Consider the following 140,884-nt stretch of genomic DNA (forward strand, 5'->3'; position numbering starts at 1 on the left):
TGCATTAATATTAACCATACAAACTACACATTAATTTGCAAGAAAAAAAAATTAACATTAATCTTTGATGTTAATTTCAACATTTACTAATACATTAAAATCTTGTTAACATTAGTTAATGCACTGTGAACTAACATGAACAAACAATGAACAACTGTATTTTCATTAACTAGCATTAACAAAGATTAGTAAATACAGTAACAAATCTATTGCTCATGGTTAGTTCATGTTAGTTAATACATTAACTAATGCTGATTCAATGTTTATTATTATGATTATGATTTATTATTATGATGATGCACCAATTTTTATTCTATTAATTAATTATTTATGGCAAATTTGATACTGATTGCCTTTTTTTTTTTTCTTTAAGCAAATGTATTTGTTATTTGATTTATAACAGGCCAAACTGTATGTGTAGCCATTTAGTATACAGGCATCACTGAATTTTGAGCATGAGCAGTTGTTTTTGATTTAAATTAGATTGTATAATTTCAAGATTTACAGAAAAAAACAGCATGGTCTGACTTTATAGCTTAGTGAAATTAGGCTACATAAAACGCACAAAACAGAAATGCAAAATGAAAATGCAAATTCACTCTCTGACAGTAGGTGGCGCTTGTGGAACAGCAGCGATATAGCGTTTCCTTGGTTACCGCTGTACACAAAGCAGCGCTGCGCTTATAAAATAGGCTACTTAAACAGAGATCGAAACTTTCTGAAGACAGTTCCCTTTTAATTTACATTCATATAAAAACCCAATTCAAGATTTATATTTTTCTTCCTATATTACACAAACAGTTAGCTTGGCCTGGTACAGTATTTGCTCTGCTGCCTCATCTGTGTTCAGCATGTGGCCGTGTTTACGTCATGTTTACAGACTTTGTAATATTTCCACACAAATGACAGTTTGGGAAATGATTGCAAAGCAGTTTGTTTGCAAGTCCAGAATAGATATTGGCCAAAATAAAACCGTTCGGATTTATAGCCGGATGGTGGACCATGCATAACTGTTTTTCTTGTTTGTTTTTTTTTTTTTTTTTTTTTTAATTATTGTTCAAATCATCCCGTATGTTTGACACCCCTGTTTTAAGTCAAACCATGTGCAAATTCATGAGTCAACACCATTGCTGAGTATTTTCTCTTTCAAACTGCAGTGATCTAGAGTTTTAAAAATGAGGTTTAAAATCACTGGTGTTTCTGACGTCACAAACAACCTTGTAACCAATCATGTCAATGTATGGGCGGGCTTTAGCATATCATTAACTCTGACCGCTCTGAAGCAGGAGAGTTGGTTATCTCGGCGTATTTTTCTGTTGATATGAAAAATCGTGTAGATTTAGCAATATAACGGGTGTATGATGTATATAACGATGTTATGATGAACTTTCTCCACTGACGTTCTGAGTTGTTAAAGCGTTTCTACGGATAATGATCGTTATAAGACAGCTGTCTGACTCTGAGATGACAAACGGAATGTAAAACATTAGCAACACATTATTAGTTGTTTGATAATGTAGTTAAAGGTGCCATAGAATGGAAAATTGAATTTACCTCGGCATAGTTGAATAACAAGAGTTCAGTACATGGAAATGACATACAGTGAGTCTCAAACACCATTGTTTCCTCCTTCTTATATAAATCTCATTAGTTTAAAAGACCTCAGAAGAACAGGCGAATCTCAACATAACACCGACTGTTACGTAACAGTCGGGATCATTAATATGTACGCCCCCAATATTTGCATATGCCAGCTCATGTTCAAGGCATTACACAAGGCAGTATTAACATCTGGATCTGTGCACAGCTGAATCATCAGACTAGGTAAGCAAGCGAAGACAATAGCGAAAAATGGCAGATGGAGCAATAATAACTGACATGATCCATGATATCTTGATATTTTTAGTGATATTTGTAAATTGTCTTTCTAAATGTTTTGTTAGCATGTTGCTAATGTACTGTTAAATGTGGTTAAAGTTACCATCGTTTCTTACTGTATTCACGGAGACCAGACTGTCGTTATTTTCATTTTTAAACACTTGCAGTCTAATGCATAAACACAACTTCATTCTTTATAAATCTCTCCAACAGTGTGTAATGTTAGCTTTAGCCACAGAGCATAGCCTCAAACTCATTCAGAATCAAATGTAAACATCCAAATAAATTCTGTACTTACATGATCCCTGAAACTTCACAGACACATTCAGGGGGCACCTAGACTTATGTTACATCTTGTAAAAAAACGTTCTAGGGCACCTTTAAGCAAAAGGCTAATCATATTAATTAGCGTTTACCTCAGTAAGTTGCCGAGTGGATCTCTGAGCTCATGCGAGTGGGTGGAGGCGGGGCTAATTAACATATTCATAGAACCCCGTATATTAAATGAAGCAAGGAGTTACTTTCAAGCTATTTTAAAGCATATGAAGAAAAAAATCACAGGAAAAATGTTTAAATATGCCATTTTGGTGATCAAAGTTGAATTCATGGGATAAAATGATTGACTACAGGGGGACTTTAAGTCTGCAAGTGATAAAAAATGCTCCTTTTCACAGTAGAATGTTGTTTCAGTAGAATCTTTTATTACACAAATTATACATTTTTTTTTCACATTGGGATGCAGACCTTGAAGTCATTCAAATGATTCATTCAAACATTATCCCACAGGTATAATACATCCTAAATCCCACATAAAATGTATAAGATATCTTATATCTTAAAAAGAAAGTGCAAGAGCAGCTAAATTGTGCAAAATGTTTTCAGCAAATAACTCTTTACAGGCATGATGAAGTATCAGAGAGAATGAAAATGTGAAAATAGTACAACTTCAATTTATATGATGAAATGGTGTCATATGAAAATACAACACCACTTAAATCATAATCAACAATTTTCTGTTCCTTTAATAGCAGTTCAATCAAAATGTATCAATCAAAAAATGTTAAAATGTTTTAGTTCATATTGGTAAAATTGTTCAATATCACATCTTCAGTATACCTTATCTTTCACTGGTGTCTCAGCTGTTGTTCACGATTATGCCATAATCTTGTTTACAAGCTTTTTTTTAGATGCTGTGCAGAAAAAACCCTGAGAACTGTGTAGTCATATTTCTGAAAATGAGCTTTAAATGTTTTGCCTATATGATGCTAGAATTGCACACTGGAGGTTCATCTCATCAGATTGGTGCAGGTTCTGTGGATCAGAGAAATAAAGGATTACAGTTAAACATTGACAGTGTGTGTGAATATATATTCTTTGATTTGTATACGTGTTTATGACTTACAGTTATGTCGTCCATGTAGTAGCAGTGGCGCAGGTTGAGGTGGCCAATGAAGTCGCGGCTGTAGTACTGCGGATCACCGTGGGGGTGCCGCCACACACACTGGACACACCTAGGGGGCGCCAGAGGACACACAGAAATCTTGAGTGTGTTGCAGTCAGCACTGCCGAGTCATTTAAAACTGAAGTGTGTAGTTTTAAAATGGTAAAATACTTTCTCAAATTAAAATGCAGAGATAAATATAACTGAAAGGAACTAGTTAATCTTTTAAATGGATATTGGATATTAGAATCACTCATGAATCCTGACTGACCACACGTCTGAAGTCATTGGCATGATGGTCATTGCAGTGATCGCGTAGATCAAGTTCATCCAGTCCATCATCCTGGCAGTATGGGCACGCAAATGTCCTTATGGTTAAACTGGGGAGAAAAAAAAAGTAAAAGAATATTTTTTAGGATAATGCTTCAAGGCTGCTAAAAATAAAGGTTCCATTTTTTCACATATTGCACCTTTAATGTAACTAAAGTAAAAAAAAAAAAAAAAAAAAAAAAAACTAAACATAATAGGCTATAACTTAATAAAAACTAAATTTCCAAATAATATTTTACACACATATATAACATTTCCCACTTCTGACAAACCCAATCTTTGTGTGCGGCAGTCATGGCTTAATGGTTAGAGAGTCAGACTGAGAACCTGAAGGTTGTGGGTTTGATTCTCAATACTGGCAGGAAATGACTGAAGTGCCCTTGAGCAAGACACCTAACCCCCAATCGTGTGTGTGTGTGTGCACTGTTCACGTTAAATGCAGAGGACAAATTCTGAGTATGGGTTACCGTACTTGGCCTTCACATGTCACTTTCATGTTTCACTTTCAAATGTACTATTTACAATATAAACTGGATCTCTGTACATGAAAATATAAAGCTGGCTTATAAATTCTTCACATGAGGATCAGTGTTGGGGAAAGTTACTTTTAAAAGTAATGCATTAGAATATTGTGTTATTCCCTAAAAAGGTAACTAATTGTAGGCTTGCTTGTTTGTTTTTAGGAACAACAAAAAAGTTCTATTTTTTGGCAAAAGTTAAGGCCCTGTCACACCAAAAGTGAACGAATAAGCCTCAGGCTGAAGGAAACGCAAATTCACTCCTGTACAGTAGAGGGCGCAACTCAAACCTTTAATCTGTGCTGCCATTCTGGATGAAAGAAGAATACGAACAGGAAAAGGAAGTTCAACTCTCTTACTTCTAAATCTAATCTAAAGTCATTTTTGTTTATTAGTATGGTTGAATTAGATCAATAATGGTCAGCAGCAAAGACATTGGTTAATAAAGTGAGATTAAACACATAAAGTATATTTGTGTAATTTAATATATCTAATTATTACAGGTTTGCATAAAATTCTGAGATTGCATTTCACAGTTTTTATTTATTTTGAGGAATACTAAATGTTTTTGTGCAAGTGAGATGAGTAAACGCATGTTCACATTTAGTCTAGATCTACAATAACCATCATGTTTACGCACACAACACCTCTGACCTTTATTTCTTTCAACATGGGGTCAGGAGAGCTGTCAGTCAATAAATGTGAAAAGTAACTTGCGTTACTTATTTGAAAAAGTAACTTAGATATTTTGTTGTAAATTGAAAAAGTAATGCGTTACTTTACTAGTTACTTGAAAAAAGTAATCTGATTACCTAACTCAAGTTACTTGTAATGCGTTACCCTCAACACTGATGAGGATGATTATATTTGGGAGTCAGTGGCATCTAAAAGAAAACCTCTGCTCTAGAATGTCATTGTATGCTGTAGGATTAGGATTTGCTGAATTAGAATAGACAAAGGTGTTCATTGGAAGGGGTTTTCTGCATGCTTTTGGCAGTGTGGTGTGTTTGTGAGCAGAAGTAGATAAACAGATGTCCTCACCTCTGAGGTTGTGGATTCATCTCCATTACAGTAATCTCTGTTTGCCACGGCCTGTGAATGAAACAAAATATGAGTTATCAAACCATAGTATATGTCAGTCAAATTATTATCCTCTTGATGGAACTTACCACTCATCAAGCACAGCCTGCAAATCTTCCTGGGGCGGAGCAGGGTTTAGCAGCCATGGGGCGGGGTTTAGTAGTGTTGGGGTGGAGTTTGGCAACAGTGGGGTGGAGTTAGGCAGCAGCGGGGTGGAGTTTGGCATCAGTGGGGTGGAGTTAGGCAGCAGCGGGGTGGAGTTTGGCAGCAGCGGGGTGGAGTTTGGCATCAGTGGGGTGGAGTTAGGCAGCAGTGGGGTGGAGTTTGGCAGCAGTGGGGTGGAGTTAGGCAGCAGCGGGGTGGAGTTTGGCAGCAGTGGGGTGGAGTTTGGCAGCAGTGGGGTGTAGTTAGGCAGCAGTGGAGCTGGGGCAGGTGTCTGGGCGACTTGGATAGGACCAGCCGGAGCAGCATTTAAGTTTGCAGGTTGCATGGCAGTCATTAAATTTGCAGGCTGAACTCGAGTCCGTGGCATTGGAACGGGCCGTGCAGAGGGCATGAAAAGGGGAGGGGCTTGGATTTGTGGGGCAGGTGCTGGGGCAGCCTGATTGGGCAGATTGACTTGAGCAGCAGTGCCTGTCTGTTGTGCCTGTGAATCTTGAAGTTGGCTGATGAGACTGTTAATTTAAAAGTAGTGGTAAATTCTTTCGAGTTTGACAGAAAAGGCACTAAATGTTGACATTTGGCTGAGACTTACGTCCGTATGCTGGAGCCTACAGGTCTTCTTGAATTAAATGTATCAAAATTCCCTGGCAGGACTGGGTGCAGATGTCTCCTTCTACTTGGAGGCTGACAGAAAAATATACATAAGCATTTAGTCTTTAATGAACTCCACTTACAGAAAGACTGATTTTTATTACACACTTTAGCAGGGCATTTACTTACTACTACAAATGGATTATTTGCATAATCGCTGCTTCTGCAGTATGGACAATGAGTCCTGAATCGTAATGATTGATTGATGCATCTCTGGCAAATTCTAGAAGTAGAGACAGACAAAGAGTGTGTGAGAGAGAGTAAAATAATCAACTATCAGAAGAAGAAGAGGATTACAGTGGCTGTCGAGAGAGGTAACCTCAATTGACTTATCATGTGATGGAATTTCCCTATAGAAATACTTTCGCTTTTGACTACTCAGGTTGTTTATGAGAAATGATATTTATATGTGGAGGAGGACAAAATATAAATGTATAGTACGTGAAAAAAAGCAATTAATGGAAATTTACACTGTTTCTAAATACAAAGGCACATTTTGGAGAAAATTTGATTTATTCAATCTGAGATCACTTATCAGTTTCACAAATATACATCAATACAAATAGACATTTCTGAATAAAATTACAAAATAGGCCTATATATCAGCATATATGTTAAATACGTTTTACAAACTTGCAAGTTTGATCTACAAGTTTGTCTGTTTGTGAAGTGTCCACATGAAGGCACCAAAATCACTATATCTATTTGAAATATAAAATCACACTTACACTTTTCTACAGCATGGAGATGGTTGAGAAGGATTAGTTATTGTCTCTCTGCACACAGGACACTCTTCGTCTGAAGCAGACATGTCCGTATTCATGTTCAGCTGTCTAATCTGGCTTCTGGCAGTCTAGTCTCTGTTAATAGCTTCACTTTCAGATTGCAAAAGCTTAAGTACTGTCAACTTCCTTGTGGTCATAAAGAGGGAGTGTTTTCTCTTCACTTTACTTTCTTTTCTTTACGATAAATATGGAACTTCCCTTACCTTGATTGTCTATATACATAACTTCCTTTAAACTGATTATAGGAGAAGTGGGTCTTGTTGGTACATTAATAGATTATACTGGACATGCTATTTTAATTATGCCATTTAACAGGCACTTTTTTCCAATGTGACTTAAGTCCTCTGCCACGTTTCATAGTGACAAAGCTGACATGGTAATGTTGCTGACTCACCTTCATAATTCAGTTCACATTTGTTTGTATAGCGCTTCTCACGATACATATCGTTTCAAAGCAGCTTTACAGAGAATGCATGTCAACATTACAATTTAGAGAATCTGGTATTGGAGGTGACTGTGGTTTCAGAAATGTACATGTAATCATGCAGTTAGCTAACAATGTAATAATTTAGGCAGTTTAATGTCCCGGGCCATTGTAACTTTTCATTATGTCTGTGTCTATCTATATGTGTGTGTAGTGTCTATCTACCTACTTACCTATCTGTCTAAAACTGTGTCAAATTAACACCCATTATATAAAATGTGTTCAGGTTTGTTTATATGTCAACTACTGAAGCTAGTTTCCACCACAGAAGTTTACATCTCTTAATTTTGACTTTATTTCTCGTAATTGCTTGTTTATATATCGTAATTCTGACTTTATTTCTCTCTGTTTCGAGTTGATAACTTGCAATTCTGAGGGGGAAAAAGTCTGAATTGTGAGCTACAAACTCCCAATTGCAAGAAAAAGTCAGAATTGTGAGGTAAAAGTCGCAGTTTATTATTTTTTTTTATTATTACACTACGCAGTGTAATGTTTCACTTTTGACACCAATTTTGTGTTGATTCAACACCCTGTATCTGTCAGTTTATCTTAGTCCATCATAAATATCGAAAGTAAATGGTTGTTTACAGACAACAGGACTTTTATTATGGAAGACGTGGAGCTTTTATGTCATTGCGGAAGTAAAGTCACCTGACCGCCGCTAAGCTTCTTGGGCAAAATCGATCAGCAGGCAGCAGTAGATTTCAACATGTCTGCCGTTGGCTGTCAGTAAAGGAGGTATTTGTTTTCAACTCAACAACAGATCCGTGAGCTCGGTGAAGAACAGACGAGGCGCGCGCTCATGGCTCAGTGCGTGCAGTCAGTGCAGGAGTTCATCCAGGACTCGTTCGTGCCGATGGTGGCCGTCCTGTGCAGCGAGGATGCGGAGAGAGTGACCCGCAAAAACAACCTGAGTTTCCCCGAGCTGCTGCGGCCTTTCTGCCGCCTGACGTCCGAGGGTAAGAACCCAGTTGATCAGACTACCGCGGGACATACATCACAACTGACTATCATTCGAGAAGACGGTTGTTATACACTCAAACTCAGGCTGTGTCTCAACCTAGTGTGTTGTCTGCCTATACACTGCCTAAAACTGACTAGGTGCTATTAAAACATTCAGACGCGACAAACTATGCCTTGGTAGGCAGCTCAGTAGGTTTTGAGACACACGCCCAAAATACTGTTTAGATGTACAGCTTAGTGGATTTTTAGTCACACGCCCTAAAATGCTGTCTAAATAGGTGGGTCACTAGGTTTTGAAAGACATCCCAGAAATGCTGTCTAGGTTGGCAGCTCAGTAGATTTTTAGGGCTGATCTTTGTCCAGTGAGGCCCCTGGGCAGATTTCTTTGGAAGTTCCCTAGCCACTGCTGATCATAGTGGCAGACCTCTTTCTTTAAAGGGTTAGTTCACCCAAAAATGAAAATAAAGTCATTTATTACTCACCCTCGTGCCGTTCCACACCTGTAAGACCTTCGTTAATCTTCGGAACTCAAATTAAGATATTTTTGTTGAAATCCGATGGCTCAGTGAGGCCTGCATTGCCAGCAATGACATTTGCTCTCTCAAGATCCATTAATGTTCTAAAAACATATTTAAATCAGTTCATGTGAGTACAGTGGTTCAATATTAATATTATAAAGTGACGAGAATATTTTTGGTGCTCCAAAATAAACCAAAATAACGACTTATTTTGTGATGGCTGATTTCAAAACGCTGCTTCAGGAAGCTTCGGAGCACAGATGAATCAGTGTATCGAATCATGATTCGGATCGCGTGTCAAACCGGCAAACTGCTGAAATCACGTGACTTTGGCGCTCCGAACCGCTGATTCGACACACTGATTCATTTGTGCTCCGAAGCTTCCTGAAGCAGTGTTTTGAAATCGGCCATCACTATATAAGTCGTTATTTTGTTTTTTTGGCACACCAAAAATATTCTCGTCGCTTTATAATATTATTAATATTGAACCACTGTACTCACATGAACTGATTTAAATATGTTTTTAGTACATTAATGGATCTTGAAAGAGGAAATGTAATTGCTGGCTATGCAGGCCTCACTGAGTCATCAGATTTCAACAAAAATATCTTAATTTGTGTTCCGAAGATGAATGAAGGCCTTACGGGTGTGGAACTGCACGAGCGTGAGTAATAAATGACATTATTTTCATTTTTGGGTGAACTAACCCTTTAAGTTTAAAGGTCATGATTTGGTTGATAATATTATTTTAAATACAGTTTTCTGGGCCCCATCTTAAACTGTATGCTGAGGGGCCTGGGGCCCTGTTGGCAAATGCTGTGTGTATTGGAGCTTTCTGCGCCGGCTTGAGGCCTTGCGACTCCACTGGTCGTGTTTTGGCTGAAATGATGATATGTCTAATGGCTTAGTGTGATTATCAAATCAAAGTCTGCAAATTTAAAGAGTTAGTTCACCCAAAAATGAAATTTCTGTCATTAATTTCTCACCCTCATGTCGTCTCAAACACAAATCGGAACACAAATTAAGATATTTTTGATGAAATCCAAGGGTTTCTGATCCACATATAACCAGCAATGCCATTGCACCTTTTGAGGTCCAGAAAGGTACTAAAGACATCGTTAAAACAGTTGACTGGAGTGGTTCAACCTTAATGTTATGAAGCGATGAGAATACTTTTTGTGTGCAAAAACAAAACAAAAATAATGACTTTATTCAACAAATTTGTCTGTCCCCTGTCATACTGCTGCGCTATTTTCGTTGCAGAGCTTCAGTGTTTACGTCCGAACAGGGGCTCAGTATAGGCTATATGCACGGTTACTTCCTGGTTGTCATTAAGCCAGCTCAGGCATTTCCGATGAGCTGTTCATTCTGTAGTCGCTGTACATCAACACAAAACCATCAGTGGTTGACTTTTTAATGTTGTGTTCATATTTTAATGCAGTTATCACATTTACCTAATTTGCCAATAAACCAGTTTTATTGATTGCAAAAAAGACGAAGCTATTTGGGACGTTTAAAAATGCTGTGTCAGTAATTAGACACATGCATTTTTTCCCCCAGCACTTTAAATGTTATTTTTAATGTGATGACCACAAACGTTATTTGTTCATCCTTCTGAGATTGTCCCCATTTGTAAAACCGAACGTTTAAAAATGTAAGAAATTCAACATTTGATAGAAAACACTTATTTAAAATAAAAAAGACAATAATTACCACTTTAACCAGCAGGTGGCGGCAAAGTAGTATTTATTTGCGCATTTATCCGCCATTTTCTCTAATAGTTTTCACTTCGTTTTTGACTAAATATTAAACATTATAAAATAACTAGGTTTAAAAACACATTTTGTCAATGTGAAGTATGAAATTCTCACAAAATCTTGTGAAAAACAATAACTTTTCATGTGAATGAATGACACTGAAGCAAACACCGCACTTTCCCTTTATAATCACAGCAGCTGTCAGTCAGTGCAGCGCAAGATCAATGATTTCAGCACACTTGTAAAAACACACATTTTATTCAATTAATCTAACTAAATTGCACAATAAACTAATTAATTTTTGAAGCTTTTTTTCACATAAAAGTGTGAAAACCGATGGTCGAATTGAATTTAGCAGAGGAACACTGAGGTACCTCTTTATTTATTTATTTTTTATGCTGGCTTATGTTTGAATAACTAAATTAATGCTATGCCTGACTATTCAAGTGACTATATTCTGATTATAAACTAAGTATTAAACTACTGATGCTCAACACATCAGCAAATTACATCTCACCAGAAGTTTTCAAGCTGGCTTATATTATTGCGGAAGTTCTAAAGAATGCTCCGTGCAAATAGCCCATTGGCCAGCTTTGGTCACATGAGCAGCACAATGCATGCATGTGATACTGACGTAGGAGCTGGCCAATACTGAGCCCACTTTCAGACATAAACACTGCAGCTCTGCAACGAAAATAGCTTGCACAGTAACAAGAAAACATTGTGCCTTTGTAAAATAAAGAAAACGTACAGGATGCGCTTTCTGCAGTCTCGATTTCCCTGAACTGGAGCATGTCACAAAAATGAACTGAAACTCAGGGTATACTTGCCTCACAGACAAATATATCTATAGAAAGCTTGAAATGTCTTCATTTTAAATTAACCAATTAAAATTGAAAAGAAATACTGTCTGATTATGTAATCCGAATGAAAGTTTCATTTCTCTCTATAGTGCATTCACTACGGAGATGGCGAGTCAACATCGTCAACTTCATCTTTAAAGCCAACACTGACTCAGAAAACACTAGTTTATTAATGAATGATTAAAATGTCTCCTTGCTATTTTTCCCGCTACATTCATAATCATTACTTTTGCCGGTGCTTTGAGGGAAGCTTTAAGCGTGCGCTTGAGCGCAGAATAGACTGTATTACGCCTATATTTATATTAAACACTCATTTCACTATTCTCCTCAGTATGTATTTAAATAATTAAATTTAATATAAATGTGCAATTAGTCGACTAATGGCTTAAATGAATGACTAATGGTCGACTAGAAATATCTTTAGTCGGGGACAGCCCTATTAACCAGCAACACTTAACCATGAACATGCAAATGTGTTGTTAAATTACAGAAATATTACCTAAAATCTCAGGGGTTACTAAATATTTTACATCAGCTGCCAAAAACGTTTGGCATCCCCTGCGCTAGGGGTCCTTAGTGTTTCCTTTGTAAGGAGGCCCTTGACAGCATGAGGCTTCTCCCACCCAGACCACAATCCAGCCCTGAGCCTCAGTCAAATGACAGGAAGGGTTGCAACCCGGATTCATCTGAATTTGATCTCTCTGTTTGTGAAATCTGATCTGATTTCCGCTCACCTGACTGTTTAGTGACCAGAGACTCAGACAGACACAGCTCAGATCAGATTCCTCTGTTAGTGAGGGTAAGATTACCACTGGACTGGCTGCAGAGGTCTGTGTTGGGCCTGTGCTGTTAATCACCTGCCTAAATCTAGTAAAGTATATGAGATAATCCTAAAGAGGCAGGCAGTCAGGTCAGCTGGCTCAGTTTATGAAGACTGCAGGTGTTTACAGTGGCATACTAGCCTGTGATAGCAATGTTGCCATTAAAGGTGCCCTAGAACCAGTTTTAACAAGATGTAATATAAGTCTAAGGTTTCCCCTGAATGTGTCTGTGAAGTTTCAGCTCAAAATACCCCATAGATTTTTTTTATTAATTTTTTTAACTGCCTATTTTGGGGCATCATTAACTATGCACCAATTCAGCGCGCAGCCCCTTTAAATTGCGCACTCCCTGAGCTCTCGACGATAATACAGTGCATAAACAAAGTTCACACAGCTAATATAACCCTTAAAATGGATCTTTACAAGATGTTTGGCATGCATACTTCATGCATGCGCCGGATCATGTGAGTATAGTATTTATTTGGATGTTTACATTTGATTCTGAATAAGTTTGATGGTGCTCCATGGCTAACGGGCTAAAGTTAACGTTACACATTGTTGGAGAGATTTATAAAGAATGAAGATGTGTTTGTGCATTATACAGACTGCAAGTGTTTAAAAATGAAAATAGCGACGGCTCTCTTGTCTCCGTGAATACAGTAAGAAACGATGGTAACTTTAACCACATTTAACAGTACATTAGCAACATGCTAACGAAACATTTATAAAGACAATTTAAAATATCACTAAAAATATTATGTAATCGTGGATCATGTCAGTTATTATTGCTCCATCTGCCATTTGTCGCTATTGTTCTTGCTTGCTTACCTAGTCTGATGATTCAGCTGTGCACAGATCCAGACGTTAATACTGGCTGCCCTTGTCTAATGCCTTGAACATGGGCTGGCATATGCAAATATTGGGGACGTACATATTAATGATCCCGACTGTTACGTAACAGTCGGTGTTATGTTGAGATTCGCCTGTTTTCGTAGGTCTTTTAAACAAATGAGATTTACATAAGAAGGAGGAAGCATTGGAGTTTAAAACTCAATGTATGTCTTTTCCATGTACTGAACTCTTGTTATTCAACTATGCCAAGGTAAATTCAATTTTTGAATCTAGGGCACCTTTAAATCGCAATGCAATACTGATCTACACTACCGTTTAAGAGTTTGGGATCAATACGTTTTTTATGCTGACAAAGGCTGCATGTATTTGAACACAATACATACAGGGAATTGGTATTATTGTGAAATATTATTTTAATTTAAAATATTTGTTTTCTATTTGAATATATTTTAAAACATTTTATTCCTGTGGTGTCCGTTGAATTTTCCAGCATCATTACTCCAGTCTTCAGTGTCACATGATCTTTCAGAAATCATTCTAATATGTTGATTTGCTGCACAAGAAACATTTCTTCTTATTATCAATGTTGAAAACAGTTGTGCTGCTTAATAATTTTCTGGAAACGGTGATACATTTTCTTTCCAGGATACATTAATGAATAGAAAGTTCGATATAGTATTTGTTTGAATTGTTGTAACAATATACATGTCTTTACTGTCACTTTTGATCAGTTTAATACATCATTGCTGAATAAAAGTATTAGTTTATTTCTTTCTTTAAAAAAATTGAAAGGTAGTGTAGGGCTGGGCGATGTATCGAATGCTTTTGTCACGCGCATTTCTTCAGTAAAGCCGGTTCCCTGATTACCGCTAAATCGCCATCACCTGCTTTCAAATGGAGCGGCATTTAATAGACAGAGCCGTAGATCACTGATAAGCCACGCAATATCGCGTTCAATATCGATATGTATCGCCGTCGATATTGAACGTGATATTGCATGGCTTGTCAGTGATCTACGGCTCTGTCTATTAAATGCCGCTCCATTTGAAAGCAGGTGATGGCGATTTAGTGGTAATCAGGGAACCGGCTTTACTGAAGAAATGCGCGTGACAAAAGCATTCGATACGTCGCCCAGCCCTAAGGTAGTGTATATTTGATAAATTCATTAAAAATTGTCAGTCGCTCTTACCACAAGAACTATTCCTGTTAGCCCAGGGATTAGAAACAAAATGTGCAGAAAAGATATTTTTGTGTTCTTTGGCCTTCTTTACAAATGTTACCCTGATTAGGACAAAATAAACTGAAACACCCTGTTGCTACAAAATCTGTCCAGTGTCCTCAATTGGCACATGATGGGCTATGAAAGGATTCGCAGACCGGAAGGGGTGCAATTCTGAAAATTTACAGCAACAAATTTGATTTCATGAAAAATGATTGGCACAAAATAACATTATTAGCTGGTTACCAGCATTTAAAAATAATGTTTTACTCTGGAACAATTGAAAGGGATTTTGTGCACTGTTTCTTATCTTGTCCGTTTTCAGTTTCAGTTCTTTGAACAGCTTTTAAACCCCTATGACATTGCATTCAGAGAATATCGGCCATTCAGGATACATGATATTGTTGAAAAATATGGCACATATTTTTTTTGTACCTTATAGGCCCTGTTTCCACCTGGTATTAAGATGGTCAATCGGATCAAAAGTAGATGAGTGAGACTCATTTACACCTGGTGTTTTAATCCATCCCTTTTGTCCACTTTCGACCACTTCTGTCCTGATTTCTTCAAGGGGATGGTCTATGCGTGGGTAAATGTATGGGCTTCAGATCTTTTGATCTATTGAACAAAACAAGTTTGCACAAATTGCATATGAATGCAACTGGAGGCGATGGAAAGACACGACTCCAGCAGCTTTCGTTTCTGCTCTGACAGCCGCAAGACTGGCCGAACGCTGTAGAGTGTGTGTTAGAAATCAGGAATGGTGAGAGAACATTGTGCTTGGTACATTTTTCATCTTCAAACCAAACTTCGGTCTTCAGGTGACAAAGCTTAAATCCTGTCTGGCTAGCGCGCTTCCTATAATGTTTACGAGTTAGGTCAGAAGATGGAGAGTAGGCAGTCTTTAGTGGCTTTCGACCACATGAGTGTTTACACTGCGAAAGAAATCCGGTCTAATGTGTTTTTGACTGCCTCTGGAAGCGGTCGAAAGTGGATGAGCTCAAAACCCCGTTTACACCTGGATTTAGTGTCGTCCACTAGTGATCAGATCGACCAAAACACATCTTAATACCAGGTGGAAACGGGGCCACAGTCAGTCAACACCGCTCTGATTCATTTGTTGTTAAATTCCCACATTCATTTGCTGCAGTGTGCTATGGATTCGTAGAAATTATATTAACACAGTTAGGTTGACCCAAATAAACACAGGGCTCTCTGTATGTGTGTGTTTGTCCCTCTGTGATGTGATTGGATTTATTCAGGAATGCCTTAGCAGCAGAGGAGCAAAGTCTCATCTTTATTCTTCACGTTTTGCTTATCACGTGAAGTCTGGAGTGAGAAAACAAGGGCGCATTATGGGAAAGTGTTCAGAAGAGGGTGTGAACATCAAGGGGTGGCAACATACTTGAACAGGGAAGGGTGTATGAAGAGTGATATGGTGAGGTCTAGAGCTGGTCAGATGTCATAAGCTTAGTGGAAACCCAGCTGTGTTGTGCCATTCCTAAACCTTGATACATTTTTAAGTTGGCAGCCTTAATGCACTGTAAAATAAAGAAATAATAAATCATTAGTACTCTCTCCAAAGTTTTTCCACAGCACATAATTAATTAAATTTGCATAGTGCTGATCTTATTAAATATAATTTCAAAAGCATATACAAAGAATAGAATAGTACCTTTTCAGAGCTGTACCTTAACAGAAATATCAGCAATATTAGTAATCAAAATTTCATTAATCAATACCACTAAGTACATTTATCTTTACTATATTATATTATATTGCTGTCAAAGGATTAATTGCAATTAATCGCATGCAAAATAAAAGTTTGTGTTTACATAATATATGTGTGAAGTCTCTCTCTTTTTTGCCCCCGTTACTGAACTGTAGGTCATCTGCGTGATCCCAACAACCAGGTGGTTGTGGTGAAGGGTCTCCGGATCAGCGTGACGGGGATCAACACGCGGCCTCCACAGACCCCAGAGCTGCAAAGGCTCCTCAGCCAGGCGGTTTCTGTCTGCCAACCTCCTGAAGGGTCGCCTGCCAACGTCATCACGGCCGGAGACTACGACCTCAACATAAGCGGTAAGTGCTTGTGAAGAGTTTTCTGCTCGCAGCATCGTCCTGGGGAAGTCCGTAGAGGATGTGATAATGTTACTGCTACGTTTTTAAAGGAGGAAAGTGTAATGGCCTAAAGTGAACAGAAACAGGAACTGGCAGATTGTTTCCTATTGCAACATATTTACAGCTCTGCTCATAAGTTTACATAGCCCTTGCAGAATCTCCAAAATATTTTTATGAAATATGTGGCTATTGGTTACATTATTCAGTAGCTACCAATGAATCTTGGTAATATAAGCAAGAATTTTTATCACAATATGCTTTGTTTTGGTTGATAACGATATATATCATAATATATATCACATTCTTTATGGAAACTAGGGATGTGCACCACAACTAATTTGTTTAAAATGATACATTATTTGTATCATTCAGAATGATACAATCATGAGTCATGAATTTGATTCATGATTCATGATTGTATCAAGACAAGGGACTCATGAACAACCATCACAAAACATAAAAACAGTCATGGATCATCAGGTAACCACACACAGTATTGAGAATCAATGGTTCACATACTTTTGAATGGGGTTATTTTAATAAATTCAGCTATTGTTTTGTCTTGTGAACTAAATGCAAACATCTTTTATGTAAAATATCTTACTCAGGACAGTACTAAACAAAAAATAACATGCATTTTTTATTATCCCTCTTATTTTATAAAAATAATTCTCATTTTCACAGATTCTGCAAGGGGTTCACATACTTTTTCATGCCACTGCAATTAATTAAATTGTTTAAACTGAATTTTTGTAACCAACTAGTCTAAGAAACTCTAGTCTCTTTTCAGTGATCCATTTAAAATAGCGTACGTAAAGGGATAGTTCACTCAAAAATAAAGATAACTAAAAAAAAAAAAGATAACTATCCCATAATTTACTCACCCTCAAGCCATCCTAGTTGTATATGACTTTCTTCTTTCAGCTGGAAGCTAGTGATTTTAGTTTAAAAAGTTTTAAATATGGATATTTTTCTTCCAAAAAATGCATCGCTTCGCTTCAGAAGGCCTTTACTAAACCCCTTGGAGTCGTGTGGATTACTTTTATGATGGATGGATGCACTTTTTTTGGGCTTAAAAAAAATGTCACCATTCACTTCCATTATAAAGCTTGGAAGAGCCAGGATATTTGTTTATATATCTGATTGTGTTTGTCTGAAAGAAGATAGTCATATACATCTAGGAAGGGTTGAGGGTGAGTAAATCATGGGATCTTTTTCATCTTTGGAGGAACTATCCCTTTAAAGACACAGAGAAAACAGAGAAAATGATTGCATGCAAGGTCTGAGGTAAAATAGTTTTTCGCTTCATGTACAATCTTCAAAATATATATAGATTTTTTTTCATAAATGTAGCATTAACATGACAGTAATTTGACAGTAAACTGTCAAACAAGCAGTATTTCCAATGTTGACTAGCAGTAGCAGTATCGTTTATCGACTAGTCTCGCACATCTCTCATGAAAACATGATTAAAAATGCAGAAAAAAATAATGGTCCTGATGATAATTTCCAAAGTAATGGTAGACTTAGTATTTATACAAATTTTATACTCTTTGAATAGTCATGAACTCTACAGTGAAACGACTTTAAAAAATAAATTAATTCTAAATTGTTTTATCTTTGTCTATTCAGCATGTTTTTTTTCCTAACACATTTTGAAAATTTATACTGATTTGTTGTTTTTACAGATATTTATACATTTTCAAAGTGTGTTACACAGAAACATTTTCGATTTCTCTAAATAAAAAAATCTGCAGCGGTATGTAAACATTTGAGGAAAGGAATATGTATATTATGAGCAGTTTCATAATATCAACTTTTTTTTTTTTTTGAATGAGGCTGGTTTCATAGTAGCCTCTCATATCAGCACCTGATGAGGGCAGCAGAGCCCTTGAGGAAAAGAGTGAGAAGCAGATGTTGTAATTGTCCATGAAATTAAAGGGTTTGGTTTGTATTACACCTTTATGATTTATCGTTTCTGATCTTGTTTTTCATTTCTCCCCCCCCCCCCCAACACTTCTCATGGATGAATTCTTGGTAAGAGCTCTTACCCTCATACACACGCTTTCCTCCAGTGTGTGTATGCCAGGTCTCACACACACTTGTGCTGTGCTATGCTGTGCTGTTAACCCTTTGAACGATTGTGATGTGTATGGTTCCCTCTCAAATCATAGGCTGCCAGTAGGTCCTGTCCCCCACATAGTCCCTCAGCTACACCGATCACTCGTGTGGGCCTAAAGCCCTGACAAACCCCTGCCCCCGTGACACTAACGCGCCAAACTACACCAGCCGCATTCTCCTTTTAACTGAATGAATGTCGATGAATGCACATTACTGGCTGTGTACCGGACTGCACCTTATTATGACAACAGAGGCCACGTATACACACTGCAGCTAAATTCGGTTGTCAGTTCACCTTTTAGTGCTTAATCCTGTCCTGTACATACAGTTCAGTAATTTACAGGAGTGAAAACTGCATTCTACAACCAAATTAACTCCCGAAAAATGACAGCCGCGTTTACAGAAATTCTATGCAGTGTGTACTGAACCGAACTGATGAACATTAATGATTTATTTTAACGTGCATCAGATGTGTTTCTCTCTTCTTTATGTGCTGTGCAAGAGATCACAGAGAAAGCAGTACAAGCCTTGGCTCATTCAGGCTGCCAGATCTTGCTAGAAAAACAGTGAACAAGCCCACAATAAACCAAAATAAGACCAAAATATTGCACTTTAATAACTCTGTTAACTCGATCGCTTTATGAGCCAAGCCTAAAAACACTTATAATAAGTGGACATGGCAACACTGCAAGAGCGCTCTCTGCGAAGCAGCCTTTACAAGCATAAGAAAAACACGATGCCTTCGTTGACTGTGCTTTAGTTAATATCGCTGAAAAGAAGTCTTTTATCGCTGTAATATTCAGAATAGCGGATACCTAACACTTGAGACACCAGAGCGTTGCTATGGTTACCACGGTGTCAATCATTGCAGTTTTGGGAGTGAGTCATGTTCTGTACACACACACACACACACACACACACACACACACACACACACACACAACAGTACTTTAGGGGACTCACTCCCGGTTGTTACTCCTGAAACTTAACAGTGTGTACGTGGCCAGAGTCAAGATGAAACATACAGTGTTAGTGTATTTGCATGTTTGAATTTCACAGCTGGTTGGTTTGGCTACGAAAGTAAAGTCCCATAAAGCTATGCTCTAAAGTCAACATGAAATTAAAAGTGACTATGTACTTAATACATATTACTGGCTTTATTGCATCCAGTGTTATTGTAGTATTCTCTATATACTATTGTAATTTTTATTCATATTTTTTCATATGTCATTTTTGTTATTTCTTACTTGATTTTTTTAATGCAGTTTTAGTAATTTAGTACTTCAATTTAAAGCATTAGTTCACTTCAGAATTAAAATTTCCTGATAATTTACTTACCCCATGTTTGTCTTTTTTCAGTCGAAAAGAAATGAAGGTTTCCAGGATTTTTCTCCATATAGTGGACTTCACTGGGGTTTAGCAGGTTAAAAGGTCCAAATGTCAGTTTCAGCGCAGCTTCAAAGAGCTCTACATGATCGTCATTTTCTAAAAAAAAAAATTTTTTTTTTTAAATTGTATACTTTTTAAACCACAAATGCTCATCTTGCACTGCTCTGAGATGCACCCAGCATTACGTAATCATGTTGGAAAGATCACGTGTAACGTTGGCGAAAGTACCAAGTGTCTACAAAGCAAATGTGCAAAGAATAAACCAAACAGCCTTTACAAAAAAAGGTAAAACAACAATGTCAGAAGATTTTGAAGTTGGAGGAGAAAATGAGATGGAGATTTTTGCCCTACTGTGGTACTTCCGTCTACGTCACTCGTGACCTTTCCAACGTGATTACGTAATGCGTGGAGCATCGCAGAGCAGTGCAAGATGAGCATTTGTGGTTGAAAGTATATACATATTTTTTTTTTTTTTGTATTTTTTTTTTAGAAAATGACCAATCGTTTCTCTAGACAAGACTCTTATTCCTCATCTGGGATCATGTAGAGCTCTTTGAAGCTGCACTGAAACTGACATTTGGACCTTCAACCCGTTGAACCCCAGTGAAGTCCACTATTACCCCCTTTCCACCAGCACGAACCGGGTGCTAGTTCAGAGCTAGTGCTAGTGCCAGTTCAGAGTTGGTTCAACTGACGAGCCTTCTAAGAACCGGTTTGCCTTTCCACGGGCTAGAGAGCCAGCACAGAGCCAGGATTTACGTCACAACTATTTCTCATATTTCATAGCAAAGCTAGCGCTGCAGCGCCAAACACAAACACATCAGGCTTGTTCGAGATGCATCGGCTTCCCCCAGAGCGATCGGCGCATGACATTAAAGCACCACGCGAACGATCCAAAAGCACAAGGAGTCGTATGCTTTACAAACACACCCGTGGACCTGCGGCACTCTGATGTCACCCGCCGAATCGGTCCGCGCTGCTCCGATGCACCTCGAACAAGCCTTCCATTAACAATTCGCGAATGTTTTACTACTGTTGATGCTCATGGCTTTGCGAACCTATATCCATTTGTATACAGACGGAGATTATGATCGAGCTGCTATTAGCTCGATTAGCTGCTATTTCAAAAATGGCGGTCTTAAGTTTTTTGTTGGTCATGGTAACCCCGCCCCCAGCCCCTGACGCAAGCGGTTCTTACTTCTAGCCCAGCAATGTTTTGGTGCTACTTACGAACCACTTTTCCTGGTTCGGAGCTGGTGCTTTTTGTGTCGAAAGACAAAGAACTGATTTGAAACTAGGCTCTGGCTCCGAACCAGCACTCAAACTGCCTTGGTGGAAAAGGGGTATTAATGGAGAAAAATCCTGGAATATTTTCATCAAAAACCTTAATTTCTTTTCAACTGAAGAAAGAAAGACATGAACATCTTGGATGACATGGGGGTGAGTAAATTATCAGGAAATGAATTCTGAAGTAAACTAATCCTTTAATCTTAGTTCAGCCGAGACAACAGTTCAAATTTTCATTTAATAAAAAAAAAAAAAAAAGTATTATATTTTGTCAGCTTTATTTCAATTAACGGAAAACAATTTTAATAGTTTTAGTTAACAGTAACACTATATTGCACATAACTTATCAGTGCATATTATTCCAAATGTTAATAAAAATAACTTCCTCCAGCTCTGAAACGACTTTCCTTCCTCTAGGCCAGGCGGGCCAGCGTTTCAGTTTCCAGAATTAAATAAAGCCCGATTCCTGGATTATAATGATCATTCCATTCATAATCTGCAAACTCTCTTTCGGGGTTCTGGTTGCTTTTCACAATGCAATAAATCAAGTCCCCCTCTACATTTTTCAGACAGCATTCTGTTTCACTCAGAAATGTCATATTATGTAAGCAAAATGGGATGTGAATAGTGTTTCATATTGACTTTGAAGCATTGGATTGATGTGTATGCGCTCTACTCACCCTGACTGATGGACAGAAACATCCAGCTACATTTTCTGCTACTCCTGCTTCTGCTGGTACCAGTAGTTGTTTTATGTGTGTCTTAAAGGCAAATTATGATATGGTTTATTCATTCTATGTAATCTTTGAACATATACTTCAAAGATATTTTGATTTTTCAAAGACTTTTAACATGTATTCAACTGCCTTTCCTCTCAGCAGGAGACGCTGAAATGTGCACATGTCTAAGCTAATCAGGAAAATTGGATTTTAGAACTATGCTCATTCGCTTACTGCATCTACAGTGCTAGATTTAGCACTTTGTAGAAGTTTAAGTTACTGGGATAGTTCAGCAAAAATGACTTTAAAAAAAATTACATCACTCTTATGAAATTGTTCTCATGATGTATTTTAGCTTCTGGTAAGATAGTAGAAATCGTTTCAACTAACAAACCATTTATACAAAGACACAGAGCAATTGACATATTATCTTTGCTAGGGCTGTGCGATTAATTGATTTTTCTTTCAATTTTGGCTTCCAAAGATTATGAAAACAAGATCAACGTAAAACGATTATTGTCCCGCTGCCATATTCCGCCCAGCGCCCCTTTCTTTCCTTCACAGCGGTACGCTTTCGTTCCTTCCTAAGCCAAACTTAAAGGATTAGTTCACTTTCAAATAAAAAAAAATTCCTGATCATTTACTCACCTCCATGTCCTCCAAGATGTCCATGTCCTTCTTTCTTCAGTCGAAAAGAAATTAAGGTTTTTGATGAAAACATTCCAGGATTATTCTCCTTATAGTGGACTTCAATGGACTCCAAACAGTTGAAGGTCAAAATTACAGTTTCAGTGCAGCTTCAAAGAGCTTTAAATGATACCAGACGAGGAATAAGGGTCTTATCTAGCAAAACGATCGGTCATTTACGGAAAAAACGGAGCTGGTGCCGCGTTCGTTCTGTAAGTTGAATAGGGAAGGCGTAGGACATACAGCATTTGAAGAATACGGTAGGCAGAATGGTGAAGCACTTGCAAGGCGATCATTTGTGTTTATAAAGCATATACATTTGTATTTGTATTTGTATTTTTAATTTTTTTTTTTTAAATGACCGATTCGCTAGGTAATTCGCTATATAAGACCCTTATTCTTCGTCTGGTATCGTTTAAAGCTCATTAACATTTTGACCTTCAACCATTTGGAGTCCATTGAAGTCCACTATAAGGAGAATAATCCTGGAATATTTTCATCAAAAACCTTAATTTCTTTTCGACTGAAGAAAGAAGGACATGGACATCTTGGATGACATGGGGGTGAGTAAATTATCAGGAATTTTATTTGAAAGCGAACTAATCCTTTAACATCCAAATCAGCCGAGTGTTGTAAAATGCAGACTACTGTTGCTAAACTGTGGGAAGTGTTTGATAGTAAACAGTGTTATTAAAAGCACATTAAGCCACGAAAGAGATACTGTTCCCTAGGCGGCTTTCTGTGCGCGCTCCGAGTCGGGGAGGAACCACTGATCTATATAAATGATTATCGTTAATATTATATTATTCATTTATATAGATCAGTGGGCAGAATGTGCATAAGCAAAGTAAATGTGGGCTACAGATACGCTCCTAAACGCTCAAATAGCCTACACATAAACATGTTGAAATGCCATTTTGGAGAGTATCCTCGTGTAAACAGTCGGTGATTTCTTAAGTGAATGTAAACGGTTGAGAAAGAAAGCGCATGCGCAACAGAATATTAGATCCGTGCAGCTCTTAAAGTGACAGCAGCCTAATAAATCTGCAGCAGTCATTAATGTTAATCAAACAACAAAAGACAAAGATAAAATCACTCATTGCTCTTGATTGAATAACTTTTGTAGTTTTTAGTAAGGTTTAGTCTATATTTAATGTATACAGCAGTATTGACCAATATAATCAATATTGACCAAAATAATCGTGATTATGTTTTTTGCCAAAATCGAGCAGCCCTAATCTGTGCACATCGCAGGTGCATCTGCAGGGTTTGGGATGGGTTGTGTTTTGGTTTTGGATGCGTAACACTTTTGTGGTTCCTGTCGGTGAGTTTTAACCAGACTTTCTTCTCCTCTCAGACCGCACGGTCAAAGCGAGCGTTCCCTGGTACTCTGACTGGAAAGAAACACTCACCCAGCTGAGCTCATCCAAGTACTTCACAGGTATTCCCTTCCTTCCCGTGCTGGGGGTGCGCGAAAGGGCTTTCCTCAGACGCCTTCTCCACATCATTTCCTGGCCCGGCTCGCTCCGTAGCAGAACTGTCGCTTAATCTCCTTTCCTCTTCCAATCCAGCTTTCTCCGGATGTTGGTGGTGGTCCTATAGCTTCTTGTGTGTGTTTGAGATAGATCCAAGGGAAATGACTCATTGCGCCGAAACTGTCTTATAATGGTTTAGCGATTTCTTCATTATATCCAATCAGTGTTCCATTTGAGAGTTTAGACAATAGTTAATGATTGTTTCGACTGAAATTTAAGTGTTATTTTCTTTTCAGTTAGTTTTGTAAGGTTTTCAGTTCAATGAGTCATTTTATCCATTCAGTCTCTCTTTCTAGTCTAGCATCTCCTCCTCTCTGTAGATCCACTGTTCCTGTTGCTGTGAAGTAGAGATTGACTTTACATGCACTTTTTACTGATCATTTTGATTGAATGTGAAATATTGGTTTCTTGTTGTTATACACTGTAAGAAATATCCTGTTGAATTTGCTGTAAAATACTGGCAGCTCTGGATGCCGAAAATTCAGCGTAAAAAATACTGTGACTATCTTTCAGGTATTACGGGATGGCATATTGATACCAACTTATATTTCATTAAGTGAGATAATATTAATAAACCAATCAACCTGAACTACCAAAATCTGATTTTTACCTTAAAATGTACTGATGTACCACTGTAATAATACGAACAGTTGGTAAGCTGGAAAGCCACATGATGAATCAGAATTCATTTTAAGTGGCTTGGCCAATACTGGTTAAATAGACATTCACAGTGTCTATTTGTCACAAAGACAAAACACCATCTGGGAAACACTCAACACTAAAATAATGCATTAATCATTAACTAAAGAACAGAAAATGTAATGCAAAACACCCTAATGTAATGTACCCTAATGTAAAATGAGGAGCACATCAATTATTTATATAAAATATAATCCTTTTACTGTTTTTAAACATAAATTTTATGCTATGTTAAAACATTTGCTAATTTTCATCGTATATGGCAAGGTATCTTGCAGTTAACAGGTGTTTACTCTATAATATAATATAATATAATATAATATAATATAATATAATAATATAATATAATATAATATAATATAATATAATATAATATAATATAATATAATATAATATAATATAAATAATATAAACAGTACAGTCCAAAAGTTTGGAACCACTAAGATTTTTATGTTTTTAAAAGAAGTTTCGTCTGCTCACCAAGGCTACATTTATTTAATTAAAAATACAGTAAAAACAGTAATATTGTGAAATATTATTACAATTTAAAATAAATTGTACTATTTAAATATATTTGACAAAGTAATTTATTCCTGTGATGCAAAGCTGAATTTTCAGCATCGTTACTCCAGTCTTCGGTGTCACATGATCCTTCAGAAATCATTCTAATATGCTGATTTGCTGCTCAATAAACATTTATGATTATTTTCAATGTTGAAAACAGTTGTGTACTTTTTTTTTTCAGGATTCCTTGATGAATAGAAAGTTCAAAAGAACAGCATTTATCTGAAATACAAAGCTTCTGTAGCATTATACACTACCGTTCAAAAGTTTGGGGTCAGTAAGAATGTTTATTTTTATTTTTTTGAAAAGAAATGAAAGAAATGAATACTTTTATTCAGCAAGGATGCATTAAATCAATCAAAAGTGGCAGTAAAGACATTTATAATGTTACAAAAGATTAGATTTCAGATAAACACTGTTCTTTTGAACTTTCTATTCATCAAATAATCCTGAAAAAAAATAAAAAATTGTAAAAAAAATTGTACACATTAAAAGTTTCTTGAGCAGCAGATCAGCATATTAGAATGATTTCTGAAGGATCATGTGACACTGAAGACTGGAGTAATGATGCTGAAAATTCAGCTTTGCATCACAGGAATAAATTACTTTGTGAAATATATTCAAATAGAAAACAGTTATTTTAAATTGTAATAATATTTCACAATATTACTGTTTTTACTGTATTTTTAATTGTAAATGTAAATGTAGCCTTGGTGAGCAGACGAAACTTCTTTTAAAAACATTAAAAATCTTAGTGGTTCCAAACTTTTGGACTGTACTGTGTGTATAATATATATATATATATATATATATATATATATATATATATATATATATATATATATATATATATATATATATATATATATATATATATATAAAATCTGTAATGTTTATATAAACAATATAAAATAGTTTATATAAACATTACAGATTTTTTTTTTTTTTTTTTTTTTTTTTAGTGTATTAATACACTAATGCTCTCTGACAAGTAAAAAGTTTGAGGAATATTATTTAAACTTTTGGATTTAGAAAATGCAAAACACATTTTCAGAAATGCCTTGTAGTTTGTCTGAACGAGTAGGAAGGTTATATAATAGACTTGTTTAATGTTATGTTCATGAGACGCCAATCAGACACCAGGAAATATACCAAATTTATATTGTGAATTATGCTAATAACTTTAAATTAATAATAAATGTTTTAATTATGATAAACCTTTATCACTACATTAACACATTGTCTTCTTCGCAGGGGTCTTTAACGGGATACACAGCGTCACTGCAGGGGTTGTGCTAATTATTGTTAAAAACAAATTAAATTGTTCATTATGCAATAATTCAGTATAAACTTTAACTTCAGCTGGATGTGTAATTATCTGGGCCATAATTCAGCACTGTTTTGCACAGTATGCAACCGGGCTCAAGGGGTCCTTGAACCGATAAAATTTAAAATCTCCTGTTTTTAAAGTACAAAAAAAAAAAAAAGGGAATTAGCCTAATTCATCTCACTGGAATGTTGTAATCATCAGAGCAATCATGCACTTTGCTGATTAAAATGTGTTAGATATGGTTTGTTGTATTGTAGTGTCGACATGGTATTTGAGCTCTACCTTCTCTGTAAAATTTCAGATAAGCATGGCGAGGCAGCCAGAGTGAAGTGCATCATGCTGTATGCTTATTGTCATGAATGATTCAGAAAGGACCATTGATTGAGACCAAATGTCAAGGAACTGACCTAATGAATCTGGAGCATAAAAATCAGTTCATCCTCAACTTCCCTCATTGCTTGATGGATTAAAAGGGGGAAATTGATCATGAATGTTGATGCGTGCATTCAAAACAACCTGTTTTGAACATCCTGCTTTTCTATAAGCAAAACTAAATTGAATCTTAATTAAATCATGAAGGGTTTCAAAGTGATGTTAGATTTAAGATGCTTTAAAGGGATAGTTCACCCAAAAATGAAAATGTGTTTGTTTATCTGCTTACCCCCAGCGCATCCAAGATGTAGGTGTCTTTGTTTCTTCAGTAAAACACAAATGATGATTTTTAACTGCAACCGCTGCCGTCTGTCAGTGGTATAATGCAAGTCAGCGGGAACTTGGACTATAAGAGTAAATAAAACACGACAGACAAATCCAAATGAAACCCTGTGGCTCGTGACGACACATTGATGTCCTAAGACACGAAACGATCGGTTTGTGCGAGAAACCGAACAGTATTTATATAATTTTTTACCTCTAAGACACCACTATGTCCAACTGCATTCATCACTCGATTCGTTTGGTCTGATCGCGCTCTGACAGCGGCAGTGATGTCTCGCGGATATACTTCAATGAGTGCTAGACATCACTGCCATTGTCAGACCACTGACAGACGGCAGCGGTTGGAGTTAAAAATCATCATTTGTGTTCTACTGAAGAAACAAAGACACCTACATCTTGGATGCGCTGGGGGTAAGCAGATAAACATCAAATTTTCATTTTTGGGTTAACTATCCCTTTAATCCTGATTTAAGGTATGGTCACATTTTCCATTGTTTAGTGAATTTTTGTGGGCAAAATCAAGTTTCAATAGGAATGCACACGATTGGGAATTTTACGTGAGGACGAAAGATACAGATCCCCACACAGATTTCACAGTGTCTTTAGGTTGACCAACAGAAAGCTGCTTGGTTTGACTTCTGTGAGCTGTGCTTCATTCATCATTACACTATACTGACAGAAAATGGACCTTTTTGTTGCCCACAAAATTGATCTGAAATGTAGCTAATGTAACCGTGCTTTTATGCTTCAAAATTACCAGATATTTGAGAGCATTTTACATGCCGCTTGTTTGAATTTACATTAAATTATTAGGTTGGATATTTTTTAACATTCTTTTATTTTAGATCTGTTATTTTGCTGTTAAAGACTCTTAAAATATGATCTTTTAAGCTTCCGTCGAATTTCAAAATTCTTGTGGTTTTTTTCTATTCGTCTTGCCTTTTATAATGTGCTTTTCTCTTCTTCCGCCTGGAGGGCTGGTCATGTGGCCTGTATTAATCTTCTATCTGAAACAAGACAATATTACTTTGTGTGTGTTTGTGTGTTTATCTTACAGCCACAACACCATGGTTTGAGACCTACCGCGAGAACTTCCTGCAGTCCATGCCGGCATCAGAGCACGAGTTCCTTAACCACTACCTGGCCTGTATCCTTTAAAACACAGGAAAACATCTTTCTGTGCCCCTCTCCTAATAACTCAATCTTGTTTGTCTCTTTTTTTTATACTTTTATTTCTCCTCTTTGTTTACCACAAGGGACGCACCGAAATTTTGACTATATAAAATGTTCAGTCAAGAATCAGGGAGCTTGCATTTTACTTTCACGATCACACATACTCTATAGCTGCGTCTCATTTCAGAGGCTGCGTCCTCTGGAGGTCACATTTGAAAGCTGCATACATCATCAAGGATGTCTTATTTAAGAAAAGTAACCATAATAAAACTGACTATTTTTCCTCATGAGGTGTAAAATACTGTAATTTCTTTCCTTCTTTGCAGTTACTTTTCTTATGAGACCACCTCGATGACGTATTTCGAAGGCTGCCTCCTTCGGAGGTCACATTTGAAGAAATGTGACCGCCGAAGGACGCAGCCTTCGAAATGAGACGCAGCTTATGTATAGGGAATGGCGATGCTGAACACGCAACTAATCCTCCGCTCGTGGCATTATTACATTTCACATCATTCTAATATACTTGCTTACCCAGCCTGTCAAGATTTTTGATTAAATTGGTTTCGGATAAGAATATGTGTTCACTCTTGTATTAGCACTCTCTTCTCCTATTCTCCTACTCTCTTCTCTCCACTCTGTTCTTTCCTTTTTTTGGTTGCGTAACTTCTTTTTTCTTTTAGTCTGTTTTGCTCTTCCTTCAATCTGTGTTCTGTGAGATTTCCTGAACTCGGCTGCAGGTATGTTGGTGGTGTCATCCCATGAGGCGGTGCCGACAGAGCAGTTTCTCAAGCTGTCCCAAGAACAGCACCGAATTCAGCACAGTGGAGAATACACCCACCCCAAATGGTTCATCCCCAACACGCTCAAATATTACGTCCTACTTCACGATATTAGTGACGGAGACGAGCAGAGGTGTGTGTGTGTGTGTGTGTGCACGTCTCTCAATTGTTCTTGTTTCTGTGTTTCCTTGATTGTTTTTTTTTTTTTCTTTTGTTTTTTTCTTCTTTTACACAGTCAAACAGTCAGATAATTAATCATTGATTGACTCTTGAAGAAGCTTTAATGTTTAGTCAGAGATATTTGGCTGCATCAACTAGGCCTGTCACGATAACTACTTTTTGTTGTGCGATATATTGCCCCAGAAATAATTGCGATATGCGATATTATTGTCATTTTAAGACCATTTTATGCCACTGAATATATAATCATAATATAACAGCATAATAATGCAAGTAGGCCTACACACTTTCAAATGACAATGAACTTCACTCTTAAGAATATTTAGATACTGGAATTGAAGCGTCAAAAATAATCATAATATTGAATACATAATAAATAAACCTTTGCTCACAAAAACTGCAAAATAACAAGCAGAAAAATAAATGCACAAAAGGCACTTATATGGAGATTTTCCATCTACAAGTTTTTCCCTGACCTTATTTTCTCAGTAAAGTAAGGGTGCACGCTATCGTCAGATGTCCATATGAACAAAGACACAGATTTAGCAGTCAGATATGGCCATCTGTTTTTCTAGAGGCGTGTTTGAAAAACTTCTTTTAACTTGAGCGCCACGTCATGCACGAGATGCTGCAAAAGACACGAAAGGCAACAGTCAAACAAACACGTTTCCATGGAAACACGGCGCAGTGGAATGCAAAAACGCGTTCTCTATGAAAACGGACTAGACACTCGCGACTGCCACGTCCTGTGTGAAACTATCTGTGAGCGTGCACCATTTCGCGCTGTCATGTTTATATTTGCACCAGTGAATTGCGGAAACTCAGTGCATTTGCACTTATTCTTCAAACTGTCTGTAGTTGTCAGGAAAACACTATGATGACTTGAATGCCGCATTTTTCCACCTGTCGATGTTGGCTCTGTATGAATGAGCTGCCTGAGCACCAAAAGTGTCATTTAAAGTCACCATGAAATAGTCACAGAGTCACGAAAACCTTCTTAAAGGTGCCCTAGATTCAAAATTTGAATTTACCTCGGCATAGTTGAATAACAAGAGTTCAGTACATGGAAAAGACATACATTGAGTTTCAAACTCCATTGCTTTCTCTTTCTTATGTAAATCTCATTTGTTTAAAAGACTTCCGGAAAACACGCGGATCTCAACATAACACCCCAACATGTACGCCCCAATATTTGCATATGCCAGCCCATGTTCCCAACATTATGAAAGGCATTAGACAAGGGCAGCCAGTAACGTCTGGATCTGCACAGGTGAATCAACAGACTAGGTAAGCAAGAACAACAGCGAAAATGGCAGATGGAGCAATAATAACTGACATGATCCATGATAGCATGATATTTTTAGTGATATTTGCAAATTGTCTTTCTAAATGTTTCGTTAGCATGTTGCTAATGTAGGCTACTGTTGGTTAAAGTTACCATCGTTTCTTACTGTATTCACAGAGACAAGAGCCGTCGCTATTTTCATTTTTAAACACTTGCAGTCTGTATAATTCATAAACACAACTTCATTCTTTATAAATCTCTCCAACAGTGTAGCATTAGCCGTTAGCCACGGAGCACAGCCTCAAACTCATAGAGAATCAAATATAAACATCAAAATAAATACTTTACTCACATAATTCGAAGCATGCATACAGCATGCATGACAAACATCTTGTAAAGATCCATTTGAGGGTTATATTAGCTGTGTGAACTTTGTAAATGTGCTGTAATATAATCGAGAGCTCGTGTGGCAGGGAGAACGCGAATTAAAGGGGCGGCGCGCTGAAAAAATCTGCATAGTTAATGATGCCCCAAAATAGGCAGTTAAAAAAATGAATTTAAAAAAATCTATGGGGTATTTTGAGCTGAAACTTCACAGACACATTCAGGGGACACCTTAGACTTATATTACATCTTGTGAAAAAGCATTCTTGGGCACCTTTAAGAAAGATCAATTCTAAGAACTTTGTAAGAATGTTACTAAATTCTTAAAGGGTTAGTTCACCCAAAAATTGTCATTAATGATTCACCCTCATGTCGTTCCAAACCCGTAAGACCTCCGTTCATCTTCAGAACACAGTTTAAGATATTTTAGATTTAGTCCCAGAGCTTTCTGTCCCTCCATTGAAAATGTATGTACGGTATACTGTCCATGTCCAGAAAGGTAATAAAAACATCATCAAAGTAGTCCATGTGACATCAGTGGGTCAGTTAGAATTTGTTGAAGCATCAAAAATACATTTTGGTCCAAAAATAACAAAAACTATGACTTTATTCAGCATTGTCTTCTCTTCCTGAATCCTTTCCATTGAATTGATTCCATTGAATTCTTTCATCTGTTGGCGTTGGTAATGCACTTTTACGTCGCCGTGGTTGTTTTTGGCGATTAGGACATCTACGACATGCACACTTACGCACCATTTTAAAAAATATTGCAATACCAAAATACAAACAATGTAGAATAGCTTGAATACAGCGTGCGTCTCCCTAAGACTATAAACGAAGCTCGGGCGCACCGGACAACACGTCAGCAGCGTCTTACATCAGCAGCGTCACTGCGGAGTCGTGAACCACACTCCGGAGCAGAAGGGGGCGGTAATGCACCAATAAGCTGGATGCCAACCGCCATAAAACAGGAAAGAAGAAGAAGCGGAGTCGTGAACGCAGATTGACAACAGACCCGGAAGAGAATACAATGCTGAATAAAGTCGTAGTTTTTGTTATTTTTGGACCAAAATGTATTTTCGATGCTTCAAAATGTTGCGGATGTCCTAATCGCCAAAAACAACCACGGCGACGTAAAAGTGCATTACCAACGCCGACAGATGAAAGGATTCAATGGAATCAATTCAATGGAATTAATTCAATGAAAAGGATTCTGGAAGAGAAGACAATGCTGACTAAGGCTTAGTTTTTGTTATTTTTGGACCAAAATGTATTTTCAATGGAGGGACAGAAAGCTCTCGGACTAAATCTAAAATATCTTAAACTGTGTTCCGAAGATGAACGGAGGTCTTACGGGTTTGGAACGACATGAGGGTGAGTCATTAATGACATCATTTTCATTTTTGGGTGAACTAAAAGTTCTCAAATATTTTTACCATGAAATACTTCAGTATATTGCAGTATTGTTATAAATAATTTATATGCACATCATCATTTTTTTTTTTAAGTTCATGTGCCCTCTTAATCTTTAATCAGAATATCTTTCCCTCCCATTTGCATATCCTTTATGATGTGTTTACTGGCGTGAGGGCGGGACAACCTGTCACTCAAATGACATCACACAGCAATAGCAAACCACTACGATTATTTCCTGACTGACTAAATCAAGTCCCTACATTTTTTTTTTTCTTGTTCAAAAATATAGATCATGCATAGGGAAGAAACGACTATCGCGATTAGATTCATGCTTAACTGAATTAAATAATGTTTTCCTGAATATGGGCAACTTTTGACTGGAGCTTCACACATTTGATCAAACTGTCATTTATATATTCTTAAATAATTCTACAGTAATTCTTCTTTTGTGGGCCAAGTAAAAAATGGCAAAATATTTGTGCTTACATTTTGTTCTTTAAGTACTTTTATTTTGGTGGTTATGCACAGAATCGCACGCACATTCATTCAAATAATTGGTGTTTTCTTTTTTTTTTTTATTTGTAGGTGCTCAGTTCAATTCTTATTCAATTATGTAAGTTAGGTCAAAGGAAACAGAAAAATACTATTAGTGTGATTGCATTTGCATAGATCTACGTGTTCTCTCACGATTCATCATTGTTACTGTTACTGAAATATGCTTGTTAATTAAACCTCTTCAATATTCTAGCTGAACTGTGCTCAGACTTAATGCTTGTATTTCTCTTAAATAAATGTGCAGGGCCAAGTGAATCGTAAACGCTCTTTATTCCATATGCAGTTCAAAGCCTTTGATAATTCCCACTGCTTGTTCTGATTCCGCAATTAAACAAAAAGTGTTGATTAACACTGGAAACATGTATCCAACCCTGCCTCAGGGATTAAAACCAATGTCATGTCAGGAGAAAACATTTCTGCTTTTCTTTTGTAATTGAATACATTTAATTAGAGAAAGTACTATGAGTAGAATAAAAACGAACCTTTAAGCAACATGAACTGAATTTGCAATGTGCTTTACTGTGAATATTTATTTCTGACATCAGCTGAGTGACAGGCATGCTTTGCCACTTCCTCCTCCGAGAATACCGCATATAGATAAATTGCCAATCACGGTAATCGTGTGCTGCCTGCAGCCTCAAGGTCTGATGAATAGAAGATTACTTGACTGTGGGGAGAAAGATTAGGCTGTCATATATATATTTATTTACGATGGTATAGAACAGCTATTAATGTCTATCTCTGTGTCTCTCAGGGCGGACTCTGTGTACGAGGATATGAAACAGCGGTATGGTACTCAGGGCTGCTATCTGCTCAAGATAAACTCTCGGAGCGGTAGCACTGGTGCGGACGAACAGATGCCGGACCCCTGGAGTCAGTACTTACACAAGACCAGCATGCACAACCCTGTGAGTGCCACAACCTCACCGCAGGCAACGAACATACACTCATAAACTTCTGATTATCGTCATAAATTCTGGTCCACGTTGCAGTGTTATCTGGCCGAGATCCAAACGTTTTGATTGCGTAAACCAAGTGTGCCGCATACTTCCTGAAAAGTGAAGCCAAAACATTTAGATCGCCTCCTAGTGGCTGGCTGCAGTATAGGATATAAACCCTGCCCTCTCTATGTAAATGAATGGGACAAGAGCCAAACTACAAAAAATCGAATTGACTGTTTCTGCCTTAAGGAGATGTTATCATGCAGTGTCCGTGTTTCCCAATAAGTTTGGTTTTAGTTAATTTTTTGATGCCATACAAATAGGGCGTAACGTCATGATTGACAGCTGTTCTTGCAGTTGACTCTCAAAGGGAGGGACCTTGATGCCGCGGCTCGACCTCAGGATCACTACTGCACAAATTGGGCTATGAATGACGTAATCTGCAATGATCATTTCTGGGATATTTTGGCTTAATTTTTCTACAGTGGAAGGAAGGATGTGTTATCCATCTTTTTTTTTTTTTTTACAGTCTATGGCGTAAACCTTGCAAATCCAGGGTACAAGTAGAGTAATATTTTGTTATATTTTATTATTTTATTTAAATAACGTCATTCTCACCTAAAAGAAACTCTAAAAACTACATTCCGTGATACAATAACAGTAGTATGTAAAAAAAAAAAAAAACTATGGTGGATTTGCTCGACCGCCATGAGTTGCCGCAAGCGGAGTGATACAAACGGTGAAACGTTTCGAGTGCTGATACTGAGGGAATATTGCATGGCTCTCAGCCAATCAGATTTGAGAACCAGAATTAACTGTTGAATAAATAATAATATACATTGTTCTTTTGCCAAAGTCCATAAAATTAGTAATTAAGTTTAAATTTTTTTTTTATTATTTTGATTGAATTAAAATTATTTTTTTATAATTAAAATTTTCAGTTGTAAATTTAACATCACATTTGCATTGCTTTTTTATAAATATATTTTTGTTAGCTTTTTAATTTTTTATTTTAAAATAATTTATTCATTTATTATAATTTTACATTTTAATAATTTGAATGAATGATTTAATTAGCTTTGGGAAACCCTGCTATAATATAATACTTTTATTTGCTATAATTTCCTCCAGTCTTTTATCTTATTGTTTATTTTTATAAATTCATCAGAAAAACAGTGTGGTGGATTATTGGTAAATCTAAAATCTATTTTGATTGCTATGTTAATTGTTTTAAAATATTGAATTTAGAGAGTTATCTCATATGAAAAATGTAAAAACTTGTTGGCCTAATGGAATTATTGGTGTGTGACTATGTTGGGTTTGAAAAACTGCATTTGATCTGCAAATTAAATGTTCGCCAACCCTGGTGATGTTTAATAGGAGCTGTATGAAGAATCCGCTGTGAATAATGCGATTGAAAACAACATCGGTGCAGAGGAAGATGGTCTTGATCCTTCAGTTAGAGGTTAGTCCATTCAAATTGAATCCCATTATCAGGGATTTTGGTTATAAACCTCATATTGATGAGAAATGTTGATCTAATGTTAGTTAGATGTTCCACTTATGTTTGCAGACGGCATCTCAGGGACTCATCCTCTGCAGCTGGACCAGTCACCTGATGCCGGTTACCCCAGCAACAGCGCCAGTCAGTCTGTAAACAGCGTGGATGTGATGAAACCTCAAAAACAGGCCAGCGTGACCTCTCACACCCCTCCGACCCCTCGTGGAACCTGCCTGACCCTAAATGACCATGACCACATCCGGCAGTTTATTCAGGAGTTCACCTTCAGGGGATTACTGCCGCACATCGAGAAAAACATACGCCAACTAAATGACCAGGTACATAAACACACACAAATTATATGTTAGATATAATTCATCTCAAGTCTCTCTTTTCTTTTCTCTTTTCAGGTATTTGTGTACATTTAGACTTTTATTTGAGGGAAGTACTAAGTTTGGGGTCTATAGGATTTTAAATGTTTTTGAAAAGTTTCTTACGCTCACTAAAGCTGCATTTATTTAAATACAAAATACATAAATAAATACAAAAAGTATTACAATTTAAAATAGCTGTTTTCTAGTTTAATGTATTTTAAAATATCATGTGATTGAAAAGCTGAATTTTCAGCATCATTACTCCAGTCTTCAGTGTCACATGACATGACCCTTCAGAAATCATTCTAATATGCTCAGGAAACATTTATTATTATCAATGTTGAAAACAGCTGTGCTGCCATGATATTTGATGAATAAAAAGTTTAAAAAGCATTTATTTTGAAATGTGAATCTTTTTAACATTATAAATGTCTTACTGACACATTTGTCACAACAAAAGTATCAATTTCTTAAAAAAACAAAAACAAATTATTGACCTAACATTTTAAATTTATGGAAAATATATTTTCTTAAAAAAAAAATTATAAAATATTGTAAAATTGCAATATGTTAAATTATTATATACAATAAAATGTTGTAATTTGTTTATTAATTGCTTTCCAGGTTTATTTTTCTGAGTCATACAAAAATCTGTTCCAATAAAAATACAGAGCAAAGAAATAAAAATAAAAGAAACAACAGAGAAGCTAAAACACATCAGTCTTATTTAAATTATGCAGTACATTATATTTATTTTATAACCCCTTATACATTTAAATCACTCAGAAAATCATGCTTTACCATTGGCTCCAGCATCTTATCATATATTTTCTGTTTACCTCCTTACATTATACTTTTTATAATTCATTCCTGTTGACTGTATAGTATTACTCTGTTGATTTGTTGTTGATTTATTTGCTGTTTTTGTTTGTTTTTAATATGCATATCTTGGCTGCATTTGTACATAATAAAGCAGTTTTCATACTTTCAAAATAAACTTAATCTACAAGGCTTCAATTACCCAAGAGTACAAGCCAAGGATCCATTAATATTTATATCCTTAACTTTTGACTGTAATGCAAATTTATTGTTCCATTTTTTTTAATAAATATATTTCCAAAAGTTCTGCACAGCTGTTGAAATTTTCTTTCATTGTCTTCATCTTTCTTTATTTCTCATTCTAGCTTGTCTCAAGAAAAGGTCTGAGCCGATCTCTTTTCTCCGCCACTAAGAAGTTGTTTGGTGGAGGGAAGGTCCCAGAGAAGAGTATTGCTGAACTAAAGAACACTGCAGGGCTGCTGTAAGTGACCTGAAGTACACTTTTAAATGCTTTTGTTGTTCTTTTCTCATCTGAATATTGACCCTTGTGATATCAGCTATCCCTCTGAGGCTCCAGAGCTTCAGATCAGGAAGATGGCTGACCTCTGCTTTTTAGTACAGCACTATGAGCTGGCCTACAACTGCTACCACACTGCCAAGAAGGACTTCCTCTCCGACCAGGCCATGCTGTATGCCGCGGGAGCACTGGTGAGATGCACACCACAGTCGGAGCGTAGCTGCTGCCTGAAATAAGCTCCACTGACACTGTTTCGGTGGTAATCAGAGTAATACTGTCTGAACATGCCTGGTGTATCTGTCTCTACAGGAGATGGCTGCTGTCGCTGCCTTTCTGCAAAGCGGGGCAGCCAGGCCGTACCCAGCACACTACATGGACACGGCCATTCAGACCTACAGAGATGGGTGCAAGTAAGAATATGCGTTAAAGGGATAGTTCACCCAAAAATTACCCCATGATTTACTCACCCTCAAGCCATCCTAGGTATATATGACTATCTTCTTTCAGACGAACACAATCGGAGTTGTATTAAATCATGTTCTGGCTCTTCCAAACTTTATAATGGAAATGAATAGAGGATGAGATTTTGAAGCCCAAAAAAGTGCATCCATCCATCATACAAGTAATCCATACGACTCCAGGGGGTTAATAATGGCCTTCAGAAGTGAAGCGATGGGGTTTTGTAAAAAAAAATATCCGTTTAAAACTTAAAAAACTTAAATAACTAGCTTTCGTGTAGTTATTTACTTACTTATTTACTAGTACTTTTATGATGGATGGATGCACTTTTTTGGGCTTCAAAATCTCATCCTCTATTCACTCCCATTATAAAGCTTGGAAGAGCCAGGATATTTAACTCCAATTGTGTTTGCCTGAAAGAAGATAGTCATGAATCATGGGGTAATTTTCATTTTTGGGTGAACTATCCCTTTAATTTTCTTCATTGAGATATACGTGTGTGTGTATTTACAAGTGTTTTAATTCATTTCGTGACTTGTAAAAGTTTAGAGCTATAATTTTTATTATTATTATTATTATTTTGAATTAATGAATAAATTAATAAATAAAATTTATTTTAGTTTTTGCTTCCTTTTTAGGCGTTATCAGTTTATGTGGCTTTTGAAAATTAACGGTGTTTTAATGTTTCTTTAATTTAAATAAATAAATACATGCATACATTCATTCATGCATACACACATTTTAAAGGCCAAATCAGTATTTGTGACTTCTAAAAATTAGTTTAGTCTTTTAATGATATTTTAAAATTATTATTATTGAATTATTATTAAATAAATGTATTTTCGTTCTTGCATTTTTAGACTGGACATCACTTTATGTGGCTTTTAGTGTTTTAAGGTCGTACTTGTTTTCTTTTTTTGTGGGTTATGTCTGTGGCTTTTAAATTGTTTAGCATTTTAATGATTTTATTAGTAATTTAAATAAATTAAGCTAATTTTAGGTGTTGCTTCTGCTGACAGTTTGTTGCTTAAATACTTGAACACTTGATGAAAGGATCTTTTTTTCTTTTCCAGTTTTGATGGAAATCTGTAACATGTTGTTTTTTGTGGTTACGTCACAGAAACATGCTTTTGGCTGAGCGGTGTTGTCTTTTAAGTGCTGAGATTTTGAAGAGTCAGGCCAAATACTCAGATGCTGCCACACTTCTGATCAAGATGACCAGTGAGGTGAGTTCAAGTCCCTGTTGACACATCTACATCTGAAGACTGTACCAATATTTTTAAAAGTCATATCTTTATCATCACCCATTAATCAAGCAACCGTGTTCGTACAAGGTCCTTAAAGTGCTTGAAGTACTTGAAAACAGCCATATTTATGAAGAGATGCTTTAAAAAATGCTTGAATTATTGAAAGATAATATATATGAAATTAGTTTTTAATTTTCTCTAAAAAACGCAAATAGTCTTTTCACGCAAAATTAACACTGCAGCCAATAGCCTGTAGATATAGAGCCATTTTGCATGGCTATGAGCGTGATATTGCTCATAAATTTCCAAGTATATAATACAGCTTTCATTTTTCAGGTCAATCATATATTCATGGGGGAAAAAATCAGTTTGAATGAGGAAAGTGATATCTTTGTCATAGTATCCTTTCATTGGTTAAGGGGATTTCTCATGACTGGGACACTTCACTTCACTTCCTCTTTTCCTCTCTGATAGGACTCTGACCTGCGAAGTGCAATCCTATTGGAGCAGGCGGCTCACTGCTTCATTAATATGCGCAGCCCCATGGTGAGGAAGTTTGCCTTCCACATGATACTGGCTGGTCATCGTTTCAGCAAAGCTGGACAGGTACAAATAGCCATTTCTGTAAATAAAGTTTGAAAGTGAGCATTTGTCATTGTAGCAGAAGTATCAGAAATATCTTGGGGGTTCTTTGACAGTGGGTTGCCTTGGAGCCAAAAAGGTTGAAAACTACTGCATTAAATGGATCAAGTGTTGAGATAATTGAAATGTAAATTTTAAAATTGCATTATTTTTAGTTATAACTTCTTCAGAGTGGATGAAACCTCCTCATCTATGTTTGCTGCTTATTGCCATGACTAAAACTAAAGCCTAGGGTCTGAAATGGCACCCGTTCTGAAAGAGCGACTGTGTTTACAGGGTCAGATTAGGTCAGGCTGTCAATTTTCACCTGGAAGCTGATGCTGCTTGAACAGCTGTGAAAGCTACTGGACGTCGCAGTAACATGATGAAGTGCTCACATGGATGTAGGTGTATTCTTTTAATGTGTGGGTTCACACTCTCTCTTTCTCTGTTCCAGAAGAGACATGCACTGAGGTGCTACTGCCAGGCTTTGCAGGTGTATAAAGGTAAAGGTTGGACACTGGCTGAAGATCACATCAACTTCACCATTGGTCGGCAGTCCTTCACTCTGCGGCAGCCGGAAAACGCAGTGGCCGCCTTCCGACACATTCTCATCAACGACAGCAAACAGTCGGCTGTACAGCAGGCTGCTTTCCTCAGGGAATACCTCTATGTGTACAAGGTTAGCAACACACACGGGTATCACATTTCGTCAAGATGAAATCAAAATGGACTTTAAACTTAAAATTAACTATTAGCAATTCATAAAATAAAAAATTTTAGGATGGTACAAAGCCTCATTAAAAGGATGACATTCTTGTAAAGAAAACCATAGGTAGAATGTAAATAATAAGCTAAGTATTTTTGTTAAAGGTGCCATAGAATTGAAAATTGAATTTACCTCGGCATAGTTGAATAAGAAGAGTTCAGTACATGGAAATGACATACAGTGAGTCTCAAACTCCATAGTTTTCTCCTTCTTATATAAATCTCATTTGTTGAAAAGACCTCTGAAGAACAGGCGAATGTCAACATAACACCGACTGTTACGTAACAGTCGGGATCATTAATATGTACGCCCCCAATATTTGCATATGCCAGTCCATGTTCAAGGCATTAGACAAGGGCAGGACGTCTGGATCTGTGCACAGCTAAATCATCAGACTAGGTAAGCAAGCAAGAACAATAGCGAAAAATGGCAGATGGAGCAATAATAACTGACATGATCCATGATATTTTTAGTGATATTTGTAAATTGTCTTTCTAAATGTTTTGTTAGCATATTGCTAATGTACTGTTAAATGTGGTTAAAGTTACCATTGTTTCTTACTGTATTCACGGAGACCAGACTGTCGTTATTTTCATTATTAAACACTTGCAGTCTGTATAATTCATAAACACAACTTCATTATTTATAAATCTTTCCAACAGTGTAGCATTAGCCGTTAGCCACAGAGCACTATCAAACTCATTCAGAATCAAATGTAAACATCCAAATAAACACTGTACTTATGCGATTAGACATGCTGCATGACGAACTCTTTGTAAAGATCCATTTTGAGGGTTATATTAGCTTACATTGTTTATGCAATGTTTAAGGCAGTTGTGAGCTCAGGGGCGGGGAGCGCGAGAATTTAAAGGGGACGTGCGCTGAATCGTCGCATTTATAATGATGCCTCAAAATAGGCAGTTAAAAAAATGAATAAAAAAATATCTATGGGGTATTTTGAGCTGAAATTTCACAGATACATTCAGGGGACACCTTAGACATATATTACATCTTGTGAAAAAGCATTCTATGGCACCTTTAAAATATTATAAATATTTGAAAAAGTTTTTGTCTAGCACATCAAAGTTATGTAGTGCAGCCAACAAAGCTTAATGATATTTCTGAATTATTAATGAATGATATTTGTACAAAATACTTTTTACCCTGGAATATACTATACTGTTCAAACGTTTTTAAAGAAAAGCAAGGATGCATTCAGTTGTTCTGATATTAAAAACATTTATAATGTTACAACAGTTTTCTATTTCAAATAAATGTTGCTCTTTTGAACTTTGTATTCATCAGAGAATCATGGGGGGGGAAACAGTATAATTTCTGCAAAAAAAAAAAACAGTTTTCAACATTGATGATAATAATATTTCTTGTGCAGCACATCATCATATTAGAATGATTTCTGAAGGATCATGTGACACTGATGACTGGAGTAATGATGCTGAAAATTCAGCTTTGAATCACAGAAATAAATTACATTTTAAAATATATTCAAATAGAAAACGGTTATTTTAAATTGTAATATTTCTCAATATTATGGTTTTTACTTTATTTCTGATCAAAAATATGCTGCCTTGGTGAGCAGAAGAGACTTCTTTTAAAAACAACAATCTTTTGAACAGTATTGTATATTGAAAAACCTTTTTTGAAAATAATGATTATTATGTGTACACGTTTCAAGATGTAAGGAAAATATTAAGTCTGTCACGGTTCCTTGATTAAATTTAAATACTCGATTTTAAAAATTGATGACTGCAAAATAAACTCCAAAATAGTAGCGCATTTCACTGACGAGAATCCATGAACTGCTTTATATGATTTTCTTAGGCTGCACAATGTATTAAAACCATTTAAAAAACAAACTATAGCATAGTGCTATTGGGAATTCACAAAGGCTACGATTCAGTTAAATAAATATATGCCCTGTGGGTTTAATATATATATATGCGCTTTAATTATTTACATGCGTGTAGGTCATGTGTGTCTCAGAGCGGCTCCACATGAACTGTTATCATTTACATGTATGGAGCGCATCTCAATCTCCATCTCTGCATATGCTGTGAGTTTGGATTGCTTATAACGTTCATCTGGGAACACAATCTGCGCCATTTCATCAGATTGGTAAGGTAAAACATTTATAAACCAACACAGGAGAATACATCAGTACGTTTCTAAATATGCGAACTGTTCATCACAATTTCAAATTTTTTTATTGAAAACAAAGAACAAGGGGTCATCATAGGCATTACAAAGTCAAGACAATACAATTTCCATGCATTCTTTGGCGTGCAATATCTCACCTATACTCAATGATCTGTGTACGCAATCCATTTATGCAAATGCATTTCTCTAAGTTAAGTCTAACAGAAAATTTAAGTCTCTCCATACAATATATTTCGTTTACAATTTCCATCCACTGATAAGAGTATTTTTAATAAGTATTTATCGCTATTTAAAAGTGTTTCAGGTTTTTTTCATAGGTACAGTGTAATGAATGAAAAATTTCTAGTCCTCCCCTATTATTTTCCCAATTTCAGCTGCTACTTCATGCCAATAAGGCTGTATTTTTGAACATGCCCAGAAAATATGGAAATGGTTAGCCATTGGGGGTTCACATATTCTTGTTCAAGAAATTACAGTGGCTGTAGCAATTACATCATAAGGAAGTGTCCGAATATTAAAGATTAATTTAACATTTGAATTAAATTTCGTTTGGTCAGTATCAAACAAGGATTTGATCTGCTGTAAAGTGTAAAAACACCAGGCTGTTGGCACCCTCTGCAGGCATTTTTCTTTAATACATAATATATATAAAATGATTGCTTATATTATGTATTTTATATATTTTAAGTGTTGTTCTATATAACCATATGATTACTTGCTTTTGATACTTTATTTAAACCAAAAATTGTTGCTACATTGGTATTATGTATGTATTTGAAGTCATTTTAAAGGCTATTGTTCGCTTAGGCCGATTTTTATTACCACCCAAAAATATCCGATTACTTGATTAACCCTTAAATGCATGACTGTTTCGCCAATCATTCTTACATATTCAGGTCTTTATTGACCCCGATCTATATCTAACAAGGAAGGATCTCTACCTGTCGCAATAATATAAAACTCCTCTGATATTAGAGTAGCAATTACAGAAGAATAAAATAAATCATATTTTGTCACCTTTTGGAGCTTGAAAGGGCTCCGTTTGAGCAGATGTTTTATGCCATCATCACTGTCCTCGTCAGAGCTCATTTCCCAGTAAATTCAGCAAATAATGGGCTAGTTTTATGTTTGAGGTCGCAAATATGAGCCCATTCGCGATCTCAAACGTATTCTCAGAACTATATAATTTTCAACATCTTCAAAATCAATATTTCGATCGCTAACAGCTTCACCAGTTCCATCCTCTGTAAGAGTTACAGTCATATTTGATTACGTTCAGTACTTGCTCTGCAGTAAATCGCTGAGCCATTTCATGTTTTTCTTATTATTTCGTTTTCTGTCTAAATGAGTCGTCACTTCAGCATTGTGTATCAGACATTGCTACCTTGTGGAATAAAGGTGAATTGCACTTATTCCATCATCTAAGATTCAATTAATTTTGTGCAGAAAAAATATACATACACTGATACACACCTCGGGTCGTTAGCGACCCTATACAATTTTTTACAAAAAATTAATTCAAAAATAGGCATTCTTTTATAATTTTATGTTATATTCTTTATAATGAATTGATTGAGGAATACCAAGAAGGTTGAAGTCTAACTTTAAAAAATGAATGAGGAGGAGGGTAGCGAATGATGTCACTAAAGACCCGAGGTATGCATTTAAGGGTTAATTGCCAAAATATGCGATTACTCGATACGAAAATAATGACAGCCCTAGAAATTATATTTTTTACTTTTTACCACATGTCCTTTTTACTAAACAGAGTCATGAGATAAGAGCAGTTTTCACATTGAACCAGGCTACATTTTCTTGTATTGCTCTCAGAAAGCAGCTAGACTCTGATAGTGTCACATTCAGGCCACTGACCCAGTTTTTCCCCCACCACAATCAGACTTTAGCCCTGAGTTTAACTGTCTGTGTCTGCGCGAGACGGCTCTTTCGTCATCGTTTGGTTGAGTCCGTCTCATCAGTGCTCTGTCCTTGTGTGGTTCTGGTCTACAGAACTCCATCACCCTCAAGCACTGGGCCTGAATACATAACAAGAGGAAATGACAACATTCTGCTTTGCCTTGTTTCTTAATTGGCTTTTTATGGCGCCGATCTACCACTGCAGGAACAGTTGTGTAAAATATCAGTGTCTCATTTCATTGAAGGCTTATTTTCTGTGCAGTTAACTGATACAGTATGTGACTTTTTGTAAAGAATTTGCATGCTTAAAAGTGAAATGAGACTGGGAATGGGTATCTTAGTATTTAAAAATAGTAACTAATTAATCACACATTTTTCTATAATTAATGGCACCTAACATTAAAGTTTTTAATATATTTTTATATTTTAATAATTTCACAGGAATTGAATGACGTTATCAAACACTTCAGTCTTCACTGCATAAATTATACATATAGATTAATCCTTATTAAAGTTACAAAAGTTATTCAGTCAAGAGCAGTGAGTGATTTTTCTCTTTGTCTTTTGTTCTTTGATTAACATTAAAGACAGACATCAACACAGCAGGTTTATTAGGCTGCTGTCACTTTAAGATCTGACGCACATGATGCAGATCTGACACAACTCTTTACAGTCATTTAAGACCTTATTTAACTCATCTAAGACTCTTAAGCTTCAGACTTATTTCAGCCTAATTTCATTTACCGACAATGATAGTTACAGTAAAAACACTGTAATTGGCAGTTACTTTTGAAACATATCCTAGTAAACGGCGTTATTCCAGTTAAACAAAACAATAGGGGGCCACTCACACCGAGCATGATAACAATAACTATAACTATAATGTTTTAAGAATTTTTTGAGAATTATGTAACAGCACAGCTGTAATGATATCACTGAAATCTCTTTCAGATTTGAGAAATAATAAAAACAGTGACGGCCAAACGGAGTCCACCAGACTTTAAAGCAGCAGCCTGCGCTTATAATAAAGAGAGACGCTATTATAATTATCTTTATGCTCTTTATTCCTGGTGTCAATGGGCCTTAATACTGATCATTTGATGTAAAATATATACTGTGCAGAAGCAATGCAGGATCACATGACATTTGTTGGCCAATCAGAAGGGATGGTACTCAGTTGATGCCTGACTATGACTTGTAGGTGAAAAGAAGTGAAAATGATGTTGATATTTATGAGCCTTTGACCTTTTGCCTTCAGAGCATGAGTCAGTTGACCGGTGAGAGCTCCCTCCCGCAGCTGCCCCTGCCCTGCCTGCACAGCTCACAAACACGCGTCTTCTTCGGCCATGAACGTAGACTCGCTGAAGGTAAGCACCCTCTTTGTGTCTCACACATTCACAGAAAGGGACAGTTCATCAGAAAATAAAAAAGCATGTATTAAATAATGTGTATGAATAAAAAAGAATATATTTACTTGCCCTCATGTTGTTTCGTGTTGTTCTGGCTAGATTAAAGTTCTCCATCACTGACAAATTCTCATCAGTTGAAATGCAGAGAGGCCATGTTTGAGATCAAAGATGTCTTTTTTTTGCACCGTTGAGCATTACAGCCAATCGTACGCACTTCTGTTGAGTGTGCTGAGCATCCCGTTGAAGAAGAATTATGCACTCTCGAGAAATCTCTGTGAGTGCCGATGTAAGTAAGAGATTCATTTTGCAGTGTAGGCGGCTTCGTTGATTATAATGGGAGTTTTTGTGAGCGTGCAAGACTTGGACTTGGTTTCCACAAAAAATATTAAGTAGCACAAGTTTGTATCGGGATTATTTCATACAATTATCAAATAATATGGCTTGCTGTGTGGTTAATTGAACTAACAGACCGTTCAAGAAATCTGGGCTCCATTTTTTCCGGTGAGTGAAATTCTAATATAATTTTATTTAATTTATTTAAGATAATTTATTTATTTTAAATTTACAATTTTATTTAAAACTCTACTACTCTCCAGAATCTGACAGACTGATTAGCTGTAGGCTGAAACTGTATAAAACAGTCTGAAACGTTGTCATATAATGTTACGTCTGCATTTCATGAATAGCGTAACATTTACTAACACAGACTATATTGGAAGTATATATGAAGAGTTCTATTGCAAAAACCTTTAAAGTCTCTGTAAAGTCAATTCTGAAAATTCTTTCTAAACACTTTATAAATGTTACAAATGTATTGCTGAAACACATTACAAAGACTGTGAATTGTGTAATGCTTAATTGTGAAGTTAGAGCGTTAAACAGTTTTTCACCAAGTCTCTGCTCAGGATTTTTTGGGCGGAGCTAAAACGGGGGTCTGATGACGCACTTGGTCCCCCGAGCATAGCCCCGCCCCTAACACTATATAACTGTCGATGACGCACCGAGCGTGGCGCCGCCTCTACAGCGGTTCTCGAGTGTCATTACAGTTATACAGCCCTTTGCACAATTAGCTAGTAATGCCTTCGTCACACAAATGCATATTACATGGTTGTTATAATATACAATATGCTTGGTCTCCTTATTTAAATCTCCTAAAATGATATGAAGGATTCTAAAGTGATCGTTCTACACCGGATAGTTTTACAAACTTTCATCAGACAGCTGGGATTCACAGATAATCCGCTGTTTTTGGTGAATGTGACTGAACAGACCTCGGCCCCCCTCCTGCCTCGGCCTTCTTACCGTCCCACCGATAACCGATGATATATCTCTCCCGTCCCGGCCTTCATCCTCCCGTCTCGCGGCACCGTCATTTGTCGACTCGACAACAGGCGGCAGTTCGTGCCCACCAATGAGTGTAAGTTTGCTTATGTTATAATTAGTATGTAGTCCACAGTAACTCTACTAAAATTTGCAACCCTCTAAATGATTCTTCTTATATCAGTATGTTTGACTCATTAGACTCTAGTCAGTTGAGGCTGCAGCTCTCGCGAATGGGTGTGGTTTTAGCGCCAAGAGCGGACACGCCCCCAGCGTTTGAGCGCAGAGAGCGCTGCCTATTTTTTCTAGATTTTGATAACTTATTTCATTTACTTGCAGATTGTTTTTAGTCATTCAAATTTGGCTGGGTGGTTAATAACACATTTTTCTGCGGTGTGACAAACTCAGAACACATACTTTAAAATGACTTTACAGGTACTTTAAGTCTGTCTGACATGTCTTCTTTTAAATGAGCATTTTTTTAACCAGGCTCCTATGTTTAGGTTCAGTAATTTCACTTTTTTTATGGCAGTGAAAAGGTTGTTAGTCAGTTATTGCAATGCCTTATTTTCAAAAATGTCACGTCAATTCATTGGTATTTAATTTTTTTTTTTTTTTTTTTTTGCAAAAACCTCCATCCACCTCTTCAGACAACGAGACATAGTAAAACATTTGTTTCTGTCAGTTTTACAGTAGAAAAAGGAATACTGTTGCGTTTACCTGGCACTCATGAAATCCTGTCATTAACACTGTAATGATGGACAAAACATGATAAAAACTTGCAGCTCGGCAATTGAAAACGGCTCATACTCACACGGCATTCGTCTTGAAATCAAATGATTCGATTTGCGATTGGTTCTTCTGTGGACTTAGAGGCATTTGCTGACAAAGGGAAATGGTGTTTAGTGGTTTCTGCAAACAAACTGGTATTTCTGAATGGGCTGAGCCTGGGATTTAGCGTATTTTAAGTGAAAATATTTGATAAAGTAAGAAATTATAAGGTAAATACGTGCTTTTCTTGCTCAAACTTCATATCCAGAACTGACGCTATCCTCACTTGCTATCTGAATTATCGTAAACAAGAGTTTCCTAGTTAAAGCTGCAGTCCGCAACTTTTTTTGTTAAAAATTTACAAAAATTATATAATGAGAATATACAACATGAATCCATTTTCCAAACCGTGTTTTTGTCTTATCCTGAATTATTATGGTACACTTATAAAAAGTGTTTATATTCGGACTATTTCAGACCGGACTGGTAGGACTCGCCGCAGAGTATCACAGTAACTGCGTTACTCGCCGTAGACATACACGGAGAAAAGTAGCTCCGGCTACAATGTTCTTCCGCAAGACACATGCAGTTCTGTTTATTAACCGCTAGATGGCCAAAAATCGCGGACAGCAGCTTTAAATTGCAAATGAACGCCCTTTGTGACATTTTTGGTGCTTGAGATTGTCCTGTTTTTTTGTTGTCTGTATTCCGGGCGTCGGAAGCAACAGCTCATTTGTATTTAAAGGGACACACTCAAAAACAGCACATTTTTGCATACCCTAAAACTTCACATACACAGAGTCTTATTTTACATCTTGTAAAAATCTTCGTGTTTTAAATTGTAATAATATTTCACAATATTATTGTATTTTAAATAAAATAAATGCCTTGGTATTTAGTATTAGAGACAACTTCTTTCAAAATCATTCATATCATCTTACTGTCCACAAACTTTTGAATAGTAGTGTATATTCCAAGCATTTCTGTATAAAAGAAAAGTAATTTGTCATTATTCACACGAAAAGCATTCGTATTCCCTTAGAAAGTGAACCGAATAGTAATGCAATTGACTGTTCCTGCACATGAATAAACATAGCACAGCACAACTGTTACGGATGACATATTTCAACATCCAAATTAAGTTGTGATGACCTTTCTCTCATCATACCCACAGAGAAATGAAGATGAACACAGCACCATTTATGTACTCAGATAAAAAAAAAAAAAAAAAAAAAAAAGTAATTTCCAGTGAAAACTTCAAATGAGACTCAAAAGCGATGAGCAGTGCTGAGGAGCTGCCCCTCACTTCACAGAATAAATTACATTTAAAATAAGAGAAAGAACACGGACTACAACATTCGATATCTGCAACGAGCTCTGCTTCAATTAAAGAGAAGCAAACAAAAAGACTCATTTCAGGAATATCACGGAGCTCAAACGCATGTAAAAAAAAAAAAACCCTGAACATTGGAGTGAAGAGAACAGGCCCGAGGAGGTGTGAAAACCTTTTTAATTAAAGTCTTTGCCCGGATCTCACACTGAAGGGGGAGCAGGGAGTGGAGGGATGGGGGTGTAGTGATGTGTGTTGAATGATAAATAAACGTACCTGTTGTCTGTTCCAGTGCTTCGCTCGCCTTAGGCTTTGAATCCCAAATGTCCTCTGAGACACCGGCTGATTGGACATAAGGCAGCTCTGTTGAGTTTATATATTCTTAATTCACAAAGTATTCCTTTTTCACTGCCATTATTTGTAAGGATAGAAGAAATGTGTGAGGAAACCTCAATCTTCATATTCTCCGGAATGATCCAAAGAGTTTCTTGAGTGAAAGAAGAACATCTGTTCGTCTGTAAAGTGTCTCACATGATCAATGTCGCAAATTGAATTATTTGATTAGGAGACTATAAAATGAATGAAAGAAGCATTTAAGATTCCTCACTATTTATGTCATGCTGTAAATGTTGCTTTGTTTTCAATCCTTAAACATTCTGCTTATTTCTGAGTTTTGAATCCTAGATTTTTTGTGTGATCTCAGACATTTGGACACCAGTAGAGTACAATTTAAAATAAGTGTTTTCTATTTTAATTTATTTTATAATGTAATCTGAAATCATTGTAATGTGCTGATTTGGTGCTCAAGAAACATTTTGTTATTATAATTAATGTTGAATGTTGAAAACGTCTTTTTATTTATTTATTTATTTTTTTTTTTGGAAACCATGATACTTTTTTTCAGGATTCTTTGATGAAAGTTCAAAAGAACCGCCTTTATTTGAAATAGAAATCTTTTCTAACAATGTAAACAGTCTTCTGTTACTTGCTGAATATATTTTTTTTTCTCCAGAAAAATCTTACTGACTATCAAAGGCACAATATGTAAGATTTTTTAATTAAAATATCCAAAAACCTCTAGAACAATGTTATATATTTTGTTAACCTGAGTACTTAGATTATTCCAAATGTTTCCAAGAATGTTTAAATGCAGAGAAATAAGCAATTTTAACCTGGACACGGACTGTGTCTGTGCGTCGCCTATCAATAGGGTTGCAAAATTCCGGGAATTTTCAAAGCTGGAAACTTTCCATGGGAATTAACGGGAATATATGGGAATTAACGGGAATATATGGGAATTAACGGGAATTAATGGGAATAAACAGGGAATTTGCAAAATTGCAGGTTAGCCTATAACAGGGTACTTAAATGTAGTTGAAAAAAACATCTTGCAGCATAATTTTGGTTAAAACAACCAGATTTAATCCAATTTCAGTTGATTTTTTTACCCTGACATTCACACAGCACATTACTTACTGCAGGACTATTGAGGCCACACCCCCTGCATGTGCATTCCCCCAGTCCATAGCATGCACATTTGATCAAAATACAGAACAAACGGTAATATTGTGAAATATAACTACAATTTAAAATAATGGTTTTCTATTTTAATATACAAATATTAAATATTAAAATTAATTATATATTGTAATATAATTTATTTCTGTGATGCAAAGCTGAATTTTCAGCATCATTACTTCAGTCTTCAGTGTCACATGATCCTTCAGAAATCATTCTAATATACTAATTTGATACTCAATTATCAGTGTTGGAAACAGTTGTGCTGCTTAATATTTTTTTTATAACCTGTGATACTTTTTTCAGGATTCTTTGAATAAAAATGTAAAGAACAGCATTTATTTAAAATAGAAATATTTTGTAACAATATACATTACCAGTCAAAATTTTGGGGTCAGTAATAATTTTTTTTTTTTTTAAAGAATTTAATACTTTTATTCTGCAAGTATGTGTGAAATTGATAAAAAAAAAAAAAAAGTCGCTCTACTGGCTTCGTTCCGCTCACACAGCACTCGGCCCTGCTCTGCTTCATACTACAGTAATGTTAATAATCGTCCTGTCTGATTCATTTCCACCGGCTGTGAGGTAAAGACAACATCTCCCATGATTCTGCGCTCAATCTTGGCATCAAGCTACGCCTTTGTTTTGAATAGGCGACCTCTAGAGGTGAAAAACTACATATTGTGCCTTTTATAAATTTCATCAAGATATTATAAATGCCATGTTTGTTCTTGTATAATTATACATACAGATAACATGGAATACTTTTTTATGAAGGCCTTATTATTATAATTTTAACAAGGTTAGTGAATGCAAAATAGTGATTAATAATGATGGCCAGTGACCACTATTAAAATATTAACTTTTATTTACACATCCATACCAATTTGAACTTGAATTGTAGATATTCATGGCCATATTATTTGCCTCATCTGTATGTAATCAGTTGCATTTTTGTAATCTCCAACTTGTTTTTCAACAGGCGAGAAACAGGCCGCAACACATGTCTCATTGGACCAGGAGTTTGACCGTGATCTTTCCCAACTGTGGAGGGAGTTGGAGGAGCAGGTTGTCGCCGTGGCGAACAGAGGGACGGTGCCCATCACCTTCCAGCCCACCCAATGCTGCTTAAACAGCCAGACAGACAACCTCAGATACCCCCTCGCTGTGGTAGAGGGTATGTTTTCCCTCCTCCACTTGCTTTATAAGCATTTTTATTTGTGCTGTGTATTTGGTCCTCCAGATTTTTATTTTTAAGACATCTCCATTCCTTTGATTGCTCCATTGAAACAAACTCTTGGTTTCTGTTGAGGTTTTGAAGCACTTAAGGGGCCTAGTGATTGCTTTTGATGCCTTCCGGGGCTTCGTTTATGGTTTATTAGTCAATGTTTAATTGGACTGGAATCCATTATTCACCATTTGCTTTCCTCTTTATTTCATGAAATCTGTAGAAACCGACTGTGAGAACTAATGAAGCGCAGAGACCCTTTCCTGTATTTGACCCTGTTTGCCTCATCAGTGGAATATTCAGTAGTGCAAGTGAAACTAGTATTGATCATAGAAATGAATTAGTTATAATGGATGAACATTCACCTCTCAACACCCCACAGCAAGAGGGGAAGAGTGTAGAGGAACAGGAAGAACCTGCAAACACCCTTTGGTGACCTTGCCATGCTCTTACTTATTTGTATTCCTTGTTAGCAAATATTTCAGCAGCAAAGAACATCAAAGAAAACATGTGAATAAGTAAATATTCCATTCCAGAGGTTTTTTTATGTGAGATCAAGTAGTTATTTGATTGTTGCATATTTTTGATCCTTCTCTGCCTTTTTCTGATGAGGTTTAGACAAGGAAGTCTATGATACCTGGAGAAAGCTGTATGATAGCATTCCAGTTCATTTCAGTGGTTGGTCTAGGTTCTCTCAAATGTACCTGATCTTTGCTCATAGAAACAACAGATATTATATATGAGCCAATCAGACAAGCTGTAAATGTGAGTAATAAAAATAGAGCCGCAGGCAAATTGTCTTGACAGCACTGAATGACATCTCAAGAATGTGCTCAGTCCTTCATTAATGATGTGAAAGACAGGCAACAAGGGAAAATATAAGCCGTTTCATTCTTTTCAATGCTCAGTAAAAATGTTTGCTTGTTTACCAAAAAATCTTCTATAAAATACAGGGCTTAAATCAGTTAAAAATATTTAACTGTTTAAGTGCACACTTTTCTGTAATTTAATCAGGCTTAAATTGCACCTAAAATAAAAAATAAAAATAAAAATATTTTAAATCATATTTGTTTAATCAAGAATTATAATTGCCAATATTGATATTACCACTATTACATAGATTTGTTTGTTTGTTTTAGTTTTTGAGGATAAAATGAGTAACTAATAGCCATGTAGCATTCAAAAGTTTAGGGTCAAATTTAAAAAAAAATTACAAAAAGTTTCTATTTCAAATAAGAAATAATCAGAAATTTTTCTTGAGCATCAAATCAGCATATTAGATTGATTTCTGAAGGATCATGTGACACTAAAGATGCATATGCATTTGAGACTTTAAAAAAAAAAAAAAAAGTAAATTAGGGCTGTCAAACGATTAATCACGATTAATCGCATACAAAATAAAAATTTGAGTTTGCCTAATATATGTGGGTGTACTGTGTGTAATTATTATGTATATATAAATAGAAACACATTCATGTATATATTTGAGAAATATTTACAAGTATATGTATTTATTTATATTTTTATATAATTTATATTATATATATAAATAAAAATATTTTGTACATAACATATTTCTCTTAAATATATACATTAATTTGTGTGTGTGTGTGTGTATATATATATATATATATATATATATATATATATATATATATATATATATATATATATATATATATATATATATGTATATATATATGTATATGTATATGTGTATGTGTATGTATATATATATGTATATATATATGTATATATGTGTGTATATATATATATATATATATATATATATATATATATATATATATATATATATATATATATATATATATATATAATATGTATGTATATATATGTACACATAATAATTACACACAGTACACCCACATATTATGCAAACTCAAACTTTTATTTTGTATGCGATTAATCGCGATTAATCGCGATTAATCGTTTGACAGCCCTAATGTAAATCTAGCTGACCCCAAACTTTTGAATGTTAGTGTATATTTGAAAGTCATAATTAAGGCCTAAACTACAAATAGTCAGATTTTTGTTTCATTTATTAACAAACATTACAGAACATTAGGGCTGCAACCAACGATTATTTTGATAATCGATTAATCTATTATTTTTTTCTTATTATTATTATTTTTTAATGTATTTAAATGTATATTTGTGCTCCGTCTGTTTGACACACATGTGCCCACCGGCGCTCGTTCGTTGAAGTCTAAGTTTAACAAGACCCTTGCTGTTAGAATATGCAAAATGAGAATACTCGCGGGACTTTCTAACATTTACAGATAAGGATATAACCATGAAATGTAAGTTATGCATTCAGATAAACACGTGTCAGAGACATTAAACAGCACACGTGTCGGTCAAAGCATAAATGCGTAAACTTGTTTGAAGGGCTTATAAATGTAAAGTATTCTCATGTTTTGGGCAACTTGAATCATGTTCCTTTCCTGCAGCAACTCACTCGGTGTCCTCCCCTTTTTTATTTTTATATGCGTTTTGTCCATAGAAATGTGTTATTCACTACTGTAAAGTGACGTTTTCCAGGCACACAGTGCAGTCTCAAATAATCAATCAAATTTGTTGTCAATTAAAATCGATAATAATCGATTTTATCGATTAGTTGTTGAAACCCTACACAACATGGTATTTTAACAACGTAACAAAGTAAATATGACAATTGTCACAAATCTTAATAAATATTATGTATATAAACATATATTTTTGTGACGTATCAAACTTCAGGATACTTGAGCCTTTTGCATTTTCACTGTATCAGCTCACTTGGTACATCTTCAGTCATGTATTGTTCTCCTGTCATGTTGTTTGCTATTAATACATTGGCTTCTTTCTCGTTTTGCGTCACAGAACCCATCATTGTGGAGGTGGTTTTCCGTAACCCCTTGAAGGTTCCCTTGGCTCTGTCGGCTCTGTCTCTGGTGTGGAAGTTTACTCTGAAAGACTTCTCAGACCCTCAGGGAGGCACGACTGGAGAAACCATCACCAATGAGAAAGAGGCAGCGTCTTTGAAAGAAGTAAGACTGTTAATCGTCTCTCGGTTCATCGTGCCTGAGGCATCCAGCTTTGAGTTTCTCATCAGTTTGATTAACTTCTGTGCATTTGAATCCGTTCCAGACCACGGCCCTCAATGACATCATTGATACGCAAGTCATTCCAGAGTTCACCATAAGTCCAGAGGAGACCAAAGTGGTTCGAGCACCTTTTCCTCTTCTCTCTCCCTTTCTAGTCTCTCTTTTTTCCCCATTGCTTTAACTGAATTGGCTGTCTCTCTCTCTTCCACTTTCCCAGGCTCGTTTGAAGCTGCTTCCTCGTAAGACAGGAGAGTTGCATGTTCTTGGTGTGGTGTACAACCTGGACACTGGAGAAGTGGGCAACAGTGAAGGTGTAACACAAACGCACATTCTTCGACACACATGTAAACACTGAAACCATCAGTGAATGGGATTTATGTGATGTAACACTAACTGTAGATGTGGTCGGATTGTGCTGCAGGCTCACTGGCCGGTGATCTGATGTGTGTGCGTGGACAGCAGAATCTGGAGATCCAGGGGCCCAGACTCAATGTGACCAAAGAAGAAAAGACTTCCGTCAGATATGGACCAGACCGCCGCCTGGACCCCATTATCACCCCTCCGATGCCCTTACTGGAGGTGTGTTTGAGTCAATCAAAGTTTGACCTTATAGGAATTACCCAAAAATGAAAATTCTGTCATTAATTTCTCCCCCTCATGTTGTTTCAAACCTGTAAGAGCTTTTGTTCATCTTTGGTACACGAAGATGTTTTTTGATTAAATCTGAGAGCTCTCTGTCCCTCCATAGACTGCTACGAAACTTGATCTTTGACTAGGGCTGGGTAAAAAATATTGATTTCTCGATTTTAACCGATTCTCATTTTTATGAAACGCTGTAGCGCCTCAGTTAAAGAGAAGCGGCAGCACGATCGCATGTGAACATCCTCTCCTCCGCTTTAATACCAGTTACAGCGTGAAATAAACATGACTAAACATCGGAAGGGATGTTAAAATATACAGTACAACTTACTGAAATCCGTATCATGTCTCGTGTAATCGCTCAATCAGTGTTTCAACCTCAATAAAGCATTTTTAATAAGACGTCAATAAAACAGCTTGTAAACACGTAACGTCACATTTACCTCAGAAAAACATATTCAGTGACCATAAACTCATTAGTCAGCTAGAAAAATTAACTCTAGAGATCAGCATTCTGATAAATATAGCTATGCATGTTGCATATGTTCATTATAATTGTTCTTCAATATTTAATGAATGTTTGAATAAATCAGTTATGACAGCCACGATTTAAATGTTTATATTAAAAAAAACGAATAGGAGTAGAAATATGATTATGTAAGTCTAAACTTTATTTATTGTAAAAAAAAAAACATCAGTGAGTGTAATTTAAGTGTTTGTATATAAATAAGTTTTAATCTTCAGTATTATTATAGTAGTACCAACTGACTCCCATGTGTAGTTTTTTTCCTCTAGAAAATTTGGCATAAACTGTAACTGATCCAAAATAATCAATATCGCATCAAGTTGAATCAAAGCATGTGAATAGAAATCGAATCGAATCCTGAAAATTGTGTCAATACCAAGCCCTATCTTTGACGCTTAAAGTTCGTAAAGAGATTGTAACACTAATCCATATGAATTGAGTGGTTTAGTCCTAATTTTCTGAAGAGACTTGATCGTATATGTGACCCGAAGATGAACGAAAGTATTACGGGTTTGGAACGTCATGAGGGTGAGTAATTAATGACAGAATTTTCATTTTGGGTGAACTAACCCTTTAAAGTGCCCCAATATATATTGTCTCCTACAATAGATTTACATCATAGACTGTAAAAAAAGATGGACGCCGCGACGCCGCTTCCTTCCATTGTATTGAACTGAAACCAAAACGGACGCCGATGGGCGCTGACATGTTACGCAAAAACGTCAAAAAAAAAAAACCTGGGCATGCGCAGAAACAATCATCAGTGGAGCCCGGAGGCGGAGTCGCGGTATCAAACTTCCGCCCAGGCGGCTGCGTCATCATTGATGTATTTTAAATAGGCTATATAAATTATACGTAATTTAAAATTCTACCTATAAAATAATAGGCTGTTCTGTTTCTAGAGCAATAATATTTTTGAAACAGCAAATTCAGTAGATGAATTCAATATAATATGCCTCTAGAAACTCCCATTTTAAATAAAGGGTTAAACTAACGTTACAGGAGATCGATTGCTGTAGACAGTGCTCTATAATTAGAGTAGGCTATCATTAGTTTTATCCTGCTAATTATTATTTTATACCCATAAAAATAATTATAACTGCCAGATAACGATCACCTGCTTTTTTCCCGTCATGGCTAACGTTAGGTGTGTTTTCTTAACTAATAACATTTATTAATTAGCTTATGAAGTCCACATTTAACATTACAGAGAAAAGCTCAGATATCCATCAGATCCTGTAGGTCAGTTAGTACAGTTTACTGCTGAACAACTCATTTTGTCGGTGTGAAATAACACAGAAATTGAAAATTAATAGTTAGTTATATATCTTCAGTCTCCCCTCGAAGCCTCAACAGTCCTCAGACAAGCTGTCAATCAACTGTGAATCACGATGACACGCCCCGTTTCTATAGCACCAAATTGCTAGCTAAAATCAAACGAACAATTGAATATAAATCGGCGTGATAACAACTACCTTAAATGACCAAAACCCTCTTTCGGAAAATTTTGTTTGAAGCAGAATTTATTTTTATATTTTAACTTAAGTCTCATTCATCTGCATTGAGGGGGCGGGGTTTATGCCCTGTACTGCATCCAGCCTCCAGGGGGCGATCAAAGAGCCCGCAGCTTCACTTTTCAGGACGTACGAGGCACACCCGGTTTACATGCATCCAAGTTAAAAAACACTTGAATTTTCTAGGGCTGTCCTCGACAAAAAAATGTTCTAGTAGACATTAATTTAAGCAATTAGTCGACTAATCACACATCTATATTAATAAAGCGTATAATTCACAATAATAAGCCTAATCAGCACTCACATAAAGCTTGCTACATTCCACCGTTGCACCTTGCCACATTGCAAAAGTAATGATTATGAATGTATGGTGAAAAAACAGCAAGCAGACTGTCTCAACATTTTAGTAATTTATTGCTAATGTTTTCTGTGTTTTCGGCTGCAGAGATTAACTCAACAATGCTGACTCGTCATCTCCGCAGTAGTGTATTCGTCTACATGCACCTTTCATACGGATTGCATAATCTGACAATATTTATTTTCCACTTGAATTGGTTGACAATCTTTTATTTTTCATTTTTGTTTCATTTTGCAACTCCAGAAAATGTTATATCAGGGGTGACCGTATGAACCCTTTTTTGCGCTTTTTAACATTCAAACAAGCGAGCTTCAGGGTACACCTAGAGCTTCTAATGTAGCAAATTCTGTTTTATAAGTTAATTTGTATATGTCAACATACAAATGATATATTTATATATATTTTTTATTAATTAGCTATATTTGAAACTTCCAACCTTTGCTGTCATAATCACTCACAATCTGTTTGTTACCAAATTCTTTAATGATAATGGATTTCATTTTTTGTAACTGTAACACATTGTAAAAAGTAATGATTAAGGACCATTATTTGTATTTTTTTTTTAATTATTTAAATACTCTAACATTGCATGTTTTTAATTAAGAAATTACTGTCACTGCAGCTGTATTTATCATAAACAGCGGTCAAATATCGAAGCGTCTTAAATCCTTCTAATGAATTACAGTTTAAGATTTAATAATATTGATTTAATGCCTGACCCACTACACTGCAGAGGGAAAAAAATCCATAGAAAACGAAAAAGGTATACTGGTAATTTTCTGCCAGGGCATCCGTTCATTTTACGGAAATGTCTTTCACTCCTAAAACAAAACACAGCACAACTTCACAGTGAAATGCCTAATTCAAAATACGGGTAAACACCTGTGAAACATTGACTTTTTAAGAAACATTGAATATCCATTTTTGACTAGCCATTTAGCATAGGCTACAGTAAGTTTCATTTGCTACGAACAGCCAAAATGCAGATTCATCACGTGTCAACTTCATAAGCAAACGAGATTGGGGAAAGGGTTAGTACTGTAAGTTTAATTGGATTTATTTACAAGGTTACGTTTTAAAATGTAAAAAAAATACAAAAATGTGTATCTATTTTGGTGTTAAGAATAAAATTTTTTTTTTTTTAAATCTATAGTAACATCTTGTAGCCGATGGGGGAGCCAGGCTCCCTGCGATCTCCGCCCATGTTCTCTTGTCCAATTTTGGTGAGGCCGTGTGAATTGTATCCTCAATTCCCTGTTCTTAGCTGACAGGAGTGACTCCGGTGTGTCTTCTGCTGCTATCGCCCATCTGCTTGTGCTCTTCTGCATATCTCTGTTGTAACAAGTTGTTATTTGAGTTACTGTTGCCTTTCTACCAGCTGGAACGAGTCTGGCAATTCTCCTCTGACATCAGTAGGGCATTGTTGCCCACAGAACTTACACTACACTTGATATTCTCTCTTTTTCGGACAATTCTCTGTACACCCTGGAGATGGTTGTGCATGAAAATCCCAGTAGATCAGCAGTTTCTGAAATACTCAGACCAGCCCTTATGCCATCAACAACCATGCCACGTTCAGAGTCATTTAAATCACCTTTCCTCCCCATTCTGATGTTCAGTTTGATCATCTTAACCACGTCTACATGGTTGCTGCCATGTGATTGCATCCTCAGCGCTTGTATACACAGTGATTTGAACGTTTATGGCATCGGTTTTACTCTATATATACTGAAATTGATGGTTCTTGGCGAGAACAAGCTACATGTGCACCAGAATTTATGCAAGGAATCAGTTCTTTCTTAGACAAACCGTGTAATCACTATTTCTCTTTTCCCCCCAGGTGTTTTTCATTAACTTCCCTACTGGTTTATTGTGTGGCGAGATCCGAAAAGCGTGGGTGGAGTTTGTGAACGTGAGTGCGGTCCCTCTCACCGGTCTTCGGGTGGCATCCACACACCCAGAGTTCTTCACGTTTGGGAGTGCCACCTCCGACCTCACCCCAGTGACCCCCACAGCAGCAGAGCACTGCTCCGCCTACAAGACTGTGTCCATGCCCCCGTCAGCGGCCACCGTGACGCTCGTGTCACCAGCAGTGTTCGGGGTCACCAGCGGTGACCGGCCGGTGGTGGCAGAGATTCCCCTGACACGAGGTGTGTTGGGACCAGGGGAGGCGTTACAGATCCCACTGTGGCTTAGGGGGCCTGACCGAGAGGGTGTCCATGAAATCAACTTCCTGTTTTACTATGAGAGTATAGAGAAGACTGCCAAACTCAGGTACATGGACATTTACACATTTACTAATAATGGACAATAAAAAGAACTAGACTGGGTTTGTTTGTTTGAGAAGGTTTCCTCAGGCAAGTGTAGCTTCCTTGGCTGTATTCTATGGAAGCTTGTTTCCGCCACTAAATAAAAAAAATAAAAAAGGTGGTTGCGACTTTTTATCTCACTCTTCTGACTTTTTCTCACAATTGCGAGATATAAACTCATAACTGCGAATTATAAAGTCAGAATTGTAAGATATAAATCCGATATAAGTCCGATTGTGGGGTGTGTGTGTGTGTGTGGGGTGTGTGTGGGGGGTGTGTGTGGGGGTGTGTGTGGGGTGTGTGGGGGGTGTGTGGGGGGGGGTGTGGGGGTGTGTGTGTGTGTATATATATATATATATATATATATATATATATATATATATATATATATATATATATATATATATATATATATATATATATATATATATATATATACACACACACACACACATAGACACATAGATAGATAGATAGATATTAATTGGTACCAGCAGGTATTGAAAATTTACTTGTGTGTGCTCAATTACTTCATTTTAAAATGTAGATTACCTTTGCTGTCATCTAACACTCACTTCAAGATAAAATTGAAAACACTAATATTAATTTAATAACACTGTTAAATGTGATCTTAAGAAAATCCCAAGATGAGTTTCATTTTTATGCTGTACATTTTTATGCTGTTGTGAAGCCTAAATTCACTTGTAGCATTCAAAACGCTTCATATATATAATGTAATAGTTATAAATTTATGTATCTAGAGGTGTTTTAGTCACTTGACAGTGAATTGCTGTAATGTAAAAAATATATAAAAGTACTTTATGATTTAGTTAAACAAACAATACATTCTGTAAGTAAGCTACTTTACCTGTGAATACAGTTGTTTCTAGTTAAAAGAAGGGCTGTGTATTGCAAAGAATCTGGCGATACGATAAGTATCACGATACAGGGGTTACGATCCGATATATTGTGATATATTGCGATACTGTAAGAAAGGCGATATATTGCAATATTTCTTGTTTTTTTTGTTTTTTTAGAAAGAGGATCTAATTTTAGAAAAAATGGTCATAAAGAACACACCACCATATGCATAAAACCTGAAAACAACTTTATTTTATTTAATCGATACAGTATCATTTGCATTTATATCACTAATCACTATTTTGTGCAATCTAAGGGAAAATAGTAAAGTGACTGCAGGAATTTTTAGGTGTAACAGTTATATGTTTTAAAGGTTCACAGCAGTTTTTAATTTCTAAACTATTTAACAGCTGTCTATTGTATAAAGTGCTATTTAAATAAACATGTCTTCACTGAAGTGCTGAACAGAGTTGATGCAAACATATCCACATAGCTATGATCAGATGCTTTCTGCTGTCACCGCTGTCATTTTTGTTGTATTTGTTGTATTTTGAGTAAAAAGTGCAGTAACGTTACATAGTCTATCGAATGACTCTCTCAGGAGTGCGGATGGCATCGGGATATTAAGTGAGCTCTGAGATTCAAAGCGTTTCCCGAGTTTTAGATTATAACATGGCCTATTTTGCAAACAGCTGACTCTAGTCGATCTCCTTAATGGTTTCTTTATAGTTAAAGCCAAAATGAGTCCACACACTTCAGCTCTGTATACCGCGGGAGCAGAATAATTCTATCGTCTTGTGAGCTGGGTTTGCTAATGCCAACACTATTGATGCACCTCGCGCTTCTCCGGCTACGCGTCAGTTTACGTTCTGAGATAACACTGACATCGAGTGGTTGGGTTTAAACCGAACACAAACCTAAGAATATTGGATGTTAATAAATAAATATCGATGCAGTGTTTTTGAGAATCGATACAGTATCCCCAAACATAATATCGCGATATTCACATGTATCGATATTTTCTTACACCCCTAATTAAAAGGATGCTATTTTATAGAGACCCACAAAATGACAGCATTTATGGGTATTGACAAACTGATAACCAAGTAGAAATTTGTAAATATTGGTAAGAAAGCCATAGCTTTGTGGGTAGTGTGTAACTTTGAGTCATGGTTTGTGGTCCTTTCCTCCACCCCATTCCTCTCTCTCCTTGACTCTTCTATCTAATAAAGGAAAAAGCCCAAAAATGTAACTCATACTGCATATAGAGGGTTAAAGACGGTTTCATTTCCTTTCATTTGCTATTTTTGATGCTGAGCAATTTTGTTTTAATGCTGTTAAGTGGATGATGTTCAAACATGAGCACATATGTTTTCATTTGAAAATTTTCTGTCTGGCGTTTAACGAGGACTAATTGTCCTATAACGTCATTTAGTGTTTGATAATGTATCACACGACATCCAGTGACTCATCTTTACTTTCTCTGAATCTTTTAGTCACAGGGTCCTTCGGCACACAGCTTTCATCTGCGCAAGTCGCTCTCTCAGCGTCAGAGCCACGGTCAGCCGCAGCAACACGCTGCATGGCAGAGAGAGAGAGACAGAGGAGGGCAGAGGAAGGGAGGAGAAGAACGGCAGCATGCTGGTCTTTGTAGACGTGGAGAACATTAACACGGTGAGCGCTTTCCCACACACGGACGACTCGTGCAGAGCTGCTGTCTTTTTTTTTTTTTTTTTGTTAATACTTTCTCTTTTTGCACTTTCTGATATGCATAAACACTGAGGCATTAGGGATGCACAGATATTAAAATTATAATATAGTAATAAAATAATAAACTTATATCTAAATAAATTAAAATAAATTTAACAACTAAAATGAAGCGTTTTGAATGCTACAAGTGAATTTAGGCTTCACAACGTTATAATGTACAGCAGAAAAATTAAACTCATCTTGGGATTTTCTTAAGATCACATTTAACAGTGTTATTAAATTATTATTAGTTTTTTCAATTTTATCTTGAAGTGAGCGTTAGATGACAGCAAAGGTAATCTACATTTTAAAATGAAGTAATTGAGCACACACAAGTAAATTTTCAATACCTGCTGGTACCAATTCATATCTATCTATCTATCTATCTATCTATCTATCTATCTATCTATCTATCTATCTATCTATCTATCTATCTGTCTATCTGTCTATCTGTCTATCTAACTATCTAACTATCTATCTATCTATCTAATTCTCCTAAACTTGACTTTTTCCATGCAGATTAAGAAAACACCTCATAAGCAGGCCTGTCAAAATGAATAAATATAAATGAAAATAAATTTATGACGTGCAGAGTAATTACATTAAGTACAATTAATCACTTATATCAATATTTGTTGAGAAAAGCCTCCAAATAAAGATGATTGTTATTGTGTCAGACAAGTAAAGCATTGAATAGACATTTTTAAAAATAAGAGTATTATTATAATATATTATATTATATTAATTACTTATATTGTATTTAATTGTTGTGTATTGTATCAAATGGCTTTAGAAATATATTATATTATAATACAGTATATTATATTATATTATATATATATATATTATATTATATTATATTATATTATATTATATTATATTATATTATATTGCAGTATATTGTATTGTTGTGTACTATAATGACATGGCTTTAGAAGATTATATTTATTATATTATATTATATTATATTATATTATATTATATTATATTATATTATATTATATTATATTATATTATTTTATATTAGTTACTCCCTCTCTAAATTATATAGTAGTGTAGTGTATATTACTCTATATTATATTAGTATTGTATTGGCATATTAATTTGACAGCCCAAATCACTGGTCTTGGTACATTCCCCACCCATTCCTCTGTGATCTGAGTTGATTTCTCTGTGGAGATAAGCTTAATCTCATCTTTTGAATGTGTTGATTTGAATCTCTCTCTCTCTCTCTCTCTCTCTCTCTCTCTCTCTCAGAGTGAAGCAGGTGTTCGTGAGTTCCACATTGTTCAGGTGTCCAGCAGCAGTCGGCAATGGAGGCTACACAAGTGCATCAACCCTGTGGGAGATAAAGGTATGAATCCTCTAGAATGCTTTGGGGAAAATGCACTTAGTCTCTTAGCAGTCACTTTTATTCCTCCCACCGCCACCTGGGGTGTTAAGTGTTTTGCTCAACATTGCTTGATAGACTGTGGATTGCTCCTTTAAAGGAAGTAGTTCACCCAAACATTGAATTGGGTTCCAAACCATTTTTTTTCTTCTGTCCACCACAAAAGGAGATGTGTTTATGTCCACACTATGTCCAAAAGTGAATAATGGTGGTCCTTCATAAATCATATGTATTTTTTTTCTTTTGTCCTTTCTACTCATCTCATCTTGAGCTCAGGATAATAATGATTTTGATTCTTCTCCTTGGCACTTATTAAGGTTTTTTAGTTACTATGGATACAGTGACTGCATTCAGGTGCTGAATATAACTGGTCCTGCTGACTGAGATCATAGTGGTGATGAAATTGTTTCTGTGTGTATGATTGCATGTGTAGATATTTCTTCTAAGGGTTGGAAGAATGGTCAGCCAGAAACTGACTAATTTATCTAGATTTTTTTGATGCAAATTTGTGATACCACTAGGACACAATAATTGCCATTAATCTCATATTTCCATACAATTTTCTTTCAAAATGAAATTTATATCCCTTGTTATATCCCTTAATAAAAAAATCGGTTTTAATGTCCGCTGAGGAAAGCGATATCGTTGTCTTTGTCCTTTTAAAGGATTTTCCCATGATGGGAAATATCCTGGAATATTGATCTGGTCAGTTAAGTAGCAGAGGAGCTACTTAACTGAAACTGATTAAGAACTCCCTGTTCTTAATCAGTTTCAGCTGCTTTGGTGTTAATAAAATTAACAACAGGTGCACTAGATGGGCAACAATGATGACAAAGACGACCCACAAAACAGGAATGGTTTTACAGGTGAAGGCCACGGACATTTTTTTTTTATCCTATTCATCTTTTCTGACTGTTTTTCACTAGTTTAGCATTTGGCTACGGTCAGTGTCACTACTGGTTGCATGAGGCGATACCTGGACCCTACAGAGGTTGCACAGGCAGTCCAGCTCCTCCAGGATGGCACATCAACACATGCCTTTGCCAGAAGGTTTGCTATGTCTCCCAGTACAATCTCAAGAGCTTGGAGGAGATTCCAGGAGACAGGCAGTTACTCTAGGAGAGCTGGACAGGGCCATAGAAGGTCCTTAACCCATCAGCAGGACCGGTTTCTGCTCCTTTGTGCAAGGAGGAACAGGATGGACACTGCCAGAGCCCTACAGGCCACTGGTGTGAATGTCTCTGACCAAACAATCAGAAACAGACTTCATGAGGGTGGCCTGAGGGCCTGACGTCCTCTAGTGGGCCCTGTGCTCACTGCCACTGGCACCCTGTGCTTTTCACAGATGAGAGCAGGTTCACACTGAGCATGTGACGGACGTGAAAGGGTCTGGAGAAGCCGTGGAGAATGGTGGTGGGTCAGGCTAGACAATGGCACCCAGACTGCCATTAGGTTTCGGGATGGACCCATTGTCAGACCCTACGCTGGTGCAGTGGGTCCTGGGTTCCTCCTGGTGCACGACAATGCCCGGTCTCATGTGGCGAGAGTATGCAGGCAGTTCCTGGAGGATGAAGGAATTGACACCATTGAATGGCCCCCACACTCACCTGACCTAAATCCAATAGAACACCTCTGGGACATTTTGTTTCGGCCCATCCGACGCTGTCAGGTTGCACCTCAGACTGTCCAGGAGCTCAGTGATGCCCTGGTCCAGATCTGGGAGGAAATACCCCAGGACACCATCTGTTGTCTCATTAGGAGCATTCCCCGATGTTTTCAGGCATGCATACAAGCAAACTACTGAGTACCATTTTGAGTTGCTGCAAAGAAATTTCAGCATAATGGACTAGCCTGCTGCATCATTTTTTCACTTTGATTTTCAGGGTGTCTTTGAATTCAGTCCTCTGTAGTTTGATAATTTTCATTTCCATCAAATGATGTGGCATCCTTTCGTTCCTAACACATTACCCAGTCCACATCAGTATAGATATCCAGCATGATATTTTTCCCCATTGAGATCTTCAAAGTGTTCCTTTAATTTTAAAAATGTTCAAAGTTTTCAAAGTGTTCCTTAAAATTAAAGGAACGCTTTGAAAACTGCCTTTATTTTAGAAAAGGGGAAATCATGATGTTTGGGGAACCTTGGTTTCAAAATTTTGAAAGCCCCTGCTTCAGATAAACCACCAACTAGTGAGTTTTAATATGTGGATTTGCACGTTTCTAGTACTAGTTTCTTTGAAGTATCACACAGATCTTTCTTTAAAGTGCTGTGTAAAGTACAACATGTTCCTGAATCAACATCTTTGTTAATCTTGGAACAACATTCCAATCAAGCAATCAGATTTGAGGGACAAGTTTATAGTTTACCAAGTTTAGGCTTACAACCAGGTTTGGGTGCTTTTACATCATTTCACTCTGATTTTAGGGATAATTGATGGGTAGGGTTAGGTTTAAGGGTAGGGTTATGGTTAACACTAAATCTTTGGACAGGGATGTTGTTCCAGGATCAACAAAATACAGTATGTTGATCCAGGAACAAGTCTTATTCGGCAAAATCAGGGTGACTGTTTAGAGGGCGATCTGCCTATATAAATCCATATATACCGGCAGCACTGTGAATATTGATGAAGAGGAATTTGATTGCATGCCAGCAGGGCGGGCAAAATATCAAAAGAAGCTGGGAACACAACAAACACACAATGATACACACTGTGACCAGCAGCCCTTAAAGGGGTCATGAACTGCATTGGTTTATTGTTTTATAATGTTTCCTGGGGTGCACTTATAATGTTAGTATGCTTTTTACATCCAAAATTGTCATAATTTATAAATAAAAGGCATTTTTCCTACACTGATTTTTAGCCCTCTGGTTTGAACGCTCCGTTTTAAGGGGCGTGTCTGCTGTGAGACTTCAGTGTAAACGCCCACTGCTGTGATTGGCTGACATCTTTGCATATGAAATAGCCAAGTATTATTCTCTCTTGTAGCACGTTTTTACTATTACAGCTCTCAAGCTTAACTAATCGTGAAAAGTGTTGCATTACATTTAGATCTATGGCATTATATTTAGATCGTGGCATGAAAGGTTGCAGAGATGAACACTGTGTAGCCGATCACAGACAATGTTGAGCGCATGAAAGCAGTGATCTCGTCCTTGCAACTCAATTTTTGTACACTAACAAATGCTTTCATTTTCACTAACAGTGCAAACGCGATATAACTAAAAGATAAGGTGAATAAAAGGGGAGTTTTGCGCGTCAGTCACGATAAACTCGCGCTGTTTGATTGACAGCTTCAGCGTGCGCTGCTCCAACGATTGCAAAGGGAGCTTTCTTTGATTGCTTTCTTTATAGAATTTAATTACCATTAAATGACAGATTATTTTCATCCTACCAAGAGAAACAACACAAGTTGACGTTTAGTCAAGGGTTTGATTTACTGACACAAAGATCATCTGACTGAACATGAGTCATTAATATCAGATCAGGCAGGGCGGGGCTAAACAGGCAGTGATGAAGTAGGCGTTGATCTTCTTCTGCAGAGGAGGTGCTTGCTGCCCTTTGACGTCATAGATCCCCACTTTGTAAATCCTGTCGTTTGCAGGGTCTGGTGTCAATTAAAACTTATTGGACTAACAAGGAAGTTTTCAGCTCTAAAACTTACAGAATATTCTTAAAGTATGATGACCTCTTACATGTCAAAAGCTCAAGGAAAATTTGATTTCTCAGTTCATCACCCCTTTAAGTGGCCCATTGAAAGTGGTTCACATTGCGTTTGTGTTGAGTCATCTGTATGGGTGCACTGACACCTTAAAGAGTGTGAAACGCAAGCTCGTACACACCCTGCAGAGAGTGATGCAGCAGCTCTGAAATGCTGAGATGAAATTAGGTCATGTTCAAATTGTGCTGAGTTTGTGAAACATCCAGCCACATGCACTTTAGTGGCTTACTAAACTGCAAATTGAATCCTGTGCATGTGCTCGTTTCATAGCTTCACCTTCAGATGGGTAAATAAATGGCATTATGTGAAAGTGTAAATTAACACATGGCTTGAAAATAATGCATTTTTAACCGAGAGCAACACTTCCAAGGCTAAATCTGTGTCTGCTTGTTAAGTGTGTGAACTTGAAAAATCAGTCTTCTGTCTCACACAGAAGCCTCCATCGCCTTTTGGAAGTTCTTTAATTCAGTAGTTTTTATTTATTTATTTATTTATTTAATTAATAAGTTTGATGGAACAGAGTGACTTTAACCTGAGGGGATGATGGAGGACGGACCTGCAGCTACAAACAAATAATGAATGCTGCCTTGTTGTTAGTCTGTGGGATTGAAAGACCTTGAGTTCTGAAGATATAATCTGAAAGTTTGATGTGTTTATTACAACGGCTGATGGATTGATTGTTAACCGAAAAATGAAAATTCTGTCATCATGTACTCAAGGACATATCATTCAGAACCAATAAGACTTTTGTTCAACTTCAAAACACAAATGAAGATGTTTTTTAACGAAACCTGAAAGATTTCTGGCCGAGAGCTGTGGGAGCTGAACGAGGCCGCTGGAGCGATTGCTAAGAGAGACGAGCACGACACACGGCTTGAGAGCAGCGGGACTTTTATTATGCTGCAGTCGCCACTTCCGCTTCTTCTGGTCAAGTGTATGTGGAGTAGCGCACCACTGTTTATCATATTAGATACATTCTCCGAGGCATAAAAACATGGTACTTGCGGAAAATTAAGAAAACGAGATTCAAACGTGTTGAGCTATATTATAATGATTAGTTTTCTGTCCATAAATGTATCCAAACAGTTGCTCACCTGTCTAATAAAACATATAATGTATTAAAGCGTCTTTGGTGTTTCCATGGAACCACAAAACTTGAAATCGAGGATAACGCAGGCATGATGTCAATGATAGGCAAAGCATGGACATGGTCTGGTTAAAATTGCTTATTTCTCTGGATTTAAACATTCTTAGAAACATCTGGGATAATGCAAGTACTCAAGTCAACAAAATATATAACACTGTTATAGTCGTTTTTGTATATTTTAATCCAAAAATCGTACATATCGTGCCTTTTAAATATGCACAAACACAAATGAGATATGAGAGCTATGACAGAGAAGATTTCTGTAAATAATGATTTTTTGGGGTGGAATGATCTGGTGTGACATCATTTTGAACAATATCAGGCCAAAACAAAGTTCGTTTGTATTCAGTTTTGGGAATTCAGTTCGGAGTGAATGAAAACATGGACACTCTGGAGTGTTGCTTTATAGTAGTTCTAATTGAAAGCAACACTGTTTTTTCATACTGTAAAGCTGATTTCTAAAGAATTTATAAAGCAATCCTGGCATTAAATACCTCAGGTATTTCAAGCTTTTTAATAAATCTTATAAAATAAATCTTTCCAGTGAGTATACTGGGGCCTTTACACACACAAAACTGTCATGTGGCTTATGAAAATATATGCAATTGTGACCAAAGTTGAATATACATTCAGTAATACTGAATATGTTGTTCAAGGTGGTCTAATGTGTGCCTACTTAAAACTTGTCCTTTGAAGCAATAATAAAGAAACAAGGAAAATGCCTTGCATTCATCAATGGACTTTGAAATTCTGAACTTGCTTAATTAACTGGCCCTGACATCGAAACTGTTTTTTTTTTGTTTTGGGGCCTATGATGTGGGAGCATCAAATAGAGGATACGTGGGATACTGAGGATACTGAGAATACGTGGATGAACGCTCATCTTTTTTTCCTTCATTTCATGTTGTGTCTGCAGACTCTAAGCTGGCCAGCAGGGAGAGGGGCAAGCTGTGCTTCAAAGCCACCAGATGCAGAACAGAGGATGGTAAGGCTTCCAGTACATGCACATATACACAAACCCTCACAGCCTCATCCTTAGCAGATCATGTGACAGCTGCATAAACTTCGACGGAAACGCATCCGTCATGAGTATGTGTCTACAGCTGGGTTTCCAAACAATTTTCTTATTCTATTAGACGATGTGCATAAACTTGGATAGATAGAATCACGTGTTATCAAATATATTTCTAGATATGACTTTGCATCCACAATCACAGCTGCTTGAAATGAAAACGTTAACACACTGATGTTTGAACATGCTGACTTTTATTGTTCTCAATGTCTCAGCTACTTCAGATGCAGCAGAAAAATACACCTTTGCCGACCTCAACCTTGGCAATGAACAAGTAAGAAAGCCCTTTTGTTCTCACTGCTAGTTCAACAATTTTGACTGAAATAAAATTTTAGTGAATCAATTCATCAGTGATTGATTCATCCCGACTGGCAGACGATGAACTCAAGATAACACACTTGAGCACTGAACTAAACACTGAAGTGCCCACTAAAGGGCATGATTTTCGTGAATTACTTCTTGATTAAGTGTCACTGACTTATCGATTGTCCTCGGCATATTTCTCACTTTTTTTCCTTTTCCTCTTTTCATTAGATTGTCAGCTCTACCACTCCATGTGCTGATTTTTTCTTCCGGAGGAGTCTGCCTGCTGAACCCAGGAGAGGAGGCGTGTCCGCTGGCGGTGCTAGTCAAATGCAGAGACACAACCTCCCGCCTCAGAGCGGGATTGATGAGAATGTTACAAACATCATCAGAAAATGCAGCGAAGTAGAGCTTGACATCATCGTCCTTTGGAAGGTAATAGTACACAAACATCAGTACCTCGGTACTGAAGTACACAAAATAAATCTACTTCAGCTAATGCTGTAAACTATATACAGGAAGCCCTTTCTTGCACATTACTATAATATTACAGGTTGTAAGTTAACAACAGAGCCCAAACTATTAAATGTATTATTTATTTTTTGATATAATAATAATAATAATAATAATAATAATAATAATAATAAACACTCAAAAAAAAAAATCTAATTATACAATTATTTTTCTACTCCAATTCATTTTTGAAATATGATCATTCACACAGTTACTGTCATAATTTGTTTTCATGACACATTTAAATATTAAATAAGACATTACTAACAGGTAAAGTAAATATAATGAATATATAAGCTAATATAGTGCATATATTTAGTGAAATGATCTCTAGTGAACTAACATGCTGTGGACATTAATTGACTTGCCTGAGGTAGATGTAATGCTACATGATATATTATTCTCAAGCTGTTTTACTGATGTGTTTTTGTGGTTGAAACACTGGTTGAGAGATTACACGTAAACATATCTATGCATAGATCATCTGTTCTTCTTCTGTGCTTTTTCCTGTTTTGCCGGTTAGCAAACAACATTGCATTACCACACCCTGCCCCCTTCTGGATTAGAGTGTGGATCGCCTGTGACCAACTGTATTCATTGTCTGTACTTGACGGTTCGGGACGAATACATGTTCCGTTACACCCCTAAAATATATACATTTTTAATTTTTTATATTTTGGGGCGGTTAAATAATTTTAAAGTTATTTTATTTGTCTATAAAACAATTATTAGGACTATCAGAGTTAACAATGTTAACCTAAGGTATTAATTAAATGTCTAAGGCAGTATTTTATGATTTACCTAATAGCACAATAACACTTTTAACAAATTTGATAATATGACTTTCTTATTCTTTCTGTTTCCTGAGGACTGTTCAGAAATCATGAGATTAATGATGATGATTCTGTTAACAGCACTACTTTTTAACAGTAAGATGGACAGTCCAAATCTGCATATAGTTTTTGTTCCTCCAATAGGAATATGTCACCTTCCATCAGTACATCCATCATACAGTTAATAATTAATTTTTGTAAACACTTCAACTGATTCAACTGGCCCCTGGGAAATTTCTGTTTGAGACTGGTTTAAACCCTTTATTAGAACATGATTCCTAAAAATATTACCAGCAACTTATGTTTTTTCGCCAAACTTATTGACTTGATTATTTTGCACTTAGCAAGTGTTGGTTTTGGATCAATACACTGGGCTTTAACACTACTGGTGTTAATGGCTTTTACTGTCAATAGAAAATCGTCACTTTTATCACACAGAACTTTTGTTGTAATTAATGCTTGGTGACACTACTGAAGATTTAAGGTCAGAATGTCATTGTTTTAATCATGCGATGTATTGTTTTAGGCATATGTTGTGGAGGATAACAAGCAGCTCATTTTAGAGGGGCAGCTTCATGTTGCACTGCAAACCATTGGCAAAGAGGCCTGCTCGCTCTCACAGAAAGAGGTACTTCACCTACAGTACACAATATCTCACAATGTCACTCTTTTGCTATTCAGCTTTTCACATGGGTGCTTTATAAATGTACATAAATATAGCGTCACTCCATAGAGAATATAGTCACTTCCTCTAGTGCAGGAGACCACTGTATCTTTTCAACGAGACTTGGTGAGTGTATACTTACTTATATGACCAAATAATATTTTGTGTGTGTTTTGAATTGTCCTTCACTGACAGACCAAGGCCCTGTTTACACCTGGTATTAAGATGCGTTTTTGTCGATCGGATCACAAGTGGACAATGCTACAGGTGTAAACATGGTCTAAAATGTTTTGAAGTAGTTAAAAACGCATTCGAATGAATTGCTCTCATAGTGTAGATGCTTATGTGGTCGAATGTGTTCAAATAGCCACTAAAGACCGCCTACTCTCCGCCTGTTGACCAAATGTGTAAACATTATGGGAAGCGCACTAACCAGACCGGATTTAAACTTTGTCGGCTTCGCTCACCATTCCTGATTTCTAACACACACACTCAGCATTCGGAGCGGTCTATCAGAGCAGAAACGAAAGCTGATGCTCTCTGTGTGTTTTTCCGTCATCTCTGGTCGCATTCATATGTAAATTGCGTGAGTTTCATCCATTAGATCGAAAGATCTGAAAAAACCCATACATTTACCCATCCATAAACCATCCCCTTGAAGAAATCCGGACAGAAGTGCTTGAAGGTGGAAAACAAATCTCTCCCTCGTGTACTTATGATCCAATCGACCAAAACGCATCTTAATACCAGGTGTAAACAAGATGTCCTCATCTTAGTACATTCAGGTTAAGCGCTCAATTGAATGAACACAAAATGAGATTTGCTAATAAATAGATTGCCCTTTTTTTTAGTGTATCAGTGAAAGATCCAAACTCAAAGTAACAATTCTCAAAACTTTATAATATTTTATGCACATGTTTTAAATGTAATTGCAAATAAATGTCCTGGCCTATGTGGGCCCTACAAATGACCTGGCTGTCTAAGTTTTGGCCTATAACTTTAAAATGTCTTGTCATCTGACGCTGCAAGAAAATTGAAGAAGCTGATGATACATGGGGCAAATTTTTGAGCAATGTTACCGAGCGATGTTGCTCGGGCACTTTCCTATTGAGAATGGTTAACAAATTTCGATCTAAAGTATCCAGATAGAAATTTGTTGCCCATTCTGAATGGGAAAGTGCCCGAGCAACATTGCTCAAAAAGTTGCCCCGTGTATCATTACCTTTTTATGTAGTCTCATAAAGTAGGGTTGGAAATCAAATTTTATTGATTTTAGTGAACTGATTCATCACCGAAGATTCTTTGATTCTTCCCAACTGGCAAACGGTTAACTCAAGATAACGCACTTGAGCACTGAGCTAAATCACTGAAGGCATGCCTTTCGTGAATTACTTTCTGATTAGGTCCATCAGAGATCAAACCAACTCATTATAGAGAGGTCAAAGAGATTTTAATTCATGGCTGTGTTCATCTCTCGTTATAGCTCAAGTCATGGACATCAGAATTGTTAAAGCATTTGTTGACACTCTCTCTTCAAGTTGTTTTTATGTGCTTGATGTGTCAGGAGTGTATCAGAGCCTTGATACTTTTCTAGGGCATGAGTAGTTATAAAGGCACATTGAAGAATGTGAATAAATAAATAATTTCAGTCTCCTGACCTTGCAGCGTGGGGAAAAGTGCACGAATATTCTGGCTTTTTTTTTTTTTTTCTTTTCTTTTTTTATGAAGAAGGGTGAAGCTTGGAAGGAAGTTTCTTTGGTGCTCATGGCGCAAGGATAGATAAAATGGAGGACACAGACCTTGAAGCTCATCACTGTGTGTGATTTTATTGGAGACTCCTGGATACTTGTGGAAGCCAAAAAAGTAGTTCATTGATGGAAACTACTGTATAGTGTCATTAATTTTTCATTGATTTCCCTTAACCTAAAGAGATTTTTCACCTTCCATTGAAAGTTTATTCCATTAACATTTTGGCACTTCAAAACGTTAGAAAAAAGATGGTAAAAGCAATCCATGTGAATTAGTGTTGCTTTCGTCAACGAAAATTATGACTAAATATCGTCGAACCTTTATCACATGACGAAAACGAGACGAGACGCAACGTAAATGCTGGTCATGTGACGATGACTATAATTAAATGTATAATGCAATATTGTTGACGGATAAAAACGAGACTAAATGTGGTTTACAAAATAAAAACTATGCTAAAATGTCTCTTCATTTTCATTAACCAAAACAAGACGAGACGTCACTTCCTTTGACATAGAGAAAGGGACCGAAATGTAGGTAAATATGTAGGTTTCACGTGCTCATAACTTAAATGCACATAACATAACATAAAATGCGCATCATTATTTAAAGCAGATTCTTACGCTTAAAATGAATCCAGAATCAACATAATATATTGCGTTGATCACAAGATATTACTCATGGAATGATGTAACATACTTGGCTATTGTGTATCCAATGTTCCCGGACCCATCCATGTTCGTTTTCCAACGTGGAATAACACAAAATAGGTATCATCTTAAAGCTTAGAAACTCAGCTTGTTAATGCATAACCATTTCGCCTCTAAACCGGAGTTTACCGCCCGTGGGCACCATCTGGCTCGAAAAAATGAATAACACTTTATCACCACAAAATTTGAAAAAGATGCAGCTCACATGTAGGAGAGCATCTCCAAAAAATAATTTCTCTGATCTTATTGCCTTCCTGAGGTATTCTATGTCAAATAAAAAAATGAAAAATTCTAAAATGAAATATATGTATATATATATATTGTCTTTTATCATCAGTTTTCAGCATGAAAATGCCCAAATGTAATGGAATTTATATTTTCTAAAACATTTAAAAGTGTTCTATCAAATGATACCTACCTTATTTACTTTATGATACCTAACTATATTGACTGGGTTAAATAGAATTGCATTACTAAAAAGACTAAAATAAAATTTTCGTCTAAATTAGACTAAAATGTCATCAGTTTTTGTCGACTAAAACTAGACGAAAGATAATTCTGACTAAAATAAGACTAAAATGCTCAGACTTTTAGTCGACTGAAACTTGACTAGACTAAAAAAAAAGTATGAACGTGACTAAAACTAATAAAAACTAAAATGACAGCTTGACACAAAGACTAGACTAAAACTAAAATTAAAAAAGGCCGCCTAAAACAACACTAATGTGAATCAAGTAGTTTAATCCAAGTCTTCTGAAGAGACATGATCGCTTTATATCATGCACATACATAGAGCACATCGAATATGGTAAACAGAGGCTTAAAACATATACTTGATTGACGTGCAAGAACCAATGAGGTTTGTTGAGATTGTTTACCATATTTGATGAGTTTTGTGTATGCATTTTGATCTGCATGTGAATAAAATCATATGAAGCTATCATGTTTTTGGAGAGGGGTACTACAAACCATTCCCCTGCAAATTATGCCTACTACAAGAAGTTATGCCTCCCGCAATGAAACCAGCGTGGATGTCATTGACTAAAACAATCATTTATAGCAAATTATTTTATGTTTTATGTATGAAATGTTTGTAAGACAAGCTTATATTGCTTACGAATCGTATTAATTTTGAAATAACAGCTATGTAGTAAAACATAAAATAAATTATACTGTCAAATTAATAGGGCTGCCCCCTAATAGTCGGCTAACCGTTAGTCGACGAGAAGAGTCTTAGTCGTCCAAAATTTTATTAGTCGCTTAGTCGCAAGCAAAAAAAAATACTCCACAGGAAGTGGCAAAGTCACGGAGTCTGTGACGGACAGCTGGTCTAAATAATAAATGCAGTACATCGGGCATGACATCCAAACGCTCATTCATCGACTTCAAATATGGCTATGGCGTTTGGTGATGTTATACGATCTGTATGCCTCATCACTAGGTGGCGATAGTGAAGCTTAAAAAACAAGGAAGGTGAAGTAGAAGAAGAGCAACACTAGTGATGACATCAGCGGGAGGGGCTCTGATGACATCCTGAATGGCTGTTTCATTGTAGGGGCGTGGTTTGTAGTACTGCAGGACGTAGGCAGACACACTTGTTTTTTTTTAGGTTACTTCATATGGGTTTCTTTTACAATGTCTGTATGAGCTTTATGAAGTGTCAAAGTTTTGGTGGAATGGACAGAAATATCTCAGGTTTCATTAAAAATGGCTTAATTCGTGTTTTGAAGATGAACAAAAGTCTTACTGGTTTGGAACCACATATGATATCAGAATTGTGCTTTTTGGGTGAACTTTCTCTTTAATATGCTTATGTTCCTTGCAAAAACTCTGTGACATTTAGTAAATTGAACATTTGGTGGATTTTAACACTTTCTCAGAGGTCTCAGAGTGGTTCACTAGAATGTTTGAGCGCTTCAGAAGAACCCAGAACCCTCTAAGGCACATCAAACTTAATAGAGCCCATGACAGATGGACATGTTTGGCCTTCGCATGACGTCTTTTTTCAGCATTTCACACCATGCACTTCTTTTATCTAACAATTTCCTTGTGAGGTGTCTGGCCTTGATAGTTTAATTTCAGTGTGTGTCCTGCTAATTAGCTTCAAATGAGGTTGTTTGATGCTACTCAATACTTTACATAAATGTACTTTAAATCCCTACACTATAATAAGTACAGCCCTCAAATACAAGATAAATACAGAGACCTCTGCTCTGGCTCTCGTTCAAGTCTTCCTCTCATAATTTGACTTTCTATTTTCTCCATCTGAGACAGAGTGCAAGAGCAAAGTGACTTTGAGAGCATTATAAGTGAGTCCGGCTCTTTATGAAGATGGATTCATCCTAAGGTGCTTTAAACGGTCAGAGAGCCAGACAGCACAGAGAGACAGGCTCTGACCTTCGTGTGTCTGTGTTTGGACCTGTGTGCCGACTTTCCAGACTAGAGATTACTCTTTTTTTTCTTTTTTTTCCAATCTGTAGATTAATATAGAGACGGTTAATGTGTTTACTTAAGTTTACTGCGGAGAATAATCTTGCCTGTTGTAGCTTTGTAATGGGAAAAATAACCAGCAGAAAAAGCAGGACTGTTTGTGTGTGTGTGTGTGTGTGTGTGTGTGTGTGTGTGTGTGTGTGTGTGTGTGTGAGAGAGTGTGTGTGTTCACAAGGATTTAATATATGGTATTAGCATGGTGAAGAAATTGGAAAGTTCTGTGTGGGTATTTCGTACAAAATGACAGCTCTCTGCTGATTTGATGACTATGCGTTCTAAGTGTAGTAGATGCCAAGTATGATATTGTGCATTAAAAAAGCGATTCACTCAGAAAATAACACAGTGTCATCATTTACTCACCTTCATGTCATTCCAAACCCACACTACTGTTCAAAAATTTGGGGCCATTAAGTTTTGATTTTGAAAGGATGCATTAAAAGTGGCAGTAGGCATTTATAATGGTACATATATTTTGGTTTCAAATAAATGCTGTTCTTTTGAACTTTCTATTCAACAAACAATCCTGAAAAAAAATGTATCACATTTTCCACAAAAAAATGCTTTGGATGATATTTCAGAAGTTTAAACTGATATGGCTTTAAAACGCATGCAGATAATAAACTTTCATGATGACGAAGAACTGCAATGTCACGTTAGTGTGACCGTGATAGAGATGATGATCAAAACCAAACAGATGTTTTGTTAGTTTTTGGCAGAGTATTCGAGGCATGAGTTGCACAGGCTCCGCCCTCTTCTGGAAAGGGGGCAGGGAGCAGCAGCTCATTTGCATTTAAAGATACATGCATGAAAACAGCATGTTTTTCCTTCCGCTCAAAAATGGGCATTTACAACATGGTATAATAAATGATCTGTGGGGTATTTTGAGCTGAAACTTCACAGACACATTCTGGGGACACCTGAGACTTATATTACATCTTGTAAAAAGGGGCATAATAGACGGTCAAAGACGGTCATAAAGGTTTGAAACGACTTGCAGATGAGTAGAATTTTTAAAATTTCATTTTGAAAGTCATTAGTGTTAAAACCGTCTCTTTCTAGGTTCAAAAGTTCTTTTTCCATCTCAGCTCTTCATTCATTCACTTGTTATTTCCGTTGTTGTTTTTGCTCATTCATTTTTCCCCCCTCTATTTCCCTCCTCCTGGTGGGCCTGATTCCATCCAGTCTAAAATTTGTCTCTGCAAGTCGTTGCATAGCAACACTCATTCATGGCAGAGGAAGTCCCTCACATGAGGGAACGGCGTCACATGTGTTGATCTCAAAGTCTTTTTATAGAAACACTCACGTGCTTTTCTCCCTTTTACGTTCATTCAGACTCATCCATCCCATTTCCTTCTCTCAGCCATGTACGCACTTTAAACCAAATAAAAAGCTTTCTTTAACAAAGCTATTTTCAGAATTCCGATTGAATAAAACTTCTGCTTTTTGTCTTTTAGGAAACTCAGGAGATGGTGCTTTTGAAGTTCAAGCCTGACATTCCACCTCCTGTAAGCAAGCCCTCGCTGGAACAGCTTTCCCACCTCATAAAGACCTGCCTCCACTACCCAGAGTCTTATGATCATCCCTTCCCACAAAAGAGGTGAAGCGCACACAAACAAACACTCTTAAAAACCTCAAAGAGACCTGAATTGGTTTACCGAAATCCACTGACTGTGTTTCAGAGGTGATAAGACTTGCACAGACGTACACTAATGCCCAGTTACGCCCACAGGAGCGTTTGTCTGGCCTAGTTCTGCAGTGGTGCACGGAAAGTAGGTGTGTTCGCATTAAAGTGTGAAAGATTGAGATAAACTGGACCAGGTCGAGGTTATGGCACTCTAAGCACTCAGTCATCACTCATAGCTTTGGATTTTTGCGAATGTGCTCGCATAAATTTATTTGGTCATTCTGTGAGAAACAAAGGCCTGTCCTCAGTCAAACTAACCTAAATGCAAAACATATTCGAGATGAATCACTGTTCAAAGCTCACACAAGCAACACAAGTCGGTATGAAATGGAAATTCTCGCCATCTATTTTCTAAATGCATCTTATTGCAAATGATTCATCTGTCCATGCTCATAATCTTTAATCAAAATGTCCAAACTTCTGGTGAAAATAACAAAATCATCTTGTGCAATGACAAGATGAGATCTTCAAATTAAGATCTTCCTTCATCCAAGCAACAACCGATGGATAGACCCAAGTCCTTGCCACTCTAAACCCTTACAAAGTGTCTTAAACAAATCTGTCAAGCACTAAAAGCTCTTTCCTGTCAATTTTTTTTTGACCTAACCAAACACAAGTGTTAGGACATTTTTTCACTTTGTTGCTTTCTATTTTGGTGGCACTACCTACAGTCAAATCTCATTGGCCAAAAATCCCACACAGCATAGCTATATAGTGCACATCAGATACATTCAGATTGACTGCGTAATGCAGCATAGTCACTTCTAGACCCTGTTTCCTCCTGCTATTAAGATGCATTTTGGTCGATCGGATCACAATGGACGACGCTAACTACAAGTGGAAACGGTGCGTAAAACTTTTTGAGCTTGTCCACTTTCGACAAATTCAAAAGGTAGTCGAAAACATATTTGATCGGATTGCTTTCGTAATGTAGACACTCATGTGGTCGAATGTGTTCGAACAGCCGCAAAAGACCATCTACTCTTCGCCTACTGACCTAACATTATGGGAAGCACGCTAACCAGACGGGATTTAAACTTTGTTGGCTGAAGACCCAAGTTTGGATTGAAGATGAAAAACATACCAAGCACAATGTTCTCTCACCATTCCTGATTTCTAACACACACTCACAGCGTTCGGCCAGTCTTGCGGCTGTCAGAGCAGAAACAAAAGCTGATACTCTCCCTATGTTTTTCTGTTGTCTCCGTGCGCATTCATATGTAAATTGCTCTAGTTTATTTGGCCATTAGACCGAAATATCTGAAAAACCCATACATTTACCTGACCATAGACCCTTCCCTCGAAGAAATCGGTACAGAAGTGGTTGCAAGTGGACAAAAGAGATTGATTGAAACACCTGATGTAAACGGGTATGTGTCTCCCTCATCTACTTGTGATCCAATCGACCAAAACACATCTTAATAACAGGTGTAAACTGGGCCTTAGTGTAAACAGACAAATGGCTTGTAGTTGTATTTTTTTTTTTTTTTTTTTTTTTTTTTTTTCAGTCATATCACATCACACTAGCTGAAATAAACCCACAGTTGGAAAAAAGTACTTAAAGCTGAGATGCAACTGAGATAGCAGCAAATCTTTTGTTCCGTAATGTGATGTACATGCGAGTGTAATTATCGGAAAAGAAAAATGATGTAGGGCGGGACTTGGTTCTATTCATCAGTTGTTGATTGAATTTTGAGATATGTGCATTGCACTTCAAAATGAATGTGAGCTTGAGGTCGATTGTGGAGGAGCGAAGTTTTAGCAGACTAAATGATCTCAGAAGTTCAGCATTCCTTTTCATTGGAAAATCTAGTTGACATTTTGATGAAATGTTACAAGTTACAACATAATCGTTCAAAATAAAATCTATAACATGCTTTTACAAAATATATGCTTTTTACATAATATATATATATTATGTAAAATATATATATATATAATTTTATTTATTTATTTTTTTTTTTTTGGATGGGGAGGGAGATAGGAACAAGATTTAAAACCTAAAAACATCCCACTGTGCAACAGCACCGACATAAAGAAAGATTTGCCAGGAAATTGAACCAAACATCTTGTAGCATTATGAGATGAATGTTCAGGAGGTTCAAGAGGCGCAGAGGTGTAGTCCATCCATATTTGTGCTTCAGGACAAATGACTTAAAGTTGCTGTGCACCAGTATGGGATTAACAGAAGTTATGAGAACCATTGATCAAAGTAATATCCAGATGAAAGTCAAGAGTGCTCTCTCTTACATCACAAAATTAAATAATCAATTTTGTCTGGCTTGAAAACTTGGACGCTTTATTGAGTTCCAATATGAGGTCATGAGATGCAAGAAAGGTTGTTTTCTAGTGCATTTTTTTTAAATTAAAGGATAAACTGTTTGTTTTTGGTTTGCTTTTGTGTTGAGCTGCACGGTATGAGATAACTTGTTAAATAATGTGATATTCAGTATGCAATACGATAATGTTATAAGTGTGGAAAATCAATTTAAAGTATATTTAAAGACTATAAACTGATATAACCAATACATATGTTTCACATTCTTTCTGCGAAAAGAAAGCATCACCACGACACCTTGAACAGCAGTGTTTTAACATTACATAAAAAGTAATGTCACAAATCAATTACAAATAATAGAACAAAGATACAAATGAAATAAACAGCATTCAAGTAAGAAACAATACATAAAATGAATAATCAAATGTAGAAATAAAACTGCACAGTTATTCACATTAATTAAATATACAATTCATATTAAAGCTACAAAAGTTATTCAATCAAGAGCAGTGATTGAATTTCTCTTTTTCTGACAGACAGCAGCAGGTATACTGTATTACCGACTGTTTACATGAATACTCACCAAGGCAGGCATTTTAACATAACTGTGTGTCTGCTATATGTATCAGCCTAAAACTTTGACTTTTCGCAACTTTTTGAAGTAGCCTATTAAAATCATTCTGAAATCGCAAGCAGTTACACTCTGCATATCACGATATGTAGGATGAATTCAGGTTGATGGAGATACTTTTTCTCAATATCAGTATCAAAAAAGTGTCCCAGTCAACCTTAATTCACCCTACATTTCGATATGTTATTTCAATATATCGTGCAGTCCTACTTTTGTGGAGGATGCACATTGCACTGCGTCAAGAGGAGAAATTTCAAGAATTACACCTACATCTGATACCCATCTTTCAAGTCTTGCTGTACTTACTGACATTTTTTCCTTTTCTTCTCTAGTTTATGTATGGTACCAGTCACCCTGACGTTGTCCAACTGTTCCTTGGCTCAGGTAGACGTCATCATTGATCTGCGGCATAAAACGACCAGGTACATCTCAGTTTTTCCTGATCACTAAAGGCCCCGATATACTTCAAGCGAAATCGAAATACTAACTTGTGTGACGTCATTTTGAACAAAATCAGGTCAAAACAAAGCTAGTTTGGTGTTTGATTCGGGAATTCGAAACAGCTTGCCAAGGCAGACTTTCCGGTAAAGTTCGCTTTGGCTGGTAAACACCTTTGAACTACCGTTGGTCCGTTGAAGTGACATAATAGGTAAGTGATTGCTTTTTGGCTCTGAGGCTCCACCTTCTTTGACGTGGAAATCTTAATTTCTTCGCTTCAGTCCGTCGAGGTTGAGAGAGCTGGAGAGTTATGATATAGATCTGATTGAAAGAGATACTGACAGTTTCTCATGTTTAATAATGTAAAGCTGCTTGCTTTTAAACAATCTATTGCTATATAGCCTAAATAAATGTGACGTGACTTTACTGAACTGCCGAATTAAAGAGCTGGTGCAAACATCACATCACTGATCAGTTGCTTTCTTAAAGGGATAGTTCACACAAAAAGGAAAATTATCCCATGATTTACTCACCCTCAAGCCATTCTAGGAGTATATGACTATCTTCTTTCAGATGAACACAATCAGAGCCCAAAAAAGCACATCTATCCATCATAAAAGTAAACCATATGGCCCAAGGGGGTTACAAAGTCATTTTTGAAGCGAAGCAATGCTTGTTTTGTAAGAAAAATATCCATATTTATAACTTTATAAACTATAATAACCAGCTTGCAGCAAACATCCGTACGCAAGTTGACTTGCAGCTGAAGTGTAACCTCTGACGCATGATGTATTGACGAACGCTGGAGCACAGAGGATAGAGCAAAACAAAACAACGGTCATGAATTAGAAGTCTAAATTGAGAGTTTTTAAATAGAAATGTCGGAGGATTTCGATATAAGAGAAGAGGAGCTTCAGTTTGTTGCCCAGCCCTATTTGTTTGAACTGCAAGAGGTCGTGTCAGCGATTACTCTTTCGCCGTAACTCGATGTGTACAGCCGTTAGCTGGAAGCTAGATATTATAGTTTATAAAGTTGTAAATATGGATATTTTTCTTACAAAAACCAATTGCTTCGCTTCGGAAGGCCTTTATTAACCCCCTGGGGCCGTATGGATGGATGCACTTATTTGGGCTTCAAAATCAGGAGCGCCATTCACTCCTATTATAAAACTTTTTTTAATATAACTCCAGTTGTGTTCATCTGAAAGAAAATATACACCTAGGATGGCTTGAGGGTGAATAAATAATTTTTGGGTGGACTATCCCTTTAACTCCTGTTTTCTCACCGCTGTCATTTTCGTTGTATTTATATTGTAATTGAAAGTGTGCAGCACATATTTACAGTGCACAGCATAAATGAGTACACCCCCTCTGAAACCCCCTTCTCAAAGTCAGCAATTACTCAATCACTTAGAAGACATGTTAGGGTTCTTTAGAGATATAAAGTCTGCTTAATCAATTAATCAAAGAAGCATGTCAAAATTATTCAGGAAAATAAGATTCTTATCAAGGTGATAAAATGTTGTGTAGCAAAAATTAGTACACCCTCCTAAAAGTTAATAAATAAAACAAAATAAAAATGTTCTGGTGTAAGTTTAAGGCAATGTTTGATCAACAGGTAAGTATGTTGAACCAAAACATTTAAAGAGAAGTAATTTCTTGACAATTAAAAGTGTTGTTAGCCCACTGAATCATTCTCAGACTTAATGCTGACAACAATGAAACCATTTGAGAGAGAATTATCAGGAGATTTATTTCTTTGCACAAAAGAGGACAGTGAAACAAGAGGATTACCAAATCATTGTTTTAAGAGTGAAAATATTGCAAAAATAACACAGAAATTCAAAAACAATGGACTTGTGACAAGGCCCCTGAAATAATCAGGCCTTCATTTTAAGCTTTCATTTAGGGATGAGGGATTTTTTTGCTAGACAAAGAGCAGGAGAAATACCAAGCGAGTGTCTCAGAGCCAGCAAAAGCTATGAAAAGAGTGACTGTTTATCTCTCAGAGTAAGATGCAGCCTGCAGAAATGACATGCATTGTTGTTCTCACTGGAACTACCTACTGTAGCCAAAGCACAATAAAGTCACTAAGCCATTTCCAAAGCCCATATTTACAAAATATAGATTCTGGAAGTCAATACTCTGGTCTCATGAGACCAAATCAATCATTTTGGATCCAACAGCATCCAAAATGTTCTGGTGTTGCTAGAGGAGGAGTACAGTGAGAAGTGCCTGGTTCCCACAGTAAAGTTCAGTGGTAGTAAAGCTCTTATATAGGGATGTATGAGTGCTGAAGGTGTGAGGGAGTTGTGCTTTATCAGTGCTGTCATGCTTTCCTCATTCCCTGCATTGTTGGGCATTTTTTCAACATGACAATGAGGATATGCATTGGAAAGGTGAAAAACCTTCTGTGGACATGTATTGCATTCAATCTTAACACCCTTGAGCACCTGTGGGGGATTCTGTAGAGACGAGTTGAGCAGCACTCCCCATTAAAGATCAGGGCATTTAATGAACATTCATCATCCAGGAGTTTAACAGGACAGATGTGACAATTTGTCATGAACTTGTACACTCCGTGTCAAGAAGGGTTAGAGTAGTATATTCAAAATTATGGAGGGCATACTAAGTGCTGGAATATTGTACATTTGTTGAATTAAATATAGGGTGTACTCATTTCTGCAATCCTTAATTTAAACAAAATTGGCTAATTTACTTATTTTATGGCTATTAATGACATATATTTCTCAGTTTTTATTATGTATACGTTTTATACGTTTTAGTTTTGCCATCTTTCCGTGAATTGTATTAGAGATCATAAAGAAAATACATCTTTTGTATTTGTTCAGATGGGGTGTACTCATTGCACTGTACATATTCATCTAAATGCCATGTTCAGCAGTTCACTAACAGTATACCACTGGTCACGAATTTCGAACTTTTTACCACTAAGCTAAGAACTAAAAACAGCTTCACTGTGAGTATACCGGGGCCTTAAAGTCCAAGTGTTATAAATATGGAGAGTATTTGTCTCACACTCTCGTTGTCTCTTCATGCAGCCCGGAGTCTCTGGAAGTGCATGGTTCTTTTAGCTGGCTGGGCCAGACTCAATATAAGTTGCAACTCCAAGCGCAAGAGGTGTACACGCTTTCCTTGAAAGCCTGTTTCTTCCAGGCTGGAGTTTATAATTTGGGCACACCTCGTGTTTTCGCCAAGTTGGCACAGACCAGCGCTATGTGTGAGACCAGCCAGCAGAGCGCCATGCCTGCGCTTATTATCATCAACAGCGTTTGAGTAACTCCGTGACGTTGACCTGTTCTCAGCCCACCTAAATAAATGAAACGGACCGGAGTCCAAGATTTTTCTACTTCTTGCTTAAGCAAAATCTAATTGAGAGAGAGATAAGTAATTAAAAAGACTTGAACACAAATATTTCAACTTAACACTGCATCTGATGTGCTTGCCATGGTGAGCTAAACACAAACAGACTCTAGATGTTTTGTCTTAAATGCACCTGAAGCGTGACTGGATCCCATGTTAATTTATCTCTCCTGTCAGACGTATTTTTTTTTTTTTTGACGATTTTTGCTTGTTTTATGAAATATTTTTGTTTTTAGAACTACATTTTTTTTTTTCAAGATCCCAAACATGTGGTAATGTAAATGGCTATGCATCTCTGCCTCATTCTGCCCTGCTGGCTATCTCACGGTTGTCCACTGCGATCTGTTGCCACAGTAACATAAAAACATCTCCAGTGCTATCGTAAAACCAGAAGATGAAACACTGTAACCCGATGAGCTGCGGTTGAGAACGTTGCAGCTGCTGAAAGGATGGCGTATTCTGCCTTATTCAGCCAGGCTGCAACTTAACATCACCTTACGAGAAGCTAGTGTGATTGGTGAAGTCCAAACGAGGAGCCATCTTAATGTTCGTAACCCAGTGAGGAATCGGCAGGATCCTTGTTGCCCAGTCAAACGGCAGAGACTTTTAAGGACCTGTAAGAGGATAAAAGTCACAGTTTGAGAGCATATTTTTGTTTGTGCATCTTTGTGTGGGTGGGCTGTGCTGTTTTCTCTGGAAATTTTTAATTTTCTACAAACCAATCGTCCTCTCCCACCACCTCAGCTCTCATTGTCATCTCCACTACTATGATCAAACTGTTATTTAAATGTATCTACATGACTGCTTTTCTGAAAAACAAAAAAATGATGTATTATATTTATAACAAATTACTGTATATAGAATAAAATGTAACCAATAACCAAGAAACTGGCTGCCTGTTGCCTCCTTAGGGTTTGTTTTTTTTTAAAGTTATGTCATTTACTATATTGATTTGGCAAGTACCATTTACCAAGCACACAACACAGGTTTGTTCTCTAATATGCAGAAGCATGTAAATGTGGTAAATGATGAATATGAGGCTTTTGATTTGTATTTTTCTTTTTTGTGCCTGACTTATTGGATTCTGGAATTTTTAACAAGTGTAACACACAACAGAGCTTCAAAATCTTGCCAGAAATGCTTTTCTAGTCTAAAATCGTTCAGCGCGGCTGGTTCTGTCAGTGTCGTTGTGCTTTTATTTTCTGTATGTAAGGTTGGACTGCTGGATTGGACCACTAGGTTCGTCTATAATGGTATGCATTTTGTCCCTGACACAAACAAAAAGTAGCTGGAAAAACCTACATGCTTGAACATCATTCTGTTGACGTTGGCAGCTGAAACATCAGTGAAAGGAATGTGACAAATTTCAGAGCAATAGACATCATCAAACAGTGCACACACATATTTGTTTTTGTTTTTTTTCCCTGAATGCTTCATACTTTGTTCTAGCACAAATGAATATTTTATCTCTGAACTTTTTTCAAAATCACAAAAGTTTCTTTCGCCATGCTGTTTTAATAATAATTATCTGAAATTATCGTCTGAGGCTTGAGATTTCTTTGATGATGATTTATTACTGGAATTATTTTCAGTAAAATTACCCATTTTGAAAACTCAACTATAGTTGTTTTTCAATGTTGCTTTCCATTTCTCCTGCATTTGCATGCACATGAATAGGCCTATTCTGATAATAATCACCATTTGGTGATATTCTGTATGTAAGTGTCATATAAACACATCAAGTCCCCCTGTAGTCAATAATTTTATCCCTTAAAACTTATCTTTGCTCACCAGAATTACATATTTAAACATGTTTTTCCTGTGAAGAAAAAAAAATTAATGCCTTAAGATAGCTTGAATGTAACTCTACACCCTTGACTCATTTAATATACACGGATCAATAAATATGCTAATAAGCCCCGCCTCCACTCACTCTCACAAGCTCAAAGATCGACTGATTCAACTTACTGAAGTAAATGCTGCACTATCGCTTTCATAACGTTTGACACGTGATGTAATTAATATGATTGGCCTTTTGCTTGACTAGATTATTAAACGGCTGCTATACAGTGTTGCTAATGTTACACAAACCATGTTTGTCATCTCAGAGTCAGACAGCTGCCTTCTATCAATCAGTATCCTTACAAACGCTTTGATCAACTCAGAACGTCAGTTGAGAAAGGCATATAGTTCATCATAACATTAATATACATCATACAGCCGCCATATGGCTAAATCTACACGATTTTTCATATCAACAGAAAAATATACTGGGATAACCTGGCTTCTTTTGAAACTACCATGAGCGGTGAGTTAATGATATGCTAAAGCCAGTCGGCTCGTTGACATGATTGGTTACATGTTTGTGATGTCACAGACACCAGCGATTTCAAACCATCTTTTTTTTCCCACTGCAGTTTTAAAGAGAAAATATTCAGCAATCGTGTTGACCTATGAATTTGCACACTGTTTGTCTCAAAGCATATTAAAATCACCACATACACATTAAAAACTTGATTTTCACCACAAGGGGGACTTTAACCTAAATGCCATAACCAGATTTAAAGGGATAGTTCACCCAAAAATGAAAAATCTGTCATTTACTCACCCTCAAGTTGTTCCAAACGTGTATTAATTTCTTTCTTCTGCTGAACACAAAAGAATATATTTAGCAGAATATTTGTAATCAAACCATTGACGGCATCTCTGACTCCCTAGTGTGGGGAAAAAAACACTATGGAAGTCAATGGTGCCCCACAGCTGTTTGGTTACCAGTATTCTTCTATATATCATATTTTGTGTTCAGCAGAAGAAAGAAATTAAAGGATTAGTTCACTTTCAAATAAAATTTTCCTGATAATTTACTCCACTGTTGAAGGTCAAAATTAGTTTCAGTGCAGCTTCAAAGGGCTTTAAACGATACCAGACGAGGAATAAGAGTCTTATCTAGAGAAACGATCAGTCATTTTTTTTAAAAATGTAAATATATTTTCTTTATATAAACAAATGATTGCCTTCCAAGTGGTTCCGCCAAAACTGCACTTTCGTATTCTTAAAAATCTTACGCTGTATGTCCTACACCTTCCCTATTCTACTTACGGAACAAATGAAACTGGGGCTGCGTTTGTTCCGTAAGTAGAATAGATTTGTTTATATAAAGCATATACATTTATTATTTTTTTTTTTTTTGAAAATGACTGATCGTTTTGCTAGATAAGACCCTTATTCCTCGTCTGGTATCGTTTAAAGCTCTTTGAAGCTGCACTGAAACTGTAATTTTGACCTTCAACCATTTGGAGTCCATTGAAGTCCACTATAAGGAGAATAATCCTGGAATGTTTTCATCAAAAACCTTCTTTTTGACTGAAGAAAGAAAGACATGAACATCTTGGATGACATGGGGGGTGAGTAAATTATCAGGAAAATTTTATTTGAAAGCGAACTAATCCTTTAATACAGGTTTGGAACAACTTGAGGGTGAGTAAATGATGACAGAATTCTCATTTTGGGTGAACTATCCCTTTAAAACAACATTCTAGATATCTGAATCCACATATAGGCTATGTCTTGTAAAGAGTTTGTAAACAGTTTATTCCCGTTATTGAACATTCATATCTGCTCGGGTCCAAATGAACCTATTTCAGAAACATTTGGAACGATTGTTTAACTAATTGACTAACATTATTCTTTTAATTCACCAACATCGTGCTACTGTAAATCACGTGATTACGTTTATTTAGTTACAGCTAGTTGTAAAGGTATTCTGGATAAAGGCTTAACTAAAAATAGACCTTGAACATATGTGTATGTGTGATAAACTGTCAACGGTAAAATTACGCTGGAGGAAAATGATTGTTCATCCCGATGAACCTCCGCGTACACGCTTTCCGACACTGCATAATTCCATGAGCTTCAGATTACATGAGCGCTCACGTTCGATTTGATGTGCGTGCGCGCGCACGATTACAGTGGTTTAATTTTGTTTTTTTTAACAAAGTCGTCAAACGTAATTGAAATTCAGTCTGCCTTAATTTGTGCTCAAAGCTGTGTATTTTAATACAGCAACAACTTCTTTTTAGACCCTTTCAACTCAAAAGTAATTTTTCCTCACAAATGGTGGGTGGGATTAAATAGGTTAAAGCTAATCTCTGGTTATCCTGATATTTTATTCATTGAATGCATTTTTTTCCCCCTCTTTGTTTTCTTTTCCCTTACCCTTCCTTTCTGTTGCGTTTCGTTCTTTCCTCTTTCCTTTTCATCTCCGTCTTTCCGTTCCTTTCCATGCCTTCTGTTTCCTTTTTTATTATTTGCATATTGTAATTATTCATACATTTGGTTTTAAATAAGAAAAAAGCAGCCTTGAAGCACTAATAGTTTTGCACTGGATCTAGTGTAGTGTGTGTGAGGCTGCATTACAGTAACGCGCGCTGTCGTCCAAATGTTTCTAAAGCATCAGAGGTTCAGTACAGCTGCTCTTTTATAGAAAGGGGAGGGGGTCATTCACAACTCACTGTGAACCCCTCGGCATCACCTGCACGTGCGTTTGCGCCTACAGTTTTGAGGAAAAAAACCTCTGATCACCATCGCTTTTGGTCTCCCACGCGCATCCACTCGACTGCGCGTGCCACCGCGATGTGGGTCCGAACTGCGGAGCTTTGACGAATGATCACGGAGGAATCCCTTCGGCTTCCCGAGGAGAGGCGAGGCTGACCGCTGTCATGGTAAGAGTGTGATGTTGAGTGGAAGTCGGGGTTGTTTGAACCCACTTTGCATGGAAAGAATTTGCTGAGTGATGACATCGAATATGTCCAAGCGAGCAGGTGCATGTGGATAGATAGCGCGCGCACGGGGCAAGTGTGAACGCGAGAGTTTGGTGCTGGTAAGACGCACGCCAGAAAGCCGAGTGTGTGCTGTCATTCCGCTTTTCTCTTCAGTTTTGGTGTCTCGCGATGGCATTCATCATGCATACACCCCATACACTTGTTGATTAGTTGTAATCCAAGCGCCTCAAACTCACGTGTTTGTGTTTTCCCAGGATTTGTTCTTATTAGTGAATGAAAGAAGCTGACGGATTGTGCGCTTCTCTTCGCATCGAGACCGGGGGAGTGTTGTGACACGTTTTCCTTAAACGAGTTATTTTGCAGTGTATGTTTCAAACTTTAATATTTCACCTCCATGTTTGCCTGCTGCAAATTAATGCCGTTCATAAATCTACAACTTATTCATAAAAAATTATTGTCAAACACAAAGAGTGCTGCAGTCACAATCAACCCCACTACTTGGGTGTTTGTAACACTAAATAAACATGGACGTTTTACAATTTTTAAATGACTTTACTGTGGCAATCAAATGTACTTATATTTCAAAATAATTATCACCTCCCTCAACTAAAAATATAAATAAATATGAAACGATTTAATTCAAAACAAAATATCGATAGAGCAACTCTAACAGCAATAGCTAACAACAATTAAAAAAACAACAACATAAACACTGTGTGTGTTTGTGTGTGTGTACAGGTTTTTATTACATTGTGGGGACCAGCCAGCAGTCCCCATGGGGGAAATGGATTAATAAACATACTAAATGTTTTTTTGAAATTCAAAAAATGCATAAAGTTTTCTGTGATGGGTAGGTTTAGGTGTAGGGCGATAAAAAAAAATACTGTTTGTACAGTATAAAAACCATTACGCCTATGGAGAGTCCCCGTAAACCACATATACAAGTGTGTGTGTGTTTGCGTGTTTTTGTGATATATCAGGACACAAATTTGTATAATGACATGGGTATGACATTACAAGGAGAGGGTGACTTATGAGGACATTACCCCATGTCCCCATTTTTCAAAAGGCTTATAAATCATACAGAATGAGTTTTTTTTTTTTTTTTTTTTTTTTTTGAGAAAGTAAAAATGTGCACAGTTTCCTGTGATGGGTATACCCTATAGGTTTAGGTGTAGGGGTATTTATCTAAATCCATATATATATATATATATAATATGTTTTCACTCTTTTTTTGAGTTCCAACGAGAATATTCATGCGCATACTTAAAATAATATGTCTAGCTTAATGTTGTTCTGACATGTTGTATTTCAAATCTGAGGATAATTCTAAAACTTTAATTTTATGAAAATTATTTTAGACCATGCCATGTGATTTTGGTAACTATTAGATGCTCTCATCATCTAAGCATCCACACAGTAGTCTTGTGCTGCAAATGGCCCCCATTCATATTTTGTCTCCATGTGCATACATTTACATTCAGAATGTTTGGCCTTGTGGGGACTTTTTTTTTTTTTTTTTTTTTGTCCCAGTGAGAAAAACAACTTATAAAATCATACTAAATTAGGTTTTCTTTAAAATGTAAATATGCATGTTGGTAAACAAACGTGTATGTGTGTAGGTTTGGCTAAGGGCCAAATGTCCACTTATATAGTGAAATATTATGACAAACTATAAACCCGATTCCAAAAAAGTTGGGACACTGTACAAATTGTGAATAAAAAAGGAATGCAATAATTTACAAATCTCATAAACTTTTATTTTATTCACAATAGAATATTGATAACACATCAAACGTTGAAAGTGAGACATTTTGAAATGTCATGCCAAATATTGGCTCATTTTGGATTTCATGAGACCTACACATTCCAAAAAAGTTGGGACAGGTAGCAATAAGAGGCCGGAAAAGTTAAATGTACATATAAGGAACAGCTGGAGGACCAATTTGCAACTTATTAGGTCAATTGGCAACATGATTGGGTATAAAAAGAGCCTCTCAGAGTGGCAGTGTCTCTCAGAAGTCAAGATGGGCAGAGGATCATCAATTCCCCCAATGCTGCGGCGAAAAATAGTGGAGCAATATCAGAAAGGAGTTTCTCAGAGAAAAACTGCAAAGAGTTTGAAGTTATCATCATCTACAGTGCATAATATAATCCAAAGATTCAGAGAATCTGGAACAATCTCTGTGCGTAAGGGTCAAGGCCGGAAAACCATACTGGATGCCCGTGATCTTCGGGCCCTTACACGGCACTGCATCACATACAGGAATGCTACTGTAATGGAAATCACAACATGGGCTCAGGAATACTTCCAGAAAACATTGTCGGTGAACACAATCCACCGTGCCATTCGCCGTTGCCGTCTAAAACTCTATAGGTCAAAAAAGAAGCCATATCTAAACATGATCCAGAAGCGCAGGCGTTTTCTCTGGGCCAAGGCTCATTTAAAATGTACTGTGGCAAAGTGGAAAACTGTTCTGTGGTCAGACGAATCAAAATTTGCAGTTCTTTTTGGAAAACTGGGACGCCATGTCATCTGGACTAAAGAGGACAAGGACAACCCAAGTTGTTATCAGCGCTCAGTTCAGAAGCCTGCATCTCTGATGGTATGGGGTTGCATGAGTGCGTGTGGCATGGGCAGCTTACACATCTGGAAAGGCACCATCAATGCTGAAAGGTATATCCAAGTTCTAGAACAACATATGCTCCCATCCAGACGTCGTCTCTTTCAGGGAAGACATTGCATTTTCCAACATGACAATGCCAGACCACATACTGCATCAATTACAACATCATGACTGCGTAGAAGAAGGATCCGGGTACTGAAATGGCCAGCCTGCAGTCCAGATCTTTCACCCATAGAAAACATTTGGTGCATCATAAAGAGGAAGATGCGACAAATAAGACCTAAGACAGTTAATAACTTTATTCTCAACATTTTATCTCGACTTTTTTCTCGAAATTTAATGTTTGTTTCTTGTAATTTAACGAGTTTATTCTCAACATTTTATTTCGACTTTTTTCTCGAAATTTAACAACTTTAATCTCGAGATGGTTTTAATTTTTTATTATCGCTTGGCCCTAATCCTCTTCCGTATAAATTGGCCAAAACATGTATTATTTAAATCTAGTGCTTTTCACATGTTTCTGTGATGAGTAGGTTCAGGGTAAGGGTTGGGTTAGGCCATAGAAAATATCATTAGGCTGATATAAAGTCAATGGGAGTGCATGCAATGTCCTCTCTAATAAACGTGTAATTTTGTCCTATTTTGTACCATTTTTGTGGGTCCAGTAAAGGTAGTTACAACCCTTCGTGTCTGGTCAACCACTATATTTTTAAAATCTTTTTTTAAGATGAAAAGTGGACATTAAATATTATAAATTAAACAAGAGAACCTGCTGATTCAGTTCTGTCATTTATTAACAATCTCAAATTGCAAGCCAGGTGTGATATTTTACTGTACATTTGTACATGAAACCTTTGTTTTTTACAGTGAGACTTGCAGCTTTTACTGTCACACAGGGGGATGGAGGTCATGTGTGACAGTGATTTCTCCCAGCTCTAGCTCATTTCCCACCCTGTGTTACAACACTCCCCACTGCTGCTGCTGCTGCTGTGAAACTCTCTTCAACCACAGATCTACAGTTACTGAAACAGAGACCAACAAACCATACTATGATGATTTTGTTTTGCTCATATTAATATTTAAAATATTCCAGTAATCCAATAAATACCTTAAATTATATTTAATGCCTTTTCCTTCTAAATCTGAGGTTTTACTAGTGCATTGAAGTTCACTGATAACCGCTTTTAGCTGTGCATGTGGTCTGAACCTGGAGCCTGTTGTGCTTCTCATCTCATAGATGAAGAGCTGTAATGGCTGTAACACTTTCTTCCCTCCTTCACCCGTCCCTGACTGCAGCCCCTCCTTCTATCAATATAGCAAATTGACATGCATTCTTATAGTGCTTTGTCAGTTCAGCATATTACTTAAGAAGTATATTACTGTGATGAAAACATGAGAGTGCCAGACACTGAGCAATGTTTATGATATCTAAGCTGTTTCTTGTCAATCTTGGAAATCACACAGTGATTGACACTTACATTAAGCAGTTTGTTGTGTTTTGTGGTTCACTCTAAAATAAAGGTATTCAATCTTTCCGGACAAGGCCTGCCGGTGAATGTGATTTCACCAAGTACAACATGTTCCTGGATCAGCATCTTTGTTTATCCTGGAACATCCCAATTAACCAATCAGATTTGAGGGACAAGTATTACAACTAGGGTTAGATGCTTCTACATCAGTGTTATTCACCTATCATTTCACTCTGGTTTTATGGATAAGTTATGGGTAGGGTTAGGTTTAGGGGTAGGATTATGTTTAAGAATAAATTTTTGGACAGGAATGTTGTTTCACGATCAAGAAAATATGTTGATCCAGGAACTTGTCTTACTTACCAAAATCGTGGTGACCCAAAGCTGCCTTAGTAGATACAGAGACCTCATGTTACAAAACTGAGCAGTGGAACAAGGTCAAATAGTAATCGGCAGACCACTTGAAATACCGCAATTGACCCCCTATTGAAAACCCTTGCTCTAAAAGAAAGGACTCTCTGCAGTTTTCCCCTAAAATAATAGCTGCAAGTGAAGAAAGGAAGACATAAAAGTATTGTAATTTTACTACTGTCCTTTAGTAACTATTCATTTTTCATTTTACAGTGTAGTTGTACTACAAAAGTAATATGTTTTTGTCTTGGAGTTAAAGGTCTAGTGTGTAATATTTAGAAGGATCTATTGACAGAAATGCAAGATAATATTCATAACTATTTTTAGTGGTGAATAAAGACCTTAAATATTGAATCGTTATGTTTTTATTACCTTAGAATGAGCCATTTATATCTACATACACTGCTGGTCCCCTTCCATCGAAGTCTCCATTTTGCGCCACCATGTTTCTACAGTAGCCCTAAATGGACAAACTGCTCATTGTCTACTCTCTGCTGTCTCAGACGACGACATATTTGTCTGTGTCGGCCATTGTAGCTTCTCAATGTACTTTAAAAGGGAGGGGTGAGCGGTGGACTGAGCCGTTGGTTGCATTTCACAATATATAATATAAACATACTGTTATTATCAGAATGGTGCCCTAGAATCAAAAATTGAATTTACCTTGGCATAGTTGAATAACAAGAGTTCAGTACATGGAAAAGACATACAGTGAGTCTCAAACACCATTGTTTCCTCCTTCTTATGTAAATCTCATTTGTTTAAAAGCCCTCCGAAAAACAGGCGAATCTCAACATAACACCGACTGTTACGTAACAGTCGGGATCATTAATATGTACGCCCCCAATATTTGCATATGCCAGCCCATGTTCAAGGCATTAGACAAGGGCAGCCAGTATTAACGTCTGGATCTGTGCACAGCCGAATCATCAGACTAGGTAAGCAAGCAAGGACAACAGTGAAAAATGGCAGATGGAGTGATAATAACTGACATGATTGCATGATATTTTTAGTGATATTTGTGAATTGTCTTTCTAAATGTTTTGTTAGCATGTTGCTAATGTACTGTTAAATGTGGTTAAAGTTACCATCGTTTCTTACTGTATTCACGGAGACAAGACTGTCGTTATTTTCATTTTTTAAACACTTGCAGTCTGTATAATTCATAAACACAACTTCATTCTTTATAAATCTCTCCAACAGTGTGTAATGTTAGCTTTAGCCACGGAGCACTATCAAACTCGTTCAGAATCAAATGTAAACATCCAAATAAATACTGTACTCACATGATCCAAAGCATGCATGCAGTATGCATGACGAACATCTTGTAAAGATCCATTTGAGGGTTATATTAGCTGTGTGAACTTTGTAAATGCACTGGATTATAGTCGAGAGCTCGGGAGGGGGCGGGGAGCGCACGATTTAAAGGGGCCGCGCGCTGAATCTGTGCATAGTTAATGATGCCCCAAAATAGGCAGTTAAAAAAATTAATTAAAAAAAATCTATGGGTTATTTTGAGCTGAAACTTCACAAACACATTCAGGGGACACCTTAGACTTATATTACATCTTGTAAAAACTTCTAGGCCACCTTTAATGCTTTATGGGGCCTATAAATAGTTTAAATAAATTATAGTCAATGAATTAATTGTTTAATTGTTACTTTCTGTGTTTTTACTGTTCATTTTATATCTTTACACTGTGTGATCTGAATTTCTACATTAACCCCCGGTTTCACAGACTAGTCTTAAAGGGTTAGTTCACCCAAAAATGAAAAGTCATTAATTTCTAACCCTCATGTTCACTTTCATTCATCTTTTAAACACAATTGAAGATGTTTTTGATGAAATCTGAGAGCTTTCTGTCCCTCCATTGACAGCTACACAACTACCACTTCTTTGATGCTTCAAAAAGTTCATAAAGAGATCGTAAAACTAATCCATATGTATTGAGCGGTTTAGTCCAAATTTTCAGAATAGACTCGATCGCTTTATATGATGAACAGACTGAATTTAAGCTTTTATTTATGAAGTTTTTGAAGTGTCAAAGTGGTAATTGTGGAGGGACAGAAAGCTTTCAGATTTCATCAAAAAGATCTCCATTTGTGTTTTGAAGATCAACAAAAGTCTTCCGGGTTTAGAACGACAAGAGGGTGAGTAACTAATGACAGAATTTTCATTTCCGGGTGAACTAACCCTTTAAGCCTAGTCCCAGACTAAAATGCATGTTTTAACTAAGAGCATCTTGCACTGACATATCTTAAAATATATCAGCGCCATTGTTCTGTCTCAAGATGCACACCAGTAATGTTTTTTCTAAGGCATATTTATACAAGCTCTACTTAAATGTCCTAATTGAACTAAGGCCTAATCCCAATATGTGGAACCAGGCCCAAAATTTCAATGATGATTTTTCAGTCAAATCAGATTGTTTGGTTTCCTAAAAACGCCAATGTGAATGTGATGTGGACTATGATGTGGACGCTCAGGTAAAAGTCAAAACAAAGACATTTTTTATTTTTATTCCATTCAGTTTGATGACTGCAAAGGCTTTCTTAAATTTGTCCTCAAATTGAACTGATGCATATAAAATGTACAACAGTTTCTTGAGGGACCCCTAGAGGCTCCCCCCCACTTATCTAAATATTATATCTCAATGTCTACTGTGGTTAAGTCATACTGATATCATATGACTTCCACAAGACATTTTTTATTACTTTATATTTATAACTTGTTTTCTCATTTATGAACTCTGAAAATATCCTCAGAACTGTTGTTTATCATTTCATGGTAAATTCAGAGATGTGAGATGAAATTTCTCAACTTATTAGCAGACTGAGTATACGTGACGACGGTGCAAACATAAATGACAAAACCACAGTTTGTTCATGGACCCGACTTCAAATGCAGATGGATTTTGAATCAGTGCGGCTGACTGATATAAATGCATGCCCTGTAGAGAGTGGGTTAGAATACATATAGATTGAGTTATGAATGCATATCTGGAGACATGGAGACAGCACCGTGGTCCCTTCTTTATTAAATCACAGGCTGAGACCTCAGACCTTTCCCTTGTGGATGGCACTGCATTCATATGGATATTCATGTGTTGTGTGTGTAATCAATGGATGACTGTTTGGCTGACTGATCCTCATTTCTCAGCTGAGGTTTTTTACCACGCTGATGGAGCAGCAGGTGAATTAAAGGCATTCTCTGAATTATCACAGTGTGTGTGTGTGTGTGTGTGTGTGTGTGTGTGTGTGTGTGTTGGGATGAGTGTGTGTGTGTGTGTGTGTGTGTGTGTGTTGGGATGAGTGTGTAGCCTCATATAGAGTTTTACAAAAATCACATAAGCCAATTTGAACTGTGAGCTTTCATCGACTTCACAGAATCACTGGTATTGCTGGTACTGTGCAGATTATTCATTAGTTTGATCAGCCTAAAAACGGCATCAATTATGCTTATTTCTGAGTTTTAATGGCCTAATATGTTAAGAGCTTGGCGGCTTTCGTACACAGTTCTGCCTGTCTTTGTGTCCTGTTGTCATTAATATTGCTGTCTGCCTAGCAGGTTAATACAATATAGAATAGTTTTCACAAACTCATGCCCCCCTGTGTGTGTTTTGGCTGTTTTGAAGCTGTTTTTTTAATAAGAAATATGAGATATGTGCAACATCACAGGCACCAAACACTCCAGGCTGCAGTGTTTTTAAATAATCTTGTAGTACAGGTGTGGAGTGAAGTCATTTTGGAGCAAAATCTAGTTTTGTTAATTTGAGGAACGTAAACCACAACCAGCCTTTGGCTGTGCGAATATTTGGCATTAATAATAACACTTCGAGCGCAGTGAAGAGACTCAACAAAGATGATTGTGTGTCTGTGTCCGTGAGAAGCTGAAATGGCAGAATAGAAAAGCGAGTGTTCAAAAGGATGTTGATGATATCTGTAATTTTTACAGGGAAAAGTGGCGAGTATACGCTCATTTATTCTACCCAGCTAACAGAGAACGTTCTCCGAACTTTGGCTAATGTTCTGGCAAGGTTCCCTCAAAGTTATGAGCAAACGTTCTTCAGTAATGTTAATTGATCATTACGTTCACACACATAACTGACTGTGTTTTGTGTGTTTTTGACACATCCTTGTGTGTATTTCACAGTTTAAGTAATAAGACGAGAAAGAGAACTTAGTTTGATACTCAAGCGACGCGTCGTCTGACAGGCTGCTTTCTGTGTGCGTGCTTCGGATGTGTGCGGTCAGAAAACCATATATCAGAAGTTTAGACTGATATAGCTTTAAAACGCATGGAAAAACTTAAAACTTTCATGATGAGGAATAATTGCAATGTCACAAGTGTGACCGTGAAAGAGATGATAATCAAAACCAAACAGATGTTTTAGTTTTTGACAGAATATCTGAGGCAAGAGCTGTAACGGCTTCTGGAAAGTGGGCGGGGAGCAGCAGCTCATTTGCATTTAAAGATACATGCACGAAAACAGCATGTTTTTCCTTCCACTCAAAAATGGGCAGTTACAACATGGTATAATAAATGATCTGTGGGGTATTTTGAGCTGAAACTTCACAGACACATTCTGGGGACACCAGAGACTTATATTAAAAGACCTATGTAAAAAGGCTATGTTCATGCAACTGGCCCCTGATCTTTAATAATGTTCTCAAAATGTTAGCACAAAAACTTTATTTATACATCATTCATTAATCTTTTTTTTTTAGACATTTTAGTTGCATGTTTGTCTAATTATTTTTTTTATTTTTAATGTTACTACTGGTTTCAGAATATTCGAAAAACAATAAAAAGTAAAGTTCCCATAATGTTTGCAATATAATAAAACTGAATGTTCCCTTAACGTTCACAATTTTTGTTTTTTAAATGTTGAAAATAACTGAATGTTTTGAACGTTCAGAGAACATTCAGAAATTATGTTTTCATAACCTAATTGCAATGTTAGCAAAATGTTCTTGGAACAAATTTTTGTTAGCTGAGTAGTCGTGAGGAACTGTTTGGCTTGCATATTATGTATACAAAATATTATTCACAAAGCAGCCTTGTGGTGAGTTACAGATCTCAATATAACTGAGGAAGGCCGGGAAATATTAGGTCAACAGTAATGCAGTACCTCTTTTCTTCCTCCAGGATGTACGGAGTTCTTTGATGACTTGTCTTAAGGGAACGCTGTCAGTTTGCATATATATATATATATATATATATATATATATATATATATATATATATATATATATATATATATATATATATATACCATAAAACATTAAAGCTCTTTTACTAACAGAATGAATTTGTTGAAGTGTAGGTCTGGGATTCTCATTCTCCGGAGAGGTTTGAGTGTGCAGACTCAGCCTTTAGCTCCACAGCTGATCAGTATGCTGCATGTGTTCGTTTGAGGGAAGTAGGTAAGAAAGAGGGAGAGAGATGGAATATTTATACAGATGTGATTTAAAGAGCCTGGCAATTAGCCTAATGAAACTTAAAAGGCTATACACACAGTTTTTAAGAATTATGCACAACTGTTACTCTCAGCAAAAAGTCAAAAGGGTCTAGAGCACACATGCACACGTTTCTAATACAAATTCAGACAAACGATTTAGCTCCAGATTTACTGAAAAGGAGATTACTAGGAAGGATTGAGCAAGCATGCCCAAATGTTTTCTGAAATGAATGTACAAGATGAGAAGGCCACGCGATGGAAGAACAACTTAGTACCGTCAGCAGATTTTTAGATATGTTTTTCATCCCATTTCCTTCTCTCTGGCACTCTCTCATCTGTAGCTGTGTTCACAAGCCGGTTAAAGGAACAGCTCATACGAAAATGAACAATCTGTCATCATTTTATTTTCTTCAGACTGGTTTTAAGAGGCAGATCAACTGACTCAAAGCTTTGACACATTCATTTACAAATCTTCATACTTCTTTCATGAACATGACAATGTTGATGTCAGGATTAACTGTGCAACTGTGTAACAACTTTAATTGCATTTACTTGTATTCATTTGGCTTTCATTTGCTTTATCTACACCTTTTTTTAAGTACAAGTATTTCTTGGGAATCAATAACCCATTGCTTGCAATACATGTAGCCTAAATGCTGTACTGATTGAGCTACAGGAACACTTTGGGCTGCTTTTACCTCCTTAACCTGCACCGCATTGCCGACGGCCCCAGATTATTGTTGTTCAACATTCATTGCATGTTAAAATATCACATTCTTACTTGATTGGGACAAACTGTGTATTATTAGAAAGATTAAAGACTCCAGCTTCGATATTTGACCACTGTTTATGATAAAACTAGGATCTTAAAGGGATAGTTCACCCAAAAATGAAAATGTGATGTTTATCTGCTTACCCCCATCAGGGCATCCAAGATGTAGGTGTCTTTGTTTCTTCAGTTGAACACAAATGATGATTTTTAACTGCAACCGTTGCCGTCTGTCAGCCGTATAATGCGAGTCAATGGTCACACAATCTATAAGAGTAAATAAAACTTGCATAGACAAATCCAAATGAAACCCTGTGGCTCGTGACGGCACATTGATGTCTTAAGACACAAAACGATTGGTTTGTGCGAGAAACCGAACAGTATTTATATAATTTTTTACTTCTAAAACACCACTATGTCCAACTGCGTTTAGTAAGGTCTGATCGCGCTCTGACAGCGGCAGTGATGTCTAGCACTCATTGAAGTACAAGTATAGGTGCTAGACATCACTGCCGCTGTCAGAGCGCGATCAGACCTCACCAAGCGATTGCTGAACGCAGTTTGACATAGTGGTGTATTAGAGGTAAAAAATTATATAAATACTGTTCGGTTTCTCGCACAAACCGATCGTTTTGTGTCTTAGGACATCAATGTGCCGTCACGAGCCGCAGGGTTTAATTTGGATTTGTCTGTGCGTGTTTATTGACTCTTATAAATTGTGTGACCATTGACTCGCATTATTTGACTGACAGACATCAACGGTTGGAGTTAAAAATCATCATTTGTGTTCTACTGAAGAAACAAAGTCACCTACATCTTGGATGCTCTGGGGGTAAGCAGATAAACATCAAATTTAAATTTTTCGGTGAACTATCCCTTTAATTTATGTCAGTAGTGCAAAATAATCAATCCATTCCAACTTATAATATTTTGAATAGAATAAAAACACGTACTCATATTCAGTCACGTCTGCTGTGGTTTATTTGTGTTCACACAGCTCCACTGAACAGCCTTTGTTAGGGCTTTTAAAATTTGAGTAATTTCGATTTATCCTCACGTGTTTGCAAAATATTTTGTCATACAGAATTTAAGTTCTATTCATTTTCCACTGAATCATGCAACCTGAAGAGCTGAAACAGCATACATAGCACTGTCTGTCTGACCTGTTCTGGGTTTGTGTGCATTATGAACTCATTCGGTCTAGACCTGTGAATCATATTACGTGACCATAATTCCTGCCCGTCTGGATGACGTTGCCCTGTACACTTCCTCGTTCTGAACTCCCTGAAAAACACTTCGGTAAAGTTGGTTTTATATTGGCACATTCGGACATCCATATTCAATAGCCTTGTTAATCACACTACATTGGACATTCAGTGGACATTCACAAGTAAATATGCCATTAAAACAATACTTGCCTATTTTGATCGACTGTGAAAAATGAAAGTTGACAATCGTTGGTTGGCAATATCATGTCGCTGCTTAAAATTCGCAAACATTAATTTATTGCACATTTATTGGAAAGTCTGAATTTATCAGAAGTCCGAATGTGCGAATATAAAACCAACTTCACCCAAGTCTGAAAAACCAACCCAAAGAAGCTAATAAACACATGATTACGATAGTATATGATTTGTGTGTGATTTTCATGAGATTTGGGTTACATGAGATTTGAATTACATTATAAATGCTGTGCAGGTGTAGCGATTATCTGCATATAAAAGGCTAACATATTTCAACAACATTATATGACTAAAATCCACATTAGATCACAAGTAGGAAGTTATTACAGCTTGATGCTAATTGTAGCTCTAATGTTTATAAGAAAATGTTTTGTTTTGTTTTGTTTTGTTTTCCAAAAAGACTAATTATAATAGATAGATAAATGCATGTTGGCACCAAAGCAATGTTGATGGGAAAGCCATAAAGCCAGAATAAAGGCTACTAGCCTCTGAATAAAAATAAAAGAATAATGAAGATTTGGTCTCATACCCGGCAGAGGTGTGAAAGGTTTGTCAATTGAGAACAATAGAAACATGAACGGGGCAGTTTGCCACACCAGATATAGACAATAGACTGCAAGAGAGCTTAAAGGGAGGGGGCAATACATTTTTTTATTAGCCTTTTATTAGCCTTCTGTAAAAACACTCATAATATGGTTTTAGAAAATGTTTCATAAAATTCATAATTTTAAAGATTACATCCTCAGATTTGAAATGAAGCATGAGGATACTTGTGGATTCAGTTTCATTGTGTTTCTACACTCAAAAAAAAAAAAAAAAAAAAAAGTTTTGTTTTGTTTTACATGCTGGCTTAAAAACATCCCAAGTTTGGTTAAAAATGGACAAACCCAGCAATTGGGTTGTTTAGACCCAGCGTTTGGGTTAAATGTTTGACCAACATGCTGGGCAGTTTTATTTAACCCAACTATTGTTTAAAAATGACTATATGGCTGGCTCAAAATGAACCCAAAATAGGTTGAAAATTAAAAATCAGACACATAATTACTAGAGGCAACAATAATAATCAAAAGGTGAACATTTATTAATAAGCTATTTAATAATGTTTATTGTTTAATCATTATTCATTAAACATATTAATAAATGTTAATTTCCAACATATTTTGAGTTCATTTTAAGCGAGCAATACAGTAATTTTTAAACAATAATTAAGTTACATTAAACTACCCAGCAGGTTGGGCAAACATTTAACCCAACCTGCTGGGTTTGTCCATCTTTAACCCAACTTGGGTTGTTTTTAACCCAGCATTTTTAGAGTGTAAGTTGCTATAAACACAGCCACATAATATTTCTATACATTTAAAAATAATGCTTATACTGTATATCTCCATATTAACAGGCAAACAATAGTGTGACTAATTCCGAGTCTTGAAGAGTAAACTCTCAAGTGTTGGCTTTCTAAGTTCATGTTGGTTATGTGTCTATTCAGAATGACTTCTGAGCAGCAACCTTTTTGTTTTGGGTATGTCATTTTGCCCCCCTTGCCAAAATGGGGGTTGCATGGAAGGGGTTAAACAGAAATGCAGGGGCAAAGACTTGTGTATTTTCTTAGAAATGCATAAAGCATTTTAGAAAAAATATCCACAGTGAAAGCTTTATATATTAATTTCAGTAAAAGCAATATTTAAAAGGTTGGAATGAATTATGTACAAAGTCGTGCAAATTGGTTGACATTTAAAAATAATCTTTTTTTTTATTTTAGCATTTAAACAGTCAAATCCATTAAATAATGAGACTAAGTTCAACGTCCTACAAATTATATTAGTAGTAATTTATGGGTATACATGGCACTGATTCCTGACTCATTCTCAGATATGTCAAAATAATGTACTCAAAGAGTATTGAGGCAGTTCATTAGCAGTCTTCTGTAATCCACATATCTGCTCTGTGAGTGTGTGAGTTTAAGACTTTTTTTTTTTTTTTTTTTTTTTTTTTTGAGGTTTTCCTTAGTGTTTATTTTTCTTGTCCACTGATGATGGAAAAAATTTCCACAGTCACTCCAGATCTCTCTCTCTCTCTGTGTGTGTGTGTGTGTTACAGATGCGAGGACTGGATAACACCACCTTCTATTCTAACATCCCTGTGGCTGCTGACATCACAGTGGGTGTGGTTTACTCCCTTTTTGGTAAGAGCGAGAATTCATTTATTTTTTCATCTGCATTCTCATCAAGTTTGTTCTGTGAACCATAACAGAATTACAGGTTTTCCATACCACTGAGAGAAAGTATGGACCTCTCAGGCAATTACATGCCTGTGGTGTTACAGATAAAAGTCCTGGCATCTTGTGCACTTATATTAACATAAGTGAGTGAAACAGCACACAGGTGTACATTTCTGCACTCTCAGTATTTATATCTCCAATGCTGGATGTTTTTTAATGGTTGTTCACCACATGCAGGTGATAGTAAGTGATACGGATAGGTTTGTGATTATCAGAGCACTAAGGAATTGTGCTTGCTGATAGCATTTTTTGTTTGTGCTCTGAATGTGTTGTTTCAGTGCCTGAATCACTTAAGGAATTATGCTAATCAGGTAATGGCACAAACAAGCCTTTGGAATTGGGGCTGTTTGTGCAATCTGATTGCAATTTGAATGCTGTGCAATTTGTGGTAAGGCAAATCATAAGTAGTATAGAATAAAGAGCATGCATACACAGACATGCAATACATCATATATGTATTTAAAATATTTATAGTGTGTTTTGCCGTGCTAAATTAACTTGTGTTTTCAGTTCATCCCTGTCCGGTATCGTCTACGTATGGTTGTGCTTCGTTGCGTGCCTGTGTGGATTTACTTGCCTGTGGATTTATTAAAGACTGTTTGACCCCTCATCTTCTTCTTTGTGCATGTACTTACAACCAGGTGTGGCAGAATACCGGACCAAAAAAGTGAGATAGATTGCGGCCTGTTTTTTGTGTAGTTTTGTGTCAGTGTTTTCATATTTATTTTCTTTTTGTCACCATGGACTCTCCATCATTCCTGTTAATCTGCCTTGAGCAGGGAAATCGCTCCCTCAAGGCACATATAGCAGAATATCTTGATCTAGCACATCAGTTGAGCTTCCTGGACAACTGCCTTTGTTCATTCCTCTTCCTTGGACTCAACGCATCGACAAAGGCACAGTTGTCCGGGGAGGGACCTCGAGGGAGCTTTGCTGCATATGTGGAGTGGGTGCTGGCATCATGTGGATCGTCTTTCATGGTTGGATTTGACGACAATGACACCAGCCCCACTCCTACTCCAGTGCCCAGCCAGGAACCTCCAGATGGCAAGGAACGGCAGTGCGATCCCACCAGAGACAGAGAGCCCGCATCTACCGCGATGCAGGAGCCAGCGACCAATGGAACGACTGAGCGAAACATCGCAGAGGAGCCGGAGCACCGCGAGTCTGACCAGTTGTGCAAGTCGACTGCAACATCCATCGCCGAGGGAGTATGTGATGAGTGTGAGGGTATGGAATGGTTCCCCGCCCACACTCCAGTTACTGAGACTGAGTTTCTGGCATGCACCATGAACTATTATTTTGATTTTTGGAGAGGATTCTCCGAACCTGTCCGTTCTATTTTGGATGAGCTGGTCCCACCCAGCCTCTCTCTCCCACCTCCTCTCTATACATCTACCCAGAATTTGTTGTTTTTCTCCAGTCCCTCTGTTCATCATCAGTCCCTTCTCCAGCTTTCAGCCATGCCTGCTACCCAGCCCTCGCTGTCTCCCTTCATTCCCTCAGTTCTGCATCAGACTCCTCTCAGTGGCGCGGCTACACCTGGGGCCTGCTGTGAGCCAGCTTCTTCTGGCTGTGGAGATCCTGTGGCTCTGCCCCCGGCCTCAGATCCCGTCATGCCACCTCGGCCCATTGTCCTGACTCCTCCGTCTTCGCTCCTTCTCTCGACTTCAACAGCTACCATCGAGCTTTCAGCTCCGCTGGACACCCTCGGACCATCGACTCCACCTGGCTCAATCATCGGCATCACGTCACCACGGACTTGCGGACCTTCGTTCGTTGCTCTCCGGCCCTCCACGCCTACTGCTCTGTTTGACTCCACCTTCCTTCAATCTCCGCCTCAGAGAGACCTTCTGCATCACTCCACTCCTTCGGCTCTCTGTCTGTGCCCAGGGCTCCAGCAAGTACGGTGTCCCATGGCTCCGTCACCTCCACTCGTCCCAAGGGTGGCGTGGAGACCCTCACCACCATGGCTCCTCCCTCCAGCAACGCCACCGTGGGACACCATCTTGGCTGTGGCCTGGAACACAATCAGGACATTCCTGCTCAAGGCAACCCTCTGGATTACACCACCATCTGCACCTCCCTGGACTTCCCTCTGTTCCAGCCCTCTCCCGGACTACCGTCCTCCACGAAACCTCCTTCATCCATCTGCCAGAGCGAGGACACACCTTTCCGGGAGGGGGCGTTATGTCACTAGTTCACCCTGTTTGGACTGGGGAGGGGGAGGGGGGTATTATAAGGTGTTTGAACACAGATGTGTCCAAAGTGTGTAAACAACCAGCCTATAATGGTAAAAATCCACCCACTTCTCTTGTTATAATCCCCATAAATCATAAACAGTCTCTCCAAACGAGAAGTTCCAGATTTCCCCCTACTCTTATGTAAGAAGCCCCACCCACAACTGGTGACAGAATATGCCCTATTAGCATAGGCCCGCCCTCAGTGAGCTGTACACAGTCCGCCATGTTTATCTCCTCGCCAGAGCATTTAACAGCAGCATTCAAGAAAGAAATGTATTCTTATTAAAGCTACTAAAGTTATTCAGTCAAGAGCAGTGAGTGATTTTCTGTTTGTCTTTTGATTCATATTAACAGCAGGTACAGCAGTAGGTACTGTATATTACACTGCTGACACTGTAATATACAGATCTAATATACACATGTGATTTCTTTCCCTGCTGTTGTGTGCTCAGAAAACCATATATTAGAAAATTAAACTGTTATGACTTTAAAACGCATGCAAATAATTAACTTTCATGAAGTTACCATGACAGATGTTTTAATTTTTGGCAGAGTATCTGAGGCACGAGTTGTACAGGCTCTGCCCTCTTCTAGAAAATGGGGCGGGGAACAACAGCTCATTTGCATTTAAAGACACATGCACAAAAACAGCATATTTTTCCTTCCACTCAAAAATGGGCATTTACAACACGGTATAATAAATGATCTGTGGGGTATTTTGAGCTGAAACTTCACAGACACATTCTGGGGACACCAGAGACTTATATTACATCTTGTGAAAAGGGGCATTATAGGTCCCCTTTAAAACAAATTCAGCAGTTAAGATAAATGCAAAATGTAGGCTATATATGTTCAACGATAAAGTGCTTTGCTGTTTCCCACATCACAGACAAACAGCACACACATAATTGATCAATTTCTGCTGCAATGATCACTTATACATGCACATAAAGGCCCTTCTGAAAAACCTGTTTCATAGGCAGAGGGTGAACTGACTGCAGGGTAAAGCTATAAAGGTTTATGGCAAATATAAAGTGGAAATATAATTAATTATGCTAAAATACCTTTAAAATTGTGGCGGGGTTAGCTTTTGCCAGCACATGTTGACCCCCCCCCCTCCCCATGTGTTGCACCGCCCCATTCTGTCTGCAGCCAGGTATACTTGTGCATTGCTTCAGGGTGGTTTGTGAATGACATGGCTTTTGTATTAAAATACTGCATGCCAAAGTGCCGCAGCTTCGCCCTTGCTTGTGCATATATGCTGCACACTTTGTGTAGGCCGTGTGTGTGTAGTCATGTTATTTAAGCTCAACTCAGCATCTATTCTCCTTCTAACAAAGATCTCTGCAAACGTCCTTTCTGTTTGATGAATGGCTGGATTGAAGGTAACACCTTTGCCTGCACACAAAGCTTGAACACAAGTAGGCATTTTCTGATGCGCTGCCCTCAGTTTGCTTTGATAGAAAACGCTGTAGTGCCGTAATGTTTCATTTGAAGCGCACTGTGGATCTCTGCAGTGTTCATTGATTATTTATGTGAAACAAACTGTCTGTGGAGCACTACAGAACATCTTACAATCCTCCTTGGTCTAAATGATTTATTTATTTATTACTTATTTGTCGGTTCCTTGCATATCTCATTGCAGCGTGATTAAAACAATTAGACGGTTGATGAAAGTGTTCACTTTCAGCATCATAATTACTGATGTGTTCGGTACAGAAACAATGGAAGTGGATTGAGTGCCAGAACACTTGCATGCCAAATGCTAATTGCCTTTTGCAATTCGACATGCATTGACCTTCTCCTTTATTCCGTGTCTCTTGCCTCTCACTCCTGTGTCTCGCTGCATCTGCTTGATTCGGACCATTGAACCATCAGACATTTGTATACAATAACTGTTGAACTGTATATTTTACTGTTGTCCGTGGCAACATACCTTTGCTATTTAAGCTGTCTCGTATTACTTCTCCTATATTGTTTTCTGCATCGTGATGGAGTATTTTTATCATTTATTGTTGATTGCAAAAAAGAAAAAAAGCTGCATCATGGTCCTTGAGAAATTTGGTACTCTTTCTATTATGAGTTTTACAAAGATTTTACAAGTGTGGAAATTTTCAGTAAGGAACACATCAAAACTAAGTGCAACTAAAAATGTGCAGTTTAACAGCATGGTTAATGTCAATCAGAAAAATAAAGAAATATTTCAGCAAAAACTTTAAATCACATCTTATAAAGGGAGATATAACCTAAATTATCCCAAAAGGAATGTATCTGATTACATTGATCAAATATATGACTCAGTCAATGTCAATGTAATGGAGTATGGACCCTATTCAAACCGATTAGGCATTTATGGAATAATTCATAAAACTTAATTAAAAAAAACAAAAAAAATTATACTTTTATTTTTAAATAATGAATGTACATTTATGTGACCATTTGTATCACTATGCATTATATTGAATAAACTAATTAACACTTTTGTGTTGGGATTTTAGTACAATTTCTAAGGTTGTGACTGGCAATTTGATATTAATTCTGATTATAAATCTCTTCTCTCCATCTCTCAGCATTTTCTTGCTCATTTGAAAAGTTGTGGGAATGCAATAGTGGAGTAATGTGAAAAAGGTCAGTTGGTGGAAGCTTTATATACTTTACAAGTAACATAGAATCATTCTAAAATCAATATTTCATTTCCATTTATTTATTTGATAAGAAGCAGTACCAAGAGAGATAATGTACATTTAGTCTTTCATTATTGTGAAATACACCTTGACACTGTGTGTCAGGTTTATTTACATGATACCTTTCATGGGAATTTTACCATGGCGTGTTTTATTGATGAAAGATCTTAGTGTCACATGCATTAAAGCGTAAATTTATTGCTATAACCAAGGTTTTAGCCTTCAGTTGTGTGTGTGCTGTTCCTTTACAGAGCACATTTGAAGCTTAGACACTATCAGTGGTTCATGATCTAAAGGGAGTTTGCTGAAGATTTCTGCCAGATTTAAGCTTAATAGACCAAAAATGCATTTTATGATATAATTTCCATTTTTCCAAGTTCTATTTTATGAAGTAATCTAACCATCTTAGGCAGTGTGTTATCCAATCTGATTAAAGCTGATTTAATAATCTGACAGGCAAGGATTATTCCTTCAAATCATTGTTGTTAAGCCTTAAAGCAAGTCTATAATAATGTAAATGGCATTGAACAGCTATTTAATAATCTAATATCAGTCCAAATGTTTAGAAATCAAGGGGGGGTGGGGGTTGGAAATAGTAACCAACATTACTATTTCTAATGGCCTGTTTCCAGCCTCAAAGTTGTCATACACAACATCACTTCCAAGAATTTGATAATTAGCTTTTCACTAAGCTCCGTCCTCTTGTTTACTGTTGCTCACTCAGCTTTACAAAACAGAATGAATTAGAGATTTCTGCAATCAGAATGAGCAAATTTGCTCATAAAGTGGTAAAAAAAGAATACTTATTATACATATACAGTCAAACCTAAATTTATTCAGACACCTTGAACATTTCATTCATTAATACAGTTTATTTACTATAGTTTAAAAAAATGGTAATAAATTATGACAAGATCTCAGAGTTAAACTCTGTCAGAAAAAAATCTTAATTATGTCAGATAAAACTTAAGCAAAACATGGTCAGGTCAAAGTGTCTGAAGAATTTTTGGGTATAATATGTCACAGTTTACTTTATTTTGCTATCCTCACTTACATAAATGAACTATAGTGTCCTGCACCCACTAGTAAAAATATATAAAATAAATGTCTGAATAATTTTTGATTTGACTGTATGTGCTGCAATAAAGTGTGGAATTGCAAGCATTACTATTTGCCATTTTCTTTATAGAAACTGTAGTTAACTCTTTTGTTGCTATATCAACTCTACCTGAATCAGTGCTTAAATGCATAATCCTTAAATTATTAACATGAATTTACTTAGGAATTTAGGTGTTTTTACATTAATTTGAGAATGAAGCCAGACGCATAGTTTAAAGGTCCCGTTTTTCGTGGTTTTTTGAAGCTTTGATTGTGTTTATAGTGTGCAATATAACATGTGTTCATGTTTCGCGTGTAAAAAAACACAGTATTTTTCACATAATTTACTTATCTGTATACCGCTGTTTCCACTGTCATAAAAACGGGCTGATGACTTCCTTGTTCTATGAAGTCCCTCCTTCAGAAATACGTAACGAGTTCTGATTGTGCCAGCGGTTCCTGTGTTGTGATTCGACAGCAGTTTAGCGCATCCTGCAAGGTCACGCCTCTTACCATAACGTGGAGATGCACGCGCTCAGTGTTATTGTAAACATGTCTTTAATTGTACCCTATCAATTTGAGCCGGAATCAGACCCGGTGATTGGACTGCGGGATGAAAATAACAGCGTTTCGACGACATGGCGACAAACACACTCTACAAACGCAACTCTTGTGTATTCCTGTGGGCGGAGGTTAGGCAAAAAACTGTTTTAGTGACGTCATTAAAGAAGGAAGTAGAGGGATCTAATCCAAACTGGCCGTTCGATGTAGGCGACTTCTGTTAAATAAAATATCTCGCTTGACATTGAACTTTGAGCTTTAAAATTTTACAGATTTTATTTATACTCTAACAACAACATTACACACTAACTAAAGTTTGAAACATGGGATCACGAAGAACGGGACCTTTAATGCATGTGTTTCTTAAGATTTAAGAAAGCTATGTGTTTTTGTGAGAAAAATATCCATATTTATAACTATAATCACTAGCTTCCATCAACGTCCATCCGCACGTTCATGAAACAGTCGAGGTCCGGCGTATGACGTAGGATATAGGAGTAGTGTATAAGCTTAGGTGAGAGTAGACGCCTCTTGTGGTTCAAACAAATAGGGCTGGGCAACAAACTCAAGCTCCTCCCACATTTCTCTTTAAAAATTCTCATTTTAGACTTCTAATTTGTGACCGGTGTTTTGTTTGCTTTTTTGCACTTCTGCGTTCATCAATACGTCTTGCATCAGGTCAAAGTTCACTCTTCTGCCTGAATCGACTCGCATACGGAAGCAAGTGATTATAGTTTAGAAAGTTATAGATTTGGATATTTTTCTTGCAAAAACACATTGCTTCAATTTAGAAGACTTTTATTAACCCCCTGGAGTCGCATGGATTGCTTTTCTGATGGATGGATGAGTTCTTTTGGGCTACAAATATCATTACTATTCACTCACATTATAAAGCTTGGAAGAGCCAAAATATTTTTTTAATATAACTCTGATTTTGTTTGATGGAAATATTTTCATTTTTGGGTGAACTAACCCTTTAACATAGATAAATCCATCCATCCATCCATCCATCCATCCATCCATCCATCCATCCATCCATCCATCCATCCATCCATCCATCCATCCATCAATCAGTCAATCAATCAATCAATCAATCAATCAATCAATCAATCAATCAATCAATCAATCAATCAATCAATCAATCAATCAATCAATCAATCAATCAATCAATCATCATCATCCATCCATCCATCCATCCATCCATCCATCCATCCATCCATCATTTACAGAGCACTTTAAAAACTGTAAAAGCAAAGTGCTGTACAATGATATAAACACATTAAATATACAAACATATCATATACCTATGAGTACAAGTGGGTCTTAAGATGTGATTTAAACATCTGTACAGTAGTCGAAGAATGCACAAAGAAAGGAAGATCATTCCACAATCAGGGAGGCACAACTGAAAATGCATAATTTTAAGACATATGAGCGGAATCTAAAGCACAATCTGAGAATTTGATCTTAACGATCTTGAGGATGATTGAATAATATACTCTTAAGTTAAATGTTTTACCACTGCATATATTTAACGGTCAAATTTGAGGTCTGAGTCAAAAATTACACCTATATTAGTGACATGACTATTTATGCAGGATGGGATTTGTCCCAGGCAGTACACACCTTGCTTTTTTGCAGAAAAAATTTCAATTTCAGACTTTTTGTCATTTAACATTAGGAAATTGGAATTCATCCAGCATTTCACATCCTCAAGGCAATCAGCTGCATTATTTCCTGCTTTAAAAGGAAAATACAACTCTGTATCATCTTCATAACAGTGATATGAAATTCCATGTTTATTAAATGTGGAGCCCAATGGCAACATGTAAAGGGAGAAAAGTAGTGGCCCTAGAATAAAGCCCTGAGGTACCTAGTAAGTTATAGGAGCTGAAGAAGAATGATGGTTTCCAATATTTACTGCGAATGTTCTGCCCTCCATGTAAGAGAACCAAGGCCACTTCATTTACCCCGATACACAGCTCAAGGCACTTTAACAGAATGACATGATCCAGTGTGTCAAAAGCTGCACTCAAGTCTAGCAGGACAAGGCCGACACAGTTTCCATGGTCAGCCCTTAATAAAATGTCATGGCACCTTAATGAGGGCAGACTCAGTATGGCTGGTTCTTAAACCTGACTGAAACTTATCCAGGATATTTATCTTGGCTTGGAATGAAGACAGCTGACAGAATACAACCTTTAGAATTTTTGCTATGAAAGGAAGTTTAGAAATAGGCTAGAAATTTGGAAGCACAGAATGGTCCAGACCGGATTTCTTTAGCAGGGGCTGTACTGCATGCTTCAAACTCAGTGGGACACAACTCTGAGACAGACATTTGTTAATAATTGATAAAATACACTATATTGCCAAAAGTATTGGGACACCCCTCCAAATCATTGAATTCAGGTGTTCCAATCACTTCCATGGCCACAGATGTATAAAATCAAGCACCTAGGCATAGCAGACAGCTCTTACAAACATTTGTGAAAGAATGAGTCGCTCTCAGGAGCTCAGTGATTTCAAGCGTGGTACCGTGATAGGTTTCCACCTGTGCAATAAGTCCAATCGTGAAATTTCCTCACTACTAAATATTCCACGGTCAACTGTTAATGGTATCATAACAAAGTGGAAGCAATTGAGAACAACAGCAACTCAGTCACGAAGTGGTAGGCCACGTAAAATCATGGAATAAGTTTCCATGGCCAAGCAGCTGCATCCAAGCCTTACATCACCAAGTGCAGTGCAAAGCGTCGGATGCAGTGGTGTAAAGCATGCCGCCACTGGACTCTAGAGCAGTGGAAACATGTTCTCTGGAGTGACGAATCACGCTTCTCTGTTTGGCAATACGATGGACGAGTCTGGGTTTGGCGATTGCCAGGAGAACGGTACTTGCCTGACTGCATTGTGCCAAGTGTAAAGTTTGGTGGAGGGGTGATTATGGTGTGGGGTTGTTTTTCAGGGGTTGGGCTTGGCCCCTTAGTTCCAGTGAAAGGAACTCTTAATGCTTCAGCATACCAATAAATTTTGGACAATATCAAGCTCCGAACTTTGTGGCAACAGTTTGGGGATGGCCCCTTCCTGTTCCAACATGACTGCGCACCAGTGCACAAAGCAAGGTCCATAATGGATGAGCGAGTTTGGTGTGGAGGAACTTGACTGGCCTGCACAGAGTCCTGACCTCAACCCGACAGAACACCTTTGGAATTAATTAGAGCGGAGACTGTGAGCCGGGCCTTCTCGCCCAACATCACTGCCTGACCTCACAAATGCGCTTCTAGAAGAATGGTCAAAAATTCCATAAACACACTCCTAAACCTTGTGGAAAGCCTTCCCAGAAGAGTTTAAGCTGTTATAGCTGCAAAGGGTGGGTCAACTCCATATTAAACCCTACGGATTAAGAATGGGATTTCATTAAAGTTCATGTGCACATAAAAAGGCAGGCATCCCAAAATTTGTGTATGTGGACCAAAAGTATCAAAAACTTCAATTAAAAGTCTTTGGAATCTCATCATTTGCAGATGATGTGACTTTTGATGTACACATGATCTCTTTGTTCTCAGACAGTGACATCACCTTAACGAGCCACAACAACTGGGGGGTCTCACTTCACTAGTGGGATCGTGGATCAAATATTATTTACTTTATTAATAAAAAACTGTACCCCCCCCCCCCAAATAAATAAATAAATAAATAAATAAATACTGTGACAGATGCTTTGCTCACTTTTAATTAATGTTATTTAATGCATGAGCTAAAGTAAACTAATGGGACCTAATTGTGAAGTATTACCGTCACGTTTGAGGTATGTGTAATTTATGTAGCAGAAAAGTTTCTGTAAATAATGTTATGAAAGTAATAAATTAAAAACTGCCTTTCTAAAAACTCCAGAGGAAACCAATCACTACAAAATGCCAGGTTTTGGGACTAATGCCTGAACGGACAAATATATTTTCTGCAACTGTTCTACTTTTATCAAGAATTTATAAATGAGAGAATGGTTTAGGTCCAATATGTTGGTTGATAAAAAATTAAGCTTCAGAAAGATTTTATGCCACATCATACCACAAATTAATCTCACATTTTTTGTCCTGCAGGTGTTTGTTCGCTATGTGGAAACAGTATGCTGCTGTATGTGTCCTACAAGAAGAAGCACCTGTTAAAACCAGCCGAGTTCTTCATTATTAACCTGGCCATCAGTGACCTGGGAATGACCCTCAGCCTCTACCCCCTCGCGGTCACCTCAAGCCTCGCCCACAGGTACCACAAATAAGAAAATAAAAAATTGCAAAAGCACAGGAAAGAGGGAAGTTTGAGGACCTTTTTGGACCGCATACATAAGCAGCATGCAAGCTGTGCTGCAGCGTAACTGTAACAGCAGAAGACCCCTACATTTTTTTTATTGGGGTCCTTGGTTTTTGGCCTTAAGCCCTATTAGGATGGAAATTGTTTCTCATGAGGACATCTGTAAAAATAAATCGGCATGGCTCCTCAGTGATCAAACTCATGTGTTTGGTCAGTCACATGTTTAGTCACATGTTCAGTCTTATGTTCAACATGAAAATGGACAAATGGTTTTCTTTGTTGCATTTTATCTCTCAAAATGTTGCAAAAATAAGCTAATGTAACCTGTTTACATAAGGTAAACCCAGTTACTTTGTTTATATTTTTGGTAACACTTTACAATAAGGTTCATTAGTTAGCATTAGTTAACTACATTAATAATGAACTGCACTTCAATCTTTGTTAAAGGGTTAGTTAACTCAAAAATGAAAATTCTGTCATTTATTACTCACCCTCGAGTCATTCCACTTCCGTAAGACCTTCAGAATCCAAATTGAAATCTTTTTGATTAAGTCTGAAAGGTTTCTGTCTCTCCATAGAGATCCAACGCAACTATCACTTCAAGGTCCAGAAAGGTAGGAAAAAGACATCATGAAAGTAATCCATGTGACTCCAGTGGCTTAAACTCAATTTTATGAAGCGACGCAAGTGCTTTGTTTGTGCAAAAAACATAATTTACCACTTTATTTACAAAATAATATTATCCAAAGTGTTTTCACGCAACAAATCCAGCTGTCACGTGAATACAAACACGCATGCGTCATGAAGCTCTCGCGAACACTTGCACATGTGCGTTGAGTTGACACGTGAGTCTGAACACAAATGTGTGTGCGTCGCGATGCTCTCGTGAACACTCGCACATGTACGTTGAGTTCATGTGCGAGTCTGAACACAACATGCATGTGTCGCGATGCTCTTGTGAACACTCGCGCATGTGTTATGAGTTGACGCGCAAGTCTGAAAACAACACACATGCGTCATAAAGCTATCGTGAACACTCGCGCATATGTGTTGTTGACGCGCAAGTCTGAACACAACACGCATGCGTCGTGATGCTCTCGTGAACATTCATGCAAGTGAGTTGATTTGATGCGCGGGTCTGAACACAACATGCGTGTGCGTAGTGATGCTCTCGTGAACACTTGCGCATGTGTGTTGAGTTGATGCGCGAGTCTTAACACAACACGCATGCGTCACAATGCTCTTGTGAACACTCGCACGTGTGTTGAGTTGATGCGTGAGTCTGAACACAACACGCATGCGTCACGATGCTCTCGTGAACACTTGCACGTGTGTTGAGTCGATGCGCGAGTCTGAACAACACGCATGCGTCGTGTTGCTCTCGTGAACACTCGCGCATGTGTGTTGAGTTGATGCGCGAGTCTGAACACAACACGCATGCGTCACGATGCTCTCGTGAACACTCGCACGTGTGTTGAGTCGATGCGCGAGTCTGAACACAACACGCATGCGTCGTGTTGCTCTCGTGAACACTCGCGCATGTGTGTTGAGTTGATGCGCGAGTTTGAACACAACACGCATGCGTTGTGTTGCTCTCGTGAACACTCGCGCACGTGTGTTGAGTTGATGCGCGAGTCTGAACACAACATGCGTGTGCGTAGAGATGCTCTCGTGAACACTTGCGCATGTGTGTTGAGTTGATGCGCGAGTCTTAACACAACACGCATGCGTCACAATGCTCTCGTGAACACTCGCACATGTGTGTTGAGTTGATGCGCGAGTCTGAACACAACACGCATGCGTCGTGTTGCTCTCGTGAACACTCGCGCATGTGTGTTGAGTTGATGCGCAAGTCTGAACACAACACGCATGCGTCACGATGCTCTCGTGAACACTCGCACATGTGTGTTGAGTTGATGCGCGAGTCTTAACACAACACGCATGCGTTGTGTTGCTCTCGTGAACACTCGCGCACGTGTGTTGAGTTGATGCGCGAGTCTGAACACAACATGCGTGTGCGTAGAGATGCTCTCGTGAACACTTGCGCATGTGTGTTGAGTTGATGCGCGAGTCTTAACACAACACGCATGCATCGTGTTGCTCTCATGAACACTCGCGCATGTGTGTTGAGTTGATGCGCGAGTCTTAACACAACACGCATGCGTCGTGTTGCTCTCGTGAACACTCGTGCATGTGTGTTGAGTTGATGCGCGAGTCTTAACACAACACGCATGCGTCGTGTTGCTCTCGTGAACACTCGCGCATGTGTGTTGAGTTGATGCGCGAGTCTGAACACAACACGCATGCGTCGTGTTGCTCTCATGAACACTCGCGCATGTGTGTTGAGTTGATGCGTGAGTCTGAACACAACATGCATGCGTCACGATGCTCTCGTGAACACTCGCACATGTGTGTTGAGTTGATGCGCGAGTCTGAACACAACATGCGTGTGCGTAGAGATGCTCTCGTGAACACTTGCGCATGTGTGTTGAGTTGATGCGCGAGTCTTAACACAACACGCATGCATCGTGTTGCTCTCATGAACACTCGCGCATGTGTGTTGAGTTGATGCACGAGTCTTAACACAACACGCATGCGTCGTGTTGCTCTCGTGAACACTCGTGCATGTGTGTTGAGTTGATGCGCGAGTCTTAACACAACACGCATGCGTCGTGTTGCTCTCGTGAACACTCGCGCACGTGTGTTGAGTTGATGAGCGAGTCTGAACACAACATGCGTGTGCGTAGAGATGCTCTCGTGAACACTTGCGCATGTGTGTTGAGTTGATGCGCGAGTCTTAACACAACACGCATGCGTCGTGTTGCTCTCGTGAACACTCGTGCATGTGTGTTGAGTTGATGCGTGAGTCTTAACACAACACACATGCGTCGTGTTGCTCTCGTGAACACTCGCGCATGTGTGTTGAGTTGATGCGCGAGTCTGAACACAACACGCATGCGTCGCGATGTTCTCGTGAACACTCGCGCATGTGTGTTGAGTTGATGCGCGAGTCTGAACACAACACGCATGCGTCGTGTTGCTCTCGTGAACACTCGCGCATGTGTGTTGAGTTGATGCGTGAGTCTGAACACAACACGCATGCGTCATGTTGCTCTCGTGAACACTCGCGCATGTGTGTTGAGTTGATGCGCGAGTCTGAACACAACACGCATGTGTCGTGTTGCTCTCGTGAACACTCGCGCATGTGTGTTGAGTTGATGCGCAAGTCTGAACACAACACGCATGTGTCGTGTTGCTCTCGTGAACACTCGCGCATGTGTGTTGAGTTGATGCGCGAGTCTGAACACAACATGCATGTGTCGTGTTGCTCTCGTGAACACTCGCGCATGTGTGTTGAGTTGATGCGCGAGTCTGAACACAACACGCATGTGTCGTGTTGCTCTCGTGAACACTCGCGCATGTGTGTTGAGTTGATGCGCAAGTCTGAACACAACACGCATGCGTCATGTTGCTCTCGTGAACACTCGCGCATGTGTGTTGAGTTGATGCGCGAGTCTGAACACAACATGCGTGTGCGTAGAGATGCTCTCGTGAACACTTGCGCATGTGTGTTGAGTTAATGAGCGAGTCTTAACACAACACGCATGCATCGTGTTGCTCTCATGAACACTCGCGCATGTGTGTTGAGTTGATGCGCGAGTCTTAACACAACACGCATGCGTCGTGTTGCTCTCGTGAACACTCGTGCATGTGTGTTGAGTTGATGCGCGAGTCTTAACACAACACACATGCGTCGTGTTGCTCTCGTGAACACTCGCGCACGTGTGTTGAGTTGATGCGCGAGTCTGAACACAACATGCGTGTGCGTAGAGATGCTCTCGTGAACACTTGCGCGTGTGTGTTGAGTTGATGCGCGAGTCTTAACACAACACGCATGCGTCGTGTTGCTCTCGTGAACACTCGTGCATGTGTGTTGAGTTGATGCGCGAGTCTTAACACAACACGCATGCGTCGTGTTGCTCTCGTGAACACTCGCGCACGTGTGTTGAGTTGATGCGCGAGTCTGAACACAACATGCGTGTGCGTAGAGATGCTCTCGTGAACACTTGCGCGTGTGTGTTGAGTTGATGCGCGAGTCTTAACACAACACGCATGCGTCGTGTTGCTCTCGTGAACACTCGTGCATGTGTGTTGAGTTGATGCGCGAGTCTTAACACAACACGCATGCGTCGTGTTGCTCTCGTGAACACTCGCGCATGTGTGTTGAGTTGATGCGCGAGTCTGAACACAACACGCATGCGTCGTGTTGCTCTCCTGAACACTCACGCATGTGTGTTGAGTTGATGCGCGAGTCTGAACACAACACGCATGCGTTGTGTTTTTCTCGTGAACATTCACGCAAGTGAGTTGATTTGACGCGCGGGTCTGAACACAACACGCGTGTGCGTAGTGATGCTCTCGTGAACACTTGCGCATGTGTGTTGAGTTGATGCGCGAGTCTTAACACAACACGCATGCATCGTGTTGCTCTCATGAACACTCGCGCATGTGTGTTGAGTTGATGCGCGAGTCTGAACACAACACGCATGCGTCGTGTTGCTCTCGTGAACACTCGCGCATGTGTGTTGAGTTAATGCGCGAGTCTGAACACAACACGCATGCGTCGCGATGTTCTCGTGAACACTCGCACATGTGTGTTGAGTTGATGCGCGAGTCTGAACACAACACGCATGCGTTGTGTTTTTCTCGTGAACATTCACGCAAGTGAGTTGATTTGACGCGCGGGTCTGAACACAACATGCGTGTGCGTAGAGATGCTCTCGTGAACACTTGCGCATGTGTGTTGAGTTGATGCGCGAGTCTTAACACAACACGCATGCATCGTGTTGCTCTCATGAACACTCGCGCATGTGTGTTGAGTTGATGCGCGAGTCTGAACACAACACGAATGCGTTGTGTTGCTCTCGTGAACACTCGCGCATGTGTGTTGAGTTAATGCGCGAGTCTGAACACAACACGCATGCGTCGCGATGTTCTCGTGAATACTCGCACATGTGTGTTGAGTTGATGCGCGAGTCTGAACACAACACGCATGCGTCGTGTTGCTCTCATGAACACTCGCGCATGTGTGTTGAGTTGATGCGCGAGTCTGAACACAACACGCATGCGTTGTGTTTTTCTCGTGAACATTCGCGCAAGTGAGTTGATTTGACGCGCGGGTCTGAACACAACACGCGTGTGCGTAGTGATGCTCTCGTGAAAACTTGCGCATGTGCGTTGAGTTGACATGCGAGTCTGAACACAACACGCATGCGTTGTGTTTTTCTCGTGAACATTCGCGCAAGTGAGTTGATTTGACGCGCGGGTCTGAACACAACACGCGTGTGCGTAGTGATGCTCTCGTGAAAACTTGCGCATGTGCGTTGAGTTGACATGCGAGTCTGAACACAATACAAATGCGTTGCGAAGCTCTCGTGAACACTCGCGCACGTGTGTTGATTTGACGCGCGGGTCTGAACACAACAGGAATGCATTGTGATTCTCTTGTGAACACTCGTGCATGTGCGTTGAGTGGACGTGCGAGTTTGAACACAGTATGAATACGTCCCAAAGCTCTCGTGAACAGTTGTGCATGTGTGTTGAGTTGACGCGCGAGTCTGAACACAACACGCATGCACACAACACGCATGCTTCGTGAATCTCTTGTGAACGCACATTACAGATCAATATTTTTGTAAACAAAGTGCTATATTTTGTGTTTTGTGCAAACAAAGCACTCATGTTGCTCCATAAAATTGAGTTTAAGCCACAGGAGTCACATGGATTACTTTCATGATGTCTTTTTCCTACCTTTCTGGACCTTGGAGTGGTAGTTGCAGTGGATCTCTATAGAGGGACAAAAAATATGTCTTAACTAATGTTAACAAATGAGACCTTATTGTAAAGTGTTTGCATATTTTTAAAAATATTTTCAAAAAGGATTTACAAAATGACTTAGATTTATCCCCTTAAATAAACTCAGAGATGGATGGCAATTAATTTAACACACAACCTCGGTGTTTGTCAAAAACAGTAGGTAATTTGCCGAGAATTTTTACATGGGCACACATTGGGTAGACATTTTTGGATTTGGACAACAATAAAATCACGACTAACCCCTGTAAATGTTGAAAATAACTCCACAAGAGAAACAATTACAGTATGAATAGGGCTTCAAAGTTTGTAAAGGTTTAATTTTTTCTTTGTTCTCTCTCCCTCTCTTTTTCTCTCTGTGTCCCGTACACACATACTTGTCACTTCGCTTCAGCTTATCGTGTTTCCAAGGCAAAATGTTTCACATAAGGCACTCACACAAACACACACACATACAGTTCAATGCTCCAACAAGAGCAAACCGGCTGGTAAACACAAAGATAATGATGATGGGAGCAGTCATGTAAAGAATACAGCAGACAGACAAAATCTGAATGGTTCCTTTTGTACAGAGTGACTCTGTGTCACAGCCAGAACACTTCTCACACATAAATCCAGACCACAGCCATCAAGGTTAAACTGTCCTTTACTCCAGACTGTGGTTAAGAATGACAATTACAATCACTAGTTTGTATGACTTCATGCGGCATCCGGAATGTAACGCAAATCAGAGATGTGCATTATTTATGTCTTTCTCGTTTTGTGGCAGCGGTGGATTGTACATCAGGCAAACAAACTCAATCCATTACAAGGAGAGAATGTACTTTATCGCACATTCGTTGGGTGTGTGTAAGACAGCAGATAAAATGCAACCAATCATATAATCATGCATAGCACAATAAACAGGAGAAAATGCTTCCCTTATCTTTTCTTGTTGACATCAGAGGACATGCATGCAATCAAACTCTACAATATTTTGGCACAAATTCATCTGTCACTTGGTTATGTGGATTATCCTGACACAATACTTCGCCTAAGTTTGTTACGCTGCTAAATTACATGAATACTGTTGTTTATGCCTTTACAAAATGATCAGTTTTCCTATTCAGTCTGTCATTTGCATTTATGCACTTTTTTTAATGAAACGCTATGTCAGTATTTATAATACTGACATAGCGTTTAATTTAAAAAAGTGCATAAATGAACTGCATTAACCCAACAATACAGTATGTATAATACTGTTGTTAGGTTAATGCAGTTCATAAGAATAGTAATTTATTTCAGTCTTATTTTGTTATTGTAATTTGTAGCCTATTCTTTATTCTTAAAAAATATAGTGTTTAAATAGGCTAAATTGTGCAATGCAAAAATGGTGAATTTGCAGTAAAGGAAAAATAAGATCCTTCATTGTGTCATTTTATTTGCTTTATATTGAAATAACTTCTGAATGTTATATGAAACATCTATCATTGATCTTACTTGATCTTGACGTTTAATTTGAATGTTGTTTCTGTTTTTTTGTTTTTGTTTTTTGCAGGTGGCTTTATGGAAGGACAGTCTGTGTAATCTATGCCTTCTGTGGTGTTTTGTTCGGGATCTGCTCTCTGACCACTCTCACTATACTCAGCACTGTTTGCTGCCTCAAAGTCTGCTATCCACTTCATGGTATTCATACCCTACACATTATAGTTTTATTATGTTAAGTTCAGTGGGGTCCAAAAGTCCACTAGTAAAAATACATCTATTTTGCAAATGTACTATTTTTTGGTTTAATGTTTCATTCCTGAATAACTCAGTATTTTGTGAACACTTCAGTTGAGAGAATGATTCATATTATATTATATTATATTATATTATATTATATTATTGTGGCGAGCAGGGCAGACGAGAGCCGTGAGGGAGCGGCGCGAGGCCGGTGACGCGAGAGATAATGAGCTCCACCTGCGAGGTACACCGGCCTGGTCCTCTCTCGTCCTTCACTGTCGTCGCTCCTCCTTTTATGCTTCCGGAGCTCCTCCGTGAGAGACTCAAGGCCGGTGCACCTCGCAGGTGGAGCTCATTATCTCTCGCGTCACCGGCCTCGCGCCGCTCCCTCACGGCTCTCGCCCGCCCTGCTCGCCACAATGATATTATTTTTGTAGCTATCTATAATGTATATGTGTGTATCTGTAGGTAATAGGTTCAGCTATGAGCACGGTCGTGTGTTAATAGCATGTGCGTGGGCCTATGCTCTCGTGTTCGCTTGCTCCCCTCTTGCCCACTGGGGGCAGTATGGTCCTGAACCCTACGGCACGGCCTGCTGTATCGACTGGGCCTGGTCCAATCACAACTCAGTTGCCCGCTCCTACACCACAGTGCTCTTCATCGCCTGTTACCTGCTGCCGTGCGGCATCATCATTGTCTCCTACACACGCATACTGCTCACGGTCCGAGAGTCCCGCAGAGCTGTGGAGCAGCACGTCTCAGCACAGACACGCATGGGGAACATCCAGGCCATTATAGTGAAGGTGAAGGTGCAGTCTTTGTTTTTTACACAGGTTATTGTTTTAGCAGTTTTTGTCTTTTGATGAAAATATCCTCTTCTTTTTCACAATTACTAACAAACGTTTACTTTTACTTAAAGGGATAGTTCACCCAAAAATTATTATTTTTTTGAACACAAAAGATGTTTTAAAGATTGTTGGTAACCAGAGAGTTGACAGTAGCCACTGACTTTTTAAGTATTTTTTTCCTACTATGGAAGTCAATGGCTACCGTCAACTGTTGTATTACCAACAAAATATCTTCATTTGTGTTCAAAAGAAGAAAGAAACTCATACAGGTTTGGAACAACTTGAGGGTGAGTAAATGATGACAGAATATTAATTTTTTCATGTGTCACCCAAAAATAAAAATTCTGTCATTAGTTACTTACCCTCATGTTGTTCTAAACCCGTAAGATTTCGTTCATCTTCGGAACACAAATGAAGATCTTTTTGATGAAATCTGAAAGCTTTCTGTCCCTCCATAGACAGCTACGCAATTGAAACTTTGACACTTCAAAAAGTTAATAAAGAGATCGTGAAAACTAATCCATATGAATTGATTGGTTTTGTCCAAATTTTCTGATGACTTTGTATGATGAACAGACTGAATTTAGGCTTTTATTCACATATAAACATTGATCAGCGAACATAAACAGAAGCTCAACTGAAACTGAATGTTATGCGAAAACAATGTGGAAGCTCAAACATGCCGCATAACACGAGAATGAACCTCATTGGTTCTCACACATCAACCGAATATGCATGAGCTTCCGTTTACCACAACTGATGTGTAAGTTAATGAATGTTTACATGTGAATAAAAGCCTAAATTCAATATAAAGCAATTGAGTCTCTTCAGCAAATTTGGACTAAATTTCATCAAAAAGATCTCCATTTGCATTCCAAAGATGAACGAAGATCTTATGGTTTGGAATGACATGAGGGTGAGTAATTAATGTCAGAATTTTCATCTTTGGGTGAACTAACCCTTTAAATAAGTTTTCAAAACTGTTGACACACTGAAATACCTACATCACACAATTAGAAAAACAGTTAATTTCCCATTCAAAACCACATTAATTATTAAAAGATTTTTATTTAAATATCCAGGCTTTGCTATCACAGATATAAAATACGTTTTTAAATGTATTTAAATAGAAAACAATTATTTTAAATTGTTAGAATATTTCACAATATTTATGTTTTTACTATATTTGTGTTCAGATAAATGCAACCTAGGTGAACATAAGAGACTTCTTTCAAAAACTTTCTTCAAAAAAAAACAAACAAAAAAAAAACAATTAGGAAAAGCAGCCAATATCTGCCCAACACACATGTGAACTCCTTCAATACTGTAAAATGATCTCATGATGGTCCTAATGAGATTATTCATGACATCTCTTTCGTGATCTTTCTCTGTCTCTCTGCAGCTGAGTGTGGCGGTGTGTATAGGATTCTTCACTGCATGGAGTCCATATGCACTGGTGTCTATGTGGGCGGCGTTCGGCCATTTTGAGGACATCTCGCCCCTGGCCTTTGCCATCCCTGCGGTTTTTGCCAAATCCTCCACCCTTTATAACCCTCTGATCTACCTCTTGCTTAAACCCAACTTCCGCCACCTTCTCTGCAAGGACATGCGCTCCCTGCGAGGGGCTTGTGTGCACCACTGCCTGTGCCAGTGTTTTCCCCGCTGGAGCTACCGCCCATCTCTGGCCCTCAGTCTGCGGCCCCTGCGGCGAAGAGGCCAATCCATCTCAGATTCCATGGCGGGGCCCGTGGGTCATTGTCACTGCCCTTGCGAGAGGTGCAACGACCCGTTTGAACAGTTTAAGCACTACCCACGCCGCTGTCCCGTCAATGTGAACACTGTGCAATTGTCTCTGCAGGACAGCACCGAACCCGAATTGGAGCCGGAACGAGAACCTAGAGTGATAAACGAACTCAAACCAAAGAGCCAAACAGTGGAGTGTAAGAAGTCCGTGCGGGTGATTGTGAGGGGGCGGAAATGCTCCGAGATTGACAGTCTGGAGATCACCTTGGAAACGGTGCCTTCTCATGGCAAAGCTGCCAAAAACGGCAAACCATAACACCTGAGCCTATGTGTGTTTATACTCGTGCGGTGAGTGTGTGTATTCACTTGTCTCAAAGGGGAGTAAATAGACTTTCACATATGCCTCAATTAAGATGCTGAGAGCAAAATATTTCCGAACAATGTACTGATGATTGTTTTTTAATTTTTATTTATTTATTTGGAACAAGTGGTTTCTTATGGACAATTGACACAATGTATGAGTTTTTTGTTTTTTGGGCTCATTGAACTTTTAAATGAAGTGTTACGCACATCTTAGCTATCTGCTGAGGGAACAAACACATATGCATTCTTGATAGTCGCTCTGGTACACGTGAAGGTGTTGGAGAAACCTGTTTGGATTTAAATAGGCAAATACTTAAGATTCTATGATTGGATCATTATTGCTGTTATTATTATGTTTCTAGCATGTTGTATGTTTGGGAACAGTTTTTCTAACCCTAATTGATGGAGTGTGTAGCTTTTCATTTCTTAAACAACCATGTAGGAAGACACATCATGGCCATATTCCAGGATGACAAAGCCAAGATTCATCAGGCTCAAACTGTGAAAGAATTGGTAGGGAGCATGAAGAATCATTTTCACACATACCTCATGTATGACCTTTGAAAGTCTCATTGAAAGTCTTTGGGATGTGCTGGAGGAGACTTTACAGAGTGCTCACCTCTCGCATTGTCAATACAAGATCTTGGCCAAAATTTGATGCACCTCTTGGTGGAAATAAATGGTGTGATGTTATTTCCATCAAGAGGTGCATCAATTTTGTAGAACCTTTTAGGTGTTCCCATTACAGGATAATTTTATGGATTTGGTTTTAATTAATGAATTTTGATTAATTCTATTTCATGAATTAAACCGCTTATAAACATACTTTATCACTAGAACAAATTGAAATAAGTCATTAAGCATGAAAGTATATTATCATTTAATAAATTTCTCCTTATAATAGAACCTTTTTGGAATGAAGGGTTTAGGGTTCTATATAAAACCCCACTGAACCTTTTTTTTCTCTGAGTGTAATAGTAAATACTTTTGTTTCTGGCCCTCTGAGACAATTTGGAAAAACTTTCAGATAGGGTCCAAACTTAACACTTAAAAATAAATCAATTATATAATTAAGAACTGCTACATGATACCTATTACTAATAGGTATCATTACTCACATTAAGCCACCAAAACTGAAAAATACCCTAATACTATAAGCAGTTCCACAGAGAAATGTGCTGCATCCAAATACTTCCATGCTATAAATTATGTGAAATACAGCATGTGAGCCAAGTAGTTTGTCCAAAATCATACTTACTTATAAAACATTAGGTGAAAAGTACCCAGATGACCTACTACTTCCAGCAAGATCCTGGAGTGTGCATTCAATGGAAATTTTATTATCCCATAAGGAAACGGGAGATGATTTGTGTGAAGGGAAGTGAAGCGACTCAACTGACAGGGTAGGTCACATCAGAGTGACAAATTGACGGATGTAGTACTTCATACCACACGTTCATACTATATAGAACATACCTTTTTAACGGTCACAGACTTAAGTTTCAAAAAGTAAAGTTAGAGTATCTACTATAGAGAATGTGATTTTGGACTCATCAATGGAGAAGAGTTTGTATATGAAGGAATAATATGCAGGTATAATACTACTTTTGAAAAAAACAAACATGCAAAATACAGTTTACTCAATGAAATAAATATTTATGTCCAGTAAATTTATATCTTCTATTGGCAGGTGAGGCAAAAGACTCATTTTGGACCCTGCTTTTGGATCTCTTTTATGTGTATCTTTATGTGATTGCTACAAGGATCTGGGTGTTTGCTAATCTGAACATGGATTCAGGGAAACACTGTTGATAATCAAAAAGAATTCAAAAATGTGAAGTATAAATGTGTGTTATAGTTGTATGTGTGTTGAACATCTAAAATTTTCATAGAGAATAAGTTTTCATATTCTCTGTATTACAGAGTCTTTGTGCAGGTTGTATAATTGCACTGTCAGCTTCATTCAGTGGCCAAAGAAGAGCTCATTTGATTGACATGGGCTCTTTGTGTAAGAAGCATGGTAGACCACATATGTCACATGCTATATATATATATATATATATATATATATATATATATATATATATATATATATATACACAGTGGGTATAGAAAGTATTCAGACCCCCTTAAATTTTTCACTCTTTGTTATATTGCAGCCATTTGCTAAAATCATTTAAGTTCATTTTCCTCATTAATGTAAATACAGCAACCCATATTGACAGAAAAACACAGAATTGTTGACATTTTTGCAGATTTATTAAAAAAAACAAAACTGAAATATCACATGGTCCTAAGTATTCAGACCCTTTGCTGTGACACTCATATTTAACTCAGGTGCTGTCCATTTCTTCTGATCATCCTTGAGATGGTTCTACACCTTCATTTGAGTCCAGCTGTGTTTGATTATACTGACTGGACTTGATTAGGAAAGCCACACACCTGTCTATATAAGACCTTACAGCTCACAGTGCATGTCAGAGCAAATGAGAATCATGAGGTCAAAGGAACTGCCTGAAGAGCTCAGAGACAGAATTGTGGCAAGGCACAGATCTGGCCAAGGTTACAAATAAATTTCTGCTGCACTTAAGGTTCCTAAGAGCACAGTGGCCTCCATAATCCTTAAATGGAAGACGTTTGGGACGACCAGAACCCTTCCTAGAGCTGGCCGTCCGGCCAAACTGAGCAATCGGGGGAGAAGAGCCTTGGTGAGAGAGGTAAAGAAGAACCCAAAGATCACTGTGGCTGAGCTCCAGAGATGCAGTTGGGAGATGGGAGAAAGTTGTAGAAAGTCAACCATCACTGCAGCCCTCCACCAGTCAGGGCTTTATGGCAGAGTGGCCCGACGGAAGCCTCTCCTCAGTGTAAGACACATGAAAGCCCGCATGGAGTTTGCCAAGATGGTGAGAAATAAGATTCTCTGGTCTGATGAGACCAAGATAGAACTTTTTGGCCTTAATTCTAAGCGGTACATGTGGAGAAAAACAGGCACTGCTCATCACCTGTCCAATACAGTCCCAACAGTGAAGCATGGTGGTGGCAGCATCATGCTGTGGGGGTGTTTTTCAGCTGCAGGGACAGGACGACTGGTTGCAATCGAGGGAAAGATGAATGCGGCCAAGTACAGGAATATCCTGGACGAAAACCTTCTCCAGAGTGCTCAGGACCTCAGACTGGGCCGAAGGTTTACCTTCCAACAAGACAATGACCCTAAGCACACAGCTAAAATAACGAAGGAGTGGCTTCACAACAACTCTGTGACTGTTCTTGAATGGCCCAGCCAGAGCCCTGACTTAAACCCAATTGAGCATCTCTGGAGAGACCTAAAAATGGCTGTCCACCAACGTTTACCATCCAACCTGACAGAACTGGAGAGGATCTGCAAGGAGGAATGGCAGAGGATCCCCAAATCCAGGTGTGAAAAAATAGTTTCCCAAAATCTTTCCCAAAAAGACTCATGGCTGTATTAGATCAAAAGGCTGCTTCTACTAAATACTCAGCAAAGGGTCTGAATACTTAGGACCATGTGATATTTCAGTTTTTCTTTTTTAATAAATCTGCAAAAATGTCAACAATTCTGTGTTTTTCTGTCAATATGGGGTGCTGTGTGTACATTAATGAGAAAAAAAAAAAAATATTAAATGATTAAATGATTTTAGCAAATGGCTGCAATATAACAAAGAGTGAAAAATTTAAGGGGGTCTGAATAATTTCCGTACCCACTGTATATAAACCAATTACCATTAATCCAATCAAAAGTTTTTTGGATATAAGCTTGGATATTTATTTAAATGTACTTGCTATTTATTTGGTTATTTATAAATTGCAGATTTATTTATTTATTTTAATTTGTTTAGGTTTTTTTTTTTTTTTTTTTTTTTTGGATGAATCATTTGGGTGAAGTCAAATATATATATATATATATATCCTGTGGAAAGAACCGTAGTCTGAAAGATCATTAATGCTTTTACTTACATACTTATTTAATTGCTTAAGTCTCAAGTAAAACCCTTTAAATGTGGCTAACGTCTCTGAGTGATGTGCATTGCATGATTGGAGGAATATAATTTCCATCAACCCCATCTTATTGGTGCTGCTTATAAAACGTTAAAACTTGTCTTTTTTTTATAATTTATAATTTATATATATATATATGAAAAACCTCATTACAGTTGCAAAAAATAAGACTAAAACTGAGTGAAAAGAAGAGAAAAATAAAATGACAAACTACTATCTAATGTCCTAGTCTCAGTCTGTTTTTTTCAGTGACAGTCATACAGCAGGTACATAACACTCCACACTACTAAAAAAACATGAATATTTACTTTAATAACTTAAACTTCAAAACTAGAACTTATTAAGAAGCCAGTGAATAGCTATTGGCAGTAGTACAAACAGTACTGTACATTTGTACATTCACTGTACAAATGATTTATTGCATACTGTATTCTACTTGTGGATAGTGAAACAGTGAGAAACTAAGACGTGGCAAATGAGACGTGAACCTCTGTGTTGAGGATATGTTTGGTTTGATCATTTTTTCAGAACTCTTTTGAAGTGCTATTTTAGAACTTTGTCTTGTTTCTTTTCATCTGCCATGTCTTTTGACTGACAGCATGCATGTGAAAGCTAATAAAAGTTCTTCTGCGGGTGAATTTCAGCTGAGTGGGTCAGAAGTATATGTGGCCATGAGCGCTGAATATTTTCTCCATAATAATTATATTTCAACCCGTTCTCACTCCTGAGGCGTCGAAAATTAAAGCATGGTCAAGTGCCATGCCAGAATCTAACACAGTTTTTATACTGAGCTAATACTCTACCTTTCTGCATTTTTAAATTATCATTAAGACATTAATAATACAGATACAAATCCTGTAAATATTAATCGCCACCAGTGTGATCCTGAAATGATCAGATAAACGCATATGAATTGATTAAAGAAATGCACATATGATGGTCTCATGCATCATACCTTCATGTTTAAGGTTTACTAAAGAAAGAGAGATCCATTTCAATATGCTTCCAAATCAAAAATAGTTTCAGTAAAATCCAGTGTGACAAGGCCATTTTTTTTTATAAAACTGCAAAGTAAAGGTAAGTTTTTTTTTTTTTTTTTTAAATATATGTATCATTTGTAATACTCTATATCTGCAAACTGTGAAGTTCTACAGCCGTAATTTGTAATAACTTAATCCTGCTAGATATATGCTGTCAATTCCTGACACTCTTTCATTCCTTAAACTGACCCACTTCATTTGACTTATGACAGAACATAATTTTAATGTGGAGTGAGAGCTGTGTCAACACTTAACTGCTGGAATGAGTCAGCAGTTTAATTGCACTTTTAATTGCACTTCTGTATGTGAACTGATTTTGACAAGAACTGTAGGTAAAAGTCAATAGTTCTTCACGTCTATTGCGATCTCAAGATTCTGGCCTGTTGAGAATACCTAGAATATCAAATTCAAATGCAGGCGGTAGATCCTTCTCCTATTTAGCGTGCAAACAGTCTTCCACGCCTTTACTTATCATACAAATACGACAATTATCGTACATCTGGCAACACTGCCTGGATTTCAAGGATTAGTCCATTTTTAAATAAACTTTTCCTGATAATTTACTCACCCCCATGTCATCCAAGATGTCCATGTATTTCTTTCTTCAGTCGAAAAGAAATTAAAGTTTTTGATGAAAACATTCCAGGTTTTTTTTTCCTACAGTGGACTTCAATGGGCACCAAACAGTTGAAGGTCAAAATTAGTTTCACTGCAGCTTCAAATTGTTCTACACGATACCAGATGAGAAATAAGCGTCTTATCTAGTGAAACCATTGCTCATTTTCAAGTTTTAACCATAAATGCTCATCTTGAACTAGCTCTCTTCTTCTTCTTCTCTTTGAATTCCATCAGTGTAGATGCTGCTAAGTGTATTACTGCCCTCCTCAGGTCAAAGTTTGAACTAATTGTTATATACTAGCATATTGCATATAAAAATTAGCTCAAAACTTTGACCTGAGGAGGGCAGTTCAAGATGAGCATTTATGGTAAAAACTTTAAAAAAAAAAAAAATTCATTAAATGAGCAATGGTTTCACTAGATAAGAACCTTATTTTTCGTCTGGTATCGTGTAGAACTGTTTGGTGCCCATTGAAGTCCACTATATGGAAATAAATCCTGGAATGTTTTCATCAAAAACTTTAATTTCTTTTCGACTGAAGAAAGAAAGACATGGACATCTTGGATGACATGGGGGTGAGTAAATTATCAGGAAAAGTTTATTTAAAAGTGGACTAATCCTTTAAACTAGAGGAGGAGAGCACTTAAGGCCCCTAGAGGACAGGAGTGGTACTGCAACCTTCTAAACCCATAGTAACAGAACTATGGACTGTTACAGTGACGCGAGTGCTCTGTTTGTGCAAAACGTAATTTACCACTTTATTTACAAAATATTATCCAAAACATGTTCATGCAATAATGTCAGCTTTCAGGGGAACACAAAACGTATGCGCCGTGATGCTCTCATGAATGCGCACTGCAGATCAATGTTTTTTTGCACAAACAAAGCACTTTCATCACTTCATAAAACTGAGGTTAAACCACTGGTGTCACATGGAGTACTTTAATGATGTCTTTCCTGCCTTTCTGGAGTGGTAGTTGCATTGGATCTCTATGGAGAGACAGAAACCTCTCAGACTTCATCAAAAAATCTTAATTTGTGTTCCAAAGATGAATGAACGTCTTACAGATGTGGACCGACTCCAGGGTGAGTAATTAATGACAGAATTTGCATTTTGATCTTTACAACAGAACATTATTTTCCTGTAAAGCTGCTTTGAAACAATCTCTATTGTATAAAGCGCTAAAAAATAAAGGTGACTTGACTTAAAGACAGATTGTGTGTTTGTGTGTAAATGGGCATGATAAGTGCAGTCTGAACATGCAAACTGACTGATGCATTTAGATTTAAGTTATAATCACCATGGCAACCAGCCTGTTTATCCGCACAAACCTCTGGAGGTCCATATGCATCCTGATTCAGTCCCCAATTAAAACCCAGTCTACAGAAAGCTTGATTTCTGATCTATATACAATATATTTTGACTTATTTCAACTGATTGCTGATTTGTATTTCATACTATTTTCTTTATAAATATGACATATATGTTCACATTAATCTCCAGTAACACTTTACGGGGTCTGTGTTAGCCTACATGCATGTAAATTAAATGTATTACAGGATTAATTGTAGTTCTAAAAGTGCTGTTAAATGTAATATGAACACTGAAGAGAGACCCAAACATTCAAATCATTACAGGATGTGTTTGAGAGTGAGGAAGCAGATGTGTGTGCAGTCCAGTAATTGTTAACAATGTGTGTGTAAACTCTGAGACACTCATGCGTCATTGGTTCGATCGGTAAAATGCCCCTAACAAGCGGCACGTGTGCTTGAGCCACCCACAGATGCACACACTCGCACCTCCAGGAGAAAATCTGTGAGGGAACACTGGGAAACGCACAGCCCACACAGATGAACACATGCACAGCTCAGAGTTTACAAATGTGAATTTTCATGGTCAAGACATTATGACAAGATTCAGTTCCTTAAATGGGTCCTATTATGCTTTTCACTTTTTTCAACTAGAGTTATTGTGTATTGTTGCTATTTGAGCATAAAAAAAGATCTGCAAGGTTAAAGTTCAAAGTTCACTCAAAAGGGAGATATTCTCTTTAACAGAAAATTTTTTCAAGAAGTACAACAAACGGCTTGTTGGGACTACAATGCGCTTTTTCCAGATCTTGTGAAATCACTCCTTTAAAGGTGCCCTAGAATGCTTTTTCACAAGATGTAATATAAGTCTAGGGTGTCCCCTGAATGTGTCTGTGAAGTTTCAGCTCAAAATACCATATTGACCATATATTGATTATACTCCAAATACTCAAAGATTTTTTTTTTATTAACATTTTTTTTAACTGCCTATTTTGGGGCATCATTAAATATGCGCCGATTCAGGCTGCTTCCCCTTTAACTGCTCGCGCTCCCCGCCCCCGAGCTCACGACTCTATAATACATTGCATGAACAAAGTTCACACAGCTAATATAACCCTCAAAATGGATCTTTGCAAAGTGTTCGTCACGCATGCTGCATGCATGCATCAGATCATGTGAGTATAGTATTTATTTGGATGTTTACATTTGATTCTGAATGAGTTTGATAGTGCTCCGTGGCTAAAGCTAACATTACACACTGTTGGAGACATTTATAAAGAATGAAGTTGTGTTTATGAATTATACAGACTGCAAGTGTTTAATAATGAAAATAACGACGGCTCTTGTCTCCATGACTACAGTAAAAAATGATGGTAACTTTAACCACATTTAACAGTACATTAGCAACATGCTAACGAAACATTTAGAAAGACAATTTACAAATATCACTAAAAATATCATGATATCATGGCTCACACTTTAACACTTAGTATGTTAATAAATGCTTTATTAACACATATTCCTACTGCAATTCATGATTAATTCAGGTAGTTATAAAACATTTAGAAGTGGTCAGTTAACTATTTTCATGAGCTCATCTAAAGTGAGGACTATTTATGCTTTGTAAAGCTTTTATAAATGAGATTTAAAGGCTCAGTGATGTTGTGCACTGCTGTTCTCTAATGTTTTAAAGGTAGTACTGAGGTAGTTTTGACACTAGGAATATGTGTTAAAGCATATATTAACGCACTATGTAACATATATATGTCTAAATAATAAGATGCATAAATGTACATTTAAATATTTTATTAATCATTTACTTACACTTCCTAAATGATCTTATGAACCACTGGCAACTCCTAAATAACTGGTTTGTGAATAATGTAATACATAATTTAGAAATGATACATCGATCATTAATAAAATATGAAAATACAGTTATTAAACTCATTATAGATATGCTTATAAATCAAGAACAAAGCATTTATAGCTGCATTTATAAATGGCTTACTAATGTCTGTTGATGTTTTATAAATGATGAATTGACTATTTACTAATGCTTAACTAATGCTTAACTAAAGCTTCATAGCGTGAGTTATTATAAAGTGTTACCGAGACGTGTTTTTAAACTGGACTAAATTTCAGATTAAGTTTATTTTTAACCCTGTTTCTGAACATTATAACCCCAACATTTATCTGTGTGCCGCATTTTACAGAGGTCAGCTTCCAGAACCTACAATGCCGGCTACGCAAAAAAGCTTCTCTTGAAAGACGGAGCAGTTCACATTAGTCGGGACAATCAGTTGTTTATGGATCACAACCTGTAAGTATATTGTATTATTTGTTGCTCTGCTAGCCTGCTAGCTAATATTACAACGCTGATGAAGTGTTTAGCTACGGGGCTCTCAATTTTGTAAGACCATTCACCGATCTTCAGGAATTACTACTATGAAATGTCATGTAAAATCCGAGCTTGAAAAGGTTCTGCATGATCCTCTTGTTCATAAATGTCATGAACTGCTCGGAGATGCGAAGGTTGAGATTCCAAATGCAGTAGTTTATTGAAGGGTAATCCAAAGACGTAATCCCAAAAACAGGCAAGACGTCAAAACACAGGCAAACAGTCCAAAGCAAACACCAGGAAGGAATCTCGGGTAAACAGGGTGATCCAGAAAACAGGCAGTGGGTCAAAACCATGAACATGAGAAAACCAAAGACAGAACTCTCAGAAATGTAGCAGTGACACATGCAAGACTTTGCAAAGAATGACTGAGAAATGAGGTGATGACCAATGGATTATGGGAAATTTAGTCCTTGATTGAGTTGTAATAGAGCTTAGCCAATTCCTGGTTTTATCAGGAATGCTGCGGCAAGACCTGTATGAGCACTTCCTAACTTTCACTGTTGCAAGAAGCATCTTACTGTGCCCCTCCTTGGTCAATCAACATGCGTCATTTGCACAGAAGTTTCTACAGTATTTTGTAAGTAAGGGCAATGAGCTGTATATGGACCATCATTCTGGGTTTACAATACATTCAATGCTTCATCTAGCTTCTGATGCAATGATGCAATGACTTGTGGCTGTACAGATAAATGCAGTGCCTTCCCATTTGCGAATTACATGCAGCAGTTGAAGAGAATAGTGCACTTAGGAAAAAGCCCTCTTGCACCGATTGTGAAAAGGATCAAAGACATCCAAGATGGCACAACTTCACAAAGTACTCAAAGAGGCAATGCCATTTCTTCAAAGAAGCCAGAGAATTGCGTTATTTTGGGAAATGGCAAAATGTTGCAAGGTCATCGACAAAACAGAGAATGAATACCTGTGTTGAGGTTTTCTGCAACCATCTCACCCGGTTTATGGAGCCACTTGAATCATCAATAATTTGAGCATACGTGTGCCAAAAGAAAAAGTCAGTCAAAGTAAAGAGCAAACAAGATGGATCAGAAACAAAGAGTCAACAAATTCTCTCTTTAAAACATTTCTGGAGACAAATTACGTGTAAGTAACATTTTAAAAGAGCTGTATTATTATACCACTGTTTTTTTTTTTTTTTTTTTTTAAGTATGTACCTTGTCTTTCAGAATGTTTTCAGTTGTGAAATTCACCTCAGATCACAGTGTAAAATGCACTAAATTGCCTAACTTCTGTAAAGCCCGGGACACACTTAACGATTGTAAGGCCGAATATGAATGTAAATTGATACTCAATGTAAATTGATACGCTCAAACGCGTCCAGTCAGAGCCAGTTACAGTCGGTGTTCAAATTCTGTGTGTAAGTATGTAAATCTGCTTCAGTCGAAGGAAACAGTCTTTTTGTGTTGAGCTCAGTCTTAGAATGTTTCAGCTAGTCGTTGAAGTGTGTCCCCAGCTTAACTGACATAGAATCAGGGGCGGACTGTGACAAAAATTCAGCCCTGGCACTGTAGCCACACCAGCCCACATTACCATACCCCCGGACACGCGCATCCCGGGTGAAAAAAGTACACTTCCATAATGTACTTAAAATGCTATTTTCACACACTAATTTTGTTCTTTAATATACTAAAAATTCTTCTTTAGTACTTCTTAATGTTAAGAACATCTTAGTGTACTCAACTGTGCTATTTTGAGACACTAGTTACCACTTGTAGTACCCCATAACACTACAAATGCAGAGATAGTATGTTAAAAGCAAATTTTAGTTCTAATTCATGGTGTCTCAAAATAGCACACTTGAGTAGGCTATAGATATTCTTAAGAAGTACTAAAGAAGAATTTTATTAGAAAATGCTATGGAAGTACAAAATTAAGAACAATCCATTAAGTAGGCTACAAAATCAGTGCGCAAAAATAGAGCACTTTAAGTACATTATGGAAGTGTACTTTTACCCTAAATCCGACCTTATCTGCTAATATTTCAGTCATGTAATTCAGTAACAGCTAGCTAACACTTGTAACCAGTTATCACGAAGCAATGACATTTTAAAATATACGGGGGTTATGCTACGCTTGCTGTTTAATACAAAACAAATAATACTGGAGCAAAGTAGCGTGAATTACATGAAAATGACTTGAGCTAACTTAGCGGTATTTTTTTTTTCTTCTTACCTCTACAGCACTGTCCTCCGCTGCAGCCGAATTTAAACCCTTTGAAAAGAGTTCGGTTAATTTTAGGCATTTGGCAGCGTCGGACTTAAGAGCCTTTTTTGATTTCTCGAACCTTTTCTCAAGAGGTGAGGTGAGCTTTTTTTCTAACTTTTACTGACATTGTAGTTTTGTATTGTTTGTAGTGGGATATTTGCATAAGTAGTTGTGTGGGGAAGTAACACGTAACATTTTAATCACGCTCTCTCTCGAAAAAGATTGATGACGTGCTTGATTTTGACTGAGTTTGATTGACAGGCGATCTAACCAATCATAAAGCCGTATCCATATTTATGTCTGACAAGAATTTGAAAAACGGTGCGTCACGGGCTGCTTGTAAAAACAATTTATTTATATATATTAAAAATAAAACTGACTGGCCCACATTAAAAAAAATGGTCCGGCCCCTCTGGCATTTGCCAGAATAGAGTGCCCCAGGGATGACGCGTTTTTGTAGGCAAAACCCGGAAGCGAGTTAGCATTTTAGGACTTCCGGTTCCAACGCCGTAAAGTCTATGGGTTTTTTGAATGGGTTTTTGCTAAATCGCCTGAAATAAGGTCTGTGGTTAACAAAGCCTCTAAATACTTTCACGTTTTGATCTATGACATAAAACACACCAGTTATAACCCACTTGTGATTTTTTAAACTTTTACTGTGTCTTAAAATCGGCGGTTGCTAACAAATTGCTAAAAGGGACTACTTCCTTTGGCGGGGACTTTAGACGTCATCATGACAAACAGGACATTTGGACAGCATTTCTCATGAAAAAGTGGATAAGTATTCATACACAGCGCAGATCATAATCAGCGAGCATGTTTTTAAATAGAGTTGTTTTCTAAATAAAGTTTGAGGACGCTTGGTGGTGACGACGTTGATCCGCGACCATGGTGTGCTGTAGTCCGTTTATAGCTTACTGTTAGCCTTTTATATCTGACGACTTTATTTAGGCTTCAAAATCTATAAATGTTGTGTTAACTTGTAAAGATTATCTTGATAGACAAAACATGTAAGTGTCATAACCCTTTGTTAAACACAGAGCTTATTTTCTGCGATTTTCCAAAAGTCTATGGGAAAAATGAATAGGCTTTCAGTCGAGGGAACCCGTGCGCCGCTAACTTCCGGGTTGGCCTACAAAAACGCGTCATCCCTGGGGCACTCTATTGCCCAATGGCCAATCCGCCCATGCATAGAATCCATAATGTTTTTATATGATCCAGTGTGTTATCAAATGTATACAATATAGAATCAGTCATACTGTATGGTACAGTGAGAACATGTACTGTATTGGCAGCAAACTCTGTTCTATCAAAAAACCTTATTTGTGTCATCAAAACTTCTGATAGCACCAAAGTCCCTTTAAGACAATCATTTCACTCGGCGGCCATCTTTGAAACGCCTCTCGGTGCATCCTGGGCATCATGCAATCTCTTTGAATGGGGAAACATCAAATTCTCCAAAACTGTTTGCCAACCTTACGATTAAATTTCATATTTTAAATCAACAATGAAATCTAACAACAACCGGTTCATAAATTTAGTTTCTAAAGCTCGAATCATGACAAAAAAAACTGTATTTTTCAGGCTGGATCAAGCTAATGCGCATGCGCAGACCTAAATGCTCGTCTCTTCGGAGGCGCACGTCTGACTGTTTCTATAGAAACCGGTGATTCTAACGGCCGCTGAAGTGACGCGAAGACTTTACCAGTCGGCGATTGGACTCTTATTTAGAAGGCGGGACTTATTCCGCCATATTGCGCGTTACACTTTCTCCCATTCAAAACAATACGAGTGACACGTCTTGTGTTAGTCTATAGTCATTGATAGCACTAGATAGCTACTCACAAAAAACATCATAGATTTCATTGACACTCCACCTCCCACAGAACATGATTTGAAAAAAGGGAGACCCACAGTTACAACCTTCAACGGGCCGGATACTGTAGCTACAGCCCTTAAGTTAGGTAATGTAATCACTCAAAAAAACAAAACAAATGGTGCTGTACAGTACTAAAAGTGGTTCTTTGGCTCGTAATCATAAGGGAACCACTTTAAGTGCTGTATAGAACCAAATCTCATTGCTTAAGTGGTTCTTCAATGGTTCTTCAGCGGTTCTTCACTGGTTCTTTGACTGAGGTGCTATATAGCATTGCTACTGCATACAGAACCGGTTAAAGCTCTGTATGGTTCTTCAGCGGTTCTTCACTAGTTCTTTGAGATGACCGAGGTGCTATAGTCAAATTTATTTAAAGCTTTTCAATTGGTAATTGTTTCAAAGCAGCTTTACATATTAGAAGCACAGAAAAAAGGGAATGGTAAAAATAAGCTTGCAAACAGCGTGGTAA

At 37.4% G+C, this 140,884-nt stretch overlaps 3 protein-coding genes across 8 annotated transcripts; 2 read left to right on the plus strand and 1 right to left on the minus strand.

The window, feature by feature from the left end:
• Positions 1-3,120: 3,120 nt before the first annotated feature.
• LOC125278729 (DNA-directed RNA polymerase II subunit RPB1) lies at positions 3,121-7,135 on the minus strand. The gene is given in 9 exon segments (XM_048208075.1): positions 3,121-3,189; positions 3,281-3,364; positions 3,366-3,389; positions 3,591-3,699; positions 5,209-5,259; positions 5,337-5,921; positions 6,002-6,093; positions 6,190-6,283; positions 6,789-7,135. Coding segments are annotated over 9 exon segments (1,203 nt in total). The 5' UTR covers positions 6,884-7,135.
• Positions 7,136-7,979: 844 nt separating this feature from the next.
• trappc8 (trafficking protein particle complex subunit 8) lies at positions 7,980-87,133 on the plus strand. 6 transcript variants are annotated; one of them, XM_048208626.1, is made up of 31 exons: positions 7,980-8,288; positions 16,210-16,404; positions 24,004-24,087; positions 28,549-28,638; positions 29,402-29,576; positions 34,018-34,171; positions 35,585-35,669; positions 35,778-36,043; positions 37,264-37,379; positions 37,456-37,606; positions 37,725-37,825; positions 38,995-39,100; positions 39,458-39,499; positions 39,596-39,727; positions 40,200-40,424; positions 45,859-45,967; positions 51,931-52,125; positions 55,060-55,226; positions 55,327-55,401; positions 55,501-55,594; positions 55,705-55,862; positions 60,161-60,594; positions 62,987-63,164; positions 64,497-64,593; positions 70,413-70,481; positions 70,784-70,842; positions 71,103-71,306; positions 72,744-72,845; positions 79,285-79,427; positions 82,756-82,845; positions 85,924-87,133. In XM_048208626.1, exons 1-31 carry the CDS (start codon positions 8,132-8,134, stop codon positions 86,156-86,158), a joined length of 4,488 nt encoding a protein of 1,495 aa, XP_048064583.1. In that variant the 5' UTR covers positions 7,980-8,131; the 3' UTR covers positions 86,159-87,133. The 6 variants fall into 6 exon arrangements, with proteins under 6 accessions (XP_048064583.1, XP_048064584.1, XP_048064585.1 ...); XM_048208627.1 differs by having other exon boundaries at positions 24,019-24,087; XM_048208628.1 differs by lacking the exon at positions 39,458-39,499.
• A 17,377-nt stretch (positions 87,134-104,510) lies between these two features.
• opn7a (opsin 7, group member a) lies at positions 104,511-127,303 on the plus strand. The gene is made up of 5 exons (XM_048208644.1): positions 104,511-105,409; positions 116,189-116,351; positions 123,808-123,935; positions 124,443-124,777; positions 126,225-127,303. The coding sequence occupies exons 1-5, from the start codon at positions 105,325-105,327 to the stop codon at positions 126,879-126,881; spliced, it is 1,368 nt and encodes a 455-aa protein (XP_048064601.1). The 5' UTR covers positions 104,511-105,324; the 3' UTR covers positions 126,882-127,303.
• The last annotated feature ends 13,581 nt before the right edge of the window (positions 127,304-140,884 follow it).

The sequence above is a fragment of the Megalobrama amblycephala genome, linkage group LG11 (assembly GCF_018812025.1).
Source record: "Megalobrama amblycephala isolate DHTTF-2021 linkage group LG11, ASM1881202v1, whole genome shotgun sequence".
In the NCBI taxonomy this organism is placed as follows: domain Eukaryota; kingdom Metazoa; phylum Chordata; class Actinopteri; order Cypriniformes; family Xenocyprididae; genus Megalobrama; species Megalobrama amblycephala.

What these genes read in the sequence shown, in the direction of transcription:
- trappc8 (XM_048208626.1), top strand. Translation starts at nt 8,132, where the DNA reads ATGGCTCAGTGCGTGCAGTCAGTGCAGGAGTTCATCCAGGACTCGTTC. An exon ending in AAAAAATCAGTTTGAATGAG is followed by an intron (nt 39,500 to 39,595) that starts GAAAGTGATATC and finishes CCTCTCTGATAG; the next exon opens with GACTCTGACCTGCGAAGTGC. An exon ending in CTCCGATGCCCTTACTGGAG is followed by an intron (nt 55,863 to 60,160) that starts GTGTGTTTGAGT and finishes TTTTCCCCCCAG; the next exon opens with GTGTTTTTCATTAACTTCCC.
- opn7a (XM_048208644.1), top strand. Translation starts at nt 105,325, where the DNA reads ATGCGAGGACTGGATAACACCACCTTCTATTCTAACATCCCTGTGGCT. An exon ending in TGTGGTTTACTCCCTTTTTG is followed by an intron (nt 105,410 to 116,188) that starts GTAAGAGCGAGA and finishes TTTGTCCTGCAG; the next exon opens with GTGTTTGTTCGCTATGTGGA. An exon ending in AGTCTGCTATCCACTTCATG is followed by an intron (nt 123,936 to 124,442) that starts GTATTCATACCC and finishes GTGTATCTGTAG; the next exon opens with GTAATAGGTTCAGCTATGAG.